General features: G+C 43.2%; 2 protein-coding genes across 8 annotated transcripts; one reads left to right on the forward strand and one right to left on the reverse strand.

Annotated features, from left to right (window-relative positions):
* Nucleotides 1-22,928: 22,928 nt before the first annotated feature.
* Nucleotides 22,929-84,845, reverse strand: Ildr2 (immunoglobulin like domain containing receptor 2). 7 transcript variants are annotated; one of them, XM_057769442.1, is made up of 10 exons: nucleotides 79,248-79,360; nucleotides 67,938-68,270; nucleotides 66,992-67,111; nucleotides 49,030-49,086; nucleotides 46,060-46,206; nucleotides 44,731-44,907; nucleotides 36,331-36,444; nucleotides 32,078-32,291; nucleotides 30,517-31,192; nucleotides 22,929-29,210 (listed from the first exon to the last, which is right to left on the reverse strand). In XM_057769442.1, exons 1-10 carry the CDS (start codon nucleotides 79,327-79,329, stop codon nucleotides 29,175-29,177), a joined length of 1,956 nt encoding a protein of 651 aa, XP_057625425.1. In that variant the 5' UTR covers nucleotides 79,330-79,360; the 3' UTR covers nucleotides 22,929-29,174. The 7 variants fall into 7 exon arrangements, with proteins under 7 accessions (XP_057625425.1, XP_057625427.1, XP_057625426.1 ...); XM_057769443.1 differs by lacking the exon at nucleotides 79,248-79,360 and adding an exon at nucleotides 84,450-84,845 and having other exon boundaries at nucleotides 22,930-29,210; XM_057769445.1 differs by lacking the exon at nucleotides 79,248-79,360 and adding an exon at nucleotides 82,202-82,236 and having other exon boundaries at nucleotides 22,930-29,210.
* Nucleotides 84,846-103,008: 18,163 nt separating this feature from the next.
* On the forward strand, nucleotides 103,009-130,282 carry Mael (maelstrom spermatogenic transposon silencer). Its single transcript, XM_057770483.1, has 12 exons — nucleotides 103,009-103,169; nucleotides 103,355-103,447; nucleotides 104,720-104,819; nucleotides 106,250-106,405; nucleotides 107,664-107,705; nucleotides 115,153-115,277; nucleotides 116,274-116,328; nucleotides 116,438-116,579; nucleotides 126,010-126,072; nucleotides 127,189-127,321; nucleotides 129,415-129,490; nucleotides 129,977-130,282. Exons 1-12 carry the CDS (start codon nucleotides 103,038-103,040, stop codon nucleotides 130,159-130,161), a joined length of 1,302 nt encoding a protein of 433 aa, XP_057626466.1. The 5' UTR covers nucleotides 103,009-103,037; the 3' UTR covers nucleotides 130,162-130,282.
* Nucleotides 130,283-144,179: the final 13,897 nt, after the last annotated feature.

A 144,179-nucleotide genomic window follows, 5' to 3' on the forward strand; every position in this document is an offset into this window, starting at 1 on the left:
CTTTCTTATTCATTTACCTACTGACAGCATCCTGGTTGCTTTCAGATCCGGGCAATTATGAATAAAGTTGGTATAAACATCCATGTGCAGATTTTTGTGTGGATATGTTTTCATCTCATTTGGGTAAATACCAAAGAATGTGATTGCTGGATCATATGGTGAAAGTATGCTTAGTTTTGTTAGAAACAGCCAAACCATCTTCCAACGTGGCTATACTATCACACATTTTTAAAAAATGATTTGGTCTTGTACCAAGAAGCACCTATAAGAGGTATGTATGCTTTGAGGGACTCCAGAAAACTTCTCTGCTCCACCAAATTCTTCCCTCTTATTGGACGATGCCTCTTCTGTGTGTCCCGTGCCATCTTCCTGTAAGCCTTTGAATTCCTGTCAAGATGAAAGCATTCTGTGGCTGGCCATCATTCTCACGGTGAAAATCATGTGTATTTTGAACAGAAATGAACAGTGTAAGAGTACTTTGGAACGAATGGAGGGATGGCTAATGGGGTCACACAGAATCTGTGGCTGGTCTGTGGATTATTATGGTTCTGCTGCAACCATGGGAAGAGCCACATGCAGTGGAGTAATTGAGAAGAAAGTTACTCATCATGTGAGCTAGGGAGAGACGGCTCAGTGGATAATGTGCTTACTGCCCACATGTGAAGACCTGACTTCAGATCCTTAGCAACTCTGCAAAAAGTCAGGCGTGGCCTTATGAGCTTACACCACAGCACTGGGTGGCGGGGACAAGCAGATCTCAGGCAGGCGGGTGGTAGATGCTCTTTGGCCAATCAGTCTATGGGGAATGACAGATTCCAGACTCAGTGAACGACCTTGTCTCAAAAAAAATGGGAGAGAAGTGACTGAGGAAACCTGATATCAATCTCTAGCCTTCACATGTGCCCAAGAGTGACGTGCTCCCCTCTCACACACATGTGCACATGAATATATCACACACACACATGCACATGAATTTAACACATGAATATAGCACACAGAGACACACACACAGAGTCAGAGGTACTAAACTAAAACATTTGAAGGTGAAGGAAAATAGACGTGTCTTTGAGAACCTCATCACCCTGGTGTGTACAAACACAATTCAATGTAACGAGATAAGTGCTATAATTGCAAAACCACTCCTCCTTGATTCTCAAATACTCTATCTAGTTGTCACTTATGGTGTCAAGTCATGAGTTGCAATCTTTGATGCAGAAAAAACAGCTTACTGTGGCGAGGCACTGAAGCTTAGAGGAAGCTGAGGTAACTCTGGTGGACTTAGCCTGTAGAGGACCTGGGATGTGATCACAGAAGAGATAAAGCTGGGATTTAATGCTATTTACAATAGAAGAATAGTCTCGGAGCTGAGAGTCCTCCATGAAAGACAAATTAATAAGAGAGAAAATAGCCAGGCATGGTGGCGCATGCCATTAATCTCAGCCCTAGAGAAGCAGAGATGAGAAGATCTTTGCAAATTTGAGACCAGCCTGGTTTACATTGCAAGCTACAGGTGAGACGGGACTATATAATGAGACCCTATCGTGGGGAGAAGATTTTTAGTGTAAGTTTTATGAACATGGAAAATTTATATATAAAATAAATACTTAAGGAAGCAAATAAATATGTGTACTTTTATGTTTAGATTTGATGACAAGTAGACAGCTGAAAATATGTTTGTTCAGGTTCTCCTCTGTGTGTGTGTGTCTGTGTGTGTGTGTGTGTTGGTCCTCTTTGGATCACTGTGGTGTAACATCTGAGATAAATAACTGTTTTTAAATTTAACATCTATGTGTGGGTATGTGCTGGGAGGCCCTGACGGTTGGAGATAGCAGTCTGCCATGGCCTGGCAGCTGTCTCCAAGCTCAGCAACATAGTGGACTTCCCCACACACACACCCAAGAAAGGGGCCCTGTTCTCTACCTGACCTTATTTGGAGACTGTCTCTAGGCTCAGATGCCTGAGTTATCTCTAGTATGACCCTTATCTCTAGTATGATGCAGTTTCCTGCAGAAGCTTTTCCCTGCTGCCCATATGGTAATTAAACATTGTGCTAAGTGTTTTGCGATGGACCATGCTTCCACATGTGATAACCGAGACCTGTCTAGAGCCTTATGATAGGAGCGTGCTGTTTAATGCAAATTAGGTGATACTCCAGCCTCTGTCCCCATCCTATGTCTCCCCTCACTCTGGAATATAGCTGAGCTGACTCACTGACGCTGTCTCCCGGAGAGCTAGCTCCACTGTGTTCACAGGCTGCACACAAAGCTTTCTGTCACACTTCTGCCCCTTTGTCCTCCTGGACTGATGGCCCATGGACTGCGAGGAAGAGGGGACTCCACAGTTGTAGCATGGTTGCCTACAAAAGCCAGAAGAGGACATTGCATCCCTAGAGCTAGATTTACAGATGGTTTGAGTTACCCAACTTGGGTGTAGGGAACTAAACTGGGAACCTCTACATCAGTATTTACTCTTAGCTACAGAGCCGTCTCTCCAGCCCCATAATTCCTCTGTTATTTTTAAAGGTTATTTCTTAAAATTGCCAACTTTCTATTCTCTGTTTTCTTTGTTCTATATTTATAACATTAAACCTGATGTTAATTTTATTTTTTAATGCAGGCATGGGACAACTACAGTGCTCTTCAGTGAGAAAGATCAGGCTACACTCCCGCTTCTGACTTTTTAAGTTCAGCACTCTGAACTCTCTTGAAGGAAGACAAGACAGTTGAGGGAGCACAGGCAAGGCACCCTGGCAAGCAGAGGCAGCGCTGGTCCCCTTTTCTGAGCATTTAGTTATTGACCGTCTTGGAAGCAGAGGAGGCTCAGATTCTGCATATCTGATGAAAGCTAATGGGACAGTCAATGTTCTGTGCCCGAGCTTTCCTTTCTGAAACACCCACCGTGAAACAAGATGCTCCCTTCCTCCTAAGCTGAAGCCAGAGCTGTGACCAACGCCCATCTGAGTCGTCAGATGCTCTGAGACCACCGTGAAGGATGTCGGAGACCTTCATCTCCGCGACTCCAATTGAAAACAGTTTTGAATAGTTTTCTTATTCACGTGATGACAAGCAAGAAAGATGCCCGACCATGGGACCATCCCCCCGGCAGATCAGGGAGGCTTTTGATGGCATAGCACCATTGCTGGCCATTTCTTCTTATCTCCCTCTTCCTGCCTGAACCAATGCTGCCTTTACCCTCAATGGCACTGTCCCAATTTGGATTTCCTATCCAAGGTCTGATTTCTCCAAATGTCACAGAGCTGACTTACAAAAGGGAACAGTTTTAGAAACCTTTGTGATCAGTCTTCAGCACACCAAAGGCCTGCATTTCTATAGCACAAAGACCAGGGCCAGCGAGAGGTTTTTGCTGTCTTCTGCCCTGGTTCCCTGCAGAGCCACCCAGACTCATCAGTCACAGACAACACACCCATGTCACCAAACATAGTCTCCAGCTCACGTTGGCTCACCCATATTGCACTCTTGCAATTTGGGTCACTTTGACGAGAAACGTCTCTTTCTTGGTGCCAGTGACATTGGGAGGAGGGGTTAGTTTTTCTTCGGACAAACACAAAATCTGTGTTCCTTCACTTCTACCACATCTATGCATATATCCCTCTCTCACACTGGGTTGAGCATGTATTACTCCAGCGCCGGGAGGATGAACAGGAAGACTGCATGGGGACCAGCCTGGGCTATGGTAGGGCGAACCTCCCTCAAAAACCATTGTCTCGCCTTGGAATCATCCCCAACACGCCACAAATCAAAAGAAAGCAGAAACCTATGGTTCAGTTCATGAGCAAAAGTGTTTATGTGTATGTGTGAGTGTGAGAACATGAGTGTAAGGATGTGAGTGTGAAGGTGTAAGAATGTGTATGTGTGAGTGTGTAAGCATGAGATGGTGTGTGTATTGTCAGAGTTTGTGAGCTGTGTGGGCATGTATATGTGTGAGTGGCTGTGGATATGTGTTCATGAACATATCCAAGTGTATGAGTGTAAATGTGTGTCTGAGGATGAGTCTATGTGAGTGTGCAAATGTGTGTGAGTTTGTGTGTGAGCATTTGGGTGTGTTTAAGTGTATGAGGGCACAGGAGCACGTCTATGCAATTGTGTGTGAATGTGTGTGTATTAGTGTCTGAGAGTGAGTGTCTGCATGTAGGTTTGTGAAGGTGAGAGTGTTTATGAAATTGTGGGTGTGAGTAAGATAATGTGTATGTGTAAATGTATATATGGTTGACTCTGAGTGTGAGGTTTCCTATGGAAATATGTGAGCATGTGAGTGTAAAAGCATGTGCAAGTGTGATCACTTCTGAGTTTGTGTAAGGATCCATGTTTGAGTGACTAAGAGTTTTTGAGTGTGCATGGACGTGTATTTGAGTGTGAGAGAATGTGAGTCAGAGTTAGTGTATAAGTGTGTGTACATGTGTGTGTTTGACTTTGTGAATGTGTATATGTGGCAGTGTACATGTGTGAGCTTGTTTGTGTTTTGATGTATTTGTGAGCTATTTTGGGTGTGTGAGTGTGTATAATTGGAGATTTTGAGTGAAAGTTCAGTGGGTGTGAGGTTGTGAATGTGTGGGTTTGTGGACGTGTGTGTTTGTGATTTGAGAGTGTGTGATGCTGAAAGTGTGTGTGCAAGCATGTTGTTTTATATGTGAGAGTGGGTGTATGACTGTGTGGAAATGTCATTATATGATTGAATACAAATATGGGTCAGTATTGAGCATATGTGAGTGTGTGTGAGTGTCACTGTCTTAGATACTGTAAGACTGGGAGAGTAGGGCTGGAGAGATGGCTCAGTGGTTAAGAGCATTGCCTGCTCTTCCAAAGGTCCTGAGTTCGATTCCCAGCAACCACATGGTGGCTCACAACCATCTGTGATGGGGTCTGGTGCCCTCTTCTGGCCTGCAAGGATACACGCAGACAGAATATTGTATACATAATAAATTAATAAATAAAATTAAAAAAAAAAGACTGGGAGAGTAGTTTGATGTGTGGAAATGTGTGGGTTTTCTTTAACTGTGGATGTGTTTGAATGTGAAGGCCTGAGTGTGTTTATGTGTGTGAGTCAGAGCTGAGTGAATGTGTGTGTGTGTCTGAACATGCATAAGTTCAAGTGCAAGTGTATGTATCTCTAAGTGTGTGAATATAGATAAGGCTTTATGAGAGTGTGGGCATGTGAAAGTCTGAACATGGATATGTGAGTGTGTATTTGTATGTGTGTGTCTGTGAATGTGTGTGTTTAACAGTGCAGATGTGAGCACATAGGCCGATGTTTTCGTGTGAACCTGTACAAGTGTGTGAGAAACTGAAAGCATGTGAGTTTGAACATGTGAGTGTGTAAAACAGTGAGTGTGAGTTTATGTGGCTGTGTTAGCAGGTAAATGGTACTTTATTGTGTGTGTTCAAATGTGTCAGTATGTCTGTATAAAGGTGTCAATGTGGTTTTGAGTGTTTGTGAATGTGTGTGAGAGACTGAATGTATAAGAGTGTGTGTGCACAAGCCTGATTGTGTTGTGTGCCTGTGACAGTGTGAAGGTGCAAGAATGTGTTTACAAGTCCGCACATGAACGTGTGTGTGCACATGAGTGTGGAGGCCCACAGCCGACAACAGGAATCTTTATTTATCGTTCTCCACTTTCCTTTGGTGAGAGGCAGGGTCTCCACTGAACCTGGAGCTCACAGCTATGCAGTTTCCTTATTGTTTGTGCAGCTTATGCCCAGCTACAGGAGATTTTTGCTACATCGCATTCCCTCTTCCCCCACACTTAGTTTTCTACACCTCAGAAAATTCCGCCACCGTCTCAGCAGTCATGCGAGGCAGAGACTCCAGAGTCAGAATTTTTTTCTTGCCTTTCCCCTCCAAAATTTAATAAGTCAGCAAGCCTCCTTGTTCCACTGCCAAAACGCGCATGTTCTATTTCAACAGCTCCTCTTCTGCCGTCGCCACCTCATCCCCTGATGTCACACAGCAGACCTGCCCTCCTTCCACGGCTGGCTTCCTGCAGTCTGCTCTCCATGCAGGAGTCAGGGAAATCTTTTTAAAGCACTGGCCACAGCAGTCCTGTGTTTGAATGTTTCTGCGGCTTCTAGCTTCAAAAAGGACAAATGTCTCATCAATTTAATTATAGAAAGAGCCACATTGTTGTAATAAAGGCTTCGAGATACTGGAGTTAAATAAGATAATTTATTTTTCTCTCCCCTAACAGTCTGCCTGGTCTTCTCTTTTCATTTCTGTCACTATGATGAAATACCCTGACAACAAGCAGCTTAGGGGGAGGAAAGGGTTTACTTGGCTTATAATTCCAAGTTATGGTTCATCATTTTGGAGAAGTCAACACAGGAATTAAAGCAGCTAGTCACATCACACCCATAGTGAAGCGCAGGCATCCTTGCTTACTTGTTTACTTACTGCTAGATTTCACTAGCTGTTTGCATGTTTACTTTTATTTTATGTGTATGGTTGCTTTCCTGTGTGTAGGTCTGCGTGACATGTGCATGCAGTGCCCACAGATGCTGAAAGAGGATATCATATCTTCTTGAACTGGCATGATAGACAGCGGTGAGCATCCCTGCCCGTGCTAAGAATCAAAGCCAAGACCTCTGCAAGAGCAGTGCATGCTCTTAACCACTGAGCAATCTCTCCAGCCCAGTTTTTTTTTTTTTTTTTTTACTCTTAGGCAGTTCAGGACACAGCCCATGAAATCGTGCTGTCCACAACAGGTCGGGTTTGCCATCTAATCTAGACAGTCCTCAAGTGAGGCTCTCCTCTCAGACGTCTCTAAGTTGTGCATGCTGACATTTAAAATTATCCATCACACCTGGTAGGATAGTTCTGTAGAGTCATTTGGGACCGAAGTCCTTCCCATCTTGTCCTCCAACTAGTACATTGTCTTTATTTGACTAGTTGTGACTCAAGGCAGGAAGAAGGAAGGAAGTTAGGCATAAGTAACTGCCTGTTGACTGAGGTTTCTGTCCCACCAGGTCCCACATCTGTTTAGTCCCAAATAAACACACAGAGGCCTACATTAATTATAAACTCAGGCTTCTTATTAACTCTTATAACTTATATTAACCCATAATTCTTGTCTGTGTTAGCCATGTGGCTTGGTACCTTTTTTTGGTGAAACAGTCACATCTTCCTTCCTCTGTGTCTGGATGACAACTGCTGACTGAATCTTTCCTCTTTCCAGAATTCCCCTGTTCTCATTGTCCTGCCTATACTTCCTGCCTGCTACTGGTCAATCAGCATTTTATTAAAATACAAGTGACAGGGTACAGACCGTTGTCCATTCACTGTGGGCTAAGAAAAATCAGGTTTGATCAAGGAAGACGCCCTGAAGAATCTCCAATAGGAGCTGATGGTTCAGATCCAACATTTCAGAGGACCTCTATTGCAGTTTCCTCTGAGTTCTGCATCCAGAACAGTATCAAGACTGCTGGCTGAGATAATCAAGCCTCACAGAATGTTCCATTCAGGACTTGACCATAATTCAAAATTTTCCTTAGGTCCCCATAAGATTATCAACACCCCAATCAGCAGGAAGTAGCCTGAAAAACTATGCCCACATTTCCAAAAAATGAATTATGGGTGTGTTTGCCTTCGTTTAGAATGTTGGTTACAAGTTGTTATAGATAATGATCAGGAGAAAAGCTAAACAAAGGAGATTTGATTCGGAATTCTTGTTTTGACAAAAGAGGGGGAAGGAGTGCTGTGGGACAATGGTCTGTACACTGTCACTTGTATTTTTTAATAAAATGCTCTTTGGCTAGTAGCCAGACAGGAAGTATAGGCAGGGCAACAAGAACAGAAGAGTTCTGAGAAGAGGAAAGATTCAGTTTGCAATCATCACCCAGACGCAAAAGACACAAGATGAGAATGCCTTGCTGATAAAGGTATCAAGCCATGTGGCTAACACAGACAAGAATTATGGGCTAATATAAGATGATTATGGGCTAATATAAGATGCTAATATAAGAATTAGTTAATAAGAAGCCTGAGTTAATAGGCCAACCAGTTTATGGTTTTGTGTATTTCTTTGAGACTGAACAGCTGCAGCACCAGGTGGGACAGAAACATCTGTCAACAATTGCCCTTCAATCAAGTGAGGGGCTATTACACACCTCTTGCCTGCTCACAATCCACCAGTAATAGCTTTTGTCATGTGCTTCCCCCACCACAAGGAGCACTGAGAAATTCAGCATCTAAATGCCGATTCTTTTGCCAAGGAAGGAGAAGAGAATTGATTTGGGGAGAATGGCCAGTAATCTGTCATCCTCATTGTGCCATGATAGCCCAATTACTCAGACCCTGGAATTCCTCTGACGCCTCCTCTGTCTTTCTTTTTTCACTGATCCTCAGGCATGGTGGCTTCCTTCTTGTTCCTCACACACTCGGACACCATGTCGACAGTGAATCTCTTGCTTGCTCTCACCCTGAAAGGCTTCCCAATGGTCTTTAATAATCTTCATTTTTATTTCCTTCAGGTAACAGCTTGAAAATATCCCCTCCTCGGAGAGAGGTCTTCTCTGACCCCCTCCTAATAATGTCATCCTATTCCTTGGGACCCAAAGTCTTCATTGTAACTTCACTTGATTTTTTATTATTGACACTGGGTTTTTATGAAACCATTCCTTTATTAAATGGACTGAGGTCTGTATGGGGAGGCTTTATTTGTCTAATTCTTATCCACTGCTGTACCCTGAGTGCCAAGAACATTGCACAGACACAGTGACTGTTCAACAAATACTTGATAAGACAAGTTAAACAAAAGGATTTGAACCAATATATCCCCTGCTTGTCCTTGTACAATTTTCTTATAGATCAAAATATCAGACTTTGCTTTGACGCCCCTGGTTTCATTTGGCTCATCGTCCCAATCTCTAGATCTCTCTTTGGCTTTGGTCCTGGCTCGGTCCACCGCCTGTGGACTAACAAGGCCTTCCCATGTCTTTCACTAGTTGGCAACTTTGTGTCAAGTCAAAATGTGTGTGAGGTGCTATGCTTCTTTAATTGATGCTTCTTGTTTACAGCAACAGCCTCCCATTGAACTTCTATAACCCCTGCACCTGTGTATGCAACATGAAGGAAGTGCAAGGCGTTTAAGGAACAAAGGTTTGGGGGATTTAGATGCTAACTTCAGGCCTACTCAGCAACTGAAACAATAACAAACCAAACTCAAGGACAATGCTACGCCCCTGTTTGTGGTCTTGATGTTCACCACGCATCTGTGAAACAGAGAGGACCACGCACTCTGCTTTCCTTGTAGATCGGCCATGAGGATCAGGTGACAATGTACGTGAGCATTCTGTGGAACAATCTTAAAATCCTAGTGGAAGAGAAGGAAGAATCCAGACAGAGCCAGGGAGAACGTGGGCGAGGGATACAGAGATTATCCTCCAAAGCCTGTTTACCAAGTGTGCGATGCCCATCGCTGAACACAATGAGCCTTGTGGCTCCCTCCCTTGGTTTTGATGCTGAGTACAGACATCTCTTCAAAGAAGCTGTGAAGGGAAGGATAGAGGCCTTCCTAAGAAGAGGTATTTTTCAACACTGTTAGAATCAGTTTAACCCAAGTATTTCATCCTGACGTGGTCTCTCAAAAACGCCTGAGAGTGTGGAATTCACCACAAACAAACCCTTAAAATCCTCTTCATGTATCTCTCAAAACCCACGTACATAATGATGTTTCTGCATCAAAGATCCCTGTTTTTTCACCTCCAAAATCTCCTGATCCAGGCCTTACCCTCTTCTTTCCCACATTCTGCTGCTTCTGAGACAAGTCAGATCAGACAGAGTCTGAGCTCTCCCTCCCCTGTTACTTCATTTACACCATGACTAGGAGGCGCTGGGCTGGCTGTTTCTTATCGTTTCTACTTACCACCTCAATTTGTTACTTTTTATATGAAAATAATTAAGTCTCAGAGATGACAGAGGTGAGAAGAGCAGACTCCAGGTCTGCAGAGACTGAGGGGTTTTGTTTGTTTATCTGTTTTGTTTTGTTTTGTTTTTGTAGTGTCTCAGTACCTCCCCTCTGTCATGGTATTTTCCAGACTCTCCTGAGTTGTCCAACCTGATGTCTTGAGTGGATAGCTTCTACTCTTTTGTGGTTCTTTGGAGACGGGAGATTTAGGAATAGTGGTTACTAGATGCTGGTTAAAACACACACACACATACACACACACACACACACAGAGCTATAAATTCTCAGTTGGGGTGAGAAGCCAAGGTTGACTGCTGATATACTTCCTCAGGCATTGTCCTGCTATTACAGAGCCTCTTGTTTACAAGGGATTGGTAAGTAAAACTAAGACCCACTGTCTTGGTTAGGGTTTCTACTGCTGTGAAGAGACACCACGACCATGGCAACTCTTATAAAGGAAAACATTTAATTGGGGCTGGCTTACAATTTCAGAGGTTGACTCTTATCATCACAGCAGGAAGCACGGCAGCATGCGGGCAGAAAGGTAGCTGAGAGATCTACATCTTGGTCTGTAGGTAACAGGAAGTGAACTCACTGGGAATGACTTGAGCATATATGAGACCTCAAAGCCTGCCCTCACAGTGACACACTTCCTCCAACAAGACCACACCTACTCCAACAATGTTACATCTCCTGATAGAGCCACTGCCTATGGTCAAGCATTCAGAATCCTGAGTCTATGGGGGCCGTACCTATTCAAACAACCACAACCACATCCTGTCCTCTTAGGTCACTGAGAGCGCACATTGTCTCTTGTCAAGTCCCTTTGAAAAGTTTTGCAAACTACCTAGCACGTAGCTAGGTGGAAAGCCTCAAAGCGTCTGCTGTCGTTTGTAGCAGTTGAGATGACCTAGCTCAGATGGGCAATCAACCTCTTTGAGAGTGATTCTTCCAGCCCTTCAAAGGTTAGGCTTCCAGGATATTATGAAATGACTTCATTTGGGTTGAATTAATCTAATGTGTGATATCTGTTGCGTGCTCATCACCATATGAGATGATTAATTTTAATTGTCAGCATGCCACAGTCTACAGCCATCTGGGAACATGGTCTCAGTGAGGGATTGTCTAGCTCAAGTTGGCCTGTGAGCATGTTTCAAGGAATCTTCTTAATTGGGTTGATTGATTTGGGAAAATGCACCATGAATGTTGATGGCGCCAATTTCCTGGGCCAGGCCATAAACTAACTACATAAGAGTTAACCGTGGGGCTGTCAGAAAAGTGTGCACGCATTCATTTCTCTCCGCTCCTGTCTGTAGATGGCCTGTGACTAGCTGGGTTAGGTTCTCGCTGCCATGGCTCCCCTGCTGTGATGGACCATCACCTGGAGTTGTGAGCTAAAACGAACATTTTTGCCTCCAAAGAAGCTGTTCTTGGGATATTTTATTTTCATCACAGCAACAGGAATGATGCTAAAACAAAAATAAGATTACTTTTAGACTAGCGAGTACATAAACAGAAAAGGTTTTTTTTTTTTTTGCTTTTATTTATTTATTTATTTATTTATTTATTTAAGATTTCTGCCTTCTCCCCGCCACCACCTTCCATTTCCCTCCCCCATCAAGTCCCCCTCCCTCATCATCCCTAAGAGTAATCCGGGTTCCCTGCCCCGTGGGAAGTCCAAGGACCACCCACCTCCATCCAGGTCTAGTAAGGTGAGCATCCAAACTGCCTAGGCTCCCACAAAGCCAGTACGTACAGTAGGATCAAAAACCCATTGCCATTGTTCTCGAGTTCTCAGTAGTCCTCATTGTCCGTTATGTTCAGCAAGTCCAGTTTTATCCCATGCTTTTTCAGACCCGCGCCAGCTGGCCTTGGTGAGTTTCTGATAGAACATCCCCATTGTCTCAGTGTGTGGGTGCACCCCTCGCGGTCCTGAGTTCCTTGCTCGTGCTCTGATTCATGTGTTGAACTCAGGGACAACACACACTGATGTGGGGACATGGCACTGGGACTTTTCCCTGACTCTGGTGGATGACACTTGTCTTAGTTGGGTTTCTATTGCTGTGGGGAGACACCATGACCTCAGCTAAAGGAGAACATGTAACTGAGGCACTCGCTCGCAGTTTCAGAAGCTTCATCCATTTTTCACCATGGTCCGGAGCATGGTGGGGAGCGTGCTGCAGGCAGATACAGAGAGTGCTGGAGCTGGGAGTCCTACATCTTGACTCGGAGGCAGCAAGAAGTCAACTGGCTGAGGGAAACTTGAGCAAAAGAGACCTCAAAGCTCACCTCCATAGTGACACACTTCCTCCAACAAGGCCACCCCCCCTAATAGTGCCACTTCCTTTGGGGGCCATTTTCTTTCAAACCTCTACAACACTCAAGCTGAACAGTTCAAGGAAAGGCCAGAGATGGCAGGGAAGGCATTCTGGAGTAAAGGGGCACAAGACACTGCGGTGCTTTCAAGTGCTGTAAGTGGCCCTCATGGTGCAGCATAGCACGGAACTGGAAGAGAAGAAAGATGAATGTAGAAAGTGCACTAAGCTGTGAACGCAGACAACCCAGATCCCAGAGGGCCTAGGGTGCGTCCTGAGTCACTGGATCACTGGAGTGCTTCAGACGGGCTGGAGAGGTTCAAAAGGTTGCAGACAGACAATGGCAAGTCAGACGTTAGTCTTGCCAGAAAATTTACTGTCAACTGAACTACTGGCAATTTTAGTTTTCATTTTCGTGTATAGGAAATATTTTCACATCATGTGTGTATGTGTGTGTGTGTGTGTGTGTAACCCTCACTGTCCTGGAACTTGCTCTGTAAGCCAGGCTGGCCTCAAACTCACAGAGATCCACTTTCCTTTGCCTCCCAAGACCTGGATTAGAGGTGTGTGTCACCACCGCCCAGCACGTTTTCACATCTAGAATGTCATCACTTAGAGAAATTAAGGTATGACATGGCTGTGTGTGAAGTTAAGACATGCCCTCCTTGAGAATGTGTGTGGTACTCTAGTTTCTCACCAGCATCCAGTAGGCCCAGTCATCAATGTAGGGCCATCACCATGTACGTGTCCAGGGCCTGAGTCTACCGTGTAAGTGCTGTCCAGTGCTGGCCTCCTTCTGCTATAACCTAGCTCTAAGGACCTGCCATCATCCAGACTCTTACAGTGCTGTTCAAGTCTTCCTTTTTAAAACAAGAGGTGCACTTGGCAACTTTATCTGAGTGCTATTTTCCTTAAATGCAAAAATATAAAGCATTCGATTTCATTTTGAACTTTCCTAAGGAGCTGGGGAAATGTATTGATTAAGTGCCTCGGAGTGAGAGGTGCATTTACCATGAGGAAGAGCTGTTTGTCGGTTCTCAAAACCATTTCCCTCTGAAGTTGTACACAGAGCCCTCAAATGTCTGGAGAAGAGGCATCAGCCGAAGACTCCCGGCCCTGCTCTGAGGGCCTTGAGTTTGACTCATTATGAAAACCCACTTCATCTCTTAGTTATTTGAATCTGAAGAGTCACCATGGGAAAATGTCTGCTCTTCAGGCTCCACCGTGGAGATTGCCTTGAGCACAGAATTCACTTCTTTTAATAAATGCCCTTTTCCCACAAGAATTTATTGCTACAGATTTGTTAAAAATTGCCCAGTGTGTTTGAATTTCTATATCAAATGCTAGAATGGAAAGAAAATGTAATGTTATGGGAAGCTTTGGTTAGATTAGTTTGAGATTTTGTTTACATGGAGGAAACAAATGAGTCTTTTTAAAAAAAATTTAGAAGTCACATCTATTTTAGAAGTCATATAAGTGAAAATATATATACATGTATAATTTACAAATTAAATCATATGTGAATTCAATTATAATTTGCAAGTCACATACATGAGGTCAGCTATAAATTACAAGTTAAATCATATACGTGAGTTCAGTTATAATTTTACCAGTTCAATAGGAGCGAACTCACAGATGGACAAATCCCTTCCCAGTAAAGGGTCTCTCATAGCCATGTTAGAGAATGAAGCTTTGGTCTAAAGCTGAGACACATAGGAAGAATTCTGCCCAAGTGTATTCTCCACGTGAGAAAAGGAAGCACAAAGGTGTAATTCATCTCTGAGAAGAGAAAGATAAAAGGATATGGAGTCAGAGATGGGAATATGGGGTACAGGATCACTCATTTTGACACTGGTGTGTAGCATAACAAACCTTACACTCTCGTGAACTCAGGATGTCTTTCTTGTGTGTGCTGAACAGATAACATAGGTGGGTAACTGTATTTGCCATTTGAGGTCGCTGTATCAAAAATGTTACAGATTCTATCTCCTAAACTTAGTAAGTTTATTTTTGCACAGTTTTATAACCTAGAAAATCCAGGGCAAAGGTGTTAGTACATTCATCTCTGGTGAAGGATCTTTTTTCCTGCATTGTCAGTGGATGCTCTGTTGCTGTGCCCTCCTGTGACTGAGAGACATAAGCTTTCTCCTGTCTCCACCACCATGTTTAGTTACCTCCTGTCCTGGCTAGCTATAATGGTCAACTTGACAGAGCCTAGAGTCCTCACACAAGGGATCAGAGCAGCTTGTGAGCACACCTGTGGGAAACTGTCTTAATTACTGGTTGGTGTAGGAGGGTGCAGCCCACTGTGAGCAGCATCATGACTTGGTAGTCTTGGACTGTATAAAAAAGCTAGCATGATCTTAACAGTGAGCAGTGGTTTCTGTAGTTTCTATCTTCAATATCCTCTTCTGAGATCCTTCCCTGACTTCCCTCAGAGATGAACTGTGATCTGGAAGTGTAAGCAAAATGAACCTGTTCCTTTCCCTAAGTTGCTTTTGGTCTGAGAGCTTTATCACAACAGAAGCGGACAAGAACACCTCTCCAAGGTCTACATATCCAAAGACAATAACCATGACATCCAGGATTAGTGTTCCAACAGATGAACTAGAGGACCCGGGCTAGGGCAAAAACAGTCCATAGAAACAGAAAAACAAAGACTTCCTCTGTTCTGCAGGACTTGGGAAGGCAGAAGGCACCTTGTCCAACACTCAGTATTTGACCAAAGCCACCTAAGTCTCTGGAAACAAAGTAGAAAACAAATACACAGGAGATGAAGCCTGGGGTAGGAGAGGAGAAATGATGATACCAGAGCAATCAAGAGACGGGATTAAAAGTCTCTTCTAACTAAGGTGGTGATGCGATTGGATTTCTAAGTTCAGAATAAACTGAGTGAAACAAGGAAGGTGGGTGGATGTGTGGAAGGCTTTGGTGGGATTTGTCACTGAGTTGCAGCAAAACAGTGTCCCTGGAGCCTTGGGTGTGGCTGTTCTTTCTGTCTGAGAAGTCTGTCAGCAAAAAGGAGCAGGCAGGCTGCTTTTTTATGCTTTTATGACCACAGGAGAAGATAGAAGCAGAGTGGACAACTGTGATGCATGTGCTTTCTCGTTTTTATTGGTATCCTTAACCCCTTTCAGACAAGTGTTTGTATTCCGCTGTGTTAGTTAGATCACCATCACTATAATGAAAATACTGGTAACTATGAACTTATAAAGAGCAAACGTTTATTAGGCTCATACTTTTGGAATGATTGGCCATGTTTCTTCAAAGACCAGCACATTATGATAGGAACCCATAACTGTGCAAAAGCATCATGATCCAGCAAACGAAGAAATGCTAAGCACCCACAATTCCCTTAAAGGAAACATCCCTAATGATCAAGAGACCTCTCCCAGAGGACACTGTCTCCCAAAGTTCTTTCTCATCACCATGATCAGAACGTGACTTAATATGGCTAGATCACAGTCTAGGACTGTCCTTTTGAGTAAAGTTCTTCTTCTGTCTGGTTAAATACATTGACAACAGGTTCCTCTTGGACTGCTAGTGACCATGCTCCTGTCTTGTATAGAAAGGCTGCTCCCTGGAAGAAAGCATGGTTGCAGAGGCAATAGACACAGGCGATTATGATGTCCACAGTGAGATGATACCCAGCTCCTACAGACCTTCCGTTCCTCAGGTCACTCCAGGATCTTTCTAATAAGCCGCTTCCTGATGTGGGAAGTTCTTCTGTATATGTGCTGCTTTTATTGGTTGATGAATAAATTTGTTTTGGCCAATGGCTTAGCAGAGTAAAGCCAGGTTGGAAATCCAAGCAGAGATAAATAAAGAGAGTATGTGGAGTCAAGGAGATGCCAGCCATTCACTGAGGAAGCAAAATATGTAGAAAATGAGGTAATGCCAAGGCCATGTGGCAATGCATAGACTAATAGATATGGGTTAATTTAAGACATGAGAGAAATAAGCCTGAGCCATTGGTCAAGCAGTGCTGTAATTATCATAGTTTCTGTGTTATTATTCAGGTCTGGGTGGCCAGGAAATGAAAGTGCAGTCTCTGTTTACAAATGGCACACAAACATTTGGCAAGAATTTCCACACAAAGCCTAAGAAAGCTTTTAAAATAAAAAGTATTCTAGACAGATAAGAGCAGAGTCAAGCACAGCTTCTTGGTAACCATCTTTACTGTGGTAGGCTCTACTTGCTGGCTGGGAGCAGAGGCGTGGCTCCTTTAAGAGAAGCTTCCTGATTCAGCATTAGCAGGAAAAACCTCGCAGCTCTTTTAAGAGACTCTGTCACAGTATGCTTCTTGGTGGTATCAACCTAGAAACTCCACAGAGTTGTAACAATGATTGTGGCTCCCACCAGTACCTCTGCCATGAAGTTAGACTCTCAAAACGTTAAAGAATAGGGTGGAGCCAGCTGCCAAGATGCAGCTTTAATTCTAGCTATATTGCTTAGCAGACTAAAGACTCATGTGGTCAGAAAAGGATAGATACAAACAGTAAAGACCTGCAAAGTTTAAAAATAAATTGCCCAGACAAAACAAAAGCCTCCCCAAAGTACAGTGACTTTGTTTTTCACTGGCCAGTTACTGCTGGGCGCGGGGCCTTCCCTTCAGTTTGAGTTGTCTACTCAGTGAGACTCCACTGGAGAAAATTAATTCTTCCCTTGAGGGGAGTGGTTACCAGTTGGACTTAGCTTTTGGGTTAGAGATGGGTTCTTCTGTCCACTTCCCTCTCAGCACTGAGAGCCCCATCTGGCTTAGACCTGTGCAGGCCCTGTGTATCATCAGACCTGGTGTGTCGCAAGGGCCTTGTTTCCTTGGTGTCTGCCTTCATCACTGGCTTTTACAATATTTAGTTGCCTGAGCCCTGAGGGGATTTGATGGGGACATCCCATTTACAACAGAATGTTCAGAAGGGCCCAGCCATGACAAGCTCAATAGAGGACTGCCTGAGTTTCCGATTCCTGGTTCTAGGAAAGACCACAAACTGAGACCGCCCAGGCACCACCCATGAATGGCCCACCCAAGGGAAAAGTCCCTAAAGTTCCAAATGAGATGCTTGATGTTCCAGTCATTGTAGACAGGATCACCTGATGTTCCTTAGCCCCGCACACACACACACACACCCTTTCACCAAGACACCCCTAGACAAATCTCAGACAATCAGGAATCCCAAACCTTAGAAATCCCTCACCCCAACCTCTGCTATGATAAAAAAAAAACACCCTAACTGAGCTGGAGGCTTTCTGATCATGTCAAGGCATTGTATACCCAGAGAGTTCAAGTTAGAACTTAAAGGCTCTTTGCTTTTACATCTTGAATTTGGTCTCTGTGGTGGTCTCTTGGGGGTTCCTATGATTTGGACATAATACTCCAAAGTTTCTCACTCTCTGCATATTGTCCAGTCGTGGGTCTCTCTATGTGCTCCCATCTGCTGCAGGAGGAAGCTTCTCTGATGATGACTGAACAGGGGACTGATCTATGAGCACAGCAAAATGCCTGTGTTGTTTTATTGCTGTTTCTTTAGCAGAAAAGTAGACTTTGGTTTTTCCCCTAGGTCCCTGGCCTCTCTAGTCTCAGGATCTTGGTGACCTGAGCAGTGTCAGGATAGGCAGACTTTCTAAACAGAACATCAATAGCACAGCCATTAAGATCAACAATTGATAAATGGGACCTCATGAAACTGGGAAGCTTCTGCAAGGCAAGGGACACCATCATTTGGACAAAGTGGCAGCCTACAGAATGGGAAAAGATTTCTACCAATTACACAGAGGATAGAGAGGTGATACCTAAAATATGTAAAGATCTAAAAAAAAAAAGTGAAGATCAAGAAAACAGCCCAGTTAAAAATGGGGTGCAGATCTAAACAGAGTTCTAAAAAGACAAAACATAAATGGCTGAGGAACACTTAATGCTCAACATCCTTAGTCATCAAAGAAGTGCAAATCAAAACTACTTTGAGATTTTACCTTACACCAGTAGAACGGCCAAGACCAATATAACATTTCATGCTGGTAAGGATGCAGAGTAAGGGGTACACTCATCCGTTACTGGTGGGAGTGAAAACTTACACAGCCATACAGGAATCAGTGCAGCACCGTGACCACAGTAATACTTATAAAGGCAAACATTTAATTAAGGATTGCTTATAGTTTCAGAGGTTTAGTCTATTATCAGCCTAGCGGGAAGCATGGCAGCACACAGGCAGATGTGATGCAGGAGAAGGAGGTGAGAATTCTACATCTGGAGCCAGAGGTAGCAGGAAGCAAGAGGCATTAAGCCTGGTTTGGGTCCTTGAAACCCCAGTAGGACACTTCCCCCAACAAGATCACACCAGCCCAATAAGGCCACACCTTCTAATTCCTTCCAAGTAGTGCCACTTTCTCCCTAATGACTCATCATAAAAACATATGTACCTTTGGGGGCCATTCTTATTCAAATCAACACACACGCACACACATGTGAGGTGGCATTTCAATTGTATTTTAATAAAGACTGTCTGAAGATCTGAGAGTTAAACAGCCCCACTGGTCAGCCTTACAGACCAGGTAATGGTAGCACACACCTTTAATCCCAGTAGCCACACTAGTTTACCATAGAAATTGGGCAGTGAATGTCTTTAATCCCAGCCCTAGTGAGGATTATAAAACAGAAGGATTTTCTACCACATTCTCATTCTGAGATTCCTGGAGGCAGGATCGCCATTTTTGGACTGAGGTCGGGGTAAGAGAGTCAGCAACTGGCTGCTTTGCTTTTCATATCTTCAAGTTGAACTCCAACTTCTCTCTCTGAGTTTTATTAATTGCGCTTCACTTACACACACACACACACATACACACGAGACTGGAATGAGAGAATTAAATGGGGAAGAGAGGAAAGAAGGGAGTAGGGAGGGAATAGAGGGAGAAACAGCTAAAACTAAGGGCTATTCAAAGAGCCATATGGAAACCTAATACAGTAGAAATTTCTTAAATATATACACATATATAAAATAAATCTAAATGGAAACACCAAATAGGGGAGATGGACCCCCAGCTGGATCTCTCTCATCAACTAAAGGAGCTTCCAGTACTAGGAATGGGTTACATCTAATAAAGTTGATGACCGGAGGGGCCCCATGGAACCCCCAAACAACCCAGGCTGTTTCCAAGGCTGTTAGTTGCTCTCCACAAACAGGTATGGTAAGGTCCTATTGTTGAAGTTAACACCTATATTGAACACGGAGAAAAGGTCAAGCTGGTGCTTATCCAGATCCTTGATCCCTGCAGACTAACATTCATGGTACTGGAAGATACTACTAGAGGAGAGAGGTAAAAACCAACCCATCCACAAACCCTGAAATCTATAAATGAAAATCTGCCTGTAAGACGTGCTATCACAATAGTGGCACCTAGACACGTGTGCATATGAGCAATGCTAATAGACTCAGTAGGTTTATGTACATGTGTGCATGCGTGTGGATGCGAGTATATAACAATAGTGATTAGAGATCATGAATTTGGGAGGGAGATATGATGGGGAGGAAGGAGAAGGAGTGATATATGTTCAGTGCTCATGTATAAAGTTTTCAATTTTTTAAATATAATTTTAAGGAGGATAGGTAAATTAGCTTTTGGCAGATCATTTTATGTGTCCTGGGAGATATTCGTGTGGAGGTAATAAGCTTCTCTGGGTGGTTTTTGAGTTTAGAATTTTCCATATTGTTTTAAGGTAGACTCTTCAGGGTACCATGCAAGGAAAACTAAACACTGTGATTAGACATCCTATGTGGGAGTCAGTCCCAGGAGGAGACAAATTCTTCCTCACCCAGTAGCCACTGGGGACTTGTAGCTCTTCATCTAAGGATGCTCCAAGCACCGCCTTTAAAGAACACCTCTCTTAAGCAGCACCATGCACTCCTGCCTCTGTCCAGCATGTCGACTCCTGGAAAGTTAAGAAAGTTGGGAGTTCCGTGGATGCGTGCCACTAGATGGCGTGTCAGGCTAACTTAACATCCCTTGGCTGGCCTTGCCATGTCTTCTCCTGCCATGTTGGGAGAGTCATCTCAGGCCACCTGAAAGGCACTGGGAACATGCTTAAAACCCATTGAGCAGAGAACGGAACTTTCACATACATGGTATGATAAGAATTAGGATGTCTCTGCCAAGAGAAATGTCTCTGCCAGAAGAATCTGAAATCGGCCTACTTATTTGTTTGAATCAAAAGTAGATAGCTGGGCGGTGGTGGCACATGCCTTTAATCCCAGCATTTGGGAAGCAGAGACAGGCCAGCCTGGTCTACAGAGTGAGTTCCAAGATGGGCTCCAAAACTACAGAAAAACCATGTCTCAAAAACAAAGCAAAACAAAAACAAAACAAAAGTATATAAAAACTTAGATTGGATTTAGCAGAAGTAAAGGAAAATAGACACTTCTCCCTTTTCTATCTCATACTATAGGTCTAGTCTTTCCTTGCTTCTTTAATGAAATTTAGATCAATAATTTCTTTAGTAGTCCTCACAATTAATGATCTGTTTACATTTAACCCCTAAAATAATCTTATGTCTGCTATTTAAACAGCCATTCTCTTATAAAAATCCAGTTCTGAACCACACGTAAAATCAAGGCTCCTTACTATCCTGTTATATCTCATTAGAAATATACATATTTTAATTTTTTCTGCCTAGCATGTCTTTACTTAGTTGCCCCCTAGTCATAAGCTTTCTAACTGCTGTGTATAGATAGATTTGGGGCAGCAGGGTATGTTAAAAAGCAGGAAAGGTCCTTCTTGACAAACACTAACAAATCACCATATTCCATCACACATGTTCACAATTAAAATGCAAAAATCACACAAAAACTCAGGAAATCATGGGAAACAGCTAATTAGCGATCTCCATAATCAAAGCTACGAACATTGTAGGTATTGCAATATGGGTTCTATAAAATTTAATTACAAAGAAATAAAGTGAAACTGCACATACAAATAAGGGGTGACAGTGTCAAATGACCACATAGACTTGTAAAAAGAGCTCAGAGGAACAGCCAGAACGGAAAAACCTATTAGAATCAGAGCTGGGATCGGCTGATGAGAAAATTAGTGAGAAGAAAGACAAACATGAGGAAATTGCCCAGAATAGAGAGCAGAAGACAAAGAGAGAGAAAACACAGAACTATATTAAGAAATACAGAGTAGAACAAGAAGATGTTAATGTTTAATTGGATTTGTCAAAAGAGAGTTTAAAGATGAAATATTTGATGTGTTAATCGCTTAAAGATTTCCATATTTGACGAAAAGCCAACCCACGGACTGAGGAAGCATGAGTCCCAGCTGGAATAAATAAGAAGAAACCCACAGTGATGTGTGCATTGGAACCTAAGAACACTAGAGACAGAGGGGAAAGTTTAAAAGTGGCGAGAAGCAGGCTATGCAAGAAGGGTTCCAGTGAGGGCCCAGCATAGAAGAGCAGCAGAGCACAGGGGTCTCGAACCAGACTAAATATTCTTTGCAATGAACACCTGCACGTAAAGATGTACGGCTAAAGGGGTTTACTGCGGGCCTCACTGTGCCACATGGCAACTTCCATGGCGAGATTTCCCCTTTCTCCCCCTCCCCTTTTTCCCTGAAATCTTACTTTACTTGGGGTGAGGAGGGAGATGGGCGGAATGGGGAGGCATGTTGTGAAAGACACGATGAATAAATGAGGAAGTTTTGAAAAAGGCAGCCAGAAGAATAACAAAGGAGGAAGACCGGGCTGGTGGCTGTCTCTCAGAAGTCACAGGGGGAGCCGGGAGGAGGTGGAAGAACCACTTCAGTCTGGACAAGAAAGCATTTTATGACTGAGCCTCTCCTTCAGGGACAACAAGGCTCTTTGATTGAGATCAACAAAGACCAACAGCATATCCTACCAAGGGACCAGCACAAAAGAAAACTTCCTTCAGGAAGGAAAACAGTTCACAAAGAATCTAAAATGCAGTCAGAAAAAAGATGTTATAGGGGAGAAGGAGGAGGGGGGTGATTCTTAACATACTTGAGAAATTAAAAAAAAATATTTTAAAGGCTGGAAAAATGGAGTTAAAACATTAATCAAATAGCAGGAAGTCCAGAAGAGGCGTGAGAGCCTAACTGCTTTAGAATCTAATTTTAAATTAAGCCTACATGGAAATATTTAACAGAATTACTAGAAGAAGAGAGTTAAGCCCAAATGTTTTAAGCTAGGGCAGGTTTTCTGGAATCCCTTGACAGGGCCTGGCCATCCAAGGGTTAATAGCTCCCCAAGGTCCTTACCACTGTTCTTGCTCACTAAGGTTCTTAACTGCCTCCCCTTAAGTAGGGTGCTGCGAAATTTCTCAAATCTCATCAGAAACTAAACTGCCCTCCCACCAATGGCTTCCCTCTTCCCTTCTCCAAATGTAAGTTTGATCAGGCAAATGCTGACTTTCTCCTTGAAAAGGAGCCAGATACCATCATTGTCCAACTACCTCTCTGCCTTGCATCCTGAAATACTACAGCAGTGAGTGGCAGCAGAATTTACCTGGCCCCGTAGCTCACTGAAATCTGTTAGAGCCCACAGTTGATGTCTGTGTCTGCCTCTACAATATAGTACTGAGACCATTCTCTGGACAGTGTGTCCTGCAGTGTGAGCATGAGGATGTCATCAGTACCAAGCACTTGGCTTCATGATTCCATTCCCACACATTGTCACTCTGTAGGACTTTCTCTTGGAGAGAACACTTACTGCAAGACCGTAACGAACCGGAATCTAGTTGTGTAGTCAATTGAGCAGAGCACAAGTAGATGAAAATGCTTTATTTATTTTAAAACATTACAATCGAATATACTTTGTATGTCTGACATAGGGGAAAATCATGGGCAACAGTGACACAAACATTTCTGTTCTGATGTCACAGACAAGGCACAAAAACAACTGGGCAGGTGACTCTCGTGAAGTAGGCGTCTTCCCTCCATCCCGCTGTTTGAATGTCACATTCTTTGTTTTCACAAAGAGATTCCTCATAGAGTCGTGTCTAACACCTTTGTTAATAAATGTGGCAAGAGAAAAGCTATGGGCATCTTTCTCAGTCTTCTAGATAAAAGTCAGACCACATTTAACCCCATCAGTCAGCCCCACCAAAACCTCTAACTAGACTTCTACCTCAACCGCTACAACTTCCTCCTCGCCTTCTTTGTCTTTTCTAGACCCAGATCCTCAGCTCGACCTTTAAAAATCTCAAAATATAGTGAAGATGATGGCTCCTGCCCACAGCCCTGGAATCCCGTGCCTTGGATGAACCTGTAGTTAGGCTTAGAAATTCCTCTTGGAGAAGAATGCAGAAAGTTGCAGCACATTTATTCAAGCCTTCCCCCATCACAGCATGGTGTCTAGAATGAAATTCTTCTCCAGCAGAAACACCTCCCTCTCGGGGCCGACTTCTAGGAATGACATGTGGAGAGATGAAGTGACAAACACCTGTCTTCGTGGCGCCTCCTCACCACAGAGTCCAGGACTCTCCTCACTACACATCTGTGCAAAGAACAAGCTGAAGTCTGGGCCTGTGAGTACTGCGGGGATTGGCAAGAAACCCGAGAGTCAGAAGGCCTTTCTGCAATAGGCGAGTACCTTGGGAGCTCCACATTCTGCAGGATGGGAGAACACCTACCCCGCCTTTATCACAGGGCTTGCTGTGAAGAACAGATGAGAGAATGCTTGCAGAATTGGTCTGTAAACAGCAATGTATCACAGAGGTAATGGACATAGCATTAGAAACTGACCTTATCACCCCAATGATGCTAACCTGAGGCTGCTGCTTGAAGCAACTCAACTCCTCCCTCTCAGCTCTGATGTTACAGGGACCTTTGAGCTTCAGTGATCATTCCACGTGACTAGGAGGTAGGGTCCTGACAGGGAAAACTAAGCACTATCTAGCTTCTAGGACCTTAGATTTCCCATAGATGATTTCTAAACTTTACACATCACTTCTAAACTCCCACAAGATTCTGGCAGCAATTAAAACTGATTTTTGGAAGTGCTAACGTTGTATATTTTATTCTTTCCCTCCACTCGCTTTTGGTCCTAACATGAAAGTTATGTTATTAGCAAGCCTGTTATTTTGTACCCTTTAAAAATGATTTACATTTGCCATTTTCCCTGATGGCTTTCTTTCTTTCTGTTCACAATCTAAGTTTTATTCAGGATGGCATCAAGGGAATAAGAAAATTACCTGTAATTCCTGTTGTCTGATCTGAGGCTGTCACAACAGATCACTATTCTGGGAGTTGGAACATATCAAGCAGGCTCCTGGGGAGGGCTTCCATCTCTCCCCCTTGAAACGCTTCCTTTCAGCTGGACTGTAGTATGCCCGTCTCCAGTGTCACAGTCAGACTGCTCGGTGCCTCATCAGTGCCAACCCCAAGGGAGTCAGAGGGACCTCACATCGATATTTGAATAAAATAATCCCCAGCCCAAACAATGTGGATGGTCAGCAGTCAGGGGTGCACCAGAGGTGGGTGCACCAGAGGTACGATTCAGTGTAGCACTACCCAAAGGTATCTACTACATAGCTTTCAGAAAGTGTTCAGAGTACAAGTCTTTACTCCAGAACCACCCATCCGTTCTCCAAGGCACAGCCCAGTTTTTTTTTGTTGTTGTTGTTGTTATTTTTTGTTTGTTTTTTGTTTTGACAGTGGCGGTCAAGTAATCCTTGTGTTTTGACTTGTTATTGTTTGACCCTTTAAGACAGAGTATCATGTAGCCCAGGCTGGCCTTGAACCCACTAACTAGCCAACGATGACCTTGAATTTCTAACCTTCTGTATCCACCTCTGAAATGTTGGGCTTACAGGCATTTGGCACTACTCTTAGTTGTACGGTGTTGAATATTGAATCCAGGGCTTTGCGCATACTCAGCAAGTACTCCCAACTGAGTCACATTCCCAGTCCTGCACACAAATAATTACCGAGTAGTCTTTAGATGCTTTATATCTTTTTTATGTCTGTATTTTGCCTGCATGTGTCTGTGCACCACTGTGTGCAGTTCCTGCAGAGGCCAGAAGAGGGTATTGGATCCCCTAGAACTTGAGCTGGGAGGCACCATGGGCTAGGAAGTGAATGTGGACCCTCTAGAAGGGTAGCCAGTACTCTTAACCACAGAGCCACCCCTTCAGCCTCCTTTTTAAGAATGCATTTATTTGTATGTTGTAAGTATTTTGCCTACATGTAAGTGCACCATGTGAGTATAGTGCTCCGGGATGTTCTACGAGATCACTGAGGCCCCTGGAGTTGGGGCTACAGAGAATTGTGAGCCACCATGAGGGTACTGGGAACCAAACTCAAGTCCTCTGCTAATTCAGGTAATTCTTATGGCCAGGCAGATTTGGGAAACACAGACCCAATAGGAAAGGTCTGAAGACTGGAATCTAAAGATCGGATAGGTTTGTGACGTCGTTTGGGAGAATGAGTTTATCTGTCTATTTAAAGAGGGGTGGGGAGTGAATGAACTATAGCAGCATCGGTCGCTTCGTTCCTCTTGAAGACTGTTTAAGCTCTAGCCAGATTGCTATAGGTAGTGCCAGCCCCCGCTCACCCTGGTGTGCCCAGCCTGACACCAAGTGCGGAGTGGGGATCATAAGAAGCGAGGAGAGACACCCAGACTGTGTGAGACTTCTTGCCTTTGCACAAATCCTGCACCCCAAGCTAGAGATACAAATACTCAGAGGACCAGATGCTGAGCTCCCCTCTGGGCTTGCTTGGGTGGAAGAACTGATTACTGTCCTCAGTCTCCTAATGAGTCTTCTACACAACCTAGAGAAGAACTCTGAGCACCACGGGACACCTCCCGCCACCTGCTTCCATACTTCCTCCTCCAGCCTGTCCCTGACTCAGCTGTGACTCAGAGACAAAGACAGAAGCGCCAGGACCAGCCCTCCAGGTGCCCTGCCACTCAGCCCTCTCCTTTTTCCTTTATCTCTTTACAGCTCAGTTTCACAGCCTGGCTTTGCAGATCACTGAGCATGTCCCAAAAAAATGGGATGGATGGACAAACACAACACTTAAATATCAAAATATTCCCATTTAAGTTTAAAAAAATTTAAATCTCTGGGTTTATTATAATTTATCCATAGCACTATTTTCTATCATATACATAAAATATCCTTTTCCTTTCTTGGGCATGTCTGAGCATCCTTATTAAATTGTAGGGACTCAAGTGGATGGAGATCACATCTTATACCAGACTTACCTTATGCCCTAGACAAACAGGAAAGGAACTAATATGTAGAGGCACTTCCTGTGCAGGACATACTATGTGGAGAAGAAACAAAGGGCCATATAAAGAAAAGTCAAGGACACCGAGGACAGCCAGCTTTGCCTTGTCCGCTCAGCGTTATCTCCTATCCACATACCCAGGAACAACTGCTTTCCCCCACTACTGAAGGTCTGGAAGCCCATATTTACGCAGCCCTACAAAGAGCAATCTGTTGCCCCCCTTTCCCCCAGTTATTTCAAAAATCCTGTTATTGTCTTTACATTGATTTTTTTTTAAATTGCCGGCCTATAGTCTTGTTGCCTTGGAACCTTATATTTCCAATTTTAACAGTTTTTACTATTGCTCCCCTCAGCTCTCGCCAAGCTCATACATGCCCCTGGCTTTCCAAAGCAATATGTTTGGTCTCTGAAGCCTGTGCTATGGGGCTCTTTGGTGCTCAGCAACCTGACACAGTGCTCAGTATAGCAATAGCTACTGCAGCTAGCCAATATTTTTCAAAAGTGCCTGAGCAGGTTGAACTCAAAAGCTGGTGATTAGGAAATGATGTTTTTGTCATATTGATTTAGAGCCCAAACAGACAGACCAGACCTAGGCTTTCTGAGGCCAGGGACATTATCAAGCCTAAAACTCAGCACCAGGGTTATGGCTTTTGTCTTCCAGCCCTTGGAAGTGCCAGCACTGGGCTGAAGTATCTTCCTGTTCCACCTAGCTCAGGCCAAAGTAACCATGACATCCTTTGGCAGGCCAATACTCCTCCAGGCAGTGATATTAGCTTATCCCTCCAACCCTCACCCATCACATACATGGGACCTTTTTTTTTTTGGAAATGTTATGAGAAACAATGGATGTTAGAAGAACAGACTCTGGAATTCCCGTCAGGCGGTCCTGGAAAAGTTTTGAGGAAGATCTGACCAACCTTCTTCAGAGGCTATACATAGATCAGGAAGTAGAGAATAGACGACCGCTGGGTTATGGGATAGCAAGTACCATCTTCCTCCAGTCATGTCACCCAATCACGTGACTCACCACAAACATGCAAACTGCGAAGTCTGTCAAAGAAAGTGAAGGCTGTAGGCCACCTAAGGTTGGGTGAGTAACTGATTCAGGGCCAAGCATTCTGACAAGAGAGAGGTTTAGCCTTGACAATAAAGGAACACAAACTTCTTTTTTCAACTGGGAACTCCCCCAGTTTGGGCTTGGCTCAGCTAGGCAGTTCTTTTGTTGGTCGTGACTAGATGCTCTTCTGTGTCTGCTGAGTTGATAAAACTACTGTCACACACAACGACAACAGTGGCCAGGCTCTTCTCTCACCATGTAGGATAGATGGTTCTGGTACATTTGCTTGGGTCCATGAGCAGCGAGAGAGGACAAACTCCATGCACAGGAACTCGAAGAAGGAAGCATTTGTGGCTACTTTGGCAGTTTACACATATTACAAAGTCCAGAGCCTTCTCAGTTTGGGAGTTAGGCAAGACCAATCCAATCACTTTTTGCAAGGGTAGGAAGAGGAAATGCTTCTTGCTGAGAAAGTGGTGTCTCTCTTGCCAAAGCATCTACAGTGGCAGGCCAGTGAGGCCAAAAGATGTGGACACCACATCCCTGGTGCCCTGCAGTGGCAGGATCAGGATGGCAGAAATCATCTGTAAATGAAGTGCAAATCCAATAAAACAAAAAGAAAATCAAAAAACCAGAGTGTGTTTGTGGGGAAAGCAGCGCACATTCAAGATATAATGAGACTATACGTTATTTTCCTCTTAAATCCTTTTCCATTTTTCAGCTTGTATCATTGCTTTCTCTTTTTCTCCTTCTCTTTCACGTATTTTAAACATCTGTCAAAGGCACCCGATGACAAGCTATTCACACTGCAGAGCGGAGTGGAACACCCTCAGACACACCAGCCCCTGAAAAATGCTGGAGAGGAGAGAAGAGGAGAGGGAGAGAGACCTTAGGAGTTCAAGGTTTGGGTGCCGCTGTGTACAACAGAAAGATGAAAAGCAGCTTATGTCCCCTGAATGGAAAAAGAAAGACCACTTAGAAAGCGTTGCAAAATGCTATCCTCTGTTTGTCCTGGCCACTTAAGAATTGTGAGTCAGAGCAGCAAATTGGAGTCATTTCTGTGATTGCCCAGGAGGTCACGGCCACTAAGCTCACCAAAGGCCTTCTGATTTTAGCATAACAAGACTCATTGACCAGTGACTGGAAGTGATGGGGATAAAAGGTACATTTTACCTTGAGAGTAGAAGGTCTCTCTCTTGTGAGCAGAAGGTCTTCTAACGGTAGCAATAAAACTTTCTGCCTCTAAGCACAGAACAGCACTTGTAGAAAAACATACCGCAAGCATAGTAGTGTCTAGAGGTCACAGTCCAAAGCTACCTGTTTCAGAACTGGACATAGAGTCTTGATGCTGCTAAGGGAGCAGGGTGGGGTGGAGCGGGGCAAGATAAACCCTGTGGGTTATTATGTGGTATGTTCTCACACATCATTGCTTTCTCGGTGAGTTTTTCGAGCTAGATGGGCACTAGGATTTGAAAGCAGCCCCCTTAAAGGATGCCTCCTATCCCTTGCTAAAGCAGAGATCAGCAAATCTTCCAGGGTGGTTGTTGGTCAGAGAAGGTCCTAGGCTTGCTGGCTCTCAGATCTGTGCCTCGCCCCAGGAGTCTGCATCTGATTTCTAGGGATCCGGAGATGCGTCTTGAGACCATCAGACCACAAGGGACATTCTGGTTGGAAAGTCACTCTAGAGAAAAGCAGAAAGAGTCCCACGTTAAACCCCAGACCCACAGAGCAGCAGACACAACTGACGGCTAACTGGGAGAGTTGAGAACCTGCACAAAGCCAGGTGCACCTTGACTCAGGACTTTGTTAGATGTGTGATGATTATCCCAAAGCCCAGAAAATAAAGTCAGTATACATCGGATGGAACTCAGTTCCATGGTCAAAGGATAACTTTCCATTGTCTGAAGAGTAATGATGGTTGGAACTCTACAATACTAAGTGTGGGTGGTGCGCCATTAACCCGAGTCACCTCAAAGTTTCCTCCTCGCTCACAGTACCTTGGTCATGGCATTTCCCTAGTTCAAGAACAACAAAAGACACTCAGTTGCATGGGGGAAGTTAATAATAATACCAAACACATTTTTCCTGTCCATGGTCTTTTTCTCCATATTGCATGCTCAAAACAAAACAAAACAAAACAACCACTCAGACCTGAGGTGTATGTAGCTCAGGGGTAGAATGAGTGCTTGTCTGGCATGGGCAAGGCCCTATGTTTGCACTCCAGCAAAAAGGAAAAAGTCAGGAAGGTAGACAGGCAGCCCAGCTTAGAAAGGGGAAAACAAAATGCCGAGTGGGCAGGCTACCTGATAAACAGAAATTCTCGGCATGGAGAGTGATATCCAAAGCACACTGTATGTGTGTGTGGGAGGGGGTGTTGGGGAGGTGGGGACCAGAAGTACTTTGGTGCCCCTCTGCAGACCTGTGACTGTTCCCCAATGTTTCTGAAGTGCACAGCTCACTTTCAGAGGCTGAAGGAAGTGCAAACTGCTCTTGCGTTCAGAGAAGAAGCAGTAAAGTCTATATAAGCCCATTTACAGGAGAACTGAGCGGAGGCAAAGGCTTCCTTCACATATGCAAGGTGCTGTACCCGGCATACACTCGGTCATAATCAGAAGTAAGGAAGTTGTCCTTGGTTGGTGTCTCTGGGTTGTGTGCTCTTTGAGAGAGAAGAATGATCACATAAGCATGCATAGAATATTTTGCACGCAGACCACGAAAACCCAGGTAAAGGCCAGCGGAGACGATTTTGAAGGCCTTTCCTACAATAACCTACACATTATCTACTTTAATATATATATGTGTGTGTGTGTGTGTGTGTTGTTGCTGTTGTTGTCTCTTGAGGGTCACACCCTTACTTCCTCCACCTGACCCTGAAAAGAGTAAAGTGAAGTAGATGACTTGGTGACCCTAACCCCTTATTTCCCGCCAGGGGATCTGCATCCCCACAACCCCCACCCAGCTCCGGAGGATTCAGGGTGCACCCTCACGGTTTTCTTGGCGGGCTCCTTTTTCCTCCTCTTTTCCGAGTTGCTGTGGAAGGGCAGGTCGCGGCCACGGTAGGACGGGGCCCGGGTCAGCTCCAGCTCGCTGTAGGGAGGCAGCGCGTCATCGTCCGCAGCATCGTCCTCATCTTCGCCCTCGCTGGCCCCGGCCTTGTAAGTGGCAGGCGGCGACCAGGCGTAGTAGGAGGCGCTGCGCGGGCCGAGCTGCGCACCCAGCTTGGACGGCGTCTCCAGGCTGCCACCCCGGCTGGTGCTCTCGGATCGCCCCTGGCGCTCCAGCACGCTGCTCAGGTACGAATGGTCGTACTTGGGTGCGGTGCCCGGGGTCCGGCTCACCAGGCGTGGCAGAGGAGCATCCTCGGGTGGCCGGCGACGCGCGGGGCTGTAAGGCCAGCCGCGCTCCCCATCTCCCGGAGGCTCGCGAGTGCGCCCGCGCCCATAGTACTCGTCCAGCGAGCCGTCCTGGTAGAAGGGGCCATGGGCCCGTGACTCGGAGCGCTCGAAGCGGGTCCCGGTTCGAGCTTCGTGGCTGTTACCGTTGGCGCGTCGCGACCGCTGGCCGTAGGAGTCTGCGAAGGCCGCCAGTTCGTCCATCGACACCGCCGGCACGCCCGTGGCAAAGTTCTTCCGGGACAACATCTCGGATTTGGAGCGCGGTTGGCTGCAGGCAGATGGTCACTGGTTACTGCATCTGTGAGGGAAACCTTGCAGGACACCCCCGCGTTCCAGAGGCCCAGCCTCTGCCATCCACCCGGGAGGATGAGTCACCTTGGCACCTTGCATGCCGTATGTACGGCAAGGGCAACCGTCGCCCTTTCATGCTTTTGTATGACAGACCAGGATGGAGTTGCGTATCTGGAAATATCTTGCAATCTGGGTAGTGCTGAAACAGATCACCTTCTGATCTTGATGAGACCCTTGGGTGACAGCCACACATTCCACCCACCCTCACAGCCACAGCAACTCTGGTCCCTGGAGACTGGAATATTTGATGACATAGAGAGGACTGTCTCTCCCTCAGAGCCAAGGACCAAGTTACCTATTAAGTCAGGAGGCCAAAGAGACCTCTGTAATAAGTAAAACAAAGGTGGGGGCCTACTGTCCTTGAAGGGCAGAGAATGGGTGAAGGTGCCAGTCAGGGAGGAAGGTGTCTCCCAAACTGTTAAATTGCTATCACCGTGGGCAAATTCCTTAGCGTCTGGAACGTTCTGTTGTCTTGCCTTAAAAAATGGACAATAACAGTAGCTGCCTTTTAGAAGTAAGAGGATTAATTACAAGGATGCTAATGTGATGTCTGGCGAGTAACCCAGACAATGGAGATGACAGGTGGTTATAGGACAAAACACGAGGAAAGCAATGTCCGGGTTCATTAAGGGGCCTAAGACACACATTTCAAAAAGTCTTAAATGAACGCTTCTCACACACGATCTCACGAGGGTGGGTGTAATATCTGTGAGAAAGAGCTATCCCACAGCCCATAGAAAGAGACGTGGTAGAAGAATCTAGAAAAGACACATGGTGGCCCTTGCCCACCGACAGCCATCACCTGTGCCTGAAGCTCTCTCGGTCCTCTTTGTTATACTCCAGGGCTGGCCCCCGATTGGTGCCACTGTTGCCTCCCATGACACCCGGCCAATAGTCAGGGTTGCTCTCCAAGTCCCCAGACAGAGGGAATGGCTTGCTCCGCATCTGGTGGTAGGACTGGCGGAAGTTGTTGTCCTCGTCGTGCAGGGAGCTGAGTTCTGAGATGGTGTTGTTATCTGCAGGGACAGAAGCAGGCATCACAGAGTTTTCTACACATTAGGAAAGGAATGCTGTCAAGGGCTGAGGTGGAATGCCCCGGAAACTCCTGCCCGAGGGCCTTGGACCTGGCCAGTGTGTGCTGCAGTCTGCAATGGTGGGACTCGTGTTCCTAGCTCAGCCGGACTTGGCTCCAGCTCAATCCCAACTTGTTTACAGAGGGGGAGCCCACCTACATGATGTTCTTGGAATAGGGAGACAATGGCCTTTGTTCCACCTAAGGCCAGCTTCCCAGAACTCAGGCTGCCTGCAGCTGGCCTCCTATGACACCACCCTTGTTCAAATGTTTTTCTCCGTCCTATATAATGAACTTTGACGATCCCAGCCATGTTGGGCCAAAAGAGACAAAGAGGGGGAAAAAAAAAAACCCATCAGTAATAGCATCTTCTCTACTGCTGGCCCAGTCCCAAGAGAGGGGCTTTAGTATGGCCACCATTCTGCCCTCCTCCCACCATTCCGCTCCCCAAAGAGCACAGTGTCAAGGTCAAGAGTGTGTATACCCCTGGCTTCAGTACACTTACCTTTTCGACCAGGCTCATGTAGGAGCCTGTAATACCCCACCCAAGTAGCACCAGATCTACTTCTAAGGTCTCTTCCCCTTCCTACCAAGGTACTCCAGGTTTATGAGGTCATGAGTGGCCAGGCTAAAAGTTTGGGGATAAAAAGAATGAATTTCGCCTTTATGTCCACTGGCCTGGAGTTTGAACTCTGGCTCCAGACTAAAAAGCTACAAAGGTGCCTACTCACAGCTTTCTCATTTTCTAATTAGCTTTGTGCACAGGCATTTAGGAACTAGGACCAGAATTATGATCTAGGTTGGAAAAAAATAAAACAACCCAGAAAATTTGATTATTTCTAGAACTTAGAAATGTACTGAATTTCACTTTATTTAAAAAACAAATCTAGTGAACCTATTTGCAATGTAACTGGATCTACTTGTTTTTTAAACCTTTTCATCGAGACTTCAAAAATATTATTAAAAACAACATTTACTAGTTTAAAGTCCTTGCTGCCGAGAGAAAGGTAAGCCAAGATTAGATGTGGGAATGCAGAAATATGTACCTCAGGTTTCCTTTGCAGCCCCAGTGATACTGGGAGGAACAGAGGAACTTTGGACAACAGCAGTACCTCCTAGGCTTGTCTTAACCAAGAACACACAGGAATGGCAAGTTACTCATGCGATCATTTGGTTTTTGAATTATAATAAAAATTTAAACTTATCTACCTCTTAAAGAGATAGACTGTCAATTTAATTTGTGTGTGTGTGTGTCTGTGTCTGGCGCTTGCCTATGTGTATGCATCTGGAAGTCAGAGGACTTTTTGTGTTCACCTATTCTCACACTAAATCTGGAGCTAGGCTGGTGGCCAGCAATGATCTTCTTGTCTCTGCCTCCTTACAGAGCTGGGGTTACTGGAAACTGCAATCATGCCCAGATTTTGACATAGATGTCTGGATCCAAACTGAGGTCTTCATGCCCGCACAGCAAGCACTCTTACCCTCTGAGCCATCTCTCCAGCCCTCATGCCTATTTTAAAAGAAAACATCTCATAGACTATTGATTAAAATCTAGAACATTCCCTCATAATTCCCATGAATTCCAATTTCCTAGTAAGCATACCAAAAAAAAAAAAAAAAAACCCAAACAACCAACTTTAAAACACACTCGACTAATGCAAAAACAATATTGTTGGCTCAGAACTGTCTCTAAGTTTCAGAGAATATTCGACATTTTCATGCCCTCAAACCATCAGCACTATCACCACTTGACCGCTCACAGTAACAAGCTGTTCAGGTTATCTACCACATGAAAATTTCTGCCAAGGCGAATATGAACATTGATGTACCCTTTGACAGACATCTAATAATGTCATTTTAGGACAGGGGCACACCAGAAGTAGAAAGGCCTGTGTCCAGGAGATACTGTTTACGGTCTCTGACTGTAGATGTTCCAAGAATGTAAACATTCAGGAGTAGCTACCATAAGGGCAACACAAAGGAGAATCCCAGCGGCCTACAGAATCATGAACCTGGACCTCAAACCCCCAATTCTTACAGAAAACAAGGTATCTATTTTTTTTAATGAGATTTTCCAGACTGACCATGCCATGATCTGCTCTGGGGCTTTCTCGCTTTTCAGGATGGAACTGACCTCTAGAGTGAACTCTAGTCCTGGGCCATTTCACACCGCTGTTGCACTGCTAACCTGGAGGTGCTGGGTGATCTGGGTTCTAGTCCTGGCAGTGGTTGTTTTCCCTTCCTGGATTATTTCTTCCTCTATGAAGGATGTGGAGTCAGTAATGACGTTAAGGTCTCAACAATCAGCCACCATAGTCTCAACATGTGCCATGGCTAGGAGGCCAATCTTGGCTTAGCTCAAAAGGTTTTGTATATAAGTCACAAGTTTGGGAACCACCTAAGTTCTTCTAATTCCGTTACTACACTCCAAGCCCTCTGATACCTCATTTGAACACTGCACAGGTTGACACCGGACCAGCTCTAGATCCCTTTCAACTCTGAGATTCCATTACGTTGACACCACCCAGTTTTTGAAGACCATTTGGATCCAGGTAGTCAAGTCCAGAGACATCACACACACTCAAGCCCATTCTTTGCTTTTAATCCTAGTTATTAGCTTTTCCTCTAAGCCATGATATTGGAAGATTAGCTTGCCCCAGCTTCTCCTTGATCTAGGATCTCTGTCTCCTTACAGAGACCCAAAACAATGCTGTTACAACGAGCTTGTCAAGTGCACTGACATCTGCATTCCTGACATTCCAATCTGGAGATGGTCTTTTTATAGTCAGTTTGGTGGGAGGATGCAGCAATGGCTGCAACACAGACAGGATGAATTTAGAATTGTAAACTGGGTGGAATATGTTGTCCTTAATCTGAATAAGGTTCCTCTAGTCTGGGACTGTTTTCCCAACAGCTCCATCAAGTCTGTTGTTGATTCCAAGAAGAGGGTTCAAAGAAAGTGCCTAGTGACCTCACTGCCAGGCTTGCCAGCATCCTCTTGATAATTAGCCCATCCAAGTCAGACCTGCCCTGCTCTGCCTCCCATGATAGACGGTAATTTGGAGTCCATTCTAAAGAATCAGCAGTGTCAGCTGCAGTCTCCAGGGCTGTGGATAAGTTAAGGGCTGGGGCCCTGCCACCAACAGACTTAGTAATTAAAACGTTCTTTGACAAGAGGCACGGCTTCTGTGCTCACTCCACAATCTCTGTGATTGGGCATCTTCAGAGGACCGCACGCCTCTTTTTCCTAGATTCCTTTCACTTTCATTGCAGCCTACATGTGGCAAGTCAGCATGTGGTTTTGCCATCCTGGGGCCCCTCACGCTGGGGACAGCCCACCCTGAATAGTCACATCTTGGGTGTGTATGTGTGTCTGCTCAGATACGTGTGTGAGGTTGCTCATCTATGTAAATGCAAGAGGTTGTCATAGTAGCTGCCTCGATGTGCTCCATCTTAGTTTTTGAGAAAGGGTCTTTTAGTGAACCTGGAGTTCACTGACTGGCTAGAATGGGTGCCCATTGAGCTCCAGGGATGGGCTTGTCTCTGTCAGCCCAGGGCTGGGGCTGTAGAGGTGATGTTAGCCCAGCTTCTACATGGGTGATGGGGATCTGAGCATGGGTGCTCACACTTGCTCAAGCAATGACTTTACTGACTGAGCCATCCCATATCTTAAGCGACTATTTTGAGTATTACTTAAAGGGGGTTTGTCAGGGGACTGTTCTAATGAAACATTTTAAACCCAGGATCACAAAACCACAGCAATCAACACGGACCGCCCCACTGGCAGACACAACATGAACCACACGTTATCGTCCCATCTTTCCCGCCAGCAGTCCTGTTCCCTTCTGAGTACTCAGAGGCACTTTCTGTGGTGGTGTCACGAGAGTACTGGCTCAGAGCTTCAAATCTGGTGACCCCCATATCCTCTTTAGTTACCAAATCCTGAATGAAGCACAGGTCACATAAAACTAACAGATGCTCACATCTGCCTCTCATTCTTCTGGCCGGATCAAACTGAGCCAGCTCCTTCTCGACATAGTACAGGACCTTCATGGAGTCTCTCTCTTTGTCAGCTTGGATCCGGTAACCTTTTCGAACTGTTGAGGAAAAGCACAAGAGAGTGAGCTAAAAACAGGGCAGCAAGAAAGGGATGGCTCCATTCATTCTGCCAAGCAGAAAACATGGTTCCCAGTTAGAACAACTCTTTTGGACTCACCCAGAAATAATAACACTACAGTTTATACGCAGGAGGCACACTTGAGATCCTCTACCAGAGGACTGGAACAAAGAATCTGGTGGCCAACAACCAAATCCCATTGCAGCGTACTTTTGGCCATTTGTTATCCTTCCCTTTCTGCTGTCTGACCTTCCACATCTAGACTGAAGGCTTGCCTCTGCAAAGCGTTTGAGATCCACTGGAGGAATAAGCTCAAACTAAAAAGAATGGAGATAAAGACCCCTTTCCAAGCCCAGGGCGCATATCACTCTCCAGCATGAGGTTCACACTGTCACTTGGTAGAAGTGCACAGAACTTTAAGACAGCTCCCCAAGCGGCACAGACCTTCACAAAGGCAAACCAAAAGCTTCTAGTTGCCTGGGAGATGGAAAAAAATCCCTTAAGCTGGATGGTGCGTGCCTGAGAGCTAATATTAGATTCTAGACGACATACACAGGAGCACAAAACAAGCCGCACAACACATGAATCTCTAATCACACTTCCATTTTATTTCCTCAGCCTTTTCCTTTTAGGAAAAGAAAACGCCATCTTTTATATGTGACGAATTTAATTCGACCTGCTGCTTTGTGGCTCGAGACAGGTGTTATTTGCAGGGCTTAATGAAAAAACAAAACTATAGCAGGGGAAATAATACCATCTCCTCCATCTCCATCCCTCACATCGTCAGAGACCACGGCTGTTCACGTCCCGGATCCCTAAAGTCTAGCGCAACACCAGCCCAAAGGGTGATCAGACAACAACAGACAATGGACAGATGGGGGAGGGGCGCGGATGAAGATGAGAAAGGGCAACCAGACAATACGTACTGGACACTGAGAACGTGCCAGGTTCTCTGCTGAATGTTTACAAGTGTGTTTGTTCCTTGCAGCCATGCAAGTAAGGACTGCCGCCAGCCACGTTTCGTGGTTGAAAAACTTTGGCGAGGGAGGATTTTAGAACATGACCAGAAATATTTGGCTTGGCAGCGCCAGCCATGAAATCATGTGGTCTCGTTGACTGAAGCTTAACTGGATTAGGGCATCATACCTCCCCTAAAGTATAGAAGGAGATGCAGGGTTTGTTTTTGTTTATCTGTTGTTGTTTTTTTAAAGAGAAAAGATGAAGAAGACAAGAGAGTAAAGCCCCAAGTGGGCAGCGGTCTTGGGTATTCCAGAGATCATGTGGCCTGATGAAGCATGGCCCTGTCTTCTAGCCAGCAGGGATGGGAAACAGTAGCGAAGAATGCCACTCCAACATTCCCTGTTCCCACAGTGGTGCACATAACAAAAAGAAGGAAACCAAGAAATGTATATACATTCAATAAAAGTGGTGTTTTATGTCTCTGGATGCATGACTTTATGGACAAAGCTCGCCTCCCAGCTATTTACATGGAAGATCAAAATCTAAAATTCTACATGGCTCGAGCACCGAAGAAGAAAGCCACCCACACACCCATTTGCAGGTGCACACATTTTCTGTGTGAGAAAACACTGGGCAGGCCATGTCCATCTCAAATTGTCAAATGACTTAGAAAAAAAATGATAAGTCCCCAGCACATACTTTTCAGTTGCACCTTCTACCAGAGGTGAGGTCCATCCATAAACCCTCTGCAGAAGGAATTTTTAGCAGAAATGATTTTATTTATCAAGCTACACATTCTTCCATTTCTGCAGAGGCGTTCACAGAGTGGTACAGACTGTTCAATTAAAATGCAATTATCCCACAGAACTGCTATGTCTGTACCAAGGCAGTTATGTCTGATGGATGAGGTGCAGAGCTACAAATCAGTAGTCTGGGTCTCTTACAGGCATGCTGGTACTGGTTTCCTGAGGGACCGCCAGAGAGTGAAGACCCGTCAGGACTCAGTTTCCATGCAATGACTTTGAGAGAAGACAACTAAAAACTAATTAGTGGAGCACTTGAGTGTTCCACAGTGAACTGGGGTATCTTAAATGCCACCTCACCAAAAGAGCTTCCTTTGGTTCTTCTAATTCTGTCTCTTTCTGTTCAAATCTTTCCCCTAACTTAAAAATCATTTGATTTGAATTTGTATTATAGGCCTTAATATATTCTAGTTCATTCCAAGTTCTTTATATAGATGAGCATAATCTTCTTTAAATATTCCAGAAGATATTATGATTTAAGATGTCCATGTGCCTACGATGGTGTTTCACATATAGCGAATACTAAAAGTTGGCTGAATTACTCCCAGCCTAGGGAGGGAAAGGGCTCAGGGCTTCTTTGGAAAGTGTATTCTTTGTAAGCATTAACCCATAGCTGTAACTTCCCGGAAATCAACTACTAGATTCCTCTGTTCACCTATGTATCGCTAGCATCTAACACAGAGCCTGGCACGTCTTAGACACTCAAAACATGCACATTCAGATGAATGAATGAAGGTGTGAATAAACTGGGACTAGCAAGTGGTTTTTGTTTTGTTTTTGTGTGGATTACAAAGTATGGCACGGGAAGCTATGTAGGTGATTGACTGGAGAGTTTTAACCAAGAAGGGAAGGGCCTGAATGGTAGGTAGCCCAAGGAAGCAAGAAGGTTTTGTGGTTGCCATTACTAATGATCTAAAGAAAGAACACGGGCATGGCTGTAGGCATTAGGGAGGGGTCCGCTCTACCTGCAGCCCTGCCTCTGCCAGGTCTTCTTCAGATGGGAAACACTTTAATGGCAAATCTTCAGTGTCACCAAAATCAAGGTCACCGGTTAGGGAGAAGCTGTTGCTATTTGTAACTAGGTACCAGCTGTCTCGGGGGGGGGGGGGGGGGGGAGTTATGCTGAACAACAGCTGGAGAAGCTTGGATTAGAGATTAGGTTGTCTTCAGTGTCATTAGGATAAATTACACTCCTCATTGTGATACAGATGAGACTGTGCACACGGGCTATCAATCTCTGAGAAGCCACAGCAACTACAGCCTCGGGGGAAGATGACAGTTCTGGCTTCCGATATTGGCATCATAAAGAGCTGTATGCAGCAGAATACTTCAGCTTCGACTTTTCCCTCACAGCAGCCGGGAGACTTCAGAGAGTTAAATTCTTCCAATTTGTCAAAAGACAGAGGCAAACGATTGCTCGTCAGACTCTAAGAGGATCATCCGTTTGGTTTTAGTTACTAAAAATCAAGACATTTCTCCCTTTAAAGGGTGTGGCTATTTTTATATAAAATTATAAGCTGTTTGGTTGTACAGCACACAAACTCTTCTCTCACTCCCATAGAATCTGGCTCTGTGTCACATATGTGCTCCAGAGCATATGAATCACCAGAAAACCTTTTCTGATCCTCTCCAACACAGACTTCCTTTCTGACCGCATTACAGTTTTTCTATATACTGTTCTGTATTTCTTACCCATTTTATTTCCATCAGCAAGCCTACAGAAACCTTGCTACTACACTACAATTTTCTAATTAAACTATAAATTTCTAAGACTAGAACGTCTATGAGGGCAGGGAAAATTTGTAAAATTTTTTGAGATGGTGGACTTTGAACCTGCTATGCAGTCCAGGTTGGTCTCAAATTTGTAGCTCCTCTGGCCTGTCTCCACAGTGCTGGATTTGTGTGTGCTACCAGCCCCAGTTACAGATTATCCTTAATTTGAAAACATGTAGAGTCATGTGTTGTGGCACATGCCTATGATCCCAGCATACATGAAACTGAGGCCAGAGGATTGCCCTGAGTTGGAGCTAGCCTGAACTACATAACACATTTGAAGCCATCTAAAACATTACAGAGTAAGAATATAATATACTTACTTAATATATTATAATATACTCTATACTTTTATAGAGTAAAATATATCTATATACACATGCATTACATGTATATGTATATATACATTACATATATATATTTAACATGCCCCCAAACCAACCAACCAACCAACCAAAAACTTCACATGGAATGGTATTGGGTTGGTTTTTATATATAATCTAAAGGCAAGAGTACCCTTTGAAGTTTGGTGATATTTTAGCAAGAAATGTGCTAGACTATTGTCCAAAGTGTAGTATATTTTGAAAATGACTTTCCCAGGTGATGTTTCAGCTCAGGGTCACTGGTGATTTATTCTGGTTTCCAGTTCTTTGGTTCAGGCCCTCTCTTACTAGTCTTCTATTTTCGGCTTTACCAGAGACAGAACATTAGAAAACTCCCAGTGATGACAAACTATAATCTAAAAAAAAAAAAAACTTATTATTACTGAAGAATTTAAGTTGCTATTTTGACCCAATTATAGTTGGATGACTTTTCAACCAATTTCACCATATATAGCCCAAATCTGACTTAGAAAACCTGCACAGGCAGTCTCCAAGGTGTACTTCCATGGATAGAGGCTTGTTCTTCCTGCCCTGTCTTAACGAGCTCAGTGAGGCTGTTTATGGATGACGGAACAGCTGCCAGATTCCACCCCCAGGGTGACAGCAGACCAATTGTGGGAGAAGTGCTTCTGAAAATTTGCATATTCTGTGTACAGTAGGCATATATATAGGCACACATCTCTATTAATTTTAAAATGACATTTCGAAAGCCAACTTGTCTACTCACTTCTTTTGCCAGAAGGATGAATGGAGTGTAGGGATATTGAGATAAAATGGACCAGAGCAAGGCAACAGGAGGGGTTGAAGCCGGTTTCACTATGCAAGGTAGGAGGTCATATAACCAAGACCAAGATAGTTACAGTAGAGATGGATGGAAATAAAAACAATTCAAGGTTAAAGTATAAATCTAAAGGCCTTGGTACCAAATGAGAAGAGAAGTGAAGAACAAGGAATAAGGGTGGAATTCCTGCTTCTGATTTGAGTCGCTAGGCAGGCAATGATGCTACCCACTAAAATAAGCTATATAGACTTCAAAGCAGAAACAGTAGACTGAGTTCCTAGAGGCTAAGGTTAAATGCCTGTAAGACATCCAGCTGGAGACATTCAGAAATAGACACACAGAACAGCGTATTCAGGATATATGGGATTTAGCAGCAGAAGAGAAGTCAGGAAAAAATCGTGACTGGGAATCATTAGCATATGGATGATGACTGAAGTCATGGGAACAGATAGGATTTGCTGGAGAGCGGGCCACAGACCAGGCAAGAACACCAATAGATAGGATTTGTGAGAGGTGGACCATAGAAAAAGCAGGACACAAACACCTGGAAGATGCACATAGTCAGAAAGCAGCACCGTGCAGAACAGGTAGGGAAATAAGCACAGAAGGATAACTGGGTCAGGGGTGGCCAGCATTTTAGAGAGGTCAAGGCAGGCTGAGGATTGCAATGCAACATCGGATTTAGCAACCAGGCAGCTTGACAGGAGCAGGATAGAAGCTAGATGAGTTGATAAGAGGAAGTCAAGGAGACACTGAGTGGTAAAAGAACTCCCAACAAGTGTGGCTGCAAGGAGCAGAGAAGAAGTGAGAAGCAACAGCAGGGTTGGGGGTTCTACAAATGGCTGCATTTCCATGGGAGGGGCTGTGAGGGAAAGAAAGAGTCACCAAGACAGGAGGGTAGAGCTGTGCTGTGGAAACAGACCAAGTGTGGGTATCCAGCTGAGAACCTGAAATCCATAGTCATGGTAACAGAAGGGCTTGAGTAGCCGCTGTAAACGAGGAAAAGGAATCAGGGCACCCCTCATCCTCTCCCATGTGGTAACTAAAGGGCTCTTTTCTAAATATCTCATCACAGATGCCTTTCCTAACTTATGCTCAAAAAAGTGTTGTGTACAAATACAACTCAGAAATTACTGTGGGTAGATGATTACCCTAACATGTATGAAGCAGGATACAGACATAAAAAGACGAAATTCATGTTTTTATAAATCAGCATTTATTAACATTTTTTTGTATTCTTTAAAGAATAATCTACATTGGCCCAATCTATCTTCATTAAATGAAAATTGGCCAATCATCATCACTAATGTGCCCATGTGTCTAGGAATGTGCTCGTGGGAAGTATCAGGAACTCTGTCGGTGCCACAAGCATGATCACATGGTTTCTGACCAACTATGGTCAACACTGGTTGCCATCTTTCCTCTATTTCCTGGCTAAAAACTGGACTCTGACTTTGCTCACTTCAAGGAAAACAGTTGTATGGGCCTGAGAGCTGGGTCTTCGTGAGCTCTAGCCCTTCTGGTTTAGGAATGGGTGTGTGACATAATTTTTTTTTTCAGATGAAACTGCTGGAAAGGGACTTCCTAGAAGAGGGGAAGCTCCTGGGAGATATTTTCTCACTTTGCGAAAAGTGGCACAAAGATGAAACACACCCTCTGTCTCCCCAAATATCTAATGCTCAGAAGGACTGCTGTCATCAAGGGGGGTACCCAACGGGGACAAACCTGTGCTAAAGAGACAGCACAAAAGGCAGAAGAACTTGCTCGTGCACGGATCCACTGCAGTGTGAGCAGCCAAGCAGCCGCTGCCACGCCTTGGAATTCTTGTCAATTCATTTCTCTGTTTCTAATTGCAGTTTGGTTGATATGATGGGGTCAAATGATTAAAACCGCAACAAGCAGGAATGAAGATTAAAGCCAGCCTGATCTACATAGCGAGTTCCAGACTAGCCAGGGCTATCCAATGAGCCCCTGGGCCCCTACTCAAAAGAGGGGAGGGATACTTAAATACCTAGTAGTTTATTAAAAAGACTTATTTTATTGTGCTTATTCACTAAACAAAGAATAAGGTGAAGGAGTTCTGGCCAGACAGAAAAAAGACATGGGATGAAGAGAGAAATTAGCAATTGAAAGCATGTATAAAGTTGCACTCAGGTTTTTTTTTTTCCCACTCCTTCCTCCAGGGAAATAGACTATGCTGTCTTTATCTCTTGCTTTTCCTACACATCCTTAATCATTAGCTTTTTCTTCTCAGTTTGTGACTCATTCTCAGTCTTAGACGTCAGAATTCTACTAATAGTCCCAGGGAAGAGACAAACACAAATACCAATTACTCATTGAGGATCTCCACCTCTGTCACAGCCAGGTATTGGGGGTTCATTACGTGGGCTGGCTACCCTGTCTCACCTCCCACGTCTACAGATTGAAGTCACTTAAATCAGTGGCGCATACAGTCTTAAATTCCGCAGCTTGCAATCCTGTTCGAATGTCTCTGGGAAAGCTGTATCTCCACAGTTCTCTACCTCTCCACCTTACTTTGCCTCTTGACCTCCACTCTCAGCACAAATTAGCTGATTGCCCCTCTAACCAGCCCTCTCTGCCAATCATCTAAGGTCTGCCTATGATCTGTAGCACTGGGCAACGTGGGAGGCTCTCTTGATGATGGGCTCATTCTGCAGTCTTCCTTGGCTTTATTTCTTGACATCTCAGATTTGGCATTTCGACTCCCGCTGTCTCCAGTATAAACCAGATGCTCATATACCATACCTGCACATTGTAGTCTAGGGCTTGGTTCTCTGCCCGCCAGCTCCTCTCCCCCCTTACCACCTGCCATCTCTCCGCTCAGCAATCTGCCTACAGCGGCTCTCACTTGTTTGCTCCACTAAGCTCCAGCTCTTTTGGAGAGGTATCAAGGTCCTCTCTAACGCCCAGTGAACCCTTCTATCTTCTTCCAGGCAGCCCAACAAGCAGGACACTGATGTGGTCACATCTGTGCTTTGGAATCTGACTATCCTACTGACCTTCCTGTTTTGAGATAGTCAGCAGTCTCACAGTTTTCCTGAATCTTCCTCATCCTTCCTGGACCAGTTCACCTCTCATGTCCTCCATGAAGACTGCAATAACTCCAGCTCCTTCATCTTTGGACTCTAAGTATCATCTTCTTCAGCATCTCATTGCCCTAATAAAGGTCTACTCCCTCCTTTGAGAAGTCATATTCTACAGCCCGCTGTCCCTTGCAGTGCTTTGTACAGTCCTGAACTAAGGGTGGGGTATGAGATCACTTTTTAACCACATGACCATAGTTTAAGTAGCAAACTCCTTCCCTTTAGAGTTTTAGTTACTAAAATCATTAAAAAAGAAAGCAGGGGTCAGAATGTTCTGTAGCCCTTGGAAAGACTGATATGTGCTCCTAAAGATACCTGTCTCAGCTGGAAGGGTCCCATATTTAGAAAGGAGATCACTGATTCCCAAAGCTACATCACTGAAGAGCTGATTGTGCAATGAGCAAGGAATGAGAAAGGGGCCCAAGTCAAGCAGGGGGTGGGGCAATCTGGGACTACATTTACCACTGTGGCTTCCTCCAGTGGAGTCACTTGGTGCCAGGGGAGGTGGATGCGGCTTGTCCATCAGCATGCCAGAAGAGGGGGCTCCTCCCAAAGGGACAGAGGGGATGGAGTAGGGGCCTGGGACACCGGAGACAGAGGGAGGGTACCCGGCCTTGGCAGCTTTCCCTGCTTCATACACTGCGGAGGGAGATGAAGAGCGAGAGAGATTATGTAGTCCCACCCTCCACAACCCGTGTACCCCGAATCCCTGAGGTTCCATTCTCCAAAGGGAGCACCTAGACAAAGTATTCATTCCTCCAAGACTGAACTAGTTCACTAGAGTCACCAATACCACTCCTCCCTGGATTCCTCCGGCTCCATGAAAATGGCAGCAATGTGAGGAACTACAGTGGTTAGACTCTGGCAACCGAGCAACCCTGAAGTGGATCCAGGAGCTGTCATGGCAGTATCCCCAGTTGGAATCGCCCTGTCTATAAGCTCCCATGCCCCCTCCAGAGGAGTCTACCAAAGGGTCCTCCAGGGATGCTTCTGGAGGAGCAAAGCAAACACTGTGTATGCACACGGCTCCTGTTTGTGTTTTCAAAAGCAAAGCCAGTAATCCAGTTCCTTCCAACACCGTTTTTTGTTTGTTTGTTTGTTTTTGTTTTTTCGAGACACGGTTTCTCTGTAGCTTTGGAGCCTGTCCTGGAACTCCCTTTGTAGACCAGGCTGGCCTCGAACTTACAGAGATCCGCCTGCCTCTGCCTCCCGAGTGCTGGGATTAAAGGCGTGCACCACCACCATTTCATTCCTAAAGATTTCAAAGATGGAGTGTACTTCTCGCTTTCAAGAGATGTATTTAGTTTATGGTTGGGATGTCAAACTCAATGCCTTCATGGCTTTGGCTAATAAGTTAAACCTGTGAATCTCCAAATGAGAACTGGTCCCTATTGTGGCCATTTTCATCATATGAGTAAATAAAGTGTATGGGATTGTGCTGGACGGTGCTCAAAAGTCACAGATTTTACACCTCACTTATAAAGGACGGATGCTCTCTGCATCTAGGAGGATGACCCAGTGCAGGTTTTCTCGGCCTGAATGCTCCACAATGTCACCATTCTGATCCTGCCCTTCCTTTAATCTACAGTGTCATGAGCATTAGGAATGCATGACAGGTGTGGACCAACAGATGTGCATGCAGATGTGCACAGAGGAGATGAGGGGAGCAGGGATGGTCTTCCCTGAACCCAGAGGTAAGGGGTAAAGGAAGAACTCAAGGCACGTGGCTGTCAGATGGAGATGTGACATTTCTTTTGCTCATCCCACATCTCCCCACAACTCCCTACTCACAGGCCTGGGGGCAGCAGCAGGAATCTGGGCAGCACGGGCAGCGGACATAGCAGCAGCAGCTGTGCGGGCAGCACTGGCACCAGCAGATCCCCACCAGCACGAAGAAGAGGAAGATCCCCAGGATCACCAGGCCGACAAACACCCACTCTGGAAGGATGCACAAAGAAATCTACTCGAGGTAGCCCCCCTTCAGGCCACGGCATACACGGATGGGTGTCTCCCTGCAAAAGAGGTGAGTGGGAAGGACCTGGGGAAGAAAGGACAACTAGCCAGGTTGGAGGGGCCCCAGACTCACGAAGAACTCAGGGTGAGAAATGCTAGGGCACAGAGAAAAGAGAGTCGGGTAACCTGTGTCTCTTGAGGTACACTGAGTAGCCAGCCCTGTGACTGGGGACTTTGGAGCTCTTGACTGGAGAAGCAGAATAAAGGTGGGACAAAAGCTGGGGGTGGGGGTCTTGTGTGCTGTGTTCCTAACTGGTGGAGTCTGTAAATGCTTATCCTTCATAATGAAGTATCTTGTTTATAAGCTGAGTTCTTGCCTTATGTGGTGGTCCACGCCTACAGTTCCAAGACTCCGAAGGCTGAGTGAGACAGAAAGATCAAAGCAGCCTGCGCTAGACATGAGACCTCAAACAAGCAATCAAAATCTGCAAATCTAAATCTTGAGGGGACAGGGAGGCAATGTGCCTCCACGGCCTGTGGAGATCATCTTTATGGGGCCTGGGCTCAGTGTGTATTCATCTGCTTTCCTGGGGCATCTTTCCTGCCATTAGCACCAGGCAAAGATCCAAAACTCTTGCTTAAACCTCAATATCTATACACGGGGGCGGGGGGGAGGAAGAGGCATATTTTAAGATAGAGAAGACAGCCCTATGCCCAAGGCAGGGGTTTGGTTTTATCACATTCAAGATGACCATGCCAGCCAGCATAGCCAAGAATTAAGTGGTTCAGGCCGCTGATGAATGGCAAGGCTGAAATGAGCTTAGCTAATGTGTTTGTCAACTTCTATAATTTTCATAGCTCTGTCTGAGGCTGACCATGAATTGTCCTTAATTTACTCATCTAAAAGATGTAAAAGGAAGTAAATTGTATCTGGCTTGCATAAAGGTGACTGTGACTCTCAGGTGGCTTCTCTCAATGTTAAGCTACTTGCCTTGGGAAGAGTCCACCTTGTCCCTGGAGCCCTGGACAGATTGGTGTGACCCATGCTTTTCTTTAAAAAGCTAAAAGACCAAAATGATTGGAAGCCATCCATTCAAAATCCCTTTATAATGAGCTCCAGTACACAATGTTTTTCTTAAAGTTTGGTTATTAACTATGACTTCTATTAAATTAATTTTTAATTTGGGAACTTGATAATGTGACTTTTACATGTAAAGAGTTTTATGACAGTAATCGAATTATTTGACATTTGGTTGGAGCATCACTCCCTCAGAGAGAAAACAAACATCTCATGTTTTCTGAATGCCCCCCCCCCCCATTTATCCATCTGCCATACATTCAAGTCCAGGCAGGCCAACCTCTCTTCTACTTTGTGTCTGACTTGAACTGTGTGGAGAACATTCTTGATGAGGATAATAGGCAGCATGAGGCTTTAGATGGGGCCTTATAAGTAACGTAACTTAAGAAGGTAGGGGTTTATCTCTGAGGTGGTTTGGGTCAACTATAGGGCATAGAAACATAGAAGGATAAAAGACCAGTCAGGTTTGGTAGAGCACGCTGGTAATCCCAGCACTTGGAAGATCGAAGACAGGACCGCTACAAACTGAAGGTTAGCCTGAGACTCACAGCAAGTACCAGATGAGCCGTGCCTACACCACAATAACTAACCAGGCAAATAAATAAATAAATCTGTGAACGTGTTCTTGGAGTCAAAGGAAAGGAACTTGAGGTGGACAGGGCTGGATAGAAAATACAGAAACTCTTTCGTGGACTTGGGAGTCACAATTTTTCCTTTGAAACATTACTTGTGACGTTTTTATCTATGTAAATAAATAAATGATTACAAATTGAAGGCACTTTTGACCAGGGTGGTTACAAGGAGAATGTCTCCCTGTGTCCTTGAGGGCATCAACAAGGAAATAGTCGAGTTTGGTTAGCCGGCTAAAGGTTAAGGACTGGACAAGTTCATAGGAAACAATTAGTGAGGCTCTGGACATTTCTCAAAATTTCAGTCAAGCCAAACACAATGACTAGGGATATTTTATATCTCTCTGTTGCTATCACAAAGACTTTAAAGATCTGGCCAAAATCAAAGCTAATCATATTCCTTGCTATTCCTTATATGGGTATGAACCTTTCTATAGGTCATTTATATTTCTCCTTGAACCTCCTTCAATTACAAGCTACAGTGCAGCACAGACTGGTACATACACTGGTACCGTCACCTGAAGCTACATAAAAAAATGTATATATGTATTTGGGGAAGGTGATCTTGACATATGGTCCATGGATGCCTAGGGATTTCCTATGTCTAAATATACAAGCAATACAGGTCTGTGAATGCATACTTTGGCAGGAAGGAAGAGGACATGTCTTTCCTACGTATAAAAAAGGTTTTTTGGTAATGTTACAAAAGGCGCTGCAATATAATGTGATTGCACACTTGTGAATGGCTAAGCATATGATTTAGGAAGTAAGGAGTACAAATAAACAAAACTCAAGGACACATTACTGTCTGGGTATGGGTGAAATACTGACATGGGCCTCAACATGACCAATGATACTGCATGCCTGACACCGAGGGTCTGGGTCCCCATCTCCACTTATTCTTAATTCCCATTATTCTTTTAGGGCCTAGGAACAGAAGGCACACAAAAGGCTTATCCAAGGGGCTTACTTCATCCTGGAAAAAGACAACAAACATTACGCAGACAAATGTACCTACCCCCAGCCAAACAAGCAATTAGTGGCTAGTGCGGAAGCAGACAGATGGAGTGACAGCAAACAAAGAGTTAAATGATTGAATACCTGGCATAATCTCCACAGCAAAACTGGGCAAGAGATCAGCAAGCAGCCCTGTCCTGCCTAGAAGAAGTAGAAGGAACATAAGAAGGAAAGAGGTTACTCCAAAGAAAATGCAGCCCAATTCCTGGCACCCATCAGTGCCATGACCTCATAGGGCCATTGCTGTGTGTGCTATGTGGTTGGAGAGCTGCATCAAGGCTGGGCTCGGTCAAAGCGAATGGCTATGCTGAGTATTTCTGGCAGGCATCCAAAGGAAGAGTGCAGATAGCCTAGGTGGAGGCAGCAAAGGAAGCTTTCCTCATCTCTGACTGTGTATAGAAAGAGGACATCTCTGCCTCCGTACGAGAAACTCTGCAGGAGCAGACTGACACACTCCATCTCTGTGCACGAGCACAGCCTTCTCCACACACTTCAGTGGAAAGTCAAACCCATCTGTATCTAAACACTCCATCTACATTTTCATACAATCCGTACACAGTCCCATGTCCATATAAAAACAAAAGTACACATTCGGTTTTAACTTAGAATTAACTAGCTTCATGGTTCTATTTATGGCTTAAAGATACTTCAATGATTAAAATATTCAAAGGCAATGAAGAGATAACGCTAGACTGGTTCCACACTCCTCTACACTCCTTCTGGCTTCAGAAATACTCTGTACATATGTATATGGTATGGGTTTTCCATATGGCACCCACAGCTGGCGTTGCATGTACCCAAGAGCCTTCTGTGTGATAGTGCAGAGAAGCTTCAAAGCTGGTGTCAGAGCCGGTGCTTCCCGGGGCTCTGGGAAGCAAAGAGCTGGGCAGGAAATACGGTACTAGAAGATGTGAGGGAGTAGGCTAACCTGCATTACAGAAGCTACTCTGTTTCCACCTTATTAGCAAACTTCCTTTGTCTCTGACTTGGGATGATAAAAGGTCACTGGGGTACATTTAGGCATACAACTGAATCCTTTATCTTGGTGCATGGCAAGCGTCTCCAGAACAGCACTGTTCAATGGCAGTTTAATGCCAACAACATGGGTGATTTCAGCTTTTCTAGCAATAACATTAAGAATGTACAAACAAACAGAAACAATTAACCTAATATCTTTATTTTTTTTCCACTTACATCAGTATCCATGACATATTGTCATTTTTAGGGCTCATGACTACATGTAGCTGTTGAACATCACACTTCTACGGGTCCACAGGGTTGCAGTTTATACCCACGATGACTTTCTATTATGAATCTAATTAATGCCTTAGACCACAACATATCTAGAGATGTTTAAAACATTGGTAGCCTTGAACAAATGAATCTTCTCATTTAACTAGAAGCAACAAAAAGTGTATTTGGAAGTATCATTAGTCCAGATTGAACACACACACAGACACACACGTAGATGGAAGTTTCTGTTCCACCCAGTCCTGCAGCCATTCAGTCCAAAAGAAACACACAGAGGCTTATATTAATTACATTTTTTTTTTGGCCTTTTAGCAAGGCTTATTATTAAATGGCTCTTACAACTTAAATTGACCCATAATTCTTGTCTATGTTTAACCACGTTGCTTGGTACCTTTTCTAAGTGTGGCCTTCTTGATTCCTCAGCATCTGCTGGCCACTGTGTCTCTGCCTTTCCTCTTCCCAGAGTTCTCTTAGTCTGGTTGATCTGCCTATATTCCCTGCCTGGCTACTGGTTAATCATCATTTTCTTTTTTCTTTTTTTTCTTTTTTTTTTTTTTTTTTGGTTTTTCGAGCCAAGGTTTCTCTGTGGCTTTTGGAGCCTGTCCTGGAACTAGCTCTTGTAGACCAGGCTGGTCTCGAACTCACAGAGATTCACCTGCCTCTGCCTCCCAAGTGCTGGGATTAAAGGCGTGCACCACCACTGCCCGGCTTAATCATCATTTTATTAAACCAATATGAGTGACAAATCTTTACAGTGTACAAGAGAATTATCCCGCAGCATACACACACACAAACTGCACACTATACCTTTCCACCCACCCATCCACAGTCATATTTCCATACAAAAACAAAACTTGCTCCTTGGGAAACAATTATATTGCTTCTCAGCCTTTTGGCTGAGATCAAGTGTGGAAAACAAAATATGTGGTTTACATTTTGAGTCTAGAAGTCATTGGTTCCTTCTTCTATAAGGAAGTCCACCAAAAAGCAGCTCTGACAAGGGCCAATGGGGGAAAGGTACCTCTAGGACACTAGGGGAGGACACAGCAGCTGAGGAAAGACCCTAGTGAGTAGGGAGAAAGCCGTCTTTGCTTCTTCTGTTCCCTTGACCTTCCACAACGGCAGGAGGATACCATCATAACGTGCATCCTCCTGGTCAAGACTCCTGCAAGGGAGACAGGTCTACATTTGGAAGGCTACATGCATATCCCAAAGGAATACTTTCACTGCATTAGGCCAGCTTAGCTGCAGCAAGCCTTGACAAGGAGGGTTCTCTTATTGAACCTCCATCTTTGCATAGCTGGCATCAGAAGGTGGCTCTGAGGTTTGCAAGGTCTCTTAGAAGGACAACCAAGCAGGCATTAAGAAAGGTGTCCTGAAAGAGACTTCTCATGCTAGACTCTGGCTCATGCCTTCACAAAACGCTAAGAAGTGCGTGTCCCTAAGGGTTACACAACTCCCTAGGTAAGAGATGAGATGGAGTTTGGGACCAAATCTGAGCACGTGATTAAAAGCACACACTGGTCTCATCCGGAATGTTCTCTAAAAATATGCCTTGAAAACTCAACAAGGGAATTAACAGATGGTCAAGGATTTAAGAAATTCAAATCTTAGACATCTCTTTCGCACATATTTAGTATTCATTACCATATAATAGGCAATTATATGAGAACTATACAAGGTTAACAAAACAGTTATCAGATGTTTAGTGATAATCAGATTTTTGTTGTGTTTTCGTCCCCAGACAATTGGTGTGTGTGTGTGCATGCACACGCGTATCTAGTTAAATGAGAAACTACGTTTATGTTTATTCTGCAGATCTCGAGTCTACCAGTGTTTAAAGCATCTCCAGGTGTGCTGTGGGCCACATAACTAATTAGAATCATGATATAAATTGGCTATTTATACAAGCTACCCATTTGTAGGCTGTCTTGTGGTATTAGTTATATGATTTATAGATGATAGGTATATATCTACATATATGTGTACACATAATTTTAGCTATTTATTTATGCATTTATTCATTGTGATTTCTTGAGAGAGTCTTGCTATGTAGCCCAGCCTGGCATGCAACTCATAATCCCCCTGCCTCTGTCTTTTGAGAGATTAATTCCAAATGTGTGTCACCACATCTGGTTATGAGATCTATTAACAATAGAACATCCATGTAGCTAAAGAGGATTTGGTTCTTGTACTTATCCCACCTGTGATGTCAGAAAAATACCAGAATAGGAGTCCAAGTGGTCAGGGGTGCTTTGCCATTGACTTACTTGGTAACCACGTCAGGCAAATCACTCCCTGTCCTGGTCTCAGTTTTCTCAGAGTAGATGGAAAGACTCGGACGTAAGAGTGTACACACACCTTGATTTCTTTCTGAGACAGTATGGATTTCTGTCCATGGCCTTAATGTAATTATTATTAGGTACTGGCTTTTGCTTGCAAAATATCCTCACTTGGACAATTAATGATATGGTCACCATATTCAGTTCTCCAATCTGATACTCAGTGAATGGAATTCAAACCCAACTGTCCATAGCAACAAGCTGGAGATGCAAGTGAGCATAGCTGGCTATGTGTGAGATAACCGAGAACATTGTGGGGGTGACAAATGGCAGTGTCTTTAAGGGGCCACTGCCATTGGGCTCTAGTCAACTGTTGCCTGATGGGATACATTGGGTGGCCCTCTACTCAGGTTCACCAGACCCCAGATATGATAGTGAAATAATCTAATTTTAAAACATTAAGCAAATTAATTCATATATTTTTAAACTAGTGGATAAGAAAAACAAAATATGTCTGTGGGCTGTACAGAAGCCTGGGACCATGAGTTTGTAACCTCCAAAGGTACACACACAGAAAAAAAGCTGGATTTCCCCAGAGGCTATTTGAGTTACCTTGACAGAGTTCTAACACTGCTTTCACATACAGAAACAGTTCTGGTACCAGTGTTCAAACTCAGATTCCAAAACAGCAGTGCTATAGACTGCTTCCTTAGCCTTTCTTACTTCTGGGGAAACCAGAATGGGCACCCCAGGAGAAAATCAAAGAGATCTGTGTTCTGCACTCTAGACCTCTTCATTTCTGTACTCATAAACTAAAGAGGGAAAGTATCAGGGATATGCATTATAAGAAATTCACAACCTCTGATACTCCAACAGGAAGACAGACATCAAGTTTCTCGTTTTTCCTGAAGCAACAGTCAATAGCTGATGTTTCCAGTTCCCATAATGCATTTGAGTAGAGTTAGCCCCAGGGAGGCGTGGGGGAGAGAGTCTTGCAGTAAAGTGGGCAAAATTAAATGTCTTTAGAATTCAAGAAACAGTAAGAGTTTGGGGATAACACCACTATATCAACAGCACGGGAATACAGAGCTCTCTGATTTCTGCACCATGGCTCTGATTTTATTGGAGCGAAAAGCATTTTAAAAATTGAATTTATACTGCGATCTTTATATTTCTGAAAACCATTTTGCTTCCAGCTCCTTCCCTAACAATTCCTAAGAAATGCTGCTGTCAGTTAGAAATGCGCTATCATTTCTTCTCTTCTGTTGCACCCAGTGAAGGTCTGATCTTAGCGTATGGAAACAATAGCAGTAAATACACCCTGGGTTTCAGTCGCGCTTTACCGTGCTGGCGAATCACTGTTATTCTTTCAGGATGCAGCTTAAGAGAGGTAATTACAAGTCACTTTACTGTCTGAGGGAAAGACGGGAAGCAGACCCTGTGGATAGAAGGCCATATTTACTCTTTTCAAATCAAAGCTCTAGCTATCAGGAGAAAATACGGTTTTCATGTAAGCACTCGGTTTTCTGCACAGCTTGCAAAATCCATTGCTTTAAGGAAATTTCCACATGAATAAGCCAAATGCATCAAGCCCACTAAAAGCGTGCTGGTCTATACTCCACAGCTACATGAGTTCCTTGGGCTGAATGCTCAAAGTAGAAACATGCACTGTGAATGCATGATTTGCACATCTTACCTCCTAATTGTCAAATCCAGCTGTTCCCCCACACGGCCACTTTCAAGTTATCCCCGGTTGGGCTGTTTGTACACAGTCCTGGAAAACCAGCTCACTTCAAAACGTCTCCAGCTCACGCATCCGCTCATTCATTCACTCAGACAAAGATGTGTATGTTTTGTCCAGTGGAGACAGAAGCAGCAACAAAACACTGTCGCTCATGAGGGTCATCTTAGCCACACCCGTGCAGCTCGAACACCAGCAGAAGACTCCAATTCTGTTCAGCAGGCATTTACAGAGATTCTAGGTCATTGTGCTTGCTCATAAGTGTTTCGACCTAGTAGCCATCTCCTTTGCCTTTTGGACATCAGGATCCATCTGGTCAAGGGGCAGTAGCCAGAGACGCAGTCCTTGCCACATTTTCTACTTCTCCATTTCATAGCTTTGTCTTCATACATGTCATAGTTCATTTTCTAGTGGCATTTCTCCCAAAGTGATAATTTCTTTTCTTGGTAGCCGGGGCCCATAAGGTAGAAGAAGTTCATTGCTTTCTTTAGCAAAACAAGTGTTTGAATTGTTCTCGTCAAGTACTTACTACTCAGTTTACAGGACTCCAAAATATGTTCTGACAGAGGCCTGGGTGGCTGCTACAAGAAGCTGTTTCCTCCTCCAGCCTCCCCAGGAACAGCGCACACACCTTCAGCAGAGCATTCATCTCTCAGGGATTCCCTTACACACAACTCCTTTAAATGGCTGGAAGCCCCTTCAGAACAGGGTCTATCTATGCTCCAAGCTTAGCATCTCGGCAGACAGGTCCTCTATCCACCCATCAGTCTCTTTGAGGCTTTCCAATAGCAAATCCCCACAGTTTACTAGGCTGGGCTTCTAGCTAGGCTTCTGATGTGTTGCTCATTACAGTACCTTCTCCCCAATCCCGTAGGTTCTTATAGGAAGGATGAAGGAACTGTTCAGTTGCCAATTCATACGCTGCACTTTTCAGTGTACAGCAAAACATTTAGCATTCCGGAGTCAGTGTTCAATGCCAAGAATGTACTTCGGGCAATAGAACATCTTGCCATCTAAGAGACTGGAAGCACCATCCCACTCCACACCAATGAAAATAAACCAAGCTAGTGTGTTTTCAAAGAATTCATTATGGAGATCTAATCTGAATATAAATTTTACCCCCAAGAGATTACTTTTGTCTATGTCCTTTATATTTCCATTCAAGTTCTGATAGTCCAAACCTTCAAAGTGTAAAGGAAGGCAAAGTCCTAGATTTCATACAACCTTGTTTTCAGAAACTAAATCAGGCTCTTTGACAATAATGGGCAAAGACAGGGTGTTGAGAAACTCATGTAAGGGTGGGATAACAGCACTTTTCGCATCCTTAAGATGCCCAGGACACAGTGATCTGTATCCATTTCTTTGAGTAAAGCAACTAGAGCCACTCTCCGGTGTGCCAATGCACTTCGTGAGTGAACCTTCTCTTTAGGACGACAGCAAACGCCTTCCCAGTTCCTTGCAACTCCCTGCTTCCCCCTTCTGTTTAATGCAATCTCGGCTTCATCTGCTTCCAAGCTTTCCTTAGATGCTCTGGATCCATCGTCAGGGTTGTGCTGGATCCACCCTCTGTGCTCTCTGCTCCAAATCCTCCAAAATGCTGCTTTCTTACATCTCCGAGGACGGGCAGATGCCTTTCTCTGGCCCCTGTACGAATGTGTAAAGATGTTTCTATGGCTATGCTTTAAGGGTTGTTTCTAGGGCTATTTAAAATACCAAATATATTGGAAATTTCCCAGGGGCACACACATGCCTGATTTTATTCTATATTCCCATGGCAACCATGCTTCCAATAAATATAGTTTATGACTGTCACAAGTGTGGATAGAGCCTCCCTTTCCTTTACATATGTTTATAAACTATGTATTTAAGAATTTCATGTGTTTATTTTTTCTTTTTGTGTCTTTTATATTTTAGTTCACTTTAAATTACAAACTTAAAGGAGAATAATTCGGACAGCAAATTCTCTCTATAAAATGACTACTATTGGATCATTTGCAATTAACTGGTAATAAATGCTTCCAGATTTTTGGCAGTGGACTGCAAGGTTGGCCAAAGACATTGACTTCTTCTATTTACACATTTTAAGTCATATTTTATTGCTAAAAATGAACCACAGAAGTTAGTCCAGACACAACCCCCGCCTGGTGTTTTCAAAAAACCAGAGAGGTTAAGAATCTGGAAGAAAGTCATGCATCTGCCTGAAAATCAAGCTAGGAATAGAATACTTAACTCCACCTATGCCCCTCACCCCCATGATGTCTCAGAGCAGCAGTTTTGGCTTGTCCTCATTGTAAAAATATATACTAAGTGTTTCTTAGTCTCCCGGCATTTGAACCGAATGCCTGCGAAGCCCTTGTGCTTCTGAAATTCCTCTACTTACATAATGAAAGTATGATTTTTGAATGTAGAATATATTGGAGATTGCTGAAAAATCCCAGCAACCTCTTACAGAGGCAACTAGAAAATGATTACTGGATACATCATAACACAGTGTGATCTAATTAAAAGGCATTCACCACTGCTGCAAACTAATAAACAATAATAAAAATGATTGGAAAGGTACGTAGCCTGTGCAAAGCGGTGTAGCGAGCCAACCTCTCACCCTGCGAGAGTGAATGGATGGAAAATAACATTAGTAATAGAACATGCTTGACTTGGTCTGAGGTGAAACGCACAAGAGAACTGGGCTGACTTAAAACTGATGGGGAGGGTGCAATACCACTGAAGGAGGAAATTGAGTTGGGGGGACGAGTTTTTTTTTTTAAAAAAAAAAAAAACACTTGTGCTGCAAACAGAGGAGCACAAAGACATTCAGGGACCACTACTTTCCCTGGTGGGGGTGGGGGAGTGGGGGAATAGAGGGATGGGGGTTGATCCCGAGGTCACTGACAGGCCCAGAGGGTATGCAGTTTAAGAGGTTATGCAAGGCCAGAGTTCCTGCCCTTTCTTTGGTGGCCAGCCCTCTCTTAGTATAAGGGGCTTCCATCAGGACCCTTTCCCAGAGCCCTCTCTGGGAAGCCAATTCAACAAAATCAGTGGCGCAGTCCTCATCTGAACCAAACCTGCACGCTTGAATAACGGCAGCTGGCTTTGAAGAAAAAGGAACTGCCTCCTGACCGGTTTTTGAGGGACTGCCATTCTTTCCTCCCCGGGCTGAGCCGATTTCCCAGTACCACCCACTCCAGCGCGGGCCCCCGCATCTCCGCCCCCACGCTGGCGAGCTCTGGGCTCCGGGCTCCGCGGACCACAAAGGGAGCGCGCAGGGTTGACCCAGCTGCTCCAGAGACACCCCAGGTAACCACGGCAACCGCGGTGGTCAGGAATGCATGCTAATTGAAGGGCCCTTTCCTCCCACAGGGATGAGCAACAAGTGAGGCAAAAATAGTGAGCAGGCTGCCTTGGCCCTGGTGGCTGAGGGACTGGGGACCCGTGAAGAGCGCCTGCCAGGCCTCATTTGTTTTCTTAAACGACGCGGGGCGATGAAAAGTTGTGACAGGTCGGAAATTTTAGGATATATTTTCCAACCAGCTATCGTTCCGTGAAAGCACCATGCTTTCGCTGGGTCGCAATGCTTGATTCACGTAGATGAAGGGAGACATACATCCCTAAGTCCTCATAAATGAAACGCCAGCGAGCAGTAAGATCTGGGCTGGCTAAAGCGAGCAGACAGGATTCTGTTTTGTTCAAACCACAGAAGACTCTTGAGATGGGTGACCACCATTACCAGCTCTCCTGGAAAACACCAGTGTTTGCGCCTGGACTTGCCATAAGTTACTTTGACATTTCTTCTCGCCCTTCACTCTTAAGCCTATCCTAGTTGAGATTATAAATTTTGCCACTGTCGTCCTAGGCCCACTAGATAGATCCTAATCCAAGTCATAGGTCTTCTCCAGATGTCACTAGACATCACTGGATAAGCTCTACAATCGAATCTTTACAGTTAACTAAGAGCCATCCTCTCGGACAAAAAGCTTTCCAAATAGTAACCAAAATGAGGCAGGCCAAAGGCAAGAAGAGTCCTGGGTCAGATTGCCCCAAGTCTACCATCATGACAATTTCAACCGGACTCAGATGTTACTGAGAAAATGTGAGTCTGTTCTTCATAGGTCAGTTCGAAAGGGGGGACCATTAAATCTCTAATGAACTGTGCTTAAGGAAAACCAACTGTTTAGCGGGAGTTCTCAACATAGAGGGTTCTCTCAGATACAGATAAGGGGACATGTGGAGAACGGCAAGGGGAGGGGAAAATTAAGATCTGCTGAGTTCTTAATCTTAACAATAGGTCTTCGGTGAAGAACGGTCAATAAAAACTCAAGAGAGAGAAATTGGGGTTCAACCTGAAGATCCGAAAAAGCAAAACAACCAGCCACTGGCTCTTACCTCGACCTCAGTCCAAAAATGGCAATCCTGCCTCCAGGAATCTCAGAATGAGACCGTGTTTGAGAGCTTTCTCCTCCCGTCTTGTAATCCTCTCTAGGCTAGGATTAAAGGCATACACTGCCCAGTTTCTAAGGCAACTACGGTGGCTACTAGGACTAAAGGTGTGTGTTACCACTACCTGGTCAGTAAGGCTGGTCAGTAAGGCTGGTCAGTAAGGCTGACTGATCTTCAGGCAAGTTTTATTTATTAAAATACAAATGAAAAGAAAGAGAAATTGGGGTTCAACCTGAAGATCCGAAAAGCAAAGCAGCCAGCCACTGGCTCTCACCTCCATCTCAGTCTGAAAATGGCGATCCTGCTGCTAGGGATCTCAGAATGAGATTGAGAGCTGTCTCCTCCCATTTTATAATCCTCTCTAGGACTGGGATTAAAGGTGTGCACCACTGTGTTACTATGGCAACTAACTAGTGTAGCTACTGTCACCACTGCCCCCTCTGCAAGGCTCTCTGATCTTCAGGCAAGATTTATTTATTAAAATACAAATGAGATGCCACTACACTTCAGGGTAACTTTTATGACCCCTCTCCTACTTCTACAGATTGAGAAACTGAGTTCATGTTAGCACACCAAGAGCTGTCTGACCCCAAAGCCTCTGCTGTTCACTGGGACTATGTCCTGTACCCAAGAGACACTGACCCCCGCCCCCACTGGCACTTAGAGTACAGATGAGAGTGTGAGTGTCAGTGACTTGGTCTGGGTTATAGGAGGTTCCAAAGCTTCCCCAGCCTCTCATCACTCTGCTTGCCACACTCACAGACACCCAAACGTCTCCTGGGGGGGCAAAGCACCCTTCTGCTGAGCGTCAGTGGCCTAGGCGTTTACTATCCAAGCCCAGCTTTAATCTTTTCTTATATTGTTCTTCCATCCCTGCCCAACTGTAACTTTTATCTTCACAAAAGACACAAACTTTTAACAGGGACAAGATGGCTATTTATGTATTTTGTATCTTCGTTGTGTGGGATCCCAATACAGCTAAAAATACTCATTACATTTTTTAAATCATAATTTAAACAGAAATCATAATTGAAGCAATACTTATCCACTCTGTGGTGCTTATCAATGAGCAAGACTGGGATTACGCAATGAATTCTTGAAGCTGAGAGAAGCTCTTTCAGGGCATGAAAGGCTTGGCCCTGTATCTTTGAAGGAATCATAGTCTTCTCTTAGCTACAGTCGCTAAAGGGAGTTAGACTCCGCTTGGTGCCTGACCAACTCCTCTGCCTCTTCTCTCTCCTCTATCCTTTCAATACATTTTCTCATTCTTTATAAAAACAAGGACAACAGAGACATCTAAGTAAGCTGAAGGCAGAGTCGGCCAGAGGTTGGAGGAGAGACATCAGGAGAGGCAATGCCTACAAAAACCCACTCCTCGTCTTCTGTCCCTCTCTTCTTGGGAGTTCGTGGGGTTGTCTCAGCCCCTCTAGAATCCTGAAGGAGCACGTGTGTGCTGAAGTAGAATGTTCCCACCCTTGCTAGGGGTGAGTCCAACACACTGAAACAAGGCCAAGTCTGCAAATGAAATGTGGGCACAGCCCAGACCCAAAGATGTTCCAAAGGTTCTCTTCAGACGCATGGCCAGAGTGTGGCTTTGTAATTCATTTTTTTCCCTCTCCCCTCTGCCAGGAGTAAACTTTTTTCTTCCCCAATTCTTTTGCCCTTCTTCCTCTGTTTGTAAATCTTCCAGAGAGAAACAGCAGCAGCCACTCTCTGAGATCAAAGTTTTAGCAGGCAACAAAGACCTCCAAGGAGGCTGTTGCTATGGGAACTCTGGGAGCTGAGGCCCTTCTAATAGGCAAATCTCCCCAGTTCGCAGCACCAGGCTGCGGCTGGCAAAGACAGAGAGAAGGGGGATGGGGAGTCTTGGCAACAAGTAGCCTTTCTGAACAGCCTGAACTAAAATCACTGGGATGTGGGACAGGATTCAGACTGGAACTGCAGGAATGCAGGGGTGGGTGCTAGCAGAGGTGGGAGCCAGGACATCCCTGCACAGTCTCAGGAAATACTCCCATTAAATATCCCTGGAGTCACCTCGTAGGAGACGTCCCCTCCCAAATTTTCATTGATTACTTGTTCATTTCTTAATGGCTTTTTAAAATACCAGTGAACAGAGACGTTTATGTATACCAGACATAGGACTATGAAATCTATGCCTGCCTATTCCTTCATGTCTAGGTAATATATGCTGAACTCTTGGGTAAGTCACAGGTGGAGATGGAAGAAAAAAAAATAGGAACATGACAGGAAAACAAAGGTAATTTTGCAACATTGTATTTTCGGGAAAGAATCAGTCCCAAATTAGTGCCTACTCACGAGGGCCTGCTGAGAGCGCACCTATTTCTGGCCTCCGCAGTTAGCACTGCATTTGGCCCGTAAAGAAGCAGAAACTGATGATGAATTCCACAAAATGTTAGCAGTGTGTGTTTTTGCCTGCCTGGCATCCCTTTCATCTTCATTTGGAAACAACTGCCTAGTTTCCTTTAGGAAACTGCTTCTCTCTCCCTCTACAGCCCCCAATGGGGGTTGACTACGTCTGTCTGTCCCTTCAACAACAGGGCTTTTGCAGGACCTCTGCAGAGAGCTCTGTCCTCCTGAGGTAGACGGAAGCAGGGCCTGTCCAGGTCCTCGTTGCTTCACGGGAAGAGAGACTGCCTGAAAATGAAGCAAAGCAGAGCAGGAGGAGCCAAGGAAAGACCAGTTTGTGGACACACTGATCTATCACCAGATCTCATTGACTGAAGCTGGGAATACCCCTTTCCCCGGGCTTTACTTGTTACCTAAACCAAAAGATAGAGCTAAGTCAGTTGGAGCCTCCCATCCCTCGCAATCAAAATAATTGTGGAAAACATGACGGCTCAAAAGAATGGGCTTTTCAGGGATAATTCCTTCTTCTGTACTTTACTGTTTGGTTTGAAGTATGATCAATAAGCATAATTATTTTTTCTGACACAGAAACAGTATTAAAGCAAAACAAATGGTATTTGAGGAATCGTCTTCTATGGAGCATTAATTTTGAAATCCAGGGTCTTTGAAAAGGAGTGAAAAAAAAATCATTGAAAGCCTCTGGAATGCCATCTTGTTTATCCTTGTTTCTAGGCAACCTGGACTGAACCTGTTCTGTGTGTTAAAGCTCATCAGAGAAGGAGTTTCTGTGATTTCTCCAAACCACCTATAATTTCATTATAATAATTTGAAAAAAAAAACCTGTTATTTACCATTAAAAATGTCTCCCTTAGCTTGAACCTAAGCACCCTTTGGTCATGTCCTCTTATTCTAATGCCTGGTTGGAGGCAGGAGAGTTCACTCAGCCTCATTTCCTCTGAGGCTCTGTCCCCCTTTTAAAATTAAAGCCCTTTAAACAACAAGCTACCACAAGGGACATCAGAAAGAAAAGGTCAGGCCCTTATACTGTACATAGAAAGAAGTAAGAACAAGGCAAGCTGCTTTTAGATTTTAAAATAATAACTTCCCTGCATGTGCCTTTCTGAAATGGTGAAGTCCTTTTCCTGCCAGCTGGAGCTGCCCCAGGGAACTTTATTCCTAGCCAAACAGTGGAATGGTTCCAGGTCATAAACAGCCAATCCTTGCCACCGATCCCAGACCAATCTCTAACCTCAGGTGGCTTATTTCTGGACACCCCCATCTTCTGCGACTGTCTGCTGGCACAGCCCTACCGTCACCCATCCAAGGTATCTGTCTCTGTCATTTCAAAGCACCAAAACACTGTGTGCTTTTCCAACCTCAGAATGACTTTACCTTCTGAATCATCAAAAAGACAACAAAGGGTGTTTGGGGTAGTTTTCCTGTTTAATGCCGAAGCAGTGGTTGTCCTCCGTTGCCACGAACCACACATCTTTGGATATTTCTGAAACCTCTGAACCCAGCATCCGTAGCCACTGATGGAGGTTCAGATGTGTGGGGTGGAGAGAGGGGTGAGTCATTCTCAGTAGGGAGGTATTCGATCTAGACCAGAGCAACTGTGCCTTTGAAGGAGGGGCCTAGGTCAATGGTTACAGAGAGTTTAAGGAAGAAATGTGGAGAATGAAGGAGGCAAGCCCAGAGCAAGTAAAAGTCACGACCTACGGCCCCGAGCAGCAGCCACACTTCTTAGCAGATAGCTTCATCTACAGTGTCTCAGTACACATAGGATTTGTGGTGTTGTGAAAGCGGATAAAGTTAGGGATCACAACAATGGGGTCTAACCCATGACACTTTCTAAAAACTAGTATGCAGTCATAAAAGCAGGACATTGATTTTCTTTAATTTGGAAAATGAGGGGACTAAGTCCCACTCTTCTACCCATAGAAGTATTCCAGCAAGCACTGTGAGTTAGCTTCGGTGTACAGATGCATTATGTGGACACAGGGCCACCATCACTTCAGCTGATAGCTACTTGGCCGGAGGAGGGAAGCAGGATTCGTGTGTTCATTCTATGCATATTGGTGGACTATCCCCAAGAAGCGCTGGTCTCCCCGTGCTAAGTAGTGCACAGCTGATCTAACTGGGCCAATTGGGTTTACTCTCTTAAGGCTAATGTTTGGTTGGGAAAATACATGAATGGAAAATAATGTTTAAGTCTGTTTGCTTGTTTTTTTTTTCCCCTACCAAGGGAGCCCTAAAGATACTTTTCAACAATTTCTGCAACATAAACTCAGAAGCCCTCGGGCATCTCTGCCAGTGCCAAGAGTAACTGCCATGTTAGCCACTGTCATTTTCTTCCAGGGCATTTACAAATGACTCAAGAAGCGCTCCGTGTCACTATACAGAGCTAGATCTGAAAGAGCCCCAGATGACCATTCACTTATCCCTTCTCATTTTCATCCGCTATTCCTCCTCTCCCTTTACCTGGGAGCCAAATAAAAGAGAAGCCTAGAACCACACGCCACCACTTGGAGGGAACTGTTCAACTCACTGCAACAAATGTAGAAACAAACTTTTGTGTGAAAAAGTCGCTGTGTTTAGGTGGATGTTGGTATAGAAGCTAATAAATCCTTTCTTAAAAAGGTATAGTATTTAGCTTTCCTTTTAATTTTGATATCTTTCAATACTTTTTTTTGCTTAAGTTCAACAGAACCAGTGTTTTCAACACTGATAGATCTATTACTAATAACTGATGAAATATGTAGATGAAGATTGTGACCAAATCTCATCATCAATCAAAATCAAACCATATCAACTCACTCAAGACTGTAGAAATCTATGTCAAGCCAACAAAGACACAGGTTGTATTCAGTAACATTTAAGAGACACGAAGTGAGAACTAGCTATAGAGGCTGCCCTTTGTCAGTTTAGAGCCTCTTTATGGTGGAGCCCTCCTTGGCAGGGCAGATACAGACATGGAGAGGTATTGGTCCTCATTCAGCACTACTAAGGAACTCTTAGTTTTGTGAGGAACCGAAGAAAAGTACACATATAGTATCTGTGTTACCACTCTCATGAGGTGAAACGAAAACACCCCGCCAAAGGGTTCTATTCTTGGCCTCGTTCATTTTATAGCAATAGCTGGGGTGATTCATCTACCCTCACGTGGTTCTGCCCGTCTGTTGGTCATGATTCTTAAACCCACCATCTCCTGTCTTCACTTTCCTCTGACTTCCAGACTGACGCTTACAATTGTCAGCAAACGATCTGCCACGGGCAGTTTTGTGTAAAATGCCATTTACATTGCTTACTTAAAGGAATTGGTTTCCACCTAAAAAAAATGTCCCAATGAAATAGAGCCCTTGGAGCTCCGCTGGTGTCCCACAAGCATCTTAAATTCTGCATGTCCAAAACTAGACTCATCCCTCTGCCTCTATGCTTGCATTTCCTCCCGTGTCCTCTTAGTTAATGGGTGACTGGTTCCCCCACCTAGTTAGAAATCCTGTTTGGCTCAGCTCTCTCACATCGGTCTTTGACACATCCCCAAGGTCGATGGCTTTGATCTCAGAACAGCTGTAAGGGTGTCTTCATTTCCTGTTCTGGTTCAGAGTCTCACACCTTTCCTCTGTGCTTTGGCAGTCTCCATATGAAACCCTGCTCTGCTCCCCTTCCTCCAGGCACACAGGCTCTGTCCCTCCAGTGAACCACCCGCCGGCACGCAGACTCTGTTTCCAACGCCTCTTGTACACAACTTCACTCCAAATATTTGAAAACAAGCCCCTTGGTCTTTTAAGTCCTTTTTTTACTAGAATGAATTTTCTAGCCATTATTCACAGAAAATTCAATAAGCATTAGTTCATGGTGTTGTAATTAGCAAACTGTGAACCCCAGAAATCTTTCCAGGTGACTCCATTCTTTGACAGAGAACCCAGAAATCAGGTTGCTTTCCTGGTCTCACAGAAGAAAAGACTGTCAAACAAAGTGCCCTGCAGAATATAACAACCAAACTACTCTATTTTTTTTTAAATGTTACAGTATTTTGAAAAATTTTATAAAGGGGTGTCAAAGATGAAGACTCAGAAATTTGCATTTAGTCCCTTAAAGCATTCAAAAATGTCACCAACGGAAACCAGTTCCTTTAGTTAGCACAAGTAGTATTGACACGGCAGAACTATCACATTTTGGACATTTCTAATCGGGGTGGCACAGAAAAGGTGTCACTCCTGTGCATGGGTGTTGAGGCCCTGGTTTCATACAGAGCTCTGGGGGCGGTGTCCCTCATTGTCAGTCACGGTTCATCTTAGAGCAACGCTAGTTTCTGCTCCTCATCTCTTCTGCCACCACTGGCGGCCATTTTCATCCAAGCCTTCCTTTAACTCACCATCTGCTGAACCCTTTGGGCCCCAAGGAAGGCATCCTCAGGCCATAGTTAACTTGGATTTGATCCAGAGGTATGTCTGTGATGTATTTTAGCATGTCCTCAGAGGGCAAAACTTGCCCTTCATCTTCTCAGGTGGGACTAAATTATCTACAGTGGTTTTTTTTTTTTTCTTTTTTTTAAAAGCTGGCCTCCTTTCCCGGCACACACAGTTACTTCCGTGCAGATGGCTGCTTCCGTCAAACCACTGCGCTCACAATTATCTAACTGCAGGCTCAAACAAATTTCTTGTTCCTGAAAATTTGACTATTAGAGTCCTGAGATTAGGCAAAATTTATCTCTTAGATATCTCAAGTCTTACCTTACCATGTTTTTTGGTCTTGCCAATAAGCCTTTTGTTCCTTTAATTTCCATTTCCCTACAATCCACAGTAGTTACAGTTTACATGTTAGCCATGTAAATGAGGATTATGTTTAAGTCAACCTTCTAACAAGGAAAGCCAGTGCTACCTTGGTTCCTTTTGTAAACGTTTGTAAGACGAAGATACAAGAGCAATTGCTTTGTCAAAGTCATGACAAATAAAAAAAAAAAAAACCCACTAAAAATTCTAAATAGAAAATGCTACTTTATCCTGGGGTATTGAGTTTCTCACACTGGGTAAAAATCAGTCTTAAACTTTATTTTTCCTTCAAACAAGGAGCTCTTGCACGTTCCCACAAATTAGCGTCAGCTAACTTTTAGAGGCTACAACAAGAGAAAAGCAGCGTCTTCTGAATCATGGATTAAAGGGTACTTCATCACTTTTTCCTGCTACAATTTAGACGAGGCTTTTCTTTTTCTTGTTTTCTGTGTTGGTTTCATCTAAGTTTTTTAGTTTGTTTCTTTGTTTTATCTAACCAACATTTATAAAACACAAAATAGGCCCTCAGTTTTCAAGATCATTTTGCACTAACATCCTTCCAGTCCACAAGAGGAAAAGTAGCCAAAGTAAGGAATTCCTAGTTATGAAGCAGTGAATATTAATAAGGATGAGATGTGTTTGCTTGAAAACAACTCAAAGGCTTCCCCTTCCAGTTAAATCAGCACACTTCGAAATAGCTCTTCTCGTGGGACGCATTTTATCACTAGCCTCTCCACTGTGCAGCCATCTTGCCTCCTGAGTATCTTAAGGAGAGGCAACTGGGTGGGACGAGACTCCTGGGGTCTCCAGGAGTGCTTGCACACCCACCAATGGGTTCTTATCTCTCTTTCTGTTTCTACCATACTTTGAAGGTCTCTAGCATTTTCTTTAACAACTAATTACCACATAAAAGGAAAAGAAGAAGATAAGGTAAATCAAGGTTAAAGGTGAAAGTAGAAAGTAAGGAGCACTGAGGAAATGAGAAACATTTCTGACAGTGCTCCAAAGAGTCAGAACCTTCCAGAAGCAAGACACAATAGATACAGCCACTACTCAGAAAGAGACGACCCTACAACAGGGCTGTCTGTGCAGAAAAAAATCAAGACCACGTGTGCAGTCTGCTAACACATGCAGGGAGGAAAGAAACACAATGCAAGCAGCCTAAGGTGCAAAGGTCGCCCCTGGGTCTCACTTACCCAACACCAGCAGCTCCACGGAGTCCTCATTTTTGCCTTCCAGGTCATCCGGGGTGGTGATGATACAGTAATAGAGTCCGCTGTCTCCCCACATGAGCTTTCCGATCTGCAGATCCGCATCTGTGATCACAGAAAGGAGGACCCGCTCCTGAACCCCCGTCCTCCCGAAGAAAGGCACTGAACCATGGGGCCTGGGACAGGAGTGCCCTGCTGGGACATCTACATGGTTCTGTTTCTTTGCCTGCATAGTGGCTGGAAAATGCTCACTTTATTTCCAACAAAATAATACAAACTAGCATCCGTAAGGCATGAGTATTAGAGTACAGCCAGAAATAGATCCGGTTCTAGCCCACTTTCAGGAGGAGTTGACGGCTTTGAGTCAGGCTTACAGTGGAGCCTAAGAACTGGGTAAGTTCCCAAATAATTTTGGGTTCCTAGAAATAAATTGATTTCTTCAAATCATTTAATGATCGAATAGGTCACGAAACTTTTCAGATCTAAAGATTTAAAGAACTGGAGACGGGTGGGATCTATTCATCTACCTGGCTCTGTTGCTTGTTTGCATACAGCCCTTCTCCAGGAAAAGGTATTTTTAGGAAAGTCCACTTTTCGGGGTCAGTAAAGGGCAGGAAGGGCATGTCCAGGTACAGAATGTCTTCCTTGAGTCCTTCCACTGAAACTCATCTCAAACAGTTCTGAAAACAATCTCTGAGATTGGCAGTCAGGTTCTGAAAGGCTACTCCAGAGCTTATGTCTGTGTTCCCTACATAATACATTGTCTACACTCCCTCCCCGTCATTCAAAGCAATATGTCAGGGCTCTTGACGCTCCCATCCCCTACAAAAATCAGTTCCTTGAGGAACCGAAAGAGGACTTCCCCTTTGGTCTGGGGCAAAAAAATGGACCTCCCTCCCACTCCCTGGGTTCAGAACAAGGGCATTGGTACCATGAACTATCGTGATCTCTCTGCCCCTGTAGAAATCTCCCAGGGTAACGGTGGAGCCCTGCTTTGAAGCCACCACTCGAACGGTCCTTCTGCTGTCTAGACAATCCAAGTACGGGTCCCATTCCAGGTTCCTCTTGCTGAGAGCTTGGGCCCTGGGAGAGGGCATGCCCAAGGACTCTCCCATGCGATCCTGGCAGTAGGATTTGAACTTCCACTGCACCACTGCAGGCTGATGGGAGGATGTGGAGAAGTGGCAGCGAAGCACGGTGGGCTGGAATAGCATGGCCACCTTCTTCTTGTCGGGCACTGAGACTTGAAGGCCTTCAACCATGGCTGCAAAACAGAACGAACGTGTCCAAGCCGGATCCGTATCACGGGCCTCACCTCTCACCTCGTGACAGCATTCCTGCTCACACCCTTATTCTGCATGTATTTAGGCTCACAGTGCCAGGTAACAGTCTATTGCGGTAAGGAAGGCAGAACAACAAGAGCTTGGGACAGCCAGTCACGCTGCATCCACAGTCAAGAAACAGAGTTATAAACGTGTGCTCTTAACTCCCCTTCTTCTTATACGGTCTGGGTTCCTAGCCCAGGGAATGATGCCACCCACAATGAGTAGGTCTTCCCACCTCAACCCAATCCAGATAAACCCCCACAGGCACAGGCATGCCCAGAGGCTGTATCCCGGGTCATTCTAGATCTCATCAAGTTCATAATTGAAACTAACCACCACATTTGACAAGACATTCTAAAACCCATCAGCTAGCTTCCTGCCTTCAGCGTCACCCCTTTGATGGAACTCTATCTGTGTACCAAGCTTCACAAATACCAAACTTAATGTGAGCCGTGTTATTCTGCATCTCCATGTCTCTGCACACAATGACCCTTGTTTCTGGAATGCTTTGCCTCACTTCCCTTGGAATTTGCTTTCCATCATCCAAAACACAGTTCAAAGGCCTCTTAGGATGCATTCTTTGGCCAGTTTGTCCCTTCCTCCTTCATGTCAGCCATACACAGCATTCTTGTGTATACAGTCATTGTAACAATTCTGTGAGTATTTCTTTTCCTGCCCTTCCAGGAAAGGGTAGTATATCATCTTGTCATTCTAAATTATGAATCCCAGAGGTGTTGAACAAATACTTGATGAATAACAGTCAAGAAAAGTTGACTTCCCTTCCTGATGGTGACTCATGCAAAGGGAAGAAGTAAGGAAGAAAAGAAATCTCTTCATGACAGAGAGATCTCAGGACCAAAGCAGTAGACTAGGTTGAATAGCTCTGAAGAACAATTAAAAGAAGGAAAACGACAAAAATCAGCTGAGAAGAGATGCCAAGAGAGCCAGGTAATTACAGTAAATGAGAGACCAAGTGAGTCCGAGAGACAAAGAGCTGTGAAAACTCATTAATAAAATCTAGACATTCTAAGCAATGAGAACACAACTTAAGTGAATGGGAGAGTCTAAAGCTTCAAGCCTAGAAACTTCTGTCAGAAGAAAAAAAAGGAAAAAGAAAGAAAAGAAAAAGGGACTGTGATGAGAAGCAGAGAAAAGGAGTATAAACATAGATAGATGATAGATAGATATAGCTATAGATGACTGATAGAGACACGGATATAGATAGATGATAAATAAATATAGATAGATTGATAGATATAGATAGATGATACATAGATAGATATAGATGATAGATATAGATAGATAGATATAGATGATAGATGGAGATAGATAGATAGATAGATAGATAGATAGATAGATAGATAGATAGATAGATAGATATAGATGATATAGATAGATGGATAGACATAGATAGATGATAGAGATAGATAGATAGATAGATAGATAGATAGATAGATAGATAGATAGATGATAGATAGACAGATAGACAGATAGATAGATATAGAGATATATGGAAGAGGTTCCGAGCTGAATACAAGAATTGCCAAGTTGACTTTTGGTACCTTGGAGCAGGTTTCTTTTTCCCCCCCTTGGTTTTGGTTTTGGTTTTTCAAGACAAGGTTTCTCTGTGTAGCCTGGTTACCCTGGAACTTGCTCTGTAGACTAGGCTGGCCTCATACTCAGAGCTTTACCTACTTCTGCCTCCTAGGTGTTGTGATTAAAAGCATGCACCACCACATCCAACATGGGGCAGAAGGTATTGCCTTAGAACTGCAGCACAGACTTGAGACAGGTGAGAAAGGATACCTTTTCTTTGAGAACCTTCTCTGTGTCTACAGTACAAAGCACTCGCCCTCACAGCTCAAACACACTTCTTAGGAGCATGTCTCTTTACCAAAGCAGGCTTGATGAGGATAAGATGTACTCATGTCTCCAATTTCCAGACCCATATCCCCGTTCCTCCATGAAAAGTACAGGGGAAACACAGGTTCTAATTCTCGTTATGAAGGAATTCCATGGAATTTGGTAGTGAACACAAGAGAGTGTTTGGACCAGCTATGGGCTTGGAGGTTGAAACAAAGCATGGATGAGCAAATATGTGACTATTAGTATGAGAATTTTGAGGGCTTTGCAAAGGAAAGTAGTAAGTGAGTCATAGATCGCATAGTATATTAAAATAGTGTTGGCATCCAACAGGAAGGGCTTAGAATATCATCTGACAACATACGAGTGGCAAGGCCTGAAAATCTGCGTAGCAATAGCAATCTGAGACTCATTCTGCTCACCTACCCAGTAAGTATTGTACTGCTTTCTCCCAGGGTCACAACCTGACGCCTCACTGGGCTTCTTCAAGAAGCAGACTTAACAGAGGTTCACTTAGAGGTAGATCTCACATGACAATCCCCCCTCACCATTTTCACCTTTGTCCTTACTTCCTGTTCTGATGCCACCCCATCTCAAGGACCATCTCCTGCCACCAGGTTTGAGCATACCCATATTATGTAGACCAGCCCCATCAAGGGGTAAATAACACTTCCATCTGGAAGCTCAGTTGCAATCTCCCACCCCAAACGCTGTAGCTAATTCCACTCTCCTTGACTCACATCGCTGCAACAGGAACACACATTACTTCACGGTTACTTCTTTAGTTATACAGCACCAAGTTTTGACCATGTAATACCTGGAACCTTTATGTACATCCCAGTTTCCCAGGAGACGTAAAGGAACAGAGGTGACACGGACTCAATTAATAGCAGCTGTGTTTGGAGGAGACACAGGCACTCTGCCAGGACACACCGTGCACTTGACCATGCCAGTTGCTCTGGGCCCTGCTGATCCTCCGCTTGGGAAAATCACAGCTTCTAGCCTCTCTAGGGTAAATACCATCAGCAAGGGGGAAGAGTGCAACAGGAAAGTACTGGTGAGGTTTTAAATGTTAGTTCTTCTTTTTTTTTTTTTTTTAAAGAAAGAGTCAAGTTTGGTTTTATTCATTAGACGATTGTTGAGAATAACGACCTCAGCATCTCTGTTCTCTGTTAGTGAGATTAGTCATCCAAGCAAGCCAAGCCATTGAACCCTCTTAATCAATTATTAATAGAGGTTAGCCAGTCAATTCTCAGCTTCTTCCGTGATAGACACGCAAACCCCTGCTAGGAAGCATAAGAAACGCATTCTCGGAAATGCTTGCCTTTTCACAGCATGGCGGTTAAAGGCCTGGATTTGGGAATCAATCCTAAATTAGAAATCCAGCTACACAGCCTTAGGCAAGTTACTCAACGCATGAGTAAAACCATAATAACAGTAACAGTCTTATGGGGTTGTTTAAAGGTGAGATGCATTGCATCCTAAATATTGATGGTGACAGATGATACGTATTAAGCAACTGCTGCTCGTGTTGCTGCAACTAGCAAGGAGAATCAGTTGGCTTCCGGGGAGCTGTGGTCCTCAAGCTAGGCAAGTGCAGAGAGCCAGGTATGAGATGTTGAGTGTGAAGGGGGCAGAATGGGCAGAAAATGCACAAGCATGCTGGAATATAACATTAGGACTTCCATGGTGACAGTGTCTGGCTATGGTCATCACTTCACTAGTACAGGCCCTTGGAGTCAGAATGGGAAGTGGTGTGTGTGTGTGTGTGTGTGTGTGTGTGTGTGTCTGTGTATGCACGCTGTATGGGCATAGATGCACATGCTGGTACAATGGGGACATGGACTGAGGACAGAGCTGGGTTCTTTGAGAGAACAGGACCAGAGGTTCTGAGTGTCAGTTTACTGAACTTTTGAGGACCGCAAGTGTTAAGATTTAAAACTAAAAATCCTTGTCTCTACTTTGTAGGTTTCCAATGGTAAGGTGAGTACCATTCAACTCCAAAGGTTGCTCTGACCCCACTCATCAGGAACCCATCCTCACAAGAAGATAAAGGTCTAGAATTGCTCTTCTGGCCCCAACCCTAATGTCTAGGGTGAGAGCTGGGATTCCTCCTGCCCACTGGACAGCATCTCTTGTTCTCATCCTATTTGCCTCCTACAGACATTGCTTCTGCTTTGCTGTGCTAATTTGTACCCTAATTGTTCTGATCAAACCTTCAGTTTGCTTTTCTCAGGCCCAGATAGCAGCCCCTTCTCTGAAGGGCTGAGTATTTTTTCTGTATCCCATCATGCATCTGAAACCACCATGCCTTTCCTTCCATGAGGGATTGAAACCCTACAAAACTGTGAGTTGTTGGGAATTGCGGTAACAGTGAGGTAAAGTAACAAATGGACCCCAGATAAAAACTTGATGATTTGTTCTCTGCCTTTGACCTCATTCGGTTAGTCACTAAGACTACATACCTCTCAAACCTGAATTTCCTCTGTTCTCACAATAACCAGCTTCTAGTCCCTCCTACCAGGTAATAGCTGTATGGCACTCTGTGCTAAGTCCCTCTCCTATGGCATTTGAATGAATTCTTTCAAAGGCTTATACAATAGAGGCAATTATCACACCCATTTTACATATAAAAAACTGATGCTCAAACATGCATATCCTCTCTAATATACCAGGGTAGCAGGTGATAGCCAGGCTGAGGCCCAGGCTGACTGGCTCCAAAGTTCTTAGCCATCATTTTATATAGGTAGCATTACCATCTGGGTATAAGAACAGCATCCTGTGGAGCCTCCCTACTTCTAGCCCAATCTACATTCTACGTTTTTTTCTAGAGCATTCTTTTTTAAACACATTATTATCCATATCAGTTTCATTTCCAAACATTTCAGTTTCTTGCTTCAAAGAATACTCACTCATCATTCTTTCCAGGATAAAAATCCCCAAATCCCAATGCCTTGGTATGATATAACATCTTACTCATCGGTCTCAAGAGATGGCTCAACAGTTAAGAGCACTTGCGGCTCTTCCAAAGGACTTGAGTTTGGTTCCCAGCACCTACATTGGGCAGCTCACAACCACCTATAACTTCAGCTCCAGAATATCCAATGCCCTTTTCTGGCCTCTAGGGGCATCCACATACACATGGCAGACACAAACACACATAAACTACAATTTAAAGACAGATCTTATCCATGATTGGCCCCATATAATCTTGAGCTATACATTTTTTATCCTTTATCTATAATAAAAGGACAGATAGCTAAAAAGTGTTCCTAGAGCCACAGAGAAGAACTGAGGGGAGGTGTGGCAAAAACAGGAACAAGCACTGGCACATAGTGGGGAGGCAGGCATTTTGAGCACAGTCTCTGTCACGCAGTAGGGAGACAGGCATTCTGAGGTCGGGCACTAGCGCACAGTGGGAAGACAGGCATTCTGAGCTTGGGCACTAGTGCACAGTGGGAAGACAGACATTCTGAGCTTGGGCACTAGCACAGAGTGGGAAGACAGACATTCTGAGCTTGGGCACTAGCACACAGCGGGAAGACAGGCATTCTGAGCTTGGGCACTAGCACACAGCGGGAAGACAGGCATTCTGAGCTTGGGCACTAGCGCACAGTAGGAAGGCTGATGTCCTGAGTTTGGGCACTAGTGCACACTGGGAAGACAGGCATTCTGAGCTTGGGCACTAGCACACAGTAGGAAGACTGATGTCCTGAGTTTGGGCACTAGCCACGGGAAAGCTCAGGCACTTGTATAAACTTAGGGATTTTGCGTTTTGAATTTTTCTTAATCATTTTAGAGGTACAGAAAGAATCTGTTCCACCCTCCAAACTAAGATGGGTATTCCAGAAAGCTGAAGAGAAGCAAAGGACAGTGAGGAAAAGGAAAGAAATAAGTGAGGGGAACAAGAGAGAGGGGTGTGTGGTGTGGAGAACTTAGAGAGCCTTCAAAAGTTAAACACTGGCTGAAGGAAGCGCTAGATGGCTATCAAAGCCCATTGACCATGAGTATTTTAATTCTTTCAAATGTATTTAAAATTCTTCTTTAGGCTTTGGCAACAACAAGAAAAAAAATTCCAGATCTTGGTACATTTAATCTAACCTTGTTTATTTTATTACTCTAAGGTCCCCAAGGTTCGTTGTCAGAATTTAGCTGAGTCTGCATCCCCAACATACAGCAGAGCCACAGAACACACTGAGGTCTAAAACCGTGGCGTGCATGAAGAAATGGATGCTCACATGAACTGTGGGTCTGTATGGCTTTCTTAGCAGGTGGGCCTCAGGGAAGAGCATGGATTCAGGCCAATACCTACGAAGCTGCCTGGAAGTAGAAGTGAGTGGCGACAGCTCAGAACAGTAGCTGCCCTCTTGATTTATTTTCAGAGTAGGGAAAGTCTGCTCCAAATACAGACAGTGCCTGCAAAATAGGGTCCTACCCCAATTCTCGTCTGAAGAAAAGGATTCTATATATGACAAACTGTGTTCTTATGGAAATAACAAAAGCAAATTCTAAAGCAAAGCTGTTCTTATTTTAGCATCCTCAGTTTTTTCAAGCTCCTTCCCCCACTTGTTAGCTATTCCTACAGCATCTTTGAGAGGCAGTTCTATAAGCACACCCCCATTTTAGAGAAGCAAAATTGCTGCTAATGGTCACAGAGAAGCATCCTTGAAGACAAACATCTTTAGCAGTTTTGTATAAAGCTTGCTATCACTTAGTGTCTAGTCTCCAGTGCAGACTTGACAAATTCTCATCCCCCAGAGTACCCCATAGACTTCTAAGGCGTGTCTCTCTTCTGTTTGACATTTCAAATCTTCCTTCTCCTGCTCTCAAGTTGTCCTAAGAAATTTATCATTTGTTTTCACATTTTAAACACGCTGTCTCAACCTCCCAAGACATTTTTTAAGAGACACCTAACGGGCAGGCTTTCTAAATGTAGGCACTGAATAGACAGCATGCACATATCTCCAGTGGGGTTAGCCCACAGTCCAGCCGAGTAAGGACAGCCTGCGCACCCCTGAGTGTTCAGGATGGGAGCATTTACCTAACGTTCAGCTGCACCTTCAAAACTTAAAGACAAAGGAAGCACAGCTTGACAGTTTTCTTCTAGAAGTGGAAACCATCTTCTTGATCAACTATAGTCAAAAAATAAAATAAAAGCCGGGCGGTGGTGGTGCACACCTTTAATCCCAGCACTCGGGAGGCAGAGGCAGGCGGATTTCTATGAGTTCGAGGCCAGCCTGGTCTACAAGAGCTAGTTCCAGGACAGGAACCAAAAGCTACGGAGAAACCCTGTCTCGAAAATCCAAAATAAAATAAAATAAAGTCTTTACTGCCGGGCGGGTGGTGGCGCACGCCTTTAATCCCAGCACTTGGGAGGCAGAGGCAGGCGGATCTCTGTGAGTTCGAGACCAGCCTGGTCTACAAGAGCTAGTTCCAGGACAGGCTCCAAAACCACAGAGAAACCCTGTTTCGAAAAACCAAAAAAAAAATAAAATAAAATAAATAAAGTCTTTACTAAGAGTAGTAGACAGTGCCGTAGTACTGCCTGTTTTCTGAGCTTTGTTCTCTAAGTTTCCCAACTGACACCCCAAGTTAATCAGAGTCTCTACAAAAAAAAAAATTCTTCCCTGCTTAAACTGGCTCGAACCAGTGTCTCTTCTTTGCTACCTCAGTACCTGAATCCTTCATCTACATTAGTTGTGGGTACCCAAATAAACCATTTAAAGGTTTTTTTTTTTTTTGTTTGTTTGTTTGTTTGAGACAGGGTTTCTCTGTGTAGCTTTGGAGCCTGTCCTGGAACTCGCTCTGTAGCCCAGAATGGCCTTGAACTCTCAGAGATCCACCTGCCTCTGGGATTAAATGTGTGCACCACCACAGCCTGGCTGAGTATTTTTTTTTTATACTAGTATTCTAGTATGTTTTCCTTAAGACTCTCAGAGATCAACACCATGTACCCATTTCAGACAGGACGTGGGCAATGGCATCCTGGTGGGTTTTGCTCATGGCCTCGTTATCTCTTGCTGCCAATAGCTCTGATGCCTGTGCACTCATTAAGCAAACTTCCTATGTCTCCAGCTGAGCCATGCTTTCTCATTCTGCCATCTCCACATAGATAAAAACCAGACCCATGCCTCCTTTCTATCTGATTTGTTGCATCATCCTCAGATCTGAAATGAACTACGGGTGATGTCTACCTGGCTTATGTGCTGTTCCAATGAGACCAAAGCAGTGCTGAACGGGGTCAGCCTTCATCCTGCAGTGCAGAAGGACCTTAGAAACCATCCCAGTTCTTCCAGATGGGTCAGACTTCAGCCATTTAAATAGGGCAGAGAACATAAAAGAAAGTTCCTATCAACCTTTGTCACCTTGTTACCTGTATTTCCTGTCTAGCTTTCCCCTGAGCTCCAGACCCAAATACACAGCTTTAGTTTATATTTCAGTGTTGCATAAGCATATTCACACTCATTCTGATAAAGAGAGAGACACAACAGTTCCCTCTTGTAGCACTAATAATAAAAACCCAGAGACAGATACTGGGGTTCAACCTTAAGATCAGAAAAGCAAAAGAGCCAGTCACCGACTCCTACCTCTACCTCAGACCGAAATGGCGATCCTGCCTCCAGGAATCTCAGAATGAGACTGAACTGAGAGCTGTCTCCTCCTGTTTTATATCCCTCTCTAGTGCTGGGACTAAAGGCGTGCACCACTACCGCCCTGCTTCTATGGTAAATTAGTGTGGCTACTGGGATTAAAGGTGTGTGTCACTACTGCCTGGTCTGTATAGTTGACCAGTGGGGCTGTTCTACTCTCTCATCATCAGGAAAGCTTTATTTATTAAAATCAAATGAAATAAAACTATACCCTCCTTTTTAGTAATAAAACATTCTAGGTTTTCATTTGGCCAGATAAACCACCAAGAACTACACACTTCCTAGACTCTCTTGCTGTGGCCATGTGACCAGGTTTAACAAGTGAGAAGTGAGGTGTCATCTGTGTCATCTCTCTGCCAACAAGCTGCCTGCCTTTGACTCTACTTCCCTTGTTCCTCCTGCTGAGAAAAGCCTACAGCTAGGAGCCCCATGCTGGAAATGGTAGCTTTAACCCGACAGATTCCAACTGTAATGAGAGAGAAATAAAGAACTTTATATTAGTCTCTATGTGTGATAGTTAAGATCACCAACTTTATAGAACCTAAAATCACCGAGGAGGCAAGACTCTGGGCATGTCTGGGAGGGATTATTGAGATAAGGTTAAGTAATGGGGGAAGACCCAACCTAATTGTAGACTGTACTCTGCTATGGGCTGGAGTCCCAGACTACATAAAAAGGAAAAAGGGCTGAACGCAAGCATTTCTGCTGCAGATACAATGTAATCAGTGTCTCTGCCCCTGCCACTATAACTCCCCTACACAGTGTAGACTGTAGCCCTGAACCACAAGCCAAATAAACTCTTCCTAAGTTGCTTTTTATCGGGTGTTTTGTCCCAGCATTGCATAAGTAGCTAATGTGCTATGGTTTAGGGTACCTTAATTATAGCAGCCTAGGCTATACTATAACCAGGAGAAAGAGATAGAAAGATTTCCATGTTTTATGGGTTTCACCTTTTATATTAGTTCATATCCAGGATGGTATTCCTAGAAATTCCAACACAGAAATCTGGAGGCATCTTTAACAGTTCTTCCCCTTCGACCTCTGCATCCAGCCAGACCTACTTCTACCACCCCGTCTGTCTCTCCATGTATGTCTCTCATCTCACTACACCATGTGGAGTCAGGTCCCATCACACCTTCTCCTACAAGGTTTTTTACCCACATCTAATCTATTCCGCACCTTGAGCACAGCTATTCTTTCTAACATGCACATTTGATCATGGCACTCCCCCACCCCAGATTCTGTTTTTCAATATTCCCTCTAGCTTTCTGGAGGACAAAGGGGCTTCTCTTTTCTCTGCTCCTGCAGCACTAAATGCTTCAACCATAGATAAATATTTGTAGTTTTCAGAAAACATCACGTCCTCCCTTGATCCTCAGTCTTTACGCGGCCTGTTCCCTCTGCATATTCCTTTCTCCCCATAGCACTTCTACCCTTCTAACTCCTACTTATTCTCCAGGACTTCCTCGAATCACCGTCTCTAAAAGCTGCTTCCTGCTCTTACGGCAATCACCGTACCCCGCAGAATCACATTTCATTGCCTGAGAGTTTCCTTTTCAGTCATTTGGGGCTTTTGTTAACAACAGTTCCATTCTGCAGATTTCTAAAGAGTCTGCAGCACAGTAGTGATGACATTACCGTTTTTAGATGACTTAGTCCAGCTGATTGGCTGCACTGTTCCCTCGCCAATCTGCATTGGGCTCAGGCAGGGTACAGTCAAACTCTACAGACTATGCACTGGGCCACAGGATTCCCGTTGCCCAGTGTATTATGAGCAGATAAGGCATAAGGCATAAAGCATAAGGCATGCCTAAGTCCAAGTCTTGAAGGCACTTGTGTGATTTGGCTCTACACTGCCTCTATTCTCCCACCCAATGTCCTAGCATTTGCCCTCAATGGTGAGAACAAAATATCCAGTTAGTGCCTGTTCCTTCATACTGGGTATTGGAATTAAAAGTCAACTAGGTCTGAGTCAAGTCCACCAAGCCTAGGCGACAGCCAGCTGCCCACAGCAGAGCGCAGCTTCATGTCACATGATTACGGAATAAGTATCACCTGCAGTGAGCTATTGAGATTTATTTCTTGATGTTGCATCAAGATGCTAATGAATATACCTAGTTGGGTTCATGAGAAATACTGAGTTATTGCTATATGCCGAACATTGTTCTGAGAGCTTTTTACATGGTTTAATTTTAATTATCTGACTAGCACTATGAGGTGAGTTAACTTTCCACGTCAAAGTCAATGGAAATAAGATAAAATACTAATCTAGCATTCAAATTCAAGTCAGTTAGTGGTAATTCTACCCCTAAATACACACACACACACACACACACACACACACACAGAGAGAGAGAGAGAGAGAGAGAGAGAGAGAGAGAGAGAGAGAGAGCTGCCTCTGACCTGCTTCTACCTCTGTATCAGTCCCTTGGCAAGCATGGGAATAGTAACATGAGGGCCCTGTTCCCAAGCCAGAGTGCAGCATCCTGGAAGCTTCAGACCCGGAAGGAGAAACATCTTCTTCTTAGTTCTTTCTTGTCTCTTGGCTCATAAAGAGCTCCAGTCATCCAAAACGCTCTCTTTCATTTTCCGAGAGCCAAAAACCTCTCTCAACCGCCACAACTTGAAGCCTTCTTATAGCACAGCCACATCTTGCACGGCTCCTGAGTGCACAGCACCAACGCCTAGTCCCAAATGCTCAGCCGTGTCTGCTGTCCCGGGGACACAGCCTCTGCCTCTCCAGAGTATTCCTCACTCCCACCCCCACACCTCAGGTCTTCATTTAGAGAAAACCACGAACCAAGCTTTCTCACTTTCCCCTCTACTATTTTTCTGAATTCCGTAAACTCTAAGCCTCAATACCCAAGATGCCACAATGGTCATCATGTATATTCACTTAAGTCAAGAGTTATAGTTTGATCCACCTTAACCAAAATAGAATGATTCCCTTGGATTCTGGCACTTGAAACAGCCAACTTATGCTAAAGTGGAGACACACTGTATCTCATGCATTTTTCAATAAATAAAACCACATAGACAGATATGTTCCTTATTTCTTCTGAGCCTTGGTCTTCTTGAGCATAAGGATCACCGAGACAATATGTATGAAAACTACCCAACACAGAGAAATAGATCATACCAGAAGCCATTACTTTTCTGTGTATTTCTGACCAAAGAAAAAGAAGGATAAATGCCAAAGGAGAGAAAAGATAATGAGTCCTGGAAAATGAAGGGATATTCCGGGCCCATGCTGCCTGTAGGAAGATTTAGCCCACCTATCTAGTGTGTTCACCTCACTCTACCAGTTCCCACAGTGACTGCAATATTCTCTTCCAAAAACTTAATGCTAACCCATTTGTTCTTCTGAAAATCTCAACAACAGATCCCCCTTCCTAGCTGGTGTTTTTCATTCTAATCACTAAAGAAAGCTGATATTACCTTGGTTTCCTTCACGGGGTGAATTATAAAAGAATGAACAGACTGGTCACTCTGAGCTGTGATATCCAAATCATCAAAATTAAATGGAGACAAAGCTCAGGCTTAGAATCACACAGCCAAAAGGAACCCTAGAAATCACCCCATAGTTTAACAGACTATAAGATCAAGATATAAACCTGCCCAGGGCTCTACAGCTATTTATGGAAGAGCTAGCCTTTGAACTCAGCCTTCAAGTCCCAGGTCAGAGAGTCTTCCATCCATCAAATTCCAGTACTAAGACGGCTAACATTAGACCAAGCATTAAGTACTTGGAGTAAAGCTCCTAGCCCTAGTACACAGTAGCACGGAGCTTACAATAATACAAACAATACCAATACTCGAATCTTTGCAAAGCAGCCACTCAGAAGATTCATGCCATCTTCTTCTAACCCAGTGGGAAGCATCCAGGCTGGGGGATGGTGAGCATGGGGACAGCTATGACAAAGTAACGAAAAAAGTTTGGAATAAACAATGCCATTTCTGAGGAAGATGGCAGAAAATAGAAGGGGAAGAGCAGAGTCGCTGTACAGAATGTAAAAGAGGATGATGGAAGTTGATGTACCAGCAATCTCTAGAAGGGAGTCTTCCTTTCCTAGGACTAATAACACCCTAAGTCTCCATACCCACTATCTCTCCATGGTCATCAGATAGCAAAGTGGCCCGGAGAACAGCCACTCTTCAGTGCCTCCCCGGCTCATCTAGACTGGGTTAGGAGAGTTTTCTGAGGTACCTCACAATACTTTAGGGGTTTCTTATTGCTCTCACACAGTGCTAATACTGCTGTCCACCGTCACACAGTCGGTGTCTCTGCCTCCAAACTGAGCTTTTAGAAGGCAGAGACCATAGTTTACTCATCTTGTTAATCCCAGCACAATGCCAGATCGTGGTATGAAAAACAAAGTCTCAATTCAACCATCGCCTCTTCAGGAACTTCAGTTCACAGTCAGTTTGGACTGAAATCCCCTGATTTGGATTGAATATGCCTATGTGCCACAGCACCAAGGTAGTTCTTACAGCACCACCAACCATCCTAACAAATTACCTGAGTGTGCCTAGTCACCAACCAGACTGACCCTTCTCTGAGGGTAAGAACTGTCTCTCTGGGAGCTTTATTCTCGGCACCTCTCATCACACGTAGACACCACAGGAATTGAGCACGCACCTTCAGAGCGGGTTAAGCGGACGAAAGAGTGGCAACAGAAACGCCGAGGGAGCATATAGTCTCCATCACATAGGCGCTCGAGTCTCCAGGAAAACCTATAGCTAGCTCACAGAGTGGACTCCCTTGGAGTAGAATCACGGCCTTTGTCACAGCCTCTGCCACCAGAGGAGACAAACCAAACATCACCCGTACTGGGGAACAAAGACGGAATGAGCCCTTCTTCAAGTCTGGTCGCTAGGTGGCACCTGTTGCTAAAACAGCAGCTGGTAAGCATTTTGTTTTGTTCAAAACAACAACAACAACAACAACAAAACCAATCTACTGCAGGAAGCAGCCCTGCAATGACAATGAGAAATCAGGAGGCTAAATATATAGCAGGAAGAAGTAGGGGATTTTAGCAATGAAAGACAAGGAAGGAGCTGTTACAGCCTGAGGAAAAGAACCTAAGTGTTGATTAGAAATTGCTCAGCCTGCCTGAAAGCAATGCAGGGGAGTAGAATGGTAGAGAGAGAGAGAGAGAGAGAGAGAGAGAGAGAGAGAGAGAGAGAGAGAGAGAGAGAGAGAGAGAGCATGGGGGAGGGGGGCAGGAGAGAATGAATGTGGTTTGTTCTTGGCTCTCTGTCTCATTTTTAATCTGCTTTTTCCCCCTTTCTCTCTCTCCATCTTTACCATGTCTCAAGAGAGAATTCATTGATTGAGCTGGACCAGAATTTCTTACCTTATCTCCTATGGTTTCTGTGTGAGGAATGAGTCTAAATCCCTCTCAGCCTTGACTGCTCTCTCTCTCTCTCTCTCTCTCTCTCTCTCTCTCTCTCTCTCTCTCCCTCCCTCCCTCCCTCCCTCCCTCCTTCCCTCCCTCCCTCAGACCCCTTCTCTGGCAGCCATTGTTAGCTTCTCACACTTTGCAGGAGCTGAGAGGCACCTTGACCATCAGCACCTCCGACAACAGGGAATGGAGGACGTCAGGGGATGTCAGGGGCAGGTAGTCATGGCATCACCCAGGTAGTCAATGGCATCACATGCAGATCACCCCTGCCATCTGCCAGCAGAGATACCCTGCTCAGTAACCTGTTGCCTGTTTCCAGGCAGAAACAGCTCTCCAGGTGCAGACGGCAGAAGGCAGGAACAATGCAGCACCTCCCTCCAAACAAAAATAAAGCAACAGAGCCTCCCACGGGAAGAGAAACCCAGCGAAGCAGGTGGAGCTGGTGCCAATAAAACTGGCTCGGGTTGGGAGGACTGGCATTTAGCCCCAGCCACAAATACGTATATGGCTTCTCTGTACCTCTATTTCTATAAGCCAGGGGAGGCTGAATGAGAGTTCCTGTGGTCCCTCCGCTAATAGGATTCCATTTCATAAGAAACTGTTAGCCATCTAGAGAGACCATATGTTCTTCTCCCACTCTCTGTGAGTCCCAGAGTACTTCTCTTGGGCAGACCCAGTAGGGGGCAGGGTCCAGGAAAGCACCCCTGAGTCATGGACCCCTCCTAAAATGCCTGGCTGACTTCAGAAAAGCCTGATGACACAGGCTGCAGGCCCAAGTTCCCCCTTGAAGAAGGCAACTGAGCCCTAGAGACAACCCAAAGAGTTGGAATCTGAAGGTGGCAATGGGAAGCACTGGGAGGCCAGAGGAGGGGGAAGCATGGATCAGCCAAACCCTGGAATTAGATGATTCATATCTGAATAATGTGGGAGGGATGAACTCAGAGCAGCCAAGATAAGAGGCTAACTCTGCTGAGGGTGCCCCCCCCCACCTCATCCCAGCTGGGGGTAAGAACAGAGTCAGGGCCTATCATTTGCAATAGGGAAGGAACTCAGGCAATTGACAATTTCATTCTGAAGCTGAAGAAGATAGGGGCATTTGCCTTTCTTCCTCCTTAACTGTATTTTCTCCTGTTTCGGTGATTTGCTTTGGGTGTTTTAAGCAGGTTCCCATTTTCCTAGTGTCTTGATTCCTGTGCCACCCCCACCACCCCCATATAGTGGATGCCCTAGAGGAAACAAACTTTTTTTCTTCTTGTTGCTATTTGCTCTTTTCTCTTCTGCCCACCATTGCCCCCATCCCATCCGGATGACCTTTTGGCACCTTGTTCTGTTTTCTTGACTCTGTCTCTTTGGTGACTTCTGACCTACCCCAAGCCATCCAAACCCTTCTCACTAGGCCCCATCTATCCTTCAGCAGGGCTGCTTTGATTCATTCTGAGGTGGCCACTCCAGTACCACCTTGTTCCTGAACCCAGAATGGCCGCATTGAACAAAGTGTTACAAACAAGGGCCTTTGCTAGGACCAGAAGATGGGAAGAAAGTTCACGAAGGGGGGAAGGGGCGCACCGAAGACACCGGCAAAGTTCTGTGCCTCTGAACCATAGAAATTAACCTTATTGGGGGAAGGGGAGCTGATCTATTATCTTCTCCAAATGGGTCCAGTGAGACTAATCAGGTCTTAAGTTCAGGACCAATCATGACAGCCTGTTTCCATCTTCCCAGATCCCTTCCCCTGTAGCCAGAGAGCCACAAAAGCCCCTGGGTCTCCCTCCGTCTCTATCTAGGGAAGTAACTGGGGAGACACTCCCCTGCATCCCCCACCCTCTAGAAAAATGAGTCCTCTTCATAAATCAACCCCTTCAGAGCTTTCCCCAGGCACTTCCCAGGACTCCCAGCTTATCAAACTCAGGGAAAGAAAGAGGAAGAACCATTGTCTGGAGGGTAAATGTACATCCTAAGAACAACCTCATAGCGCTAGTGAGTCTAACACCTGCATCTCCTCCATCCAGCTCCTTTGCAATCGGCTTCTCCCCTGCCTCCCCCACCAACCACACACACACACACACACACACACACACACACACCAGCTGCAGCAGCAGCTTTAACACGGTCAAAAAGGAGGAAAATGAGGGTGGAGTGGAACACCACCACTGTGGGAATCCATATAAAGTTATCCGTCGCCGTGGCAAACGACTATTACCTGTTAACCAGAAGACAGCGGTCCACCCCAACACGACCCTGTCCATCTTCCCCAACTTCCCATTCAGGTCCGGCGTGGGGAAAGTGGGCAGCGGCTACCACGCAAGGATCCGGACGACCTCGCGGCAGCGGGCGGCGGAGGAGCGCGGGCGGCGCGCGTCCCTGGCGCCGCAGCCCTCGGGGCTGGCCGCGCAGCCCGGGCCCGGGCGCTGGACGCCGCCGCCTGCCAGACGCGCGCTGCCGCCTACTCCAGAGTCCGCTTGGGCTGCGGGGGCCGTTCCCGCACGCACAGGCAGCGCGGCGCGGGCCGAGCGCCTCCCCGCAGCAGAGCTCGCCGCGCGGGGGAGCTCGGCCGCCGCGCAGCCGCCCGCGCCGCCGCCCGCCAAAGTTTCTCGGTCACGTGCCGCCTCTGGGGTTGTGGGGGCGGGAGGTCAGAGCCCAGCAGCGAAGTCCAACCCGGAGGGCGGACCATGTGGCAGGGGCTGCCTCCGTGCTCTGCCCAGGCCACTATGCAGGCTGGGAATCTTTGCCCCCGGATGCCAGTGACAGTTTGCACCTGAACTAGGTGACAGGGACAGAGAGGCTGAAAGAACTTGACATAACTTCTCATGAGGCTTAGACTAGCAACTCCTGAAGGCAGAGCAATGTGGTTGTTTTTGCTATGCTCTGGTGGATCTGGTTCAAAGAGAAAAGGCCTCAGTCAAATTGGCATTCACAGAGGACAAAACCATTATGCAACATTTTTCTAAAACATGGTATGGTTTAAGGTCTTTTTAAATAGAAAAATAAGTAAAAAAAAAAAAGTGACTGAAATGATCTATACCTATACGTTCACCAATTGCAGAGCACATTTATATAGGTTATGCCTACAATGGAGATATCGCCTGTCTATTGGAAAGGAGTCACAATATGTTGAGAAATGCGTGCTAGGATCAGCAAATGTACACTAAGGCCCCATGGGTGTTAAGAACTAAGGCTACAGGGTATGAGTATTAGTATGGTCGTTCTGTCCTTGAGGAGCCACATCTTGGGTTCAGGAGACGAAGAAGGCCGGACTATTAGAGCCATAATGCATATTCATTGTAAAAATTGGGCCAATGTCATCTTGGGAGACTTAGGGAAAGGGCCTGGTGGACAAGTTAGTCATGGGTTGGGGCTGAGGACCACTATATAAGAGACATTTGTGTTAACACTTGAAAGATGGGGCAAGATGTGGGCTGTTCAGGGTTGGTGGTGGTCAAGAAGCAGGCAACCATATTCTATCTAGAGGGAGAGAGAAAGTGCGCTCAAGAACCTAAAACAGCCCTTGAATTCCTGCAACAGAAAAATCCTCTCCCTAAGAACGGATGTAAGCGAGGCGGCAGTGATGTACGCCAGGACGCGTGTGGAAGAAGGAGGAGGTCCTGGATGGCGGTCTTTTGCCACAACGAGCCTTCTGAGTTCTGCCCACATATCTGAACGGTTCCAAATACAGAAGTCAGAAAGTCTAGTCACCCCCTAACCGCCAAAGTTGGAAGTCTAGGCCCCGCCCCCAGCACGTTAGGGTGACCTCGAACTCAGTTTTCTCAAAGTGGATCAAGTAGCGCCAGCAGGGACACTGGGGGGTTGATTTTGCCATGAGGCAGCAAAGGCATCTGGGGGACCAGGGCCAGCGCTGGGTGAAATCAGGGGGCTACACTGCTCCGGGGTGTGATCTGAGCTGTGGTCCTGGGGTGGCCTCTCTGGGTTCCAACCTGTCTCCTGCATCTGGATCCTCAGCATTCTGGGAAGAATGGGGCTCGCTAGGCTTTCATACACCCACTACATTTTCATAAATGGTCTTTTTACTTCGTTTGGCCTGGATTATTTCTAATGTATGCCATTAAGAACCCTTAATAAGCAGCCCTCTGAGGGAAATTCAAGAGTTATTTTCTTTAGCGCCCAGAAAATTAAAAATAAAGGAGGACCTTAACATCTGTAGGCTTCTTATTAGAGCCAAGCATGGTTATGGATGTTTTCCAAGATTCCTCATTTAATCCTGATTAGGAGACTTGGACATAAAGATTGTAACTAACACCTTTATGATCAAGTAGCCAGTAAATGGTAGAGCTAGAATTTGACCTCGTCTTTCTGACTCCAACATGTATGCTTCCCACTACAAAAAGCATGTCTAAGGCCGGGCGGTGGTGGCGCACGCCTTTAATCCCAGCACTCGGGAGGCAGAGGCAGGCGGATCTCTGTGAGTTCGAGACCAGCCTGGTCTACAAGAGCTAGTTCCAGGACAGGCTCCAAAACCACAGAGAAACCCTGTCTCGAAAAACCAAAAAAAAAAAAAGCATGTCTACATCAAAGGGTTGTACTAGCAATGTATTTGTGTTATGTATGCTCTGCTATTTTCTGCCAGTCTATGTATGTATAGACAATATCTGGCTGAGCATTTTGTGCAAAACTTAGACATATGAGCAAGTTTATATGGAGGGGGAAGTATGGGAGGTGGGCTGAACTGAAAAGTGAATGCTCACGGACATGAACTTTGAATGTGTGCTCGGAGTCCATCCCTATGTGTATGTTAACAGAAATCAGGAGAATGTGTGCTCAGAGTCCGTCCCTATGTGTATGTCAACAGGAATCAGGAGTCTTGCAGAAGAGCTATGTCATAGTGAACCATAGACTTTCATCCTCAGAACTATTTGCAGTGTGTCATACTGCACGTTAACTTCACAACTAGAGAGATACAGTGGTCTATCCCAAATGTACCTGAGGGGGTGGGACCCTAAGCTACACCTAAACTGAACTATGTGCCCCTCCCCAATGCACATCGCTATCAAGGTGATAAATGGTCAATATGAAAACACTAGGCTACCCCTACTGATCCAACACACACAACCTAAAGGATAGGGCTGGACGGATGCTGCGGCAATGGCATTATTTTTTTATCATATTGGTGGTGGATACTAAAATGCAGGACACCCGGAATCTTAATTAAAAATAATGAAATCAAAATCAATATAGAGCCTGGAAATCTGCATTTTAACTCCCTTCCTCAAGTACTTTCAATAAACTTCAGTTTTATAAAGTAACACTTTTTCTTTTCTAAGGAAGCTGTCCAGTTAGTATTTACAAATGAGCCTGCGATGTGACTAAGTTTTCTTTGTTCATTTATACTAGCCAAACAGAGCAGGATTCTAGGTAGAGTCTGGTTGATCCATACAAAGGCAGGGGCTTGGTCCCCAGCAGGTCACACTTTCTCCTGCAATGAGCCCAACATGTCTGAACAAGATCCTTCGTTGGACCAGAGTAGGAGTCCGGGAAAGTCACGACTAAGATGGGGTTTGGTAAGGAGAGGGAATGGACAAACGTCTACTTTCTTCAAAGCAGCATACTTTAGAACAGAAATCAGGACACAGAGAATAGAGACATGAGCCACCACCAGGAGACATGCTGGGAGCTGGGAGCAACACAGTTATAAATATAATGCAGCTGAGTCCTCTTTAAAACATGATTTCACTGCAGACACACAGGCATGCATGCACATGATCCTGTTTAACGTGGGTCTTTTTAAAGCACAAAGATAAAAATCAGATTTCTGCCTCTTTCTGCTCTTTGTTCCAGGAGAAAGAGATGAGGTAGGACTTTAAAGCAAGAACCACATATTTTTAAAAACCTGAGTTTGGTTCATCCTTCTTTTCTTGGTGCTACCTATTGGGTTTGTTATCCTCCCCAACCTCACACAGCAAAAATCCCCCTCAGTGATTCTGAGTTACAAACAAAACAAAACAACTAAAAGACTCTACTAGAAACTGAAGCATTTTCAATCTGGAAGCTCTCTGGTAAATGAGAGCTACATTGTTTCATTTTTTAAAGCATTAAAGACTAACATGATGCCCTCCATGTCAACTGCCAAGAACAGTGGTAATTGTATCATAAGCAAAGACTGGGAGGATGTGCTATAGTTCATACATTTGAGTCGTGTTTCATCTCAGAGCTTGCTGTCTTAGGCTCCAAATTTAGGTGATGCAGGATGCTGAATTAAGTGATGCTTCTGTGCTCTACCTGAGGTCAGAACCTCCTCTGCTTGAATTAGCTCTCTGAATATTTTCCCCAAAAGGGTCCGTCCAAGGATAATGTGCAGAAGAAAAGGACAGAGCAGCATGACCTCAAATATGGAAAAAAAAAATACCCTTTAAAAAGACAGAGGAAACAACAACAAAAAAAATCTCTAGGCAAGATTTTTATTCATTTATACTCTCTTTATAATTTTCTATACACTGTTATTTCTACAATGTAGAAAACTTTCTGACTAAAGATATGAGCCTCATAAAATTTATTCAGTGTCTAGGACTTCCCTGGAGGAAGGAGGAAGGAGAAAGAGAGGAGTGGCAGGTGGTTTGTCAAGCCTATATTTTTAGCCAGATACAAGGCTCCCAAATGTACACCTGCTCTCATTATGTCTCAATTGTGATCCACTAATCAAGTTAATTATGAGGATTTGAAGCCCTGGGAACCCTTACCAACTGATACTTCAATCTGTAGATTGTTTGTAATTTACAGGGCTAGAGATGAAGTAAGGCTATTTTCTCTGTTATGAGTCCCGATTCTGATTTTGCCTTGTGCTTCTGTTTCTGTTCCAATATTAGCACCTTTTGGAAACCCAAGTAACACTGGCAACTCCCAGAATGGTGAACAGATCAATTCTGATCCCAATGACCGAGAAGTGTCTGAAAGCCCAGAAGAAAAAAGAGAGGGGACCTGGCCAGCTGGATTTCACGAGGCCAAAATATCTTGAACACTAGGTCTTGACAGTTAAGCTGCAAGGTTCTTGCTCAGAGAACTAAGCACTTTTTGTCAGAGGCTTTCCCTGACCCCAGTCACAGACAGAAAAAACCCAAGGGATAGAAGTGAGCTACAAAAAAATACATCATCTGATGACCTCACTCCCAGAATGTAGGTAGGCGCCTCATCCCCACACAGCTCCAAGGTCAGACTGCCTGGGGCAGTGAGGGAATGGAAACAAAGACAGACACACAGAGACACGTGGACAGATAAGATATCTTGGATGGTCTGGATTGGGCTCTCTGATGGAGAAACCTCAGCACACTGGAAGCTCAGTGTGTTTATTATATACAGTTGAACACAGAGGCTGGGTTCTTAACTATAGGTAAACAAAAGGCAGACTGTATGGTTTACTGCTGGATCAAGAAGACAGGTTTAGCTCAAACAAGTGAGAGCGGGGCTTGCTTCCCAGAGCATGAGTTCAATGGGCGGAGGAGCAACAGTGCCAAAGGTAAGCTGGAAGTAGACAAGGGAAATAAAGCTACAAGGCCTGGACTTGGTAGGAGTAGTCTGTAGGGGAGCAGTCCTTAGTCCATAAATGTCCACAGGAAGAAAGATATCAGGGACATCATCCATACACACTGTTAACAAGGACTAGAAGAAGGCTCTGCCATCTCTTGCCATTTCCCAGTGGGTCTGAGGCTATGATTCTTGACATGGCCAAGCCAATGTCAACAGCACACGGTCACTAGGAACTGTTCCCCACACACAGGAGTGGTGAGACGGAACACAAAGGCAGAACACTGAGCATCGGGAAAGGAAGCAGCTCAAAGGAGCAAAGGGCAGATGAACTGTCAAGGGCAGGATCAGAGAGCATCCACCTCGACATTCATGTTGGAATTGTTGGGAGGGGGGTGTCTCATACAAGTGTTAATGCACGGTACCCCTCTTCCGCAATTCTAGATGCCTTTCACACAGAGAGAGGCGATGTGGATTCCCACCCACGCCGGGGTATTCACCTTCCCTTTACCGCATTTTTCTCGGCTCTCCTGCGAAGTCATTCACTTATCGAGTGCCTACAATATCGAGAAATTCAAGATGAATAGGAACTCAGAGATGAATGATGAGTCATAGCCCACCAAAGAACGTACAGCTGCATGAAGCCTTGTGTGTGGGGGGAGAGAGGCAAATCCAAAAGTGTGACAGGGACTATGAATGTATCAGGTATGCGATGGGAATGAAAACAGAGGGAATGGGTCATTTGCTCTGCTCAGAAATAGTTTGGCTGAAAGGTAACCCCGAACTAAATCTTAAGCGTCATTGGGACAGAATCTCTGCGGGCAGAAAAGAAGCTAGAGTTTCAGAGATATAAGCAGCAGGCAGAAGTGAGAGCGGGGCTTGCTTCCCAGAGCACGCGAGCGGGGCTTGCTTCCCAGAGCACGCGCTCACGTGGGCAGAGGAGCAATCATGATACAGTCACACACAGCAAATCAGGTTACCAGGTCTGGGTTTCAAAGGGACCCATGAGAACTTCTAAGCAGATGACATCGGGCATGTGTTTCAGTAAACGGCATTTCTGGCCACAGAACATAGGATGAGTTGAGGAGAGCGAGAACAGACAGAGGCGTTTCCCATGGTGATGGGGGGAGTATTTCAAGAGACCAGGAAGAGACAAACCACCCAAAGTAGGCCACAACACACCATGAGCAGGAATTGAAAGAAACTTTGCAGGACAATACAAGAAGCAAGATCATGCAACCCAATGAAAGAGTGTAGGGATACAGACTCAGCAGTCAGGAGGTAATAAACGGTAGGGGGTGATTTAATTAAAATGCGGGAACACATTCAGGCAAGGTCTAAAAGGAACTCAGAAGTTCCTAATTTGGCTTTGGTATATTTTCATATCATAAAAATCTTAGTGTATCTAGCATAACCGTGTTGGTATGAGAGTGTAAAAAGGCCATGGATCTTGGAGGCATGGGCAGTGTCAGCTGAGGGAGTCAGTTTTCTACGCTAGGTTCCAATTTCCTGGTCTACAAACAGAGCTAATCAAAGAATCTGTTTCTTACAGCTGTGAGGGGGATATGAAACACCTCTCATGGAGGTTTTAGCAGAGGCTTAACTGCCAATACTTTATCAGAACGGGTGGGGTCAATGCACAAACAACGAACAGCATCAGGCAATTAACACAAACCAGCGCTGGGGAAAACTCAGCCACATTTTCAAGAATTCACTAGGTTGTTCTTGGGTGCTTTCCAGCACACGTAGAGGAAGATTTCACATTCTGTGTTCATATTAGAGAGAGGAGGGAAGGGAGGGAGGGAGGGAGAGGGAGAGGGAGAGGGAGAGGGAGAGGGAGAGGGAGAGAGAGAGAGAGAGAGAGAGAGAGAGAGAGAGAGAGAGAACCCAAGTCTCCGGTGTCTTTCCCTCATTTAGACTAAAATCTAAGTCTTTATGGTAGGCTTGTGAGTTCTGTGTGGCTTGGCCCTCACTCACCATCTGATACCCTTACCTTCCCCCTTATTCTGCTTATAGGAGCGGCTTTGCTGCTATTCAAACATACCTGACACACTCCCATGTCACCTGAGTGGTTGCTGTTCTTCCTGCCTGGAATGATACCTAGGACTTTCATGGTTTCTCAATTGCTTCTGCTCTGTCCACATTTTGTTGTCTTACCCAGGGGCTTTTCTGACCATCCTATTTTTAGGATGTATATGTATGTGTATATGTATATGTATGTGTATGTGTATCTGTATGTGTATGTGTATATGTATGTGTATATGTATGTGTATATGTATGTGTATGTGTATATGTATATGTATGTGTATGTGTATATGTATGTGTATATGTATATGTATGTGTATATGTATGTGTATATATATGTATATGTATGTGTATATGTATGTGTATATGTACATGTACGTGTATGTATATGTGTATGTGTATATGTATGTGTATATATATGTATGTGTATGTGTATGTGTACGTGTACGTGTACGTGTACGTGTATATGTATATGTACTGCTGCACTGAGCACTTTTCTGACCACCCTAACTTTCAGGCTTTGTCCATTACTATCGCCTTATTCTATTTTTCTTCATTGGACTTCTGCAACACTGTTCTGATATCTAAGTAGATACATAATTGTTTATTTCTTTATTATTCATTTTCCTCATTATAACCTTTGTTTTATCCAATCTATTCCTTTAACTATAACAGAACAGGTGCTCAGGAGGCTCTTATTAAATGTGTACCGAGTATATGAACTGCTGCCTGCTAGGATCTCTCATCCCTTGGTTTGCCTCATTTTCTTTCTAATTCTCCCTATATTTCTTCGTAGTCACCTTTACTTGATCTTCTTCCTAAGTGCTTGTGTTCCTTGGCACTCCATTTTGGGTTCCTTTTTCTCTCTTTTTGCTTCTCCACTCTCTCCCTAAGTTATCTCATCCATTTCCACAAATTTAAATAGCATCTTTATGTGGCTTACTTCCAAATTCTATCTCAGGGCCAGAATGCCAAACTTATATGGCCTCTTGCCCACTTCATATCCTCACTCGCATATATAATAGGCATCTAGAAATTAACTTGTCCATAATGGAGCCACTAATACCAAGACCACCCCAACCAAAGTCTGCCATCCTCTAAAATTTCTGAATAGCACAATTGGTCTGGTTGAAAAATAAAGTTGTTTGTTTATTTATGACTTAATAATGAAGACATGTGTCAAAGGATGAGATGAACAGATAATGGAGCTTTCACGGTGCTTTGGACCTCCTTAGCACCAACACTGACTCCCTCTCTCCTAGATCCTTTCCAACACAGCAAAAGCACCACCCGCCACTTCGTTCCTCAAGCACACACCTTCAGGTTACTCCAATTCTCCCAGTTTTACATGCAATCTATAAGTTCTGCTTTTCCCTGAAATACAATTCTAGCCCTTCCTTGCTTTCCATGTCTGCCAGGGCATTTCTGTTCTAGGTCTCCATCTAGGTTCAGTTGCACCTAGACTTTTCTAAGTCCCACAGGTCCTAGGGATTGAATCCTAAAGGTCCTAAGACCTCGTGCATGCTAGGCAAGAACTTTGAAATTACATTTAAGAACCATTAAGCCGGGCCGGGTGGTGGTGGCACATGCCTTTAATCCCAGCACTTGGGAGGCAGAGGCAGGCGGATCTCTGTGAGTTCGAGACCAGCCTGGTCTACAAGAGCTAGTTCCAGGACAGGCTCCAAAACCACAGAGAAACCCTGTCTCGAAAACAAACAAACAAACAAACAAAAAGAACCATTAAGCTACATCTCCAGTGATTTTCAATCTTAGCATGTTGAGGCTAGGTCTCAATAAATTATATAGGTTGGCCTTTAGCTTGTGATGCCTTCACATGCAGCATTCCCCTGGACTCTCTTTCCTCATCTTGTGATGCTAGTGACCCCCAGGGATGCTGGCAAGCACTCTACCACTCAGACTCACCCATAGCCCTTGTCACCTTGACTCTTGAAGCAACTTCCTAACAGGTCTTACCCTGCCAATTCTTACTACTTAAAAAAAAAATTATGGGGGGCGGCATGGTTGGTACACATGTGGAGGTGTGAGGACAACCCGCAAGAGTCTTCTCCTACCATGTGGGCTCTGAGAGTTGAACTCTGGCTGTCCAGCTTCTCAACATCTTTAATTAAGGAGCCATCTCGCCAGCTCCCATTCTTACCGCCTTGAGTCATTTTCCAAACAGTATTGACTTTAATTATAATTGAGAAAAAAACACTGACCTTAAACTATAAATCATATCATGACATGTTTCTAAAAGCATTTAAATAATAATAGTTTCTGGTCCAGAGAGATGGCTCAGCAGGTAAAGGTGTTGGCCACCAAACCTGAAGGCCTGCATTTGGTCTCAGAATCCATGTGGTAAAAGGAGAGAATGGATTCCCACAGGTTGCCCTCTGATTTCCCTTACTTGCCACAGCACATGCACGCCTCCCCAAACAAATAAATGCAACTATAAAAAAAAGAGATTTAATATGTTCTCACCAAAAAAGAACAAGTACAAAAGGTAGTACATATATTAATTATCTCAATTTAGCCATTTTATGGTGTGTGCATACATGAAAATATCATGTGTATACAATAAATGTATGCATTCTTCAATTAAAATACTTTAACATAAAACCCTTAAATGGCCATTTTATTGAGATTACAATTTGAATTCTTCATAATGACCATGCCCAAGTCCTTCTTCATTGTTCCAGCTTCAACATACACCATTCTCTGTCTGAACAGAATCATGTTACCACTACCAAGCAGGCTTTCATCTGTTCTGAGGACATGCCTAGAACTTCATTATCTGAGCCTTTGTGTAGTCCATATCTCTCTGTTCCTTTCTCCCTTTTTTGTATTTTAAAAGTCACCTACTCTTCAGGGTGATCTATCCTGACCACCTATCTAGATATTGAGTAATTGAGTGTGTGTGTGTGTGTGTGTGTGTGTGTGTGTTTGTTTCTTTAAGTGTTAAAATAAGAGAAGGTCGCTTGGATAAAGGTGGAGTAACAGGGAACCCAAATTCATCCAACAACCTGAAGCAACTAAATACCTGGCCAAATACATGGAATGATTTCAGACACTGGACCTCAGGGAGCCAAGGTAACTAATTAACCCTGAAAAAAACAGAAACAAGGCAAGCTCCATTACTATAACAAAGACTGCAGGGCAGGGGATGGAGAATGCATCATCAAGAAGGACATGCACTGGAAGCCCTAGATTCTCCTTGGATTGAGCAAACGGAGCCAAGTGTCCAGGTTGGCCAGAGTGAGAAGAGCCTGCAAGCAGAGTACCAGGAAGAGGAAGCAGCATGAAGAACAGAAAGCCAGAAGCACCCTGGAGCTCTGGGGAGGATCTCCCTTGCCGTGTAGCTGAATACTGATCAGTGTGTGCGTGTGGGAGGAAGCTCTGCGGTGCCAGGGAAAGAACAACTTGAAAGGATTGAAAGAAGGAACAATCCCTGGAATTCACACAGCGCTAGAAATAGTTTGTGTTCTTGTCAGCCAAAATGGAAAAGCCTCCGAATTCATGGGCTATCCGGTGCAGTGCTCAGAAGGGTGCCACATCAGTGGTGGAGAAAATCAGTCTTAGCGTTGCTCTGCTCCCAAATGGCAACGCATAAGAGAAAGGAGCAAAGGGAGCAGAAGCAAGCATTTAACTGTGCTCAAGTAACAAACCATATCTTAAAGCCAAGCACAAGAATGCAGAAACATACAGCATTTAACAGAGTAAAATGACTAATCAAATATTACCAAGCAAAGACATAGGACACTAACCCATAAAAAAAAAAAAAAAGTCAACCTGTTGAGACATAACCAGAAATGACTCAGACGACAAAACGGGTAGCCAAGGACAAGTAGTGGTTACTGTAACTTTTATACATTATAACTTAGTTCTGTGTGGAGGAAGAAAGAAAGGCTATGTTGAGTAGAGAAGTAGAAGATATTTTTAAGAGTTTCAATTAACTCCTACTGATAGAAACGGAATAATCTGGTATGAAAATATTCTGGAAGGATTAACATCGGATATAGAAGAAAATACAAGTGAACGCGAGAACAGAGCAATGGAAGAAAAGTCTGCACCGCGAGGGACAGAAAAAGACTGAAGGAAAAATGAGTAGAGAACTGTGGGCACTGCCTGCAGTGTGCGGGGGTGACGAGGAATTGGGGGTGGGTTGTTCTTTATCTGTTTGCAGGCATAGTTTTACACGTGTTCAAATGCCAAAATTCACCAAACCTTTATATTTTAGATATGTGCTGTTTGTTGTATGATGATTATTTCTCAACATTTGTTTTTAAAAAAACAAAAACAAAACCCTGAAACTGTTACAAGTAATTGACTAAGGGCTCTTTTGCTTTCTCCAAATACAACCGCAGGTAGCAGGTAACCATTCTATTAATGTTGCTGACCCTGAGTTCATGAGGTTTCTAATGCAGGGCTAATGGAGAGACTGATAGCTCCACGCCTTGAGCCAGAGCTCCAAGCTTTTAAAGACCAAGGCTTATTGCTGGATGTGCTCAAAATGAGCACTTCTCTGGGCCAGAGGACCAGTATTCAGAGGCTGGAGTTATAGTTTGACTTTAGCCTTCAGTGGATGCTACAGATTCTTCTAGTGGCCAAGGCTTGCCATCCCAATAGCCGTGGCTTACAACAGTCTCACCATCCAGAGACTTTACAATAATATTCTTCCTAGTATTAGCTTATTGTAGCTTCAGCCCTTGGTGGTTGTCTGGAACACTCAGCTACCTCTTGATAACATATCTCTGAGCTTGGATGCCAGGGCTCTCAGATCACTGTGGCTTGTCTGCACTTCTTAACTGGCTCTTCTCTGTTGTTGCTATTGTTGAGGCTGCTCGTCATGAAACCTGTTCAGCACATCAGAACAATGGTCAAGACGGCAGACATCTCAGCCAAAGGCCATTCAGAGAAGCCCTTATTGGGCTCAATGCTCCTGCCCTGGAGACTGCACATGGAGAAAATCCTCCTAAATGGACTTCCAAGGCATGGAAAACATCCCGCTCATATCACTAATGACAGGTGTAACACACCTATGCACAGACTGTGATTCTCCAATCACAGCCTTCCACGTGCACAGCTTCTAGTCTCACCTGAGTTTTACCTTAGTACCAATCGCAAGCCTTACATAAGCACCAAATAACAACTTTTTATTTTCTGAGTCACCGATAACATTCCCATCCTGAGTGAGAACAGCTGCCGGAAGAGAGGCCCTGCCGTGGCTGACTGATGTTCTTGCTACTGATATAAGCTGGTGCAGCTGTACCGGAGCGAGACCTCCTGAAGGAGAAATGGTGGCTTCGGCAGCAGCAGCCATGGTTACAGCTGGAGGGTAGTCTCCTCAAGACATCTTTGAAGTGTTCTGCAGTGGGAGTACCAGGACGGCAGTCCATCCGGTCACCAAATGTGAGGCTGCTTCATTAACAGTTCTCTCCCAAAGAGAGGGGTCTGTAGCCTGTCTTTCAGAAATGGGAGCTGGAAAGATGCTCAGCGGGTAGCGATGTTTCTACAGGCCTGATGACCTGATGATGATCAAGCTCAGATTCCACATGGTGAACCCTGAAAGTTGTCCTCTGGCCCCCACACCCTGTCTGTGGAATGAAGGAAAACAAAATGGGTAACTTTGAAGTCAGAGGAAAAGTAAGTAGGATAGAAAGAAATACTGATTAATCCAACTAAAGCAGAAACGAGAGAAATAAACCTATAAAAATAGACATTGAAAAGAATAAAATATTTTATTTCAGAGCTAGAAAAAGAAATGCAAAACAGGCTGAAGTCAACGGGATGGATACATTTAAATAAGAGAGGGGTGAGAAGAAAAATATTAAAGTTTCTCAATAGGACAAAAATTCAGATTATTTAAATGATCAATAAAACACATTAACAAATATTAAGAAAAGGCTTGGAAGGCTTAAATAATATTAGGAAGAAAATGAAAAAGAAGTGTGTGATTTTTAAAGCTACACACAAGTATTACATTCATTTTTATGCCAATCTTGTCTTTAAAAATCAATTTTATTAAAACTGTAGTTTACACAGAATAAAGTGAATGCAATATGCAGCTGGAGAGATGACTCGAGTTAGGAGTTCTTACTGCTCTTCCAGAGAAGTAAGTTCAACTCCCAGCATCCACATAGCAGCTTACAAACCATCCATAACTCCTGTTGCAGGAGAGCCAATGTCCTCTAAGGGCACTAGGCATGCGGTACAAAGACAGACATGCAGGAAACTCACCCATGCTGACTGAGGTTTCTGTCCTGACCTGGTCCCTCAGCCGTTCAGTCCCAAAGAAATACACAGAGGTCTATATTAATTATAAACTGATTGGCCTATTAGTCAGGCTTATTATTAATTAATTTTTACATCTTAAATTAGCCCATAATTCTTGTCTGTGTTTGCCATGTGGCTTGATACCTTTATCAGTGAGGCATTCTCTTCATTTCCTCTGTATCTGGGTGACGACTGCAGACTGAATTTTTCCCCTTCCCAGAATCTTTCTGTTCCCATTGCCCCACCTCTACTTCCTGCCTGGCTACTGGCCAATTGGCATTTTATTAAACAAGTACAAGAAACAAATCTTCACAGGGTAAAAACCATTGTCCCACAGCATATCCACATACATCAAATAATAACTTTTGAAAATGCATACACCTCCAAATACAATTTGATGAATTTTGACATGCCCTACTTGTCACTACTAACACCACAAAGTACAAAATAGTGTGCCAACTCCAAGCTTTTCCATGTTAGCTCTATTCTTTTTCCTACCTCTAGGCCTCAGGCTACTACTGATCTGATTTCTATAACTATGTATGATCTTACCTTTCTCAAGGGTTGTATCCATTGTGTCACCAAAAAAAATGTACATTTTTCCATATGCTTTCTTTTACTCAGCAACATTACAGAATTAATGTTGAGTGTCAAGACTAGCTCATTTCCTCTTATCCCCCAGGAGTCTACCATATTATATATCACGATTTACCAATTCAACTGTTGATGACTTTGAGTTATTCAGTTGGGGGGGGGGGCTTTTGAGGAATAGAGCTGATGTAAGATCCATCTACAAACCTTTGTGTAAGTCCACTGTTCCTCAAAGAGTGAGTTTGCTGAGTCACTCAGCTAAGCAGGAGAAGATCCGGTCAAGCTGTTGTCTCATCAATATTTACAAGTTTCAGTAGCCTCCTCTCCTCACCAAATTTTATACCGATATACTTGCAGTCACAAATGTAGCATGGGTTTCTAAGAGAAATGACTGAAGGCAACCCATGCCAGATACTGGCAAGGTTCAGCCCCTGTTGCCCTCTGAGGGTTGTCAGTATCAGAGCTTGAACAAGAAAATCTACCAAATTTCCAAAGAATCGGTAATCCTCACCACTTACTCAATTCTAATTAGGGATAAAGGACTATCATTTTATGAAGCGATAATAACCGTGAAACCATAAGGAAGGCTGCCTCGTCATGCATGGCTTGGGTCATGGAACCCTCCCTAACTAGGGGCAGAGAGGGAATGAAGGAAGGACAGACACACAGACACACTCGCAGTGAAGCTGGGATCCTGCTGCAATCTGGAACCTCAGTGTACCTATTAGATACAGAGGAGAGGGAGGAATCTCTGTAGGTAAACAGTCTCCACTGTAAACATGAGCGGGTGGAGGCCACTGCAGTTGCTCTTCTTTGCACACACTGACCAGCCTTTCATCAACACTCATTCTCATACTCTCCAGGAAAGTTGTGTTATTTCTCTTGAGGCTGCATAACAGCTTTGCTGGTTTCTCACTGTTTGACAACTTGAGATGTGACCTTGCCCATGTCAACAAAGCATGGTCTTTTTGGGTACCACTCACTCAGCTCTTCCTCACATCCCTACAGAAACACCCAAACAGCAATCCCACATCTACTAGGAAAGCAAAACATTTTTTTTAAGTGTCAGCAATGCCTCATGATCAAGAAGAGTGTGTACTTATAAATGTTAAGCTGGTTCAATACTAGAGGAATCTAGCAACATTATTAGCAAATTATAAAGAATGTGGTTATCCCCATTGGCACCGGAAACAACTTCCTGAACAGAACACTGATATTGTAGACACTAAAATTGGCAGTTAATAAATGAGACATCATAAAACTGAAAAGCTTCTGTAAGGTAAAGGACACACACCATCAAGAGGACAAAATGGCAGCCTACAGAATGAGAAAAGAACTTCACCAACTCCACATCTGACAGAGGACTGATTTCCAAAAATATATAAAGAACTCAAGAAACTAGACATCAAAAACCAAATGATCTAATTAAAAAAAAAACGGTGTGCAGATCTAAACAGAGAATTCTCAACAGAAGAATCTTAAATGGTGAGAAACACTTAAAGAAATGTTCAACACTGATTTTTGGTCATCAGGTAAATGCAAACCAAAACAACTCTAAGATTTCATCTGAAACCAGTCAGAGTGGCTAAGATCAAAAACACAACTGACAGCTCATGCTGGAGAGGATGTGGAGCAAGGGGAACTCCTCCATTGCTGTGGGAGTGCAAACTTGTACAGCCACTTCGGAAATCAATATGCAGTTTCTCAGAAACTTAGGAAATGATCTACCTCAAGACCTAGCAATACTGCTCTTGGGCAAATAACCGAAGAATGCTCAATCATACCACAAGAACACTTGCTCAACTATGTTCATAGCAGCTTTATTTATAATAGCCAGAACCTGGAAGCAACCTAGATGCTCCTTAACTGACGAATGGATAAAGAAAATAAGGTATGTACTAATGGAGTATTACTCTGCTGTTAAAAAACAATGACATCATGAAATTCTCAGGCAAATGGGTGGAACTATTAAAAAATCATCCTGGGTGAGGTAACCCAGACCCAGAAAGACAAAAATGATATATGCTCACTTAGAAGTGGATATTAGCTAAGAAGAAAAGAGTAACCACGCTATAGTCTACAGATCCAGAGAAGTTAAGTAACAAGGGGGGCCCAAAGGTGGGAGGGGATGCCTGGATCTCCCTGGGAAAATAGATCTAGTGGATGGCTGGGGGCTGGGGGAGATGGGAACATGAGGGGCCAGAAGGGAAGGATGGGTGGAGAGAGTACTGAAAGAGACAACTGGAAAGTGGGGGGGGGGGAGCATGTCAAGGTTAGGTAGAAACCTAGTGCAAGGGAAACTCCCAGAAATCTACAAGGATGACGTCAACTGAGACTCCTAGCCATAGGTATATGTAGCCTGAACTGGCCATCCCCTATGACCTGGTGGGACTTAGAGTAGAGGGATTGCAACACCAATCCTAGCCATATACCCTTCAACACACAGTCTGTTCTGCCTACAAGATGTGCGGGGATAAAAGTGGTGCAGACATTGTGGGATTGGCCAATCAATGACTGGTCCAGCGTGAAACCCATGCTACAAGAGTGAGCCCACTCCTGACACTACATGGAGTGCCAGGAACCAGAGGCTGGGCAGCAGAGAGACCTAGGTTAGAACCAAGCACAACTGGCAAAAGGGGAGGGAGGGAGGGGGGAGGGAGGGAGGGAGGGAGGGAGGGAGGGGGGAGGGAGGGAGGGAGGGAGGGAGGGAGGGAGGGAGGGAGGGAGGAAGGAAGGAAGGAAGGAAGGAAGGAAGGAAGGAAGGAAGGAAGGAAGGAAGGAAGAAGAAAAGTCAATGTAAGATGCTTAATGATATTCTGATATACTCATAGACTGGTGCCTGGCCCAATTGTCATCAGAGAGATTTCATCCAGACTCTAGCTGATAATGGAAACAGATTCAAAGACCCCACAACCAAACATTAGGAGAAGCTTGGGGAGCCGTGACGAAGAGAGGGAGGAAGAATTGTAGGAGCCAGATGGGTCAAGGATACCACAAGAAAACCCACAGAATCAACTAACCTGTAGGAGCTCACAGAGATTGAACCGACAACCAGGGAGCCTGAACGGGACTGACCTAGGCCCTCTGCATGTATGTTACAGCTGTGTAGCTTGGTCTTCTTGTGGGACTCCTAAAGTGGGAGCAGGGGCTGTCTCGGATGCTTTTGCCGGCCTTTGGGACCCTATTCCTCATACTGGGTTGCATTGTCCGGCCTTAGACACGAGGAGGTGCTTAGTCTTACTGCAACTTGATATGCCACGTTTAACTGATAACCATGGGAGGCCTGCCCTTTTCTGAACAGAAACAGAAAAGGAGTGAATTAGGGGCGGGGGCGGGGGGCGGGGGCGAGGGCGGGGTACGGAGGGACTGAGAAGAGAGAGGGGAACCTGCCTGCTGCTGGGATGTAAAAATAAAATGTGGTTATCTGAAAAGATGAATTTTTTAAAATGAATTTTCTACTGCCTTTTTTAAAACCATACTCTTCTTATACACAAATTTAGTGAACTGAACAGGCAAAGAAATTTCACTGGGAAATATGAGAAAACCTAAATGAATCGACAGGCACTAATTTGAACCAGAATGAGAACTCAGTATTTCTAAAGCCACAGGCTCAGCCTTGAGTCAGCAGTAACTAGGAACACACGATGAGAAAAACCTTTCATAATAATTCCCAAAACGCCGCCTGGTAATAAAACTGATGCCCCAAAATTACCCAGCCCTTACGAGGAAACCCATAAAACTTTATTTACTTATTTGAGGACAATTTTTGACATCTCAGCCTCTTCTTGTGCTTCCTTCTTATGACTAATTGTATATTGCACTTCAGAAACTGGAGGGAGGGTTGAAACATAGCTCGGTGGGAGAGGTCTCGCCTAGCATGTCGGAGGCCCTGGTTCAATCCTCAGCTCCCCCAAAGCTAACAAGCAACAGAGGTTTTCAGATACGTTAGGCTTTTTGTAGTTGTCCTGAAAACCCCTAGTGTCCCCGCCGTCTCCCTCGGTGCTTGGCACACCCCCGCTAGGTCTTGCTGAAAAACACCGGGAAGGGAAAGCACCTGCGAGCCCTCAGCCCCACACTAACGGGGCACATTACGCAACAATATACAGAAAAAAACACCAGGCCTTCCACGTGACAATCCCCGTCCACCAGGCGTGCGAGCCAGCCAATCGCCAGGCTCCCCGCCTGCGCCTCGCTCCGCCTTCCTCCCCGCCCCCGCGGCCTCCCCACGAGGTGGAATCTTCCAGTTTCAGGCTGTTCCCCGCCCCCCCCCTCCAACGGGAAGCCAATGCGGCTGCGCGCTGCGCCCTGATTGGTCAAGCACAGGGCAGGAGCGCGCGCAGGCGCCCAGCTCGGTTACTAAGGGCGGGAGCCCGGCGAGGGCGCCGGCTGCTGGCTGTGCCTCTGGAGGGCGTCGAGGCCCGCCGACGCCATGCCCAACCGCAGGGCCAGCCGCAATGCCTACTATTTCTTCGTGCAGGAGAAGATTCCCGAACTGCGCCGGCGAGGTCTGCCCGTGGCCCGCGTGGCTGACGCCATCCCCTACTGCTCGGCCGACTGGGCGGTGAGGCTGCGGGCAGTTGGGCTGTGGGGAGGGTGCAGAGGGGACCCGGCCTGCGGGGCGTCTGTGGAGGGGACGGGGTGAAGGGCCCCTTCCCCAGGGTCGGACCAACCGACAGAACCTTCCAGATCCGGGGCGTGGAACGGACGCCTCACGGCACCCCTCTCTGTCCCCCTCTTCTCCCAAAGCTCCTGAGGGAGGATGAGAAGGAGAAATACTCAGAAATGGCTCGGGAATGGAGAGCAGCCCAGGGAAAGGATTCTGGGCCTTCAGAGAAGCAGGTAAGGCTAGCCCCCTCCTGCCCGCCCATGGGCTCCCCATCAAGGTGGAACCAGAGAACCGTCAGGAAGTTTCCAGACGGTACAGAAAGCCCAGGGGATAGGGGGTGGGTGTTTGGGCTTACACTAAAAAGCCTCCCCTAGTCCCTTTCAATCCTTAACGGTTAGACAGCTTTTCAAAGACTTGTATGTACTTAGTAGTTGAACTTTATTTTTACATGATTCCCGTTAACTGTACTTTGAATAATTGGAATAACTTGAAGACCTGGGTTAAGATTTGTAGACGCTCTAGGGGAAAAGTTAAGCAACTTCCCATGTGGTGGGGCAGTAAAGTACTAAGTAGAAATCGTTTTCCAGCTTGTTTCTGTTCAGAAAATGCAAGGTCATTAATGACGTCCCCCCCCTCCCTCCTGTTGTTCTTTTCTGTTGCACATGCTGAAATTTCATTCTTGAGCTGTTGGTATTGGATGGAAACTCAAAAGTTTGGTGAATTTTTTTTGATAAGGTAGATTTATGTTTTAAGTCAGTGCCTTAAGTCAGGTGGATTTACAATGTTCTGTGCTTGTGAATTTTAATCTTTCTTGTCATTATAGTTTCTTATAAAACATTTCTCTTCAACGGGCTGGAGATGGCTCAGTGATTAGGAGCACTGGCTTACTCTTACAGAGGACACAGGTTCGAGTCCCAGCACCCACATGGTTGCTCACTAACATCTGTAACTCCAGCGCCAGGGGATTCCAATGCCCTCCTCTGGCCTCCACTGGTACTGCACACATGTGACACACGTACAGGCAAACATCTGTACACCACATAACAAAACAAAAGAAAAATAATGTTAAAGTTTCTCCTCAAAACTAAAGCATACTGTGTGTGTGTGTTGTGACAGTTGGAGGCACAGTGTGTTCTGGTTTTTACTTTTCAGTGAAAACCACACAGTGTTACAGGGCTTGGGGTTTTGTTTTCTTTGAAAAATCTTGCTTTGACACTGGCCTGGCATTTGGTGGTAAGTGACTTGGGGAAATGAGAGATGGCCAATAGTGAACGAGTGGCTCTCAGTTGAAGCTGTTTATTGGCCACTCCCTTCTTATAATGTTTGTAGGCTTGCTGTTGTCTGCCATTGACTGCTGCTGATAAATATATTTGATTTCATTGACCATGAGAGAATGCTGAAGTAGTCCACAACAATTTTGAAGTGACTTTGTTAAATTTAAATATGTGAAGTAAGTACCCAGCAGTAGCTCTGTTCAAAGCATTTGACTGGTAATTCTCTTTCAGAAATTCATATCTACACCACTGAGAAGGCCAGGCATGCTTGTACCAAAACCAAGTGTTTCTCCCCCTGATGTGTCAAATTTATCCATAAAGAATGATCAAGGTAGAGTATTCCTAAAATATTATGCTTAAATTTGGATGACATATTGGGCAATCAGAAAAGCCTTCTATATAGTGGGGAAAGATGGCTCAGTCAATAAAGTATTTGCTGTTTAAATGTGAGGACTGGCTCCCGTATGAAAAGTGAGGTGTGGTGGTGCTGGAGAAGTAGGGAGAGTAGAGTGGCTGGCCTGGACAAGCCTCAGGTCCCAGCTCAAACAAACATGGACAACTCCCAAAGGATGACCCTAGGGATTGACTGTCTTACTTAAGGACATACCTGTGCATGGCATCCCACCCCAAAAATGTTTATATTTATATTCATTTCGATCTTATATATCAAAATAATTGGCCATAAGGGCTTAAATATTATAGCCCTAATGTTATGCAGTATGAACTAATTTGCATTTGTTGAAAAATTATTGGAAAGTTTTTTGTAACAAAGTCTCTGTTGGTTTTTACCACTTCATACATTATTAAACATAAATCTTAGACATATTTGTAGCTCCCACACTTAGGTTATAGAGGTAGACAAGAAGAATAAGGCCTTGACCTATTCCACAGTCTGGTAAGAGAGGAGATTTTATTTGAACAACAAGAATGACAGTTTATGGATTGATGGGTATGCTAACCAACCTGATTTAATCACCCCACAATTCATAAATCTATTGAAGCCCTATGGTAACCTATAAAGATATGCTAGTATCATTTGCCAATTAAAGATAAAGACTTTTTGGCCAGGTGTGGTGGCACACACCTTTACTCCCAGCACTGGGGAGACAGAGACAGGAGGATCTCTGTGAGTTGGAAGAGCCAGCCTGATTCACAGAGAGAGTTCCAGAACAGCCCGGGCTACACAGAAAAACCCTGTCTCACAAAAAGAGCGGGGGATGGGGTGGACAGGCATGTTGCTTCATGAATTATAGCACTACCCTAGAAGAGAACATAGCCAGTAAAGATCCTTTGCTGTTTCTTCTGGCTGTTTTTGCCGTGTTCTGCCTTTGTTTAGCACAAACTTTTAACACTGGTCTTCAGTGGACAGTACTGGTCCCTCATAGTTCTCTCGTATTATAGGTGGTCTTCTGTATATTAGCAGAGTACAAAAACAGAGAACTAAATCATCCATAGCTAATTTTACTTCACTTGTTCTGCTGGACTGTATTTCCCAAACCTTTCTAATTGTTGCATATATGCCACAACTTTTACTATGCCATTGCTGAAATTCAGTGTTGCTCTATAGCTGAGTTATGTAGAGGCAAGACTGAATCATTTTGTTGCTTTATAGAAAAGATGGTTGCTACTTAAATTCTTGATGAATGTGACTGTAAATTTTTTACTTGGTATAATTGAGTTTTCTTTTATAATTCACTAAGTAATACAGGAACACATACCTGTACAAAAGTGGCTTTAACAGTCTTGGGCATTGTTTTTCAGCTCTCCTTGGAGGCGTTTTTTATTTTTTGAACATTTTTAGCCATGGTGAACTACCACCTCACTGTGAGCAGCGCTTCCTCCCTTGTGAAATTGGCTGTGTTAAATACTCCCTCCAGGAAGGTATTATAGCAGACTTCCACAGCTTTATCCATCCAGGTAAGGTCCTAAAAGTGTGTGATGGTTTTAAACTGGCTTCATTTATTAGTAATTGTTTTCTTAAAAGTTGAAGTACAGTGGAGTTCTTAAAATGTGTGTAGACATAACACCTAAGTGTCAAACTATTAGAAATTAGGTGTTGATGTGGCTGGTTGACTGAATCTTTTCCTTGTCACTGAACATAGAACTCAGAGGATAGAGTGCCTCAGAAATGCACACCTGTTACTCGTTTGCCCAGGGCCTTACATCTTGGGATTCTTCTTTTTTATGCCTTGTTCTTTTCTTTCACTATCCCATCCTTCACCTTAGTAGTCTTTAGTTTGAAGCGGATACTGCATTGTAACCTTGTGAAAAACCTTTTTCTGAGCTAGTTAGATCATTTGTAAAGTGTCTGTAGAAACTATTAAAACATAGTTTTAATATGGAGGTAGCCTAGCTCTCTAAACATCTTTAGCCATCTCCTTTCCACTATTCTATCCCCCACTAAAAACAAAACAATAGCCCAGGGGAGATTCAAGCCTGTGATCCCAACAATCATTCAGAAAGAAAGATGAAGCAAGAAGATTAGGCTGCATTGATACCCTGTCTCAAAAAACAAATGAGACACAGATAGTTACAAAGATGTTGGATCTCTTCAGTTCCCAAGAGGACAGAGAGCAGTTAAGGGAACCACCGTATCTTGGAAGTCAAAAGGGAAAATGTGTCAAGATAGCAAAAAACTTTAAAATTAATTTAGATGTCTTTTTTTCTCAAAGGACAGCAAAGCTGATTATCTTATGCTTGTGGACATTGCTGCTTAGGACAAGTCATATAACTTTTACATTTTGTTGGTGTGTGGATTATGAAATACTGAAAAGATAAAAATTTGAGGTTTTTCTTCATTCTGAAAAATGTATGTATGCCTGCAGTATAACAGGCTTTACCATCCTCAAATACCTTCATGGACCCCTAGCTAGAAGTCATTTTGCATGAATTTTCTTTCTCTAGTATATTTTCCCTGGAAGGAAGAGCTTGCTGCGCAAAGTAGTTTTTAAAATACATAGAGATTATTTTAGTTATCATACCTTTGATTTAAACAGTAACAGCCAAGACAGAAACAAACAACATAAAAATAAAAGGACACTATGAAGTTATAATGGTATTTTAACATAATAAAGATTACCCACACTGAAACTTGGTCATCACATGAAGTATTACCATAACACAGGTAAGAAAATTTTCAGATTTCTGCTTCTCAGTGAAACACTTTGTATTGCAGGTGAAATTCCACGAGGATTTCGATTCCATTGCCAAGCTGCAAGTAAGTATAAAGGAACTGGGATAAGAGGGACTGAGGGTGTGCAGCCTTGTTAGAACTCCTTCTTTTAACATAGAAAATGTAAGATGTGGGGAATGGTAGGTGGAATGGTATTTAAAACCTTAAACCTACACATGTGCACTCCTGCTCCGGGGGGCTGAACTGGGGCCTCACACGTGTTAGCCAACCCCTCTGCCATAGAGCTGCATCTCCAGCCCAAACTTTAAAACTTTACTGACTCACATGTATGTATGAACTCTTTTCATTCTAAGAAAGTAAGGAAACTATTGCTACGTATCCTTGGAGTTCCAAGGTCAGTTGTTGGTATAGGGGCCAGGCTCTTAGGAAAATCATGGGAAGTTTCAGATTCTCTAAACTTAGACTCATTTATGAGCAATGACTATTTTAAAACTTTCTTTGAGAATTCATTCTTCAAAACGAATAGAGTTCAGAGTAGAACAGTTTTGAGTTTAGGGGTGAGGAAATCAGGCTTTTATGTATTTTGTAACCAGAAAGCTTGACTATGACTAAATTTATCTAAGATTAGAGCTAAGTTCTTACTAGAAAGAGCTTTCAGCAGTTTCCCATTTGATAAAAAAAAAACCATGTTTTATATTAAATTATGTTAGTTTTATGTTAAATTAATATTAATTCAGTATATTGTTTAAGGAACCATTTAATTCCTGCATGTACCGTTTAACTTAAAAATGTGGTCAACTAGCCTATTAGAAGTATTAGAAACAGAAGTGTTTGTCAGGCCTGCTGTAACAGGCATATTGTAACTTTTATAATGCTAGTTGTGTGTGTGTGGGGGGGGGTGCATCATGCACCTGTGCAGGTCAGAGGACAGCTCTGGGGAGCCAGGTTGAGTCACAGGCCCTCTTGTTTCTGCCACTGTGAAGCAGGCTAGCTGGGTCATGAGCTCCTGGCAGATGCTGTACCTCTGTCTCCATCTAAAGGTAGGTATGCCCACCACATCCAGGTGTTCTTGTTTTGTTTTTTCTTAATGTGGATTTTAAGCTTTGAACTCAGGCTTCAGGATTACAAGACAAATATTTTTACCTGTTGAGCTGTCTTTGGCCCTATAATGCTGTTTTTACTACGTATATTTTGTACTTTCCCTTTATATTATTGAATTTGTGTGCTTTGGTTTAAAAAATAAGAAAAGAAGTACGGATCTGTTATTTTTCCTGGAAACAAAGTTGTGGGCTAAAGAGTTTAAGAGATTTTTCTTTTTTCAGTTCTGCTTCCTTACATATTTTAAAATACGAAAAGAAGCTTATACAGAAAACACTTCATAATTTCCATCACAAGTTACATTATTTAAGGGCACCGTGCTACTAAGTAGATGGTAGTTAAAACACATGGAGGAGCTGGAGAGGTGGCTCACACTTAGGAGCACTCTGTGCTCTTCTAAAGGACAGGAGTGGAGTTTTAAGCACCTACATCGGGCAGCTCACAGCTGTCTAATTCAGGGGATCCTTTGCGTCTTCTGGCTTCTACAGGCACCTACACTCAACACTCACAGGCATACATACATAGACATAAATAAAATAAGATAAATCTTTCTTTAAAATCCAGAAATGAAACCAGGTACAGTAGCTCATGCTTCTAATTCTAGAGCTTGGAAGACTCAAGACTCCCGCAGTTTGAGGCTAGCTTGGGCTACAGAAAGTCCATTGCCAGCCTGTGCCACAGAGCAAGACTGTCTCAAAACTCAGCAAACAGAAATCCCAAGCACAAATTTTTGTTTGTTTGTTTGTTTTTCGAGACAGGGTTTCTCTGTGGTTTTGGAGCCTGTCCTGGAACTAGCTCTTGTAGACCAGGCTGGTCTCGAACTCGCAGAGATCCGCCTGCCTCTGCCTCCCAAGTGCTGGGATTAAAGGCGTGCGCCACCACCGCCTGGCCCCAAGCACAAATTTTATGAAACCTAATTTCTAATTTAATTTTCATGTTTGTACTTGAAAACCTAATTTTGGTTCGTCATTTGAATGAACACATTGCCTTCCTGCTGTGTGTCACTGATTGTTGAGAGTGTCACTGGCTTGCCATGTCCTTGCTACCTCAATCCAGATAAAACCTTTAACTATTCTATTGCATATTTCTGCAGTATTTTCACATTAAAGTAACACAAAACATCTTTCCTTTTTAAAGGCTGTTTCTATGTCGTATATCTTACTAATGGCCAGAAACAGTTTCTTTTTTCTCATGCTGAGGATCAAATCTAGGCAGTCCTTGTTCAGCTAGGCAGAGGCCCTCCTGATGTGCTGCATCCACAGCTGGGAATGGTTTCTTAATTTATTATTCTAGCTAATTGAAGCAGGATAGTATTTCTTATTCAGACAAACTTAAAATGTTTGGAGCTTGCCAATTTAAGCATGTCTTAAGTTGCCAATTAAATAACCCTGGGAAATCTGCCAATTAAATAAGTGATGGTTAGAGTGACAGCTGTGTTGACATAGTACCTAAAAATGCCTGTGCTAATGTAAGCGCACTGATTTGGAGAGGACCGTGGAGCACAGACTAGTATACCAAGCCAAATTTATGTGTTGATGTGCTTTATTTAAGCAGTAGCCAGCAGGCATCCACATAGATTTCTCAGCGCTATCATAGATGGCTCAGTGGGTAAAAGTGCTTCACAGTAAAGAATTCAGGATTGAAAGACATTTTAGTGTGGAGTCCAGTGACAGCTCCTTCCCCACTTAGGTTCCTCACAAAGAGGTGCTTCAGCTTCTGTGTGAGCTTGGGACTAAGCAGTCTTGACTTTCCTCCCTCACTTCAACTTCTGTTCATTTCACTGGTTAATGGTTTTTTTTTTTAGAGAAGTTCTGCTTTAAAAGAAGCAAAGCTTTGAATCCTGATTTGCAGCTTTCTGTATGAAAGGTTCTTTGGCTTTTCAAATGCATTAAATACAAAGAATGTACCACTGACTAATAGTGTAGAATATTAATGAGCAGCAGCGTGCTCACCAGTCAGCTGACAACAGCACAGTCCCCAGCACCACTGGCAGTCTCTCCTCTCCCCCTGGTCCTTTGCAAGAGAAGTGTTCTGAATTCTGCTAGTCATTATCTTTTCTGAATAATTTTACTGTGTGTGTGTGTGTGTGTGTGTATTTTCACTTAAATATGTTTTTGTTTTTATAGATATGTACCTAGATTTTAAGTACATTATCTTTTACTCATTTTTCTTTTCTTTTTATTTTTATTTATTTATTTATTTTTTTTGGTTTTTCGAGACAGGGTTTCTCTGTGGCTTTGGAGCCTGTCCTGGAACTAGCTCTTGTAGACCAGGCTGGTCTCGAACTCACAGAGATCCGCCTGCCTCTGCCTCCCGAGTGCTGGGATTAAAGGCGTGCGCCACCACCACCCGGCTTTTACTCATTTTTCTACTTGATATTCTTACATTGTGTGTTTATTATATTACATATCTGTTTATTGCTCCATTGTGTGAAAGTGGCTTTTCTCAGCCTTAGCCTTGCATTGTTCACTCTATATGAGGTCTCTCTTAAGTCTCAGTACTAGGTGCTGAGCCCTAGGTCTTGTGCCTGCTAAGTAAGTACTCTACCACTGAGCTACATCTCTAGCCCTGTGTGGTACCTTTTAATAAGCACAAGTGTGGGTTCTAGTTTAGCAAGTCAGCCAATTTTTTTTTTATCAACTGTGAATCTTTGTGTCTTAATACACTACCTAAAGGTTTAGTCTCCTATTTTCTTCTAAAATTTGCAAAGTTTCTTTTTTTGTATCTGATGCTTATTCCACCTGGAATTGACTTGTGTATGCTATGAGGTGGCAATTTCACAGTTTTCTCCTGCAGACAACCAGTATCTTGGCAATGTTATTGAATAACCTGCTTTCCCCCAATATGTAGTGTCTTTTAGGTCAGACCATACCTCTACTTGTTTTCTATTATTGGTCTGCTAGCATTGGGGGAGGAGGGGGGCTTATCTATCATATTCTTGATTAAGCATAATGGTTTGAAAATCTTTAGATAGCTCTCTTGACCTTGTTCTGTAATATAATAGCTATTTCTGACCCCTATTTTTCATCCACAATTTAGAATCAGTTTTTCATGACCACCTGTAAATATTTAGGTCATTTTAAAGAAATAGCCTTCATGATGTTGCTTTTCCATCTGTGAACATGAACAGCTTATTTCTTCAGGTCCATACTTTCTTTAATATAGTTATTATTATTTTTTTTTTTTTTTTTTTTTTTTTTTTGGTTTTTCGAGACAGGGTTTCTCTGTGGTTTTGGAGCCTGTCCTGGCACTAACTCTTGTAGACCAGGCTGGTCTCGAACTCACAGAGATCCGCCTGCCTCTGCCTCCCAAGTGCTGGGATTAAAGGCGTGCGCCACCACCGCCCGGCCAATATAGTTATTATTAACAATCTTAATAGCATTTGCTAATTTTATTTTATTTGAGATGGGGTCTCATCTTGCCTGACCTAGAATTCCCTACATAGAACAGGTTATCATCCTATTTGCAGCAGCCCTCGTTTCTCTGCTTCCTGAGTACCTATATCACCATGAGGCTTTTTGTTGTCTTGTAAGTGCTGTTTTAAATTGCATCTTCTGGTTGTTTACTTGGCTTTGCGTTGTATGAAGGCTAGGATCTCTAGTTCCCAGTTTTCACCAACAGGTTCTTTGCCATAGTTTCCTCTTTCCTGACTGCCCTTATTTTATCAGAGTGAAGAACTTCCTTCTGTTTCCAACTTGATTATGAATTACAATTAAATATTTTAATAAGGATGCTCTTTCAAAATCTCCAATGTTTTATTTGTATGGTGATTTACCAAAATTAAACTGGTTTTGCCCTCTAGAGCAAACCCAACATAGTAACCATACGCCTCTTAATTGTTGAGTTTGACTTGCTCATGATTGTCTTAGAGTCTGTGCATTTTATGTTGCTGTTGACATTGTCTCATTTGGTTGTCAAGGTTATTTTGCTGTAATGGAAGATGAGGGAAAATGGATTGTGGGATATATTTTCATTACTTTTAAATTTGGTTTCTGGGTGTGTGGAAAGTATAAAATAAATTTCTTTGAACGGAAGAGACCTAGTTATTTTACAGACTTGTATTACAATTATCTTTGTTGGTCTGTTTTCATAGTCTCTTGGTTATCTTGTTTGCCAGATATACCCATCCTGTGCAGTGTGTGTGAGTGAGTGATCATATTATTATCCCAAAATGTTTATGTTGTGTCTGGCAGAAAACTAGAGTGAGGGGGCATCTAAGATTACCTTAGTGCATGAACAGGGATTGAGGTAATTTAAATTATGCTTCAGATTTTACAAGGACCAATCCATCTTTTTAATGAAAAGAGAGAGAGTAGACAGATTACCACCCAAGAATTATACATAGAATTTGTAGCATAAGCAGTGAAAATCAGAAAATAATAGATTTTACTAATATTTTTATATAGGGTCTCTTGTAACCGAGTATGGCCTCAGACTCTATGTAGAGATAACCTTGAGTTTCTGGTCTTCTGCCCCAGCCTCCCAAGTGCTATGACTACAGATACACACCACCATGTTTAACATTTTATTTACGTATTAGTGGGAGAAAATATCTTAAATTTTTATTGAATCTGCTAAAAGTTCTGTCTGGTGTCTGAGTCTTTAAATCTTTCCTTCCTCAGCTCTCCAGTGTTTATTCCCTTCCAAGATCCCAGGCTCCTAATTCTCCATTCAATTGCTTTGTAGTACTTTGAAGTAGACATTCCACTTGTTGAGCTTTTCCTCTGTAGTTGTGCAAAGCTGAACTTCATCTTTTTTTATAGTTTTGCAATTTTATATTATATATCAGATTTGAATAATTTGATAGGAATTTTGTTCAGACATAGTTTTTTCGTTTAAAATCAGTGCCTAGTAACTTCCACACCAAAGACACTTTCTATGAGCTTCATTTTGGTTCTCCTTCTTGCCTCTGTTTACCTGCTTTTACACAGTGTGTGAAAAGAAGGAATTTCAGAGTAACTTCATCAGAAAGGGATTACTTGCTTTTTGAGGCACTTATAGTGGGCTTAGGAATTGTGATCATAGATTCTGAAAGCACTTTGCTAAACCATTAGCAGTTTCTAGAACTGACAAATGACCTAAAACTAGCCTTACAGTTTCCCAACATCTTACTCCTTTATCAGTAAGTTTTAACCGCGGTACATGTTTGTACTGCTCATATCTTTAAGGATACCTATATTATTTGTGGGAGGGCTCATCTGAATTTACTTAGCTTTTTTTTTTTTCTTGGAGGTGTGGGGTTTTTCATCATATTGTCTTTTAAAAAGTGATTGTTATTTTTAATGTGTATGGGTATCCATTGAGGCCATATGTAGGGGACTGGGTCCTCTGGAACTGGAGTTAAAATGGTTGTTAGCCACTGTGTAGATGAGATTAGAGCCTGGGTCCTCTGGAAAAGCAGCCAGTGTTTCTAATCACATCTCTTCAGCCCATATTCCTTTTTTAAAAGCAGTCATTGGCCAGCAATATCGTTCAGGGGATAATGGCATTTGTTGCTAACCCTGAATACTTGAGTATAATCCTGGAACCCACATGGTAAGGAATTAACTCCTGTAGGTTGCTCTCTGAACTCCACATGCTTATACACACACACACAATGTAAATTTTTTTTTTTAATGAAAACGGGCTAGAGCAATTTGATCAGTGGTTATAAAGTGATTGCTGCACAAGTGTGGGGCCAATAGCTTAGACACCCAGAACCTACCTAAATGTCTAGTGCCTGTAATTCCAGCCTTAGGCAGAGATAGCGAATCCCCAGAGACTAGTCATATTAGCAAGCACTGAGTTTGATTGAATGACCCTGCCACAGTGAATAAGGTCAAAGAGATCAAGAGTGATTCCTGATAACACTCTCAGGCCTCCTCATTCACACACACACCCCATTCAGGCAGGCAGGCAAACACGCACGCGCACAAAAGAGAAAAATCAGTACTACTATGAAGCCCTCCAGCCTTATTTAACAAAACATTTTTGAAAGGCACCATGGGAACAATGCAAACACTATAAACTTGGGCTGGAGAGATGGCTCAGCGGTTAAGAGCATTGGCTACTCTTCCAAAGGTCCTGAGTTCAATTCCCAGCAACCACATGGTGGCTCACAACCATCTGTAATGAGGTCTGGTGCCCTCTTCTGGCACCAGAATATTGTATACATAATAAATAAATAAACATTTTTTTTAAAAAAAGAAACTTGGGTTCAATAATGACTTCACTGTTCATTAACTATTTCTGGGAGTCTCCTCTTAATTTATGTATGTGTTTCCCACCTCCATAAGATTCTGGGTTCAAGTATGTAAAGTACCTAATGAGAACCAGGCTTGATAGAAACACTCATGGGTAAACTGCCCACTGCTCTCCTCCTGAATGCCTATTCCCACCCTGATAATACTTGTCTTGCTCAGTAGCTGAACTTCTACCTCTTTATTTCCCTCAGGTGATTCTAGTCACAAGATTCCTATTTCAAACTTTGAATTCGGGCATGACCAAGCAACTGTGTTACAAAACCTTTATAAATTTATTCATCCAAACCCAGGGAATTGGCCACCTATTTACTGCAAGGTAATATCCAATAAGATGTTTTTAAGATGCCCATTTAGACACCAGAAGAATTGGAAAGGCACTAAAAAAATTTCAGCTTTGTGTAAACAGACTGTGCTTTTGTTTCCTGGCCATTGGTTAATAAAGCAGGTTCTTTGGCCTATGGCAGGGCAGAATATAGGTAGGTGGGAAAACTGAACTAAATGCAGGAAGAAAGAAGGTGAGTCAACAGGCACCATGTAGCTGCCAAGGGAGAAAGATGCCAGTAAGCTGCAGCCTCATGGCAATTACAGATTAATAGAAATGGGTTAATTTAAGATGTAAGAGTTAGCTGGGAATACACACACCTAAACCGTTGGCCAAACAGTGTTGTAATTAATATATTTTCTGTATGATTATTCTGGTCTGGATGGCTGGGAAACAAATTACAGTCTTCATTTACAGCTTTGTGTTAGTTACATGTTTTAAAACATGCTCATTCTGAATTTATTTGTGTGTAATTAGTATGGCCTTTAAATCACTAATTTTGGAGGCAACAAAAGCTGAGTATAGTATTTTTTTAAAATTCCTCCTGAAATACCTACAATATCTTTTTAGCCTAACAAATGGATACTCATTCCCTTAATCCTTGTTTTGTGATGTTTAGAAAAGACATTTTTATCTACATTTTCCAGAATAATAGTGAAGAATTGGGTCCTAAACTTACTGTATATTATAAATATTACCATGAACAGGTCACATGTTTTGAACATTGACTTCATCATTGGTCCATCCTAAGTGTCACTTGCTTTTCATTAACTGTATTAAAATATATATATTTGTGTGTGTATACATACACATATATATGTATGTATGAATAGCCAGTTAATTATAGCAGTAATTTTTCTAATATATGCTATTTTTATATAATTTTCAATTAGTGTCTGTCTTTTCTACACACACCCAAGTTTGAAAGGACAGTGTTAATGAAAATAATTCTAAAAAGGAGAAAATAAAATAATGATTTTCCTTCTGCAGTCTGATGATAGAGCCAGAGTCAACTGGTGTTTGAAGCGTATGGAGCGGGCATCAGGTGAGTAGAACCTCAATCGTGCCGGAAGCATAGTCTATACTTTGGTTTTGATGTACGTGTTCTGTGTGCCCAAATTCACTAATTATGTTTTTCTGTTTACTAATGGAAGAAATCAGGCAAGATCTAGAACTTCTCACTGTAGAGGACCTTGTAGTGGGAATCTACCAGCAAAAATTCCTCAAGGAACCCTCTAAGACCTGGGTTAGAAGCCTCCTAGATGTGGCCATGTGGGACTATTCTAGCAATACAAGGTATTGATAATGATTTTGTTATTCACTGATGGTTTTTTGTTTGTTTTTTTTAAAAGTACATTCTGAGAAAATAGGCTTGGACTAGGTTTTGGGTTTGTGACTTTTGGGTTGTTTTGTTTTGCCTTTTGTGAATCACTTTTCAGTTAAACCGTGTAAACTTATAAAAATAGTTTTGTTTTGTGGTTTTCAAGACAAGGTTTCTCTGTAGCTTTGGAGCGTGTCCTGGAAATAACTCTTGTAGACCAGACTGGCCTCAAACTCACAGAGATCCGCCTGCCTCTGCCTCCCGAGTGCTGGGATTAAAGGCGTGCACCACCACCGCCTGGTAAAAAGCAGTTTCCCATGTATGAGTGTTTACCTTTGTGCACACCACTCCAGATGATCCTGGAGTTCAGATGATGGTGTCAGATCCTCTGTTGCCAGGAACCAAACCCAGGACCTCTGCAGTGTTCTTCATCACTGAGCCAGCTCCAGCCTTGGGAAACTTATTTTTAGCATACAGTAATTGATCGAATCGTTGCTGCTTTATACTAAAAGCACAAAAAAAAAAACAAAAAAAAACCTTGCCAAATAAACTGACTGTTCTTTACCAGTTAGAATTTCTCTACTGATAAAGGAATGTTTTTTTGATTTACTTAGACTTTACTTTTAATTTTTATTAAATTGCTTTCATGTGTATATAATTTATACAAAGTGATATGAAAGTGAATTAAATTGGCAAAACTGTTCATTTTGAAATAATCCTAGATTTACTGAAAAATTAAGAGATTAATAAAATAAGCATAATACTCTTTTGGCTTCCTTAATTGTTAACATATTAACATATTTTCATAATTTGTTTCTAAATACATACACACTTTTTCTAAACCACTTGAGAGTAAATTGAAGTACCTTGCTTCTTTGTGTCTAGGTACAGCAATACCAAAGTAAGAATATTGCCGTTAGCACACAGAACTGTTATCTAAACTGAAGTTCATAGGCTGCCAGTTCTTTCCTGATGCCTTTTCTAGATCAAACAGTATCTACAGTCCAGTCCTGGATCACATTTTGTTGGTCATGCATATGCATTTGTGTTGTTGCCTGGATTTACCTGAAACTCATGACCCTTCTGCTTCAGGCTCCCAAGTGCTGGTATTATAGGCATGTGCCACCACTCCTGGGGTCCATAGTCTTTTACAATCTTTATTCTTTAAGGAGTAAAGTTTATAAAATGTTTCTCAGTTTGAGTTGGTTTTTATTTCCTGTTGACTAGGTTAAGGTTACACATTTTAGGGGGAATACCCAAAATAAAAAAATATGTCTTCTCGTATGTCACACTTGGAAGCATATTATGTCAGTTTGTCCCATTCCTGATATTGAGAACTTGGTCTCTTGTCTGTTAGAGTCACCTTTGAACAGTTACTATTGTGCACCTCCCTCATAATGGGTTGGCATGTGCTCAGCGCTAGAGGGTGCTACCTAAATATCATAAGGCCCTGGGTTCAGTCTTCAAAAAAGTAATGTATTTTTGCAGAGAAATGTAATTCCTTGAATGTCAAATGCAAGTTCTGGCATGCGGTGATGATTTGGTTGGAGTAGCTCCTTCTAAGCTTGTTAAGATAGTGAATTTCCTTAATTATTCCTTCAGTATTTATTAGTTAGAAGTCTATAATAAAGTGATTTTCTCCTACACAATTTCTATGAATTCTAACTTTATTCAATGATTAAGTGCTCTTTGCTTTCTGGTACATTCTAGGTTCATCTTCTGTTGCTCTACTCCACTCTTGGATTAGCAGTTTCTCCAGTTAGGCCTTGTTCCTTTCAAAGGCGGAGGGTGCTGAGTGAGAACCTGTTCAGTGTGTGTCTCACTGTTTGAGTTTTGGGATGCACTAAATGAAGTTTCAGTGTTGGTGGAACCTTGACAGTTGAGGACTCCTTTCTAGTTGACTGTAATCTGAGGATAGTCACAGTCATTTTCTCAAAAGTGACTTGTGTTATTTCTTTTTCACCCCTTCACGATAGTGCAGTCTGTTTGCGTGTTTATATTCCATGTTGGTTCCCCCTCCACTTTGTTGGTAATTAGCCTTTGGATGTATAAAGCACTAGCGTTGTTCAGCAGTGTATATTCAAAAGTGTCACTCCTTCATTGAAACCCTGTAAGAGCTTAAAAATTAGCTTGGAGCCGGGCGGTGGTGGCGCACGCCTTTAATCCCAGCACTCAGGAGGCAGAGGCAGGTGGATCTCTGTGAGTTCGAGGCCAACCTGGTCTACAAGAGCTAGTTCCAGGACAGGAACCAAAAAGCTATGGAGAAACCCTGTCTCGAAAATCAAAAAAAAAAAAAAAATTAGCTTGAAGAGAACTGAATCTTTATGTCGAGTTGTGTCTAAGGACAAAGGTTGTTCTTCTGTTGTTCAGATGAACACTGTCTTTGTGAAATCTTTGTTTTTTACACAGGTTTGTAGATTTATTATTGGTGTATTGTTGAGGGGAAGTTCCTTAGGAAATTTTGTTCTATGAAAACTGGTTGCTTCATAATTCTAATGGAGTAAATTTGGTGATTCATTTTTTTGGGGGAAAACTACACATGGTAAAATAGATTTTTAAATGTTTTTAGATGTCTGTAAGGAAGGTAGCCTCAAAAAATGTTTCTGAAGTCTTATTGTTTTGTTATATTCTGTAGATTATGAAATGTCATTTTGAACAAGTACTGTTTAATTCATTCTCTGACAAATTAAAATGCTTTTAAATGAGCAGATGGAAAGGCCTTCCTGGATTTTGTTTCTTTTAGTGAATTATGGATGTTTCTTTTGGTGAATATGGATTTGCATTAAGACCAAACAGTGTTGATTGCTTTATCAAAAACTACATAGAAGTTATTTATGTATAGGGTATTTTTGATAACTTAGTATATAACCAATTTTATGACCTGTCCTGTGAGCACATGAGAATTTCTGTACCCTTTGTTTTGCATTATAGGATTTGACTCTGTCCAGATCTACACTGATTGTTAGCTAGTTGGTTTTCTGTTGCTATAGTCAATGCCCAAGATAATCAGCCTATAAAGAGAAAGGGATGATTTTAATTTTGGAGCCTGAGGCTGTGTTCAGACAGTGCCTTGCAGTGGGGAGTGTATGTGGTAAAGCAAACTGCCTCACCTCATTACTGGGAAGGTAATAAAGAGGAGGGAGGGGACTGATATTCTGCAGTTGTCTTCATGGACACACACTAGCCTCAACTACATGAGGGGCTCCCACTCCCACCCACTCCTTTTTAAGACAAGGTCTCACTGCATAAACCCAACTGTTCTGGAACCTATTATGTCAGTCAGACTGGCCTCAAACTTAAGAGATCTGCCTGCCTCTGCCTCCTGAGTGCTGGAATAAAAGATGTGCACCACCACACTGTATACCTGTTTCTTACATAAATTTCTGTCACCTCCCAATAAGACTAACCAGGAACAATCTGCACCTTGAGCTCATTCTGCCTCACACTTGTGAGTGTTGAGAATAGAGACATCGCCATGTCTGCAGACTTTCAGCTAATTCTTTGTCCTCTTGATGTCTTGTCTATTGAGAGTAGAATTTTACTGTATTTTCATACCTCCTTATACGTTCTGTGAAGCTGGTTAGTCTTTTATTTCATGTCTGTACATTAAGAAGTTTGGTGAATCTTGGTGTATAATAGGTTGAAGGGAGACTTAAAAGGTGTTTCCTGTTTTGTTTTTTGGGTTTTGCATTGTTAAATTTTCACAGTCACTTTGTGTCTGTGAATTTCTGGAGAATTCAACTCCATCGTGTTATGTAATCCTTTTACAAAGCTTGTAATTTGCCTAGCTTTAGCAATGTAGTTTTTTTAGCCTAGAGATTTTAGTACTTTGCCATCCTTTATGTTGGTAGCTCCTCTCAGTTTGTGTTTAAGGTCCACTTTCTGTGGTGTCTGGTAAGCCATTTCAGTATGCAGAAATTGACTTCTGTTTCTAGAGCTTTTTCACAGGTTATAATTTTTCTTCCACTCTAAATTTTGTTAAAGAGATCTATGATATATGCTGCTATCTTTTTTTTTAATTTATTTATTTATTTATTATGTATACAATATTCTGTCTGTGTGTATGCCTGCAGGCCAGAAGAGGGCACCAGACCTCATTACAGATGGTTGTGAGCCACCATGTGGTTGCCGGGAATTTAACTCAGGACCTTTGGAAGAGCAGGCGGTGCTCTTAACCACTGAGCCATCTCTCCAGCCCCTATATGCTGCTATCTTATCTTTCACTTTATTTTCTCTTTTTACTCTTGAATTATTTGCCAGTTTTTTGGCTTTTTTAGTTTCTTTTTCAGAACAAATCTGTATTTCTTTGGGCAGTTCATAATCTATTTAGATTCTTAACTGTTTTTGATTTCTGAGTCTAGTCAACTCTTTCTCATTTTAAAAATTGTTTAGTTCTGAGTTTTTCTTATCCCAACTATGTTTCCATTTTCTTACACACTTGTGTGAGAACATTTAATTCCATGTGGAATGTTATGTTAGAATTCCCTATGATTTTTTTGGAAGTCACAGGTGCTTTCTTAGTTTATGTTCCAATAGCTTTCTGTGAATGAGGCCTCTGTTTCCCTTGTCTCTTGGACAGCAGTTTTTGACTTACGTGTGAGTTCAGTTCAAGAGCTCCCTCTTCTGTCAGTGCAGCAACCGAAAAAGCTAGTGACTTGGGCGGAAGGAAGGTGGCTGATTTTCTGTTTTTGCTTGGTCCAGTGGGATCCTAACTTTATTTCTCTGGCTCCTCCTCACCATTACCCAGTGCAGCAGCTCTCAGCCTGGGGGTGAGATCTCTTTGGGGGTGACCGTCCTTTCACGGGGTCACGTTACACTCATGACAGTGACAATAACTGTAGTCATGAAGTAGCATGGTGGGTGACTTTGTCAATTTGACCAGACTTGAGTCATCAACTGAGGAAGCACCTCCTTGAGATCCGGCTATAAGGCGTTTTCTCATTTAGTGCTCTCTGGGAAGAACCTAGCCCATGGTGGGTGGTGCCAGCCCTTGGCTGGTGGTCCCAGTTCTACAAGAAGGTGGCCTGAGCAAGCCTTGGGAAGCAAGCCAGTAAGCAGTTCTCCCCCAGTCTCTCCATCAACTGCCTGTGGGATCCTGCTCAGTTTGAGTTCCCATCCTGACTTCCTTCAGTGATGAACAGCAGTGCCGACTTATAAGCCAGATAAACTCTTTACTTCCCAACTTGACTTTTGGCCATAGTATTTAGTTGCAGCAACAGAAACCCTAACTAAGACAAACAGCAATTAAAATAATTTTATGGTTGGAGTCTCCACAACATGAAGAATTATATTAAAGGGTTGCAGCATTGGGAGGTTGAGAACCACCGATCTGGTATCTAAAGAGCTCTTCTAATCTTCCCCAACATAAAGGTACTTTCTTATAGACAAGGGCTTTGCTCTCCAAGTCTCTACTTCAGTTTTTATATGGAGTGGGAATGATTTACATTTAGTCGTAGGCACTCTTGTTTCCTTTTTCTTTCATTCCTACAGTTTTCTAAACTCCACAGTTGACATGAAGACTTAGAGTGAGAGACTGAAAATTTTCTCCATTTGAAATATAAAGCTTTCTGTTCTAGAGTTTTTGATATTCTGTTCCTTCGTAAAATCTTGTCTACTTTTTGTCGTCATTATTGTTGATCTGTGAAGTGTGTAAGGGATGTGTTAGGATATGTGTTAGACTCAATACAATTACTTTGGTTACTGACCAAAGAATTTCTAAAACTTTATGTTCAGAAGTATTTGGTGCCTGTATTTATATTTAGTATTATCCCCTGTGCCATGGGCAATGTTGTTAAAGTAATACTTTGTTTTAAAAAGATCCCCAGTGTTGTCTGGAATTTTCTTCCAAATAACTGACCTTTGGTGTACATTTCTGTTTTGGCCTTTTCTTTCCCTTACTAAAATAGATCAATAAAATGTAGCAAAACACACACACACAATGTAATTGTTTCCATACATTTCAATGGCAACTGTAGAATATCTTTATATAATATGGATTTTAAACAGAAGAAATATAGTGTTAAGTTTGGTAAATACAAGCACAGCAAGACTAGGATAGCTTTACTGTCAGACATTTTTTTGAGGCCTGTGCCACAGAGCTGGTTCAGAGAGAGACTGATGGACATGGTGCTGCAGCCAGCATAGTAAAGTTTTTGGACCAAATGCCCTCTGCCTTTCACTGAGCACTTAATATATAGTGAGATTGTAAGGGAATTTGAGTTTAAGAAACTATAGAAACTAATTAGAAATTGTGACTCAGGTATAGTAGTACACACCTCTAATCCCAGCACTCAGAGTCAGAGACAGGAGGATTATTACAAGTACAATACTATCCTGATCTGCATAGGTAGTACCAGGCCAGCCAGGACCCTGCCAAAACAAAACAAAACTTACTGCACATATTTTCCTATGCCCTGCAGGCACTTAATGCTGAAGTCAAATAGCAAAATAATGTTCCCCTGCCTTCATGCAGCTAACCTAGGGAAGATACATGCAACAACTAATTAGGAAAATTGACATTTTAACTTATGATAAGTGCTTTTAAAAGTCAATCAAGAAGTGTGTGGAAGGGGAGACTATTAAATGAATGGTCCAGGAGAATATTTAAATTGTAATATGAAAGCTAAGAACTGAAGTAGAAGAAAGATAAAAAAAAAGAAGAGCCTTGTTAGAAATAGGACTCTACTAACTAGGAAAGAAAATAGATTAGGTTTCTTAAAGGTCTCTGAGGTTCTTTTTACAGATGTATTGAAAGGAGATAAGGAAGGAGGTTTGGAGCCTATGATTACTAAAGAGCTGGCAATAAATTATTTGGGACTAGGGTGGTGACAGACAGAGAGGAATGGGTTTAAGATTGGTAAAAAGCAGTAGGACCTTGCTTAAGGACTAGAGCTGGGGAGAGAATTGAAACAATAACAATGTATGATTGGTTAGATGGGGTGAAAGAATCACATTTAGAATATTCTGAGAGACTGGTGAAGTGTCTGATGAACTTGTGTGTAGATGAGATCATTACAGAAGCTGAGCAAGAAGAGGACCTAATGCAGAACCCTTAGAAATAGGCTTTGCCATTATCATAAGGCTTGAGCAGAGGCTGTGGCTGTGCAGATGTCAGCACTCCAGCTACAGTTGCTATGTGACACAAACGATAGTCATTGCCAGTGCTCATGATGAAGACTGGAAAGTGAGAAGAAAGCCATGCTGAGTGCAAGAACTTCACAGACCGCCATGAGCTACTTCCTTCCTGGGTTAGGACTGTGTCTTCACTCTTGTTCCCTTGTCTATCTCATTCTTTGGGAATGTAAATTGTCTTTCTGTGGCCTTTTTCATGTTGTAGGTTTTCTTCAAATGTTTGATTCTCCTTGGTTATGTTATATTTAGAAATGAGGCTTCAAAGCCAAATACCTGATCCATCTTGTCTATCAGCTAATCAGGCTTTGCTGCAGGGAAAACTGACAAAAGAGCACAGCAGAATCCTAAATTCAAGAGCAGTCAGCTTATTCCCTTATGTGGAGTTGGAGAACTGACAGCTCTTTGAACAGAAATTCAGCCTCATAACCTGCATCGGCCCTTCTACAGTTTACTGTTTATATGTGTATAGATGGTGGGGGTACGGATGTGCCTGTGTATAGAGATGAGAAGACAGTGGGATCCAGGGATTGAGCTCAGGTCGTTAAGTGTATGTGGTAAATGCTTCATCCCATGTCTGAGTCCAGCACAAAGGTAGTGACTTCTTAAGTCACTGTTCTTCATTTCTTTCTACAATTTTATTAAAGTATCTTCTATAGAGAAGCCTGTTTGTATTTTCTCCTTGTGTACTCTAGTTATTTGACTGTGATTTTTCAAAAGACTTTGGGGACAAGAAATAAAAATACATATGTATTTAACTCACCATCTGAACTAAAACCTTGGCAATAGTAGTATTAAGAGGTGAGGTGATACTGTGATACCACTTTAGAGTTTTTTCTTTGTCTAATTAAATGAGCTTTTTATACTTAACAAAAAATTGAACAAATTTTGTATAAAAATACATGAGGTACTAGAGCGTGTTCTCTGGAAGTGCAGTTTGCACTCTTAACCACTGAAGCATTTCTTACACTCTGCATGTATTCTAGGTCTGACCTGTAGTGGAAAGCATGTATCTGGGTAGGTCCTCTTGACTTGAATTCTAGACAAGGAACAAAACTAATAACCAAAACTAAACTTGCTACTTCCATGTGGTTATCTACAAACATAGTTTAGTTCTTCAGTCCTCAGTTTCAAGCTTTATGAATCATATATTCATATTATTTTTGAAAATACAGGGGGAGTTTTAGATTGATGTTAGATCATTTAACTGTCACTTGGCACAAATAACTTTTTATAGTTATTGAATAGCATTTTTGTGGTTTTAAATGAAGATTCTTGGTAAGCTTTATTGATAGCAGTGCTGTCTGGATCTTAGTAGATGTTACTTAGTGGGAAAGCATGTTTGTATTGACTCTCATGAAAGTGTGTTCCTGTGTTTGTAACTCTGGGTTAAATCATTAACTTTGGTCATTTCTTTTTCAACTTTTTCTCTTGTCTCCAAACACCACATTCTCAGTGGTGCCTTGCTGGTCAGTCCATCTGAACTGTTGGCTTCTGCTTCACAGTGTTGTCACTGCTGTCTAAAGTTTTTCATTAAGCATGCCTGTATGTGTTTTTAGTCTACCTTCTCCACTAGAAAGTAAGTGTTGAGATGATTTCATTCAGTAATGTGTCCTTTGTGCCTAGCAAAATGTGTGCAGTTCATGTTTAGTGACTGAGTATATGTTAACATTAGTTACTACTAATGTTCATGTTTAGTGACTGAGTATATGTTAACATTAGTTACTACTAATGTTCATGTTTAGTGACTGAGTATATGTTAACATTAGTTACTACTGCACTTTAAGTGCAGTTACCTCACTTTAAAGTTTAATTGTATGGTTATGTGTGGTTTGCATATTAAGAATTTTCACTGGAGGAATTTTCACCATACAACTCTTTTAAAATCTATATTAAATTAATCTTTGGGGGCCAGCAAGATCACTGAGTGAGTAAAGGTGCTTGCCCGTCAGCGTTTGATCCTGGAAACCCACATGGCAAAGGAAAGAGCCAACCCTGCAAATTTCCCTCTTACTGCCACTTAAGCACACACACAAATACACAATAAATAAGAGTAAAAAGTGTTAAGAAATTTTGAATAATGGTATCAGTTTTTATTAAATAATCTCAGCTAGTTGAATTGGAAATCTGGCATACAAAAACCCCTAATGCAGTTAATTTAGTTTAGCTACTTCAGTTAGTGCTGTGTTTCTCCTTGTACTGGGGGTGGCACAGACATTTATCATAAGCTCCACCTCAACCATTTGTTAATACATTAAACTCCTTTTTCTTGTACAGGTGCAAGTGGCATGAAGAAAATGATATTCTCTTCTGTGCTTTAGCTGTTTGCAAGAAAATCGCGTAAGTTTGAGGAGGAGTCCCCCTCAGTGTTTTGGTGCGCTCTGCAGAGAGTCCTTTGCCAGTTGTGCTTGCTCTCGCTCCTCAGCTGGGGGGGGGGGATGTGTGTGTGTGAATGTCTGTCTGCTCACCTTTCTTACTGAAGCCCAATGAAAATAAATGTGGAGATTTTTCTTTATGTTACTTTTTACTGTTCTGTTTCACTACTTACCAAACAATTTGTGGGAATCTTCAGAAGCATTTGTTGAAGTTTTTTCTTCTTGGGCCTCTTAGAGAGAGACAATTTTCTGCTAGCATTAAGAATGTCACTTGAATGGTGCCCTAAAACTGTAAACCAGTTCTTCTTGTTCTGTAGTGGAAGCACCTACAGCCCTGTTCTAGTTTCCTTTCTGGTGGTGTGACAAGCACCATGACCAGAAGCAACTTAAGGGGGAAAGGATTTATTTGACTTACCCTTCTAGGTCACAGCACCCATCATTGAGGGATGTCAGGGCAAGAACTCAAGCAGGAAACAGGAACCATGGAGGAATGCTACTTGCTGGCTCACCCTAGGCTCATGTTTAACTGGGTTTCTTATGCAGCCTAGGATTGGTGCTGACAGTGGTAGCCTGGCCCTCTGGGTTGGTTAACAACAAAGACAATGCCCACAGACCTGTCTGAACTAGACAATTCCTCAGCCTAGGTTTTCTTCTCAGGTTGACTCCAGGCTGTGTCAAGTTGGCAGCTGAAGCCAACTAAGTCAAGCGCCAAGTCTCTGAGCTCTCTGCTAGCACCTTTCCATGCAAATGCTACTTAGTTTTGAGGAGTCACTGTTCATGGCTGTGGCTTAATTTCTGCTTCTTCCTTCTTTCCTTAAACATTGGAAAATCCTACTGATCCTTACCCTCACTTCTGTCCCTTGTAGCAAACCTGAAAATTTATCTGCTGATCATGAGATTGCATCCCAGTAATAACATTCATGGTTTGAATGCTGTTTGTTCCCATCTCTGAATCTTTAGATTTTCCTCAAAGTTAGAATAATACCTCTGAGATGTTTCCTTTGTTCAGAAACTTAACTGAATACTTTTAGTGTGAAGTGGATGGAGTTGCTCTAGTGAGATCCGTCTTCTTTATTTAAAGGTACTGCATCAGTAATTCTCTAGCCACTCTGTTTGGAATCCAGCTCACTGGAGCTCATGTGCCACTACAAGACTATGAGGCCAGCAACAGTGTGACGCCCAAAATGGTCGTACTGGATGCAGGGCGTTACCAGGTAAGGAAACCTCTGTTGTTAGCAGACTCTTGGATATACGTAACCTATTTGAGGGAAAATCTGTTTGTTTTTCTTGTTTCTAGTTTGATTCTAAGCACAGTTTCTCTGTTGGCATTTTCAAGTGAAGATCTGTTTTCCTCTGTCATTTGAAGATAGTGTCTTTGATTGTCTTTAGCTTCTAGACTTCTTCAGACCTTCTTCCTAAAATCCCTAAGTTCCGAAGCTCATGCTGTCTATGCTGCAGTACCTGGCACCCTAACTGGGGAACCAGTGGGCACTTTAGTTGGGGCTCCTCATTAGAGTGGTACTTAACCAAGGGACTAGTTTTCTAATATTTTTATTTTCAATTTTCCCACTACGTAATCCTTCTAGCTCCCAGTTCTCTGTTTCTTTACTTACTCTCCTCCCCTGCCCCATACCACATAAGTCCCCACTCCTATGAGTATACCCCATCCAGTGCTATTGCTTCCAATCTAGACTTTAGGTAGCCTCTTCTGACTCCCAACCATCTTCCTCTAGCAACTCGGTACCAGCAATTCTTTGACCTCTGCTGTGACCTGTAATTCACTTACAGCTCTATTGTCTCATGCTTCTTTATAGGAGCTACTGCACTGAAGTATGTATAAAATTGTGGCCTCTTGTTCATATTTTCTTTTTACCACTTCCATCCCGACCTTTACTGCCTTCCATTCCAACCTAGAAATTTTAGTCTGTCTTTTCTACTACTTTATCTAAATTCCATTAATCCTCTTGTCTTCATCATACTTGGTTGACAGACTAATCCTAATTAAATGTAACTCTTAACTTCCACTCCTTCCATTTGTGAATTGAAATGAATCTAGAATGAAACTACAATGCTGCCAGGTATGGGAACAAATAGCTCTAATCCCAGCCTTTCTAGAGGCTAGACAAAGAATTTCACAAGTTCAGGGTCAGCTTGGTCTGCATAGCAAGTTTGAGGACAGCATAGGCAGGTGAGACTATGCTTAAATAGTGGAGGACTGTCCTTGCCTGATATATACAAGTCCCCGAGTTTAGTCAACACAAACACACGCACACACACATGCCTACATGCATACACACATACACATGCACGCACTCATGCACATGCAGGAAACTTCTATAGCACCATAATGACTAATCTTAACTAAATATCTTTTATGATCAGCTTCATCAATTCATTGTCATTGTCTGCAGTCATCATTTCTCTCATCTAATTAATTTCTCATGTATTATCTTTTCAATTTCTTTCTCCTTTTCTCCCACCTTTGCTGTAGCCAATACTGATGCTGCTGCTTCTCCAGGAAAGCAGAATCAATCACAGATTTTTACATACTACTACCACTTCAGCTATCTGCTTATATGCTAGTCTCTGCTTTTTCTCTGATATTAGTAAGTATTCTCTGTTCCTGTCTAAAACTTATGTATAGATCTGTTCTTTCACTAACTAAAGACACAACTGCAATGATTCTAGTTTTTGACTCTTTAGGGCTCCCTCTATTCTGAGTCATCTTTTGCATTTCTGTGTGTCTGTGTGTAGACATGCCTGTCCACATGTGACATAGTGTTCACATGGTTGTCAGAGAACTTACAGGAGTTGTTTATCTCCTACCATTTGGGTTCCAGGGATCAAAATCGGGTCATCAAGATTGGAACAAGCACCTTTTCCCATTTTGCCAGCCCTGTTATCACTCTTACCAAAATAAACATACCCGAATCTAATGTGTTGTAAAACAACAAACAAGCAAACTCTTAATTAAGCCTGTGACCCTAAGGTCTCTGCAGTCACCTGTCTCCTCCTTTACTGAACACTAAACACTGGGAAAATACATATGGTAGTTTTTTTTTTTTTTTTGGTTTTTCGAGACAGGGTTTCTCTGTAGCTTTGGTGCCCGTCAGGGAACTAGCTCTTGTAGACCAGGCTGGCCTCGAACTCCCAGAGATGCGCTTGCCTCTGCCTCCCGAGTGCTGGGATTAAAGGCGTGCGCCACCACCGCCCGGCTAGTTTGCCTTTTTTAATGTGGAGTTAAAGTAGGCCATTTAATAATTAATAATATAAACATACTTCCTGTCATTTTCCTGTTCCTTTACAGAAACTAAGAGTTGAGAGTCCAGGATTCTGTCATTTCAACTCTTACAAACAGGAACAAAGGTCAAACACATCCACTGGTGAGTACTTTCAGCTTTATAAGATTGGGGTTACATCATACAAAGATCCCTGGGTGTCCCTGGGGGGGCATGAGGAGCATTTTGTTTGGAATTAGTTGTTAAAATGACATGAATTTGTTTTTTGTCCCTAGTGGAATGTAATATTCCTCAGACTTTTGTGCAGGACATTTCTGAGAAACCCTGTTTTTCTTTCAGCAACTACAGTTTCATAGTTTTGATGTCATAGATACATGATGTGTTTTAGGAGATGAGAAATCCCAAAAGCTAGTTACATGGAATTTCATTTGATACCTAAAGAACTTCAGTTGGGATCTCTTGCCCTAAAAACAAAAGGAAACCTTTTTCTTGACCTATTTGCCTTCTACTCATGATTTTTTAAATTATAACTTACTGAGAGTCCTACTGTGGGATGAAGTGACCTGAAATGCCTCTTTAAATCAAATGTAAAGTTTCTGTGCCTGTTTAATTATCTTTGCAACACTCTAGGTTGTTACCCATCTGGGGTGAAAATTTCTGGCCCCAACAGCAGTGTTCGAGGAAGAGGGATCACCCGCCTGCTAGAGAGCATCTCCAGCTCCTCCAACATCCACAGATTCTCCAACTGTGAAACTTCACTCTCTACTTACATGTCCCAAAAAGATGGGTACAAATCTTTCTCTTCCTTTTCTTAATGATGGTACTTTTTGCAATTTCTGGAAAAATAACAAGCCTAACTTCCTTTCTGACTACAGTCATATTAAGCAAACTGATCACATCAATAGTAAATGTCACTCCTCTAAAAACGACTTAATTTGTAAGGAAACTATTTCATAGATTAAAAATAATTGTGGTTGGAGAAGAACTCTGGCGTTCTTGCTTGTCTGCATGTCTGTGTTTCCTTTATTTTCTTCCAAGACTTAATACTTGTGGTGTGATAGGTGTGTCCCAAAGGTTCTGAATTCTAGAACAAAACTGGCAATTTCAGAGTATTTGAAAATGTTATACACTTCTTTCCCCTGAAGTAAAGGTATTAAGTTTTCCGTTACAAAACACTCTAAGATAATATTAATTTAATTCTTCCTATTATAAAATGTTAACCTTAGAGACCAAAGGCTATTTGCATTGCACATAACTAAGAAAATTAGCCTTTAACACAAATAATGATTTGTTATTTTAAATAGTCTTTGACGTAATTTGTCTTTGGCAAAAGAAACCAGTTACAGGATGAAAGTACAGAACGAAAGATGAGAGAACTGCCATTTACTCCAAGTCCCAGAGCAAATAAAAAACCAAACCATATTATTAATGTAATTCAAGCCATTTTTCCCCTTCAAAAAGAATTTTTGGGCACTGAACTAAAAATTATAATATCCTTTTAAAAACTAAACATTAACTGATACTGTCATTGGGCATCTGCTTAACAGGGATCTCCTCTGACTCCTGCAGTGGCCGTAACCAAGGCCAGTGCTACTGCTGTAAAGTCACACATCAGTTACTGCTGTTGTGAGACAGGTGTTCTGGAACATTCGTGGCCCATGTCAGCCTGAAACTCTCATCCTTTCTTTGCCTTCTTGTAAGGGCAAATGATTTTAGCCACTTTGCTGTGCATAAACTTTTATTTTTGATTCGATATATGAGAAGGAACTTTCATGAGCCATGAAATTAGTTAATAAAGAGAGAGATTTATTCTACAAGGAGGCTTAATTGAAACAAAGGAATAGAGTGGGAAGACCCCAAGACAGGGGTTCACCCAGGAATTACCACTAGGCATTCTGTATACAGCCCAGAAAACACGGACGTATGCATCCCAGTAAACATGGGAGCAGGCTTACATTCGTCTGACTGCCTGTCTCCCCCGGGTTGAAACAGCAGCAGCTAGAGGCGTTCTGAGGCAAGTTTTTTAAGCCTCATGAACAAGGGGGGCTCATTGCCCAGTCATCGGCAGTCATCCAAACACCTGGTCCAGTATGCACGTCCACTCCCAGACATTGGCCAGATGTCAAGGATGCGAAGCTCATCAACAGGTCTCTATCTTAATTAAAACAAAAACACTCTCCGTTCTAGATCCTGAGAACTGGCCAGGTTCTCAAAACAGAGAAGAGGGGTCATCTACAGTTCATGCCTTAGACATGAACTGTAGAGCCTTAACACAAGCCTCTCCATTTTAGATTTACTCTCCTTACTCTACTGAGCACTGGGATTTGAAGCATGTACCCATAAAGGTACATGTGCCCACATATACCTTACTGCTTTTGGTTGTAACTGTTTGGGTTCATGACTTACCCACTCTACTGTAAGGTTCCACTTCCTATGCTTAGTAGGTGTCAGCATCAATAGTTACTGTTGCCAGCAGAGAGACACAGAGTCTCCGAGCCTCCTCAGAAGGTGTAGATGAAAGGACCAGTCACCACCATTCTTGTCCTGGATAATCTCATATGTGCAGTGAGCATGCTCTTAAGCATCTGCCTGATGTTGGGTTTCGAATATACTAAAATGAAGACAGCTCCTGATGTTGAGTAGTTCACTGTGGAGGTCATAAACCGCTGCATGAATTAGTAAAAATTCTCTTCAGCATGAGGGGAGATGGACACGCACCAGAGAGAATCCAGAAATGCATCCTTGGAGTGGCTTTCCACAAGAATGTCCAAATCCCTGAGTAGGCAAAAGAGTCTTCCACAAGCAGCCCTAGGACAGCCAGACATGGACGTACAGGAAACTCTTGGTGTCCCTTCAAGTTCATGCTGAAACTTAATCCTAGTAGTTACATTGAGTTAGTAGGCTAGGGAAGGCCGCTCCAGACAACAGGGCTCTCTGCCGTCCTCAGTGAGGGGTGACTAGTACCTTATTCAAGACAGTTTGAACAGGGAGAGGAGAGAGAGGGAACTGGGATTGGTATATAAAATGAGAAAAGATTATTTTAAAAAAATAAAAATGGAAACCAAAGAGAAAAAGTAAATATCCATGCCTTGAGATAAGGCAACAATCTTAATTGACACCAAAAACACAAGAAAGGAAAAACTTGGTAAATTCCCAGTTGAAAGCAAAGAGAATCATCATTGTATATTAAAAGACTGAAAACCCATAGAATGTGAGGAAATAGTCACAAATCATTTATCTGATAATAGTAGCATTCAGAGTACGTGCAGAACTCTCAAAACTCAGCAATAAACAGAAATTTAAAGGAAGCCAAGGATAGATATTTCTTCAGAAAAGAATTACAGATGGTCAAAGTGCGTGAAAAGACAACACCATTAACTATTAGCAAATGCAAGTAAAAACTGCAAAAATGTACAGAATACTTAGAGGATGCTTGTTACCCAAAAGCGGAGAAACTGAGTATGAGAAAAATCAGGATTCGTATATTGTTGGTAGAATTTGAAGTGGTGCAGTTGCCATGGAAACCTATTTGATGGTTTCTTAAAAATTTATACAACTAGCCAGGCGGTGGTGGCACACTTTAATCCCAACACTCAGGAGGCAGAGGTGGGTGGATCTCTGTGAGTTCAAAGCCAGCCTGGTCTACAGAGCTAGTTCCAAGACAGGCTCCAAAGCCTGTCTCAAAAAACCAAAAAAAAAACTGGTCTACAAGAGCTAGTTCCAGGACAGGCTCCAAAACCACAGAGAAACCCTGTCTCGAAAAACCAAAAAAAAAAAAAAAAAGCCAAAAAAAAAACTTACACGGCTACCATATAGTTCAACAAGTCCATTCTTTTGGCTAATAGGATCAACCATAATTTCCCATAGATATTTGAGTATGTGTTTATAGTACCCACCAAAATAGAAAGCAGATGTTCATCAACTCATAAATAAAATGCATAATCATACAATGCAATGTTTTATATTTATAATATATATTAATATTATATAATGCTGGTGCAAATTGCAACATAGAAGCCATATGTTGTATGGTTCAACCTACACAGAGAATTTCCAGAAAAGACATCCATAAAGAGTAGATTAGTTGTTACCTGGGACCATAGGTGTAATGGGTCATTAGATGTAAGCCCTTTTTTTTGATTATTATAGAAACATTCTTTAGTAGTGATGATTTTTAAGTAACCACTAAATGGTGCACTTGGTGTACACACTACTAAAAGGCACATTTTATAGTGTGTGGACTTTTTTCCAGAAAAAGGTGCTGTAGGCAAAGAGGATGATTCATCTCTTGTGGAAAAAACAACCTAAAAGGAAGTCTGAAATTACTTTAAAGAGAGATCCCAGCCATAAAAAGTGTAAAAAAAAATTGAAACAAAGTGGAGAAAGAAATGTGAACAGTATCTGTCAAAGCATAGGTGTTTGAGATGAACTGCTGTAGTGAAAGCAGTTATTTTTTGTGTGTGATTGAAACCAGCATTGCTTTGTCTTTTTCACTTAATCAAAATAAAACATGCCCCCCATTCCTCTCATGTCCACAGCCCGCCCAACATTTAGGGCCCCTTTACCATTGTTATCACATATGCATACAAATGAATAAACATAAAGTCAGTCTGCTGTAGGCTTTCTGTGATGCCTGCATATCTGTTTCTATCAGATAACCAATGGCACTCATCACCAAGACACATTCTCCCTCTCTCAGCAGGTGGTAATTGCGTGTAGCTCCCCATCTAGGGGTGGAGCCCTGTGAGATTTACCCCATCTGTGTTAGACTGTCACCTGGTGTTGGAATTATTCAGGCCTTGTTTAGGTAGACATGTTGAGATTTCATGGCGTAGATTCCCAGCCATAGAAGGAATAATCCCCTGGGAGACTCCTGATCCTCTGACTCTTTAAATCTTTCTGAACCCCCTTCCATGATGTTCCAGAACCTTGGGCACAGGGACTGTATTGCAGATGTACTCAGTGGGCTGGGCATCTCTTGGTCAGTTGTCCTCTATTTTGACTTGCTGTGACCTTCACAATGGTCTCCTGCTTCAAAAAGTAACTGCTTTGGTGAGAAATGACACCTACATTTTTTCTGTGAGTATAAGGAAGTATTTAGAATGTACTTGGTATACTGGTCCAGTAAAGTGGCAGTAATTGAGTCTCCTCTAAGATCCATGGCCTCACTCGCCACAGGTAGTCTAGACAAGGGCAGATAGGATTTTTTTACAGCACAGACATGACTTCCCTCCTGCTAGGGAAGTCTTAACATCCAATGACATAGCTCTTTTGTGTGCAAAGATGTGTGTGTTGCTTTTGCACCTTTACAGATACTTCGCCATGCTGGTCATAGGCATGACTGAGCAGGTATTTGTGAGTGGGGCTACTGAGTCCTTTGGGAATATGCCAAGGAGGACTATAGCTGTGTCACATGGTCATTGAGTTTTGGCTTTCTGAGAAGTCCCCACAGTGATTCCAGGGTGACCGCAGCTGTTTGCAGAGCCACTCTCATCCCCATCCCCGTTTGTTGTTGACTTTCTTGATCTAAGTCATTCTGGCTGGGGTGAGATGAGGTTCCAAAGTTATTTTAAGTTGCATTTCTCTAATGCTAAGGATGATGAGCATTTTTAAAGATGTTTCTTAGCCATATTTATTTCTTTTGAAAACCCTCTGTTCAAATCCACAGCCAATTTCAAATTACGGTTTTGATTCCTGAGCAAATGGAGTCCTACTCAGAAAATCCCTTCTTACACTATAGGGCACTGTCTGTTTCCTTCCAGCAGGATAAGGTTTCATATTTAGGTCTTTGATACACTTGAAGTTACTTTTTATGCAGGGTTATAGATGCTGATCTAACTCCAGTTTTCCCAGTACCATATGTTGAAGATGCTGTCTCTGTATGTTTTTGGAATCTTTTCTAATATTCAATGGCTGTGGTTACTCATACTCATGTGTGGGTCTTCTATTTTGTTCCATTGATCTACATGTAATTTTGTACGGACACAATACTGTTTGTATTACTCTGGCATGGTACTACATCTTGAGGTCTGGAATGGTAATCCCACTGATATTTTTGCTCAGGATTGCTTTGGCCATCAGGTCTTTTGTGGTTTTATGTGAGTTTCCAGCTTATTTTTGTTGCAGGGATTTTGATTGGTATTGCAGTGAATCTGTATTTGCTTTTGGTAAAATCATTTTCATATTAATTCTACTAATCCAGGTCTTTAGATTTTACCAGTGTGCTTCTCTTTCTTCAGATTATAGAGGTTTTCCACCTCCTGAGTTAGGTTTGTTTCTAGACGTTTTATTTTCCTAGAAGCTGTTATAGATGGCAGTGTTGGTTGTCAGTATACAGAGAGTCGGCTGGCTTTTGTAAGTTGATTTTGTGTCCTGCCACTTTGCTGAAGTAGTTGTTTCCCGAAGTCCTCTGGTGGAATGTTTAAAATCTCTTATGTGTAATACCATACATCTGAAAGAGGGCTCCCTTTACTTCTCATTTTCTTACTTGTAGCTCTTTATTTTCTCTTACCTTTATTGTTCTAGCTAGCGTTTTAAGCATGATATTGAAAAGGAGTGGGGTTAGTGGATGGATACCCCTGTCTCATTTCTGATTTTAATGGGATTGCTTTGAGTTTTTTTCCATTTAGGATAATGTTAGCAAGACCCATGTTGGAGCACTGGACTGAGCTCCCAAGGTCCAATTGAAGAGCAGAAGGAGGGAGAATATGAGCAAGGAAGTCAGGACCATGAGGGTCTGGTTCACCCACTGAGATAGTGTGCCTGAGCTAATGGGAGCTCACCAAATCCAGTTGAACTGGGACTGAATGAGCATGGGATCAAACTGGACCCTCTGAATGTGGTTGACAATTGGGACAGACTGAGGGGCCAATGATAATGGCACTGGGATTTGTCTCTACTGCATGTACTGGCTTTTTGAGATCCTAGTCTATTTGGATGCACACCTTCCTAAGCCTGGATGTAGGGGGAAGGGCCTTGGACTTCCCACAGAGCCAGATACCCTGCTCTCTCTTAGGACTGGAGGGGGTGGGGAGAGGATATGTGGGGGAGTGGGAGGGAAGAGGAAGGAGAGGAGGAAGTGGGGATTTTGATTGGTATTATAAAGTTATAAAAGAAAAAAGATAATGTTAGCTGTGGGTTTGTCATATCTGACCTTTATTATGCTGAGATATGTTTTCAACAAAGCCATAATAAGCACAAAAGAAACAAAATAATGATTTGTATCTCACCATACCTTGATGGGATAAACTAAAAATAAATGAGAAATTGGCAATACAGATCATAGAGTCTACAAATATTTGGGAGACAGGGGTACCTTGAATTGGCAGTCATTGGTGTCAACACAGAAAATTTAAAGGGTCATATAATCAAATGAAAATGATAGTATAATTTATCAGAACCTTTGGGATGTAGCTAGGCAGTTCTAAGTGGAAAGTTTATTGCTGTAACTGTTGACTTTAAAAATTTCAGATCTCTGATAACCTAATAATGCACCTGAAGGTCTTAGAAAAATAAGAGCAATCCAAGCCCCAAAGCAGAAGCTGGTGAAAGATCAGAGCAGAAACTTAAGAAATAGAGAGTAAGTCATAAATGGAATCCAACAAAAGGCTATTTTAAAAGATACTGACAAACTCCTATCCAAACCAACAAAGGAGGAAAGGAGAGCAAACCACAGATTAGTAAAATGGGAGCTGTAAAGGGTGTCACAGCAGACATCACAGAAGTGTCACTCACCAGTTCAGCTAGGCTGGCTGGTCGCCTGGCAGCAAGAACCTGGGATCCTCTGGCCTCATCCTATTATCAAATATTATTTTTTACTATGTAAAGGTGTGTTACGTTTGTTTATGCTGTGTAATATTACTTTAACTATGTAAAGGTGTGTTGCTTTTGTTCATGCTGCATTTGTTTAATTATGTAAAGATGTATTGCTTTTGTTTCCTCTTGCCTGCCTAAGGCACCTGATTGGTCTAATAAAGAGCTAAACAGCCAATAGCTAGGCAGAGGAAGGTGAGACTGGTAGAGAGAATAAATAGGAGAAATCTAGGCTCAAAAAGAGAACAGGAGAAGAAGAGAGGAGAGACCAAGGAACGTGCCTGGGGCCAGAAGTCAGGCAGCTGCCAGCCAGCCACAGAGAAGCAGAAGTAAGAAGCCTGGTACAACATCCCCTACTCCCAGCTGTGTGGTTATACCCAACTTCTATGTGATCACTAGAGTTCCAAACATGGAATGAAGGCGTAAGTCACAAAACAATCCAACACCAGTTTGGAATTATGATTAATAATAAAAGGGTTATTTATTTAAAGGGAAAAACTTACAGATCACCATCCTAGACAAGAGCCCTCTGCACGACCAGGAAAGGAATCTAGTAGTCTGGAAGCAGAGCCGGAAGCAAGAGAGCTAGCGCATGGCTACCGCTGCTTTTTAAAGCAAAAGAGACCAAGCCCAAGTGGGCTGGTATCTTAAAGGCTATTGGCTGAAGGAGCGGAAGGAGCTCCACAGCAATGGATCTTCATGCTTACATAATATATGCATTATCCACTGAGTTATTTCATCAGCCCTGGCAAATGTTATTTTTAATAGGAAAACAATCAGTATTTCCTTTAAAATCAAGAATAAGATTACAAAACCTTTTATTATTACCTCTCAACATTGTACTGAAGTTTGGACTGAGTAAAATATGACAAAAAAATAAAAATAGTATTTAGGTTGGAGAGATGATTCTGCATTTAAAAGAACATGTGTCTCTTCCAGACATCAATAGTTCACAACAACCTGTAACTCTAGCCCCAGGGTATCCAACACCCTCTTCTGACCTCCCTGGGCACTGCATGCTTGTGGTGCACATATAGACACTCAAGCACACACACAGACACATAAAACGAATAAAAACAATCCCACCATATTTAGGAAGTATTAAGTAAAGTTAAATTGTGCTTGTATAATTGTCTACATAAACAGTCAAAAGAATTTATGTATCTGTAAAATAAAATGCACTCAACTGTAAGATCAGCACTAAAATTCAGATATATTTCTGTACATTCTTATAAACATTTTTTAAAAAATAACTCACAAAAACCCACAACATTTGTAATAGAAAATCTGTCAAAGACTAAATCTGGTCAAAATATAAGGAAGGACTGTATGCTGAAAATAATAAAATTTTAATGGTAAACTGTAAGAACATAATTGGAAATTCTCATATTTATAGATAGACACACTATTGTAAAGACTTTATAAAGATTCTCATATTTATAGATGGATACACTATTATAAAGATTTTAGTTTTCCTTAGCTGATTAATTTAGTGCAATTCCAATCAAAATGCCAGTTTTATTTTCATGAGACCTGTCAATTCCAGGAAGAATGAAGGTGAAGAAAAGCTAGCAGAACCCCATAGAGAAGTCATATGGTGATGGGTGGGACATAGTTCGCCATGTCTTCATTAATGTGTTATAAAATTATGATGGCATTAAGATTCCGAATTCCTGAAGTAAAGATAGACAAATCAACCACAGGAACAGAATCTAAAGTCCCACGCGCTCGTGGAACAGCAGTGTGTGACAGAAGTGCCCTCAGAACAATATCATTCAGATGCTTGTCCAGGAGCCATGAATGAGTGCGGGAAGGGAAAGCCTGGTTTTCACTTCTCCACTCTGTTAAAGAACAGTCCCATTTTGCTTTAGGACTTTGTATGTGTATTTAAAAGAAAATGGCACCTGCTAATCCTCAAGCCATAAGGATTTTAAAATACACAATGCTGTAAGAGTTCCCTTCCAAAGAAACTGTTGCTATCTGCAGCGGCGTTAGATTTAAGAAATTACATTCAGTTAAAAATCTTTCGAACTGGAGAGAATATGAAAATTATAATTATATGCATGCTCACCACAAGCAGTGGAAATTATGCTATCCTAAATACATTCTCTCCTACTGGACACGCTAAGGGGGACAGGTAATGAGCTACTAGAGGCTCGGAAAGCAGAAGTGCCTTCTCGGGAAGTGGGGTGTCCTCAGTTGCTGAGCTGGAATTTTGTCCTCGCTTAATAATTTTTGAAAGAAAAAAAAAAGTCCTGGAACTTTGAGTTTGGCCCAAGTTGTGTGCCACCTTGGGATTTTGTTCACCCACCACATCACTGTTGGAGGATGCCAAAATGCCCATTGAAATTGACAGGGATGACAATTTAAATAAATTGGGCTTCCTGGGAGCCAGAAGGCAAATCTGCCAGCGGAGTCCAGGGAGAATCTACCATTTGTTCTGGAACTTGCTAAAAATAATATGCATTTTCTGTCTCCTGCCGGTACACGTGTTAGCCACAACTGCTTTAATGATGGAGCAGATCATAAAGGAGAGCAATGAGCACTTAAAAGCCCTTAACTAGTAACATTAGACCCTTGACTTTTACCAGGTGCAATCAATTCCCTTTCTGAATTCTTCAAATTTTCTGAGTACTGCTTTTAACCAAATACCTTGTCGGAAACCAAAGTGCTGCTGTGCATGCCTGCCTGAGAGGGTTGCTCCAGGTCCCCTGAAATCGCATCTCTGCACCCATCATCCAGCCTAGCTTCTAGGCAGCCCTGTATTGTTGCATCCAGAACACAGTCATCTCTGCTTTGCCAGTGTCCTGGGACACTTCTCACCCTGTAGAAAACTATTTTGTCTCCCAATTTGAGGACAAACACTTTTTAAATTTAGTATCACAACTACTGTCACCCGCGGTCGAGTCCCCTTTGCAGATCCCTGGTCTCGTTGGTAGAGTTTAAATGCAGACTCAGAAAGGAACTGGAGGACCATCCTGCTATGGGTCAATGGTCTGTACCCTGCCACTTGTATTATTTTTAATAAAATGATGATTGGCCAGTAGCCAGGCAGGAAGTATAGGTGGGACAATGAGAACAGGAGAATTCTGGGATGAGGACGCAGTCCCCAGTTATGACCCATTGGCAGAGGTAGCAAGATGTGACTCCCTCACTGAAAAAGGTACCAAGCCACATGGTTAACATAGACAAGAATAATGGGCTAGTTTAAGATGTAAGAATTAATGAAAAGAAAAGCCTGATCTACTAGGCCCATCAGTTTATGATTAATGTAGACCTCTGTGTGTTTATTTGGGATTAAATGGCTGTGGGACCTGGTGGGACAGAAACCTCTGTCAACACCATTCATCAGCGTTAGGGAGAGGGGGATAGTGCCTTGGGTGTCAGGGAGAGGACACAGAAGAAGAAGAAATAGAAAACCACAGTCTGAAGAGAGTTGAGGTAAATGGAGGACAAGTGGGGCATAATGGGAAGGAAAGCCCAGCTGGGACCTAGGCCTTTGTCCTTGTTATCTATTGGTATGTCACATGCCCCGGGGGTGATGTGCGCCTGCCTCGAGCGTGAAGCAGTGCTCCACCCTTTCAGACCCAAACAGAATGGAAGTATTTCATCTTGATATTACTTGGTTTAAGCTTGTGGGCAGCTAAGAGTTACTTTGTGTGACCTAAACTTTAGGAAGTGCTTAAGATAGGAGTAACAGCTGTATTTATTGCCATGGGTTTACCTTTTAGTCTGTTAGCTTTGGGCCAGGAAGGAATAGCTAGGTGTGCTTGCTGTCATCAGTTTACCCTTTATCGTCGGGATCAATGTAAAGCCCCTGGCACTGGTTCATCTTGAGCCTTGCTGCTAGTGACAAGCACTTTGTGGGTCTTCACCACTGAAAGACCGGCGCTGGCTTATTGTTTATTGACCCCTGGAAGGCCAGCACTTGAAAAATGAGCCACAAGCAGCTTATAGCTTTCATTATACATTTGAAATATACCTCCTTTTTAATTATTAATCCCCAACAAGCCTGGTTAGATTTAATTCAGGTTTTTAACAGATCTCACTTTGTGGCTTCTATGAGTTTGTGATCCTGCCTCGGCTTTCCGAGTGAATTGGCAGGGTGGTCCTGACCACTGATGGCACCGGCCACTTGTCTCAGAAGAAACTGACATACTCACGGGTCTCACGTGTTGCCAGACTGCAAAGCAGAAGGCTCCAGAGGACTCTTGGTTCCCTGTCCCCACTGTTCGGAATACATACTATGTGTAGTGTAGTTCAGATTCAAAAGATACACAGTCCCTAGGCGTGACACCACTGTCCCTTATACCCCAGGCAATCAGTGTGGTCTGCTTCTTGTGTTTATCCGTCATGCACACTCATACATTTTATTGTCCCTTTCAAAAACCAGAAAAGAATTTCCTAGGGCTCTTGAGTTCAGAGCCAAAGTCCTGTGACAGTAAACAGATTAACAAGTGGAGAGCCTGCAAATGGTAAATCCTGCACAATTTGGCAACAATGATATGTTATTTTAGCCTCTTGAGGAATGAACAGTCGGGGGACTATGGTAGGTCAAACAGGGTGTGACCAAGTGGTGACAGCCCGGGGAAAACTTAACAAGAACTTCTACTCAGATGCCTACCAGCCTTTCAGGCTTTGGAGACAAGGATGTTTCTTTCCTCCGGAAAACAAGAATTCAGCTCTTCCTTGATAGTCTCACGACCTGCTTCAGAGTCAGTCAGAAAATATGGCCTCCTTCAGGGGAGATCAGAGAAGCCTTCCTGTTCCTGCTGCTCTCTGCATCTCCCTCGGCTTAGCCTAGCCAGTGTGTGGAAGTGTGTCCTCAGCCCCATCTCTGCCCACACCATGGATGCAGTACTCTGAGCCTGACCTGGCTGCTTTGCCTGATGTACCTGGGACCCCATTCCATATCAGGCATACTCTTGTTTTTTAATGAATCTGTGAAGGGAACCGAATAGGCATGGGGATGTCATTCGATGGCTGGAGACCGATGCCATCCCAGACTGTATCACAATAAGGCTACCTGAAGCTGACTGGGACCAAGATGGCCAACCCAGGCTACTACTAACTGTCATCTCCACACTATTGGCCTTGGGAAATTGCCTGCTCTGCTCAGGCAGCTGATATTTTGTCACATTTGAAAACCTCACATAGAAATAAAAAAGACGCTCTTCCCAAAGAAAATCTCAATTCGTTCCCAGGGCTCCTCTCCTGAACTCGTGAACAATCCTCCCCTCCATTAAATTTTGCCCTTAAAACAACTGCACATCTTTCCCACTGGTTAGCTGAGTGTGGCTCTGCTCAGTCACTCTCTCTAATGCTACTTCTATTATGGTCGTCTCGGTTTCCATGGAGACGATCTTTTCAAAACTTGATGACTCCTCTCCTTGGTGAACTTGCGATTCACCCCACTTCCACTGTCCACGGTCTTATCTATACCCTTGTCCTCATTGCCCACAACACATCTCTCCGTGCACGCCATTGCAAGCAGGATACACTCCGCTAAGAACCTCGGGTGTTTGTTTGTTTGTTTGTTTTGTATTTTTGAGACAGGGTCTCACTATGTAGCCTTGGCTGGCCTATAGCCCACTAGATAGACCAGGCTGGCCTTAAACTCAAAGAGATCCTCCTGCCTCTGCCTCCTGAGTGATAAGATGGCATGCATCACCATGTGAGGCCTCAACCATTATATTTGAGCTGACTTCTTTTAACATCCCAAGTTCAAAAACTCTTTTATTGCACGTGGGATCTACAAGCTGCTGATTTCATCACTTATTTCTGGGTCTTTCTGTGTACCCACTGTGTTTCTTATTGTGTTAAAAGTTCAAGTTGGAGCCACACAATCACTCCCTGCATACATCCCTTCCCACCTACCCATCCTTTTATTTCTTTAATTGCTTGGCACAACACAAAGTTTTTCCAAATTAATGCTGGGGAAGCTGACACATTCAGCTGGAGCTCGCAAATGAGAGTGGGTGTCCTTCTGTATATGTGTTGTTGTATATGTGTTGTTTATTTGTTGATGAATAAACTGTTTTGGCCAATGGCTTAGCAGAGTACAGTCAAGTGGGAAATCCAAACAGAGATCTATAGAGAGAGTAGGCAGAGTCAGGGAGACGCCATGTAGCTACTGAAGGAGAAGGACACAGGAACCTTACCGGTAGGCCACAGCCTCATGGTGATCCACAGATAGATAGAAATGGGTTAATTTAAGATGTAAGAGATAGCGAGGAATATACCTGAGTCATTGGCCAAACAGTGTTGTAATTAATATAGTTTCTTGTGATTATTCAGGTCTGGGCAGTCAGGAAATGAGTGAGTGGTCTCTGCTGACAGTCCCAGGCAGAGTCTCATCTCTGCCATTGCCATGGGTAAGTGTGGCTTCTCAGTTTCTCTGCAGGTACTTTTTTCTTATTGGATAAATAATAACTTCAGTTGTAAATGTATTCCCTTCTAGTTGTTTTCAAGCCCACAGTGTGTTTCTTTTCTTTCTTTCTTTCTTTCTTTCTTTCTTTCTTTCTTCTTTCTTTCTTTCTTTCTCTCTTTTTTTTTTTTAGACAGTGTTTCTCTGTTTAACAGAGCCCTGGCTATTCTGGAACTAGCTTTGTGGGTGAGGCTAGCCTTGAACTCACATAACTCAGATAACATCATTGATCTCAAAAGTTCAAGGCCAGCCTGAGCTACATAGTGAGACCCTATCTCAAGACAGTAACAACAGAGGTTAGATATCCTGGGTATTCAGGTTCATTTCATTCATGTAACAATCACTGTGTGCATGCGATTCCAAGCACTGTTGGCGACACAAGAAATGCAACAGTGAACTTACTCTCCTTTCTCAAAGACGAATTCTTCTGAAACAAAAAATAGAGTTCAGGAACAGGCTGCTGCCAAGACAGGATAAGTCAGTTTTAAACATTTTGTATCTCTAAAAATGGTCTGTCAATTACTCTAGGCCTTAGTCAAAGTTGGTTATTTCAATGTTACAAATGAGACTTTGGGTGACAGCCCAGGCATCCAG

Source organism: Chionomys nivalis, chromosome 5 (assembly GCF_950005125.1).
Source record: "Chionomys nivalis chromosome 5, mChiNiv1.1, whole genome shotgun sequence".
Classification (NCBI taxonomy): Eukaryota; Metazoa; Chordata; class Mammalia; order Rodentia; family Cricetidae; genus Chionomys; species Chionomys nivalis.

Coding starts and splice junctions, on each gene's coding strand:
- Mael (XM_057770483.1), top strand. CDS start 103,038: ATGCCCAACCGCAGGGCCAGCCGCAATGCCTACTATTTCTTCGTGCAG. Junction 103,170..103,354: donor ACTGCTCGGCCGACTGGGCG/GTGAGGCTGCGG, acceptor CTTCTCCCAAAG/CTCCTGAGGGAGGATGAGAA. Junction 116,329..116,437: donor GCGTATGGAGCGGGCATCAG/GTGAGTAGAACC, acceptor TACTAATGGAAG/AAATCAGGCAAGATCTAGAA.
- Ildr2 (XM_057769442.1), bottom strand. CDS start 79,329: ATGCTGCACTCTGGCTTGGGAACAGGGCCCTCATGTTACTATTCCCAT. Junction 49,087..66,991: donor CGTGGAGCTGCTGGTGTTGG/GTAAGTGAGACC, acceptor TACTTCTTCTAG/GCAGGACAGGGCTGCTTGCT. Junction 32,292..36,330: donor CAGAAGAATGAGAGGCAGAT/GTGAGCATCTGT, acceptor CTGTCCCTGCAG/ATAACAACACCATCTCAGAA.